This window comes from Nyctereutes procyonoides, unplaced genomic scaffold (assembly GCF_905146905.1).
Source record: "Nyctereutes procyonoides isolate TBG_1078 unplaced genomic scaffold, NYPRO_anot_genome, whole genome shotgun sequence".
In the NCBI taxonomy this organism is placed as follows: Eukaryota; Metazoa; Chordata; class Mammalia; order Carnivora; family Canidae; genus Nyctereutes; species Nyctereutes procyonoides.
The window spans coordinates 14,118,685-14,260,683 of NW_026575155.1; the positions used below are offsets into that span (position 1 = coordinate 14,118,685).

Below are 141,999 nucleotides of genomic sequence, written 5' to 3' on the forward strand. Positions count from 1 at the left end.
ATCACGCCCTGAGCTAAAGGCAGACACTCAACGGCTGAGCCACCCAGGCATCCCAAAATGGGTGCAATTAATGCAGTCTATGCATGCAAGAATAGAGATATCTCCTGTTCTAGGCTTGATTCCCCCAGAGGCCACCCTTGAGACAAGAATTTGAATTAACAGTGTATTTGGGAGGCGATCCTATGAAGCTCTGGTTGGGGGATGGAGAGATGAGATACAGAAGAGGAGTCCATACATGGTACGTGGTTGCCACTGTGAGCTTCTAGGTCCACCCCACCAGGGATGTCTGGGAGACCCAGGGGGTCCTGCCAGGGGGAGAGGTGCTAGGTGTTCATCACCATCTCCCATCCACCACTGATGAAGGGCAGCCCCACACAGACCTATTTTCTGGCACATTCAGATAGCCCCGTGCTCTGGCTGTGGAAAGGTCCTGGGGCAGCAAGGCAGGTACGAGAGTGGATGGTGCCCTTAGGCAACCAGAGGAGCTCAAGGCTTCCTGGAGATGCGAGTGCACATGCGTAAGTCGATCCAAGCAAGGAGGAGGACTGAGCAGAGCATCCCAGGCAAAGGAACAACATTAACCACACGCATTAGAATTCTGTGTGTGTCTGTTTTATTCCCCACGGGGTGTGAGTTCCCATGGGACGTGATTAAATCTTATTGATCTTTTTATTCAACTAACCTTTCTCGAGCATCTTTCCTTTTGTGTTGGGCTAGAAAAATCTAAGGTCGGGATCCCTGGGTGGCGCAGCGGTTTGGTGCCTGCCTTTGGCCCGGGGCGCGATCCTGGAGACCCGAGATCGAATCCCACGTCGGGCTCCCTGCATGGAGCCTGCTTCTCCCTCTGCCTGTGTGTGTGTGTGTGACTATCATGAATAAATAAATAAAAATCTTTAAAAAAAATAAAAATAAAATAAAAATTAAAAAAAGAAAAATCTAAGGTCAAAAAATACGGGATAAGATATAAAGGGGACACCTGGTCTACCTGCTTTCCAGCCTCAGAGAGGGATGCTCACCAAGAAAGGGCAAGTTGGGGGAGACTGGGTGGCTCAGTGGTTGAGCGTCTGCCTTCTGCTCAGGTCATAATCCCAGGGTCCTGGGATCGAGTCCCACATGGGGCTCCCTGCTCAGTGGGGGAGTCTGCTTCTCCTGCTACCCGTCCTCCCTGCTCGGGTTCTCTCTCTCTCTCTCTCGTGAATAAATGAAATCATAAAAAAATATAACCTGAAACTCCCGTCGCCACAACGTTTCCATGTGCGTAACTTTGTGTGAGAGAAGCCACACAGTTTGTTCCTTTAAGAACTTTATTATTTTTGTGCAAAAGAAAATATTTTTTTAATTAAAATGTATAGAATGTACATTTTCTAAAAAGGATTACATTATACATGCTAATGTAACCTATTTTCTAAAAATATCGAGAACATGCTATCGACACCATTTATAGCCACAAGCGTATTCCCAGAAGGTTCTGGAATATCGTAGCGTGTCAGATTTCTTTGCCTCTTCTTAAGCCTGTATTCGTTTTCAGACCTCGAACGAGGTCAATCTAGGTAAAATGTTTCTCTGGTCCTTTGAATATCTCTTGAATTTTCTTTAAAATAGGAAGCAAGCGTCAGGCTCCCTGCATGGAGCCTGTTTCTCCCTCTGCCTGTGTCTCAGTCTCTCTCTCTCTCTCTCTCTCTCTCTCTCTCTCTCTCTCTCTCTCTGTGTGTGTGTCTTTCATGAATAAATAAAATAGGAAGCAAGCTTCCCCCAAATGCTTGCTCACATTGTGGCAAAGGCAGGAATACAAGCTGCCATGATTTTGCAGGTCTAGGCCAGTCCTTTGATTCTTGGGACCGTGGACGTCTGAGGGCAGGTGCTCCTGGAGCCCTTGGCCTCCTCTGGAGGCAGCGTCCTGCTAGGCCTACGTTATACTGACATCTGGTGGCCACCGAGAAGCCGCCGCTGGTGACAACTCTTCAAAATGAGGAAAGACCCTGTTTCTTTCCCTGATGTTGCTGACCTTCGTTTTTATTCACTTCTCAAGGCTTTAATTACCAATTTCTCCGGGCTGCTCTGTCTGCAGTTGGTTGCTGCTACTTGCAATTGGTTGGACCAGCTACGGTCATCCAGCAACGACCTGGGAGCGTCTGTGGCGGCAACAGCAGACAGATGGAAAACGTTCGCAAACTTAGCTATTTACCTGACTCTCCCAAACTATCTCCAGAGCCTGAGCTCTAGGGTCTTTCACAGAAGAACAGGCGGTGAAGCATGGGGGTGCGGAGTGGGCAGGTTGTGTTTGTGATTCATTATCCGTCTTCAAGAAAATATTCTGGACGTGGCACGCCGCAGAAAACCTAGGCAGGCCACCACCTGCCTTTACTCTGGCCACTGCCCCGATAATCCCTCACAGAGGGTGAGTGTTGGGGTGGGGGAACTCCTGGGGGGACCACCTGCAACCCTGCAGCAGAGTGCCTGGAGGCAATGGTCAAGGTAAAGAACCCTGGGCTGCAGAAGCCAGCTCAGAACCTGGTTCCCTAGGGTCCTGGCTGTGCGTCTGAAAACCCTGTGCAGTCACCCTGGGTGATTTTTTAAAAAATGTATTTGGGAGAGAGAGCATGTGTGGTAGGGGGGTGCAGAGCCAGAGGGAGAGGATCTCAAGCAGACTCCCTACTGAGGGTGGAGCCAGACTCCAGTGGATCTCAGGACCCTGAGATCATGACCCGAGCTGAAATCAAGAGTCGGATGCCCAGCTGACTGACCTACTCAGGCACCACCACCCCCCGCCCCACTGCCTGCTGATTCTTAAGTACATTCAAAAGTGAGAACTACCAGTCTGGGGGCTCTAACTCACGACCTTGGGTGGTGCTCAGCAGAAAATCAGGAGACTGTCAGCAGAATCCCTTTCTTAGCCTGGAAGTCTGTAAGCCAATGGCCCAAGCTGGGCCTCTCCCAGGCATGCCTGTGCACCAACCTCTGAGTCACCCAGGGCACCCACCTCCCTTTTAGGACAGTTTGGCTGAGTTGAGCATCCGCGTGTGGCCTCAGCTTCAGGTGAAGGAGCCCTGCCTCCTGCCCCCCACCTGCTGCTGCAAGAATACCGGGTGTAGGCCACAGTGGGTCCCTCGCCTCCACTTTCACACCTGGAAACTGGCAATGCCCCACAAACTGCCTGTGGGCACGGTAGCTCATGGAGAGCACCGCCTGAAGGAAGGAGGGTGCAACAGAGGTGATGGAGGCAGGAAGGGGGGAGATGGAGGTTGGGATGGAGGAGATGGAGATGGGGTTGGAGGAGATGGAGGGGGGATGGAGGAGATGGAGGAGGGGACGGAGGTAATGGAGGGGGGACAGAGGTGATGGAGGGGGGATGGAGGAGATGGAGGCAGGGACGGAGGAGATGGAGGCAGGGTCGGAGGGGACTGAGGGAGGATGGAGGTGATGGAGGCAGGGATGGAGGAGATGGAGGAAGGGACAGAGGAGTTGGAGGCGGGGTCGGAGGTGATGGAGGGGTCTGAGGAGATGGGGGGGGACAGAGCCAGGAGTGTAGGACCCCAGGGCCAAGGGGTATCCTCTCAGGAGCAGCACTGCTGGGCAGCACCACCACCTGGCCACCAGCTCCACCTGGTTGTGTGCTCCGGACTCTTCCCATCGCGGGTTTGGGGCTCCCAGGGGCCACCCAGAGCTCTGCGCTCTGGAGTGCGGGGCGGGCAGATGGCCTCGCCAACATTGCCCCACTGAATGGCCTTCTGCAGGTGGGTATGGCCTGACTCGCCGGGCCCCGAGGTGGGGAATAACCGCAGGAGTGCCCCTGGCCCCTTGTCGGAAGGAGGTGCCCGGCTTTAAGGTCAGCCCGTAGTGTCCCAGTGGACCAATGAATCCAGAGAGGCGGGCAGGCTCTTCCATCTCTGTGAGGTTCCCTGCAGCCCCCCACCCCTACCCCCAGGCCTCCCGGAAACCGAGGCTGAGAGCTGGCAGGTGCATGTCCATTCCCCTTTGCACCCTGGCTCTTCCCCGGTCACACATGGAGGACCTCTGCGCCCCTGGCAGCTCAGCAGTTCTCGACTCTCCCCAGTAGGAAGGGGCAGCTGGACCACGGACACCCGCTGGACAAGTGGACACAAACATATGGGAGCCAGCTGTCCAGCAGAAGAAGGGTCCGTACCACCTAGCTGGCTAAGAAAGCCCTGGAGTCCCCTTGGTCCTCACCCTGACCTCTCGGGGCCGGCCCGATCCTGTGGGCACCCCTTCACCGCTGCCTACCTCCCCCAGGGTGGGCAGTGGCCACAGCTCCATCCCTCTGTTTGTGGGTTCCGGACGAAGGACAGGTCCTGTGCTCCCTCGGGGCTCCTCAGCCCTGAGATGCAAGAAGAACAGTAACCCTGGTGGGCACCTACGGAGCAGGAACTGGGCCCTGTGTCCCTGTCCTCATGCCATCTCTATGGAAAGCTGTCTGCTCCATCTTACATACGTGGAGACTGAGTCTCGCAGCGGGGACTGACCGGATGGGCGCCTCCGCTGGTAAGTGGCCCAGCCTCCATTTGACCCCGGCCGCCATATCTAATTCCCAAAAGAAGGCAGGGATGGGGGTTCTCATCTGCGTGGGGAGCCAGAGACAGACACGGCCCGGGGAAGCCGGAAGCGCAAGCGGAGAGTCCCACACAGGTCCCTGGGCCCCTGCCAGGGTCGTGGACCGTGTTTAGGGCGGCCCGCGATGGGGCGGCTCCTGTGCAACCACTGCGCAAAGGGGTCAGGTCCACAAAGCCGGGCTTTTTTCCTGCTTTTTAATTTCTGGATCCCCAGTGCCTCAACCCCGGTGTGGCTGTCGTGGGCCCTCGGCCAGTACTGGAATGAGTCCATCGCTCAGTCAAAGGATGGCCGACCCAGGCGGGCTAGCAAATCAGCAGACTGAAAACTCTGGACTCATTACGCGCACAGAATTGATCCAAACTGCCGTTCACTGCGGTCATTTTGAACATGCCTCCATAATATGTCTTATACACACGCGCACACGCACACGCACACATGCATACTCTTTAGCAAAAACCCCCACCCGCCCACTTCTTGAATTATGGGCAGTGAAAAGTCCAGGAATGGTATGGGCTTCGGGGCGAGAAACTCCTCGGTAAATACCAATTCCATCCCATTCCCGGAACACCACCTCCAAATATCTCATTGGGGGGGAAGAAAGAAATTTTAAAATTGTGTCTGCACATGAAACCTCTCAAAACTGAAAAGGTAAAACAAGGGGTGTTGGGTTTTTCCCCCACCCCCTTTACCTCTGTATTTTGAAATTGGCTCAGAACGAAGTTAGAAAAGAATCTCTGTCCATCTGCTGCCCAGCCTTCGCTCAGCGGAACATTGCTCAGTCAGGGTTACGCAAAGCTGGAGAAATAATGGAAATGCACAGAAAACCTCATCCCAACCCACACCGCTGATCGTTTTCCAAAACAGCATTCTTGCCAAATGGGCTTTTGGCTTTATTCACTCAAACGACTTTCTTGCTCACTGCTTAGAAGAGGCGTTTTGGCAGGAAAAGGAATCCACAGTGTGCGTCTGACATGACATTCCCATTCTGATCGAGAGAACCGGGGTGGAAACAGATACGGTGAAGCAGGTAGAGTTTGTCCAGCGGTCCCCTTCGCGGGGCACTCCTCCCCCAAGTGCCTGTCGTCTTGTCACCCAGTGGCCGCGGACAGCTGCCCCTCTGCCCCCCGCTGCTTCATATGTTCGCCTCCCAGACCTGCGTGCTTACGACTTAACAGTCGGCCTATTCTAATCGTCGCTATGCAAACTGTAAGGTTGATATTATTCCTTTTTTTTTTAAAGATTTTATTTATTTATTCATGAGAGACACAGAGAGAGAGAGAGGCAGAGACACAGGCAGAGGGAGAAGCAGGCTCCATGCAGGGAGCTCGATGCGGGACTCGATCCCAGGACCCCGGGATCACGACCCAAGCCAAAGGCAGATGCTCTACCCACTGACCCAGCCAGGCTCCCCTTCTGACTACTTCGGACCCCCACCCGTGCCAGGCTCTAGCACACTCGTCATTCTACAAAATCCAAGACGACTCTCCCATCCTTGCTCTGTTCATTTGACAGGCGGGGCTGGGGGCAGGCCCTGCATGTTTGGGGAATAAGGAGAGTTTTTTCAAGTACATGTTAGACTCTCGAGTTTGGCGGTAGATCTTGTACGAAACATCGGGAAGGCACAGCGTCCAATGTCCTTGGTTTTATTGCTGTTGGTCAGCGTTGACATTTGCTTTGCCGATAATTTCGGTATTTATTTGGTTTGTAAATGCCGGTCTGTTTCCCAGATGGTCAGCTACCGGCCCCAGGGCTCTATGGCCTCAGAAACACTTGGTGCCCGACGACGTGGCCAAAGGAGCCCGGGGGAATGGTTAGCTATGGCTTCACTGGGGGGAGAGAGAAGAGGAACGGACCGTACAGACGCGGCCGAGGCTCCACTGCGAAGAAAGAGGCAGGAACGGGGGAGAGCTGCGAGGCCTGCAAGTAAGCGTGGACTCCGCCTGACCGGGCCCGGGGGGTGCCCAGTACCACCTCTGCCCGCTGGAGCTGACGTCGGGAGAGCGGGGGCCACAGGTCGCGGAGGGGAAAGCCCGGGTGAGGCTGGAGGGGGCCGTGGGACCCAGGCCCCCGGCTTGAATCCACTGTGCACACTGGCTTGAATCCACTTTTCCCCCCAGGAGGACTTTTCCTCCCGGAGATCTGACTCAGAAACCAGTGTCAGGCCCGCCAGCAGGAGGAGGGACGACATTCCCCCTGGGCTAGAAGTTTCGGGACCAGAAGCCACCCCGCGGCATCCAGCCTCCCCCACAGGGGAGCCGTCTCCGTCCCAGCAGCACCCAGGTGCGGGGGTCGGTGGCCAAAGGGGCAGGAGCGTGCTGCCCCTGCTCCAAGGCGGTGGGGCTTCTCTCAAGGCGTGCATGTCCCCAGGGAGGAAATGAGGCCCAGAACTGACCCCCCGCTCGCCCCCAGGCATGACTCTTGCACAAAGGTCCTAGGGCTGCTGTAGCAAAGCACCACCAGGGGCTCAAAGCAACAAAAATGTACTCTCAGTCCAGGAGGCCGAAGTCTGAGATCAAGGGGTCAGCAGGGTTGGGTCCCTCTGATGGGGGGAGACTCTGCTCCAGGCTCCCCACACCCCATCCCAGCTTCTGGGGGTTTGCTGGCCATCTTTGGTGCTCCTTGGCTTGCAGAAGTGTCACCCGGATCTCTGCCTGAAGCATCCCACTGTGGAAAAATCCCGAGCACCCCATGCAGCGCCACACACACTTCCGGCACACATGGGCTTCATTTTGTCTGTGAGGCTGCCCTAGTGGCCTGTGGCATCTGTGCAGGATGTCACAGTCCGGCCACCTGGAGCATGGAAGGCCTCACCGGGCGCCTCCGGCGGTAGAGGTGCTCTCACTCACCCTGGTGCAGCGCCCCCCATCACGGCATCACCCCAAACTCCAGCTGCACGTTGCAGGAGGCAGCGGCACCCCCACACCCACCCCACACACCCCCACCCTGCCCAGACCACCCAGGCCGCAGGCACTGCCTCCCGGGCCCGGAGTGAGGAGCCCTCTGGTGGGCCCCCTGACCAACTCTGCCCAAGGGCTTTGCCTAATTTGGGCCAAGGCAGCCCCAAGTGGAAGCACCTCTGCGTAAGTAGTGGCTTCTGTGACCAGTACAGTCCGGCAGCTCAGGGGGGGGAGGAAAGGGCTCCCTGGGCATAAGTGAGTAAAGCTCAGACGTGCCTTCGCTGCCTGGGGACCCGAGGGGCCCACTGGGTGCCCTGAAGCCCACCATCGAGTCTCCGTCCTGGGAGTCACGCTGCCACCGTCATCTGCGAACCTGACTTTGCAATGGGTGTCGGAGGTGGCAGGACGTAGAGAAGGAGCCTGGTCGGGGGGTGCCGGCACCCAGAGTGAGCACCCAAAGCCCCAGCGGGCACCCCAATGAGCTCACCTCCTGGTGCTGGGAGAAGAGTCCAACTGACACGGGGGAGCTTGGTGCTTGTCTCCCGGGGCCGAAGCATGAATCTCACCAACCCAGGAGCCTGAGTAAAGGGCTATGGGTGTATTAGGCAGAGACACAGAGAAGCTCTCAGGACCGAGAGGGGCCCCCCCAGGGTTGCCCCTGAGGGCTTTTTGGCTGACCTTTTACTGGGAACCTAACTGGGAAGCCCAAGGCCTTGAGATGCCTTTGTGCCGTCTCAGGGGATTGACGTCTGGCTGTTTTGGGGTCTGGAGAAGCTCTGGGATCATCTGGTAACCATCGAAAGGGGGATACTCCCTAACACTTTGGAGCTAGGGAGCCTGATTTGGTTATTTTTTCTGTTTTTATGGTCTTATCTCTGTGTCCTTGGGATGGGTAGGAGCCTGACTCTGGGCCGTTTGGTGTCCTTGGGATGTATGAGAGCCCGACTCTGGGCCTTCCCCTCATCCTTCCCTGCCTAGCCCCATTGTCCCTAACTCACCACCAGGTGTTTTCGCCAACCTCTCAATTGTTCTCCTCGCACTTAACGGTGCCAACGACTGTGGCGTCTGATGCACCCGGGGTTTCATTGTGAAAGCGGAGATTTTCTGAGTTGTTCATTTTGTTTTTTTCTTGTTTATTTTTGTGGGGTTTTTTTTAAGATTTTATTTATTTATTCAGGAGAGACACACAGAGAGAGAGAGGCAGAGACACAGGCAGAGGGAGAAGCAGGCTTCCTGCAGGGACCCCGATGCGGGACTCGATCCCGGGACCCCGGGGTCACGCCCTGGGCCGAAGGCAGGTGCTCAACTGCTGAGCCAGCCGGGGTGCCCCTGAGTTGTTCGTTTTGTGCACAAGAAGCGCAGAGCAGACCGCTGCGTTCCGGTGCTGCTGTTACTGACAGTTTTTAAAGATTCACAGAATCAGCGGTGACTTTTCCAGTCCTGGGGCTAACGTGGTGGGAAGAGGGCCGGGGAAGCGGGGTCACCTCGGAGGAACCAGCACGCCAGGCCTTGTGTGCCAGATTATGCGCGACAGCTGTCCCACAGAGAGGACGATTGTCCCCAATCACAGAGCAGGAAACTGAGACCCCGAGAGCTAGGCGCCAGGATGGCCTAAGTGTCGTGGGCCTTCCAAGTCCGTGCCCTTCCCAGACACAAGGCGAAGGTTTCTAACTCACTGCTGAGCTCGTGCGCTCCTCCATCCAGGAAGGCGGAGGAGAAACGAACGCCCCCCATCAGCGGGGCCTCCGGAAACCAGCGTTCACTGGTCACATCCAAGGAGGCAGGAATAGGAAGCAAACCCATTGGGGGAGCTGTGATCAAACGGAGGCGAATCCCACCCGTAGGAACCTACGTGACTGTGGGTTCGATGCCTGGAAAAGGGAACAAGAGAGCACAGCGGAGCTCAAACAAATCCCGGAGCACCCGGTTGGGAGAGGGAGCTGGGAGCTGGGGCTTTGTGTCAGGGTGGAGGGCGCGCACCCGTTTCCTATAGCAAGGCTTCCAGAGTTCAGTCGAAAGAGTACAGAAGAAAGTAGCATATCAAGTCGCAAAACGTGTTTTTCTGGTGTTTTCTTACATCTGGGAGTGAGCCCAGCAGCCCTGGAGACACAGCGGGCCCTCCTCGTTCAGCTACGACTGACCCTCTGCAGGATCACCCTGTGGCCACCCGCTGGTCCCCTGCCAGGACTCTTGCTCAAGCCTCCTCCTTACTGCCCCCCCCTTCCCCCACTTCTTCCCCAGGCCCGGGTGTGTCTCGGATCCAACAGCCACCCCTCCTTGCTTTCACCTCCAGTTCCTACCTGAGCTAATCCAGCAGGTGCCATCTCTCCAGGGCCCCCTTTCCCCAGACTCCGGGGATGCCTCCTGAGATGCACTCAGGTGAATTGTGTTCTCTAACACATGGGGTGACCTAGAGAAAGGAACGTGAGGGGAGAGTGTGCACAGGTCCCTTTCGGGGCCCCACGTCCACCGAGCGCAGGGTGGACACCCTGTCCCTCCTCCGGGAGCTTGGGGCACTTGGGACTCTGTGACACTCAGGGTGGACAAGACATCTATCTGGTCACCGTCCAGTAAAAAGGTCCTACTGCTGTGACAATCCTGCCACCAGTGCTTCCAGCAGGAAAAGCAGTGACAAGGATTTTCTTTTTAAAATTTTGTTTTATTTTCAACTTGTGAATTTAGTAGGTTTTTTTTAAATTTAAATTCAACTAATTAACATATAATGTATTATTGGAGGTGATACATTGGAAAAGCAGTGACAAGGATTTTCTTTATTTTTTTTATGCAGTGAAATATTGCCTCATTTGTTTTTTTTAATAATAAATTTTTTATTGGTGTTCAATTTGCCGACATACAGAATAACACCCAGTGCTCATCCCGTCAAGTGTCCCCCTCAGTGCCCGTCACCCAGTCACCCCCACCCCCCGCCCACCTCCTCTTCCACCACCCCTAGTTCGTTTCTCAGAGTTAGGAGTCTTAAGGATTTTCTTTCTAAAACTTTTTTTATTTTCAACTTTTGAATTTAGTAATTATTTTTTTTAAATTTAAATTCAATTAATTAACATATAATGTATTATTGGAAGTAGAGGTCTGTGATTCATCACTCATATAACACCCAGAGCTCATCCCATCACGGTGCCCTCCTTCATGCCCATCACCCAGTTACCCCAAACTAGGTCCCCTCCAGTGACCCTCAGTTTGTTTCCTATGATTAAGAGTCTCTTAGGTTTGTCTCCCTCTCTGATTTCCCGTGACAAGGATTTTCTTAAATCAGGAAAAGTATCCAGAGAGACTACACTCCTGGCTCCTAAGGTGAGGCCTGCCACCTTTGGAGGGTGGGGCCACCCAGCATGGAGTGTGTTCGAGGACGTCAGCTTCCGTGGATTACACAGAAAACCGCAGCCGCCAAATGGAGCCACTTAGGCCAAGTCCCCAAACCGAGGTTTCATCCCTACCCGAACTGCAGTCCCAACCTCCCCTAGAAATGTGGTCTGAACCGGCCAGTCAGGAATGTCCTGTCCTCACCAGCAAGGGAACCGGGTCTCCTGGGCCTTCTCACTCCCCACAAGGAAGAGGAGGGAATCTGTAGGATAGACACACCCCCCACCCCACCCTTCCCACCCAGGGAAGGTGACCTTGCCTAAAATAATCCTCTCTTTTCTTTTTTTTTTAATATTTTATTTATTTATTCAGGAGAGACAGAGAGAGAGAGACAGAGACACAGGCAGAGGGAGAAGCAGGCTTCCTGCGGGGATCCCGATGTAGGACTGGATCCCAGGACCCCGGGATCACGATCACAACCTGAGCCACACTCAACCACTCGGCTGCTGAGCCACCCAGGCGTCCCAATCCTCTCTTTTCTTTTGCTAATAACGTCCTTGCCCCACCGTCCTTCCTATAAAAACCCTCCACGTTGTCAGTTCCCCAGAGCTCCCCTCCGCTTGCTGGGTGGAATGCTACCTCCTTCGTGAATCGCGTAATAAGCCAATTAGATCTTCAGATGCACTCAGGTGAATTGTGTTCTCTAACACATGGGGTGACCCGGAGAAAGGATCGTGAGGGGAGAGTGTGCACAGGCCCTGACCACTTGCTTTTTTTGTAACTACACCCAAAAACCGGAGTTTTAGGAAAGAAATTAGATCTTTAGTTGAAAGAGTCAGAAAATCCACAATTGGGGCGCCTGGGTGGCCCAGATGGTTAAGCATCTGCCTTCGGTTCAGGTCCTGATCCCGGGGCCCTGAGATGGAGTTCCGCATCGGGCTCCCTGCTCAGCGGGGACCCTGCTCCTCCCTCTGCCTCTGCCCTTGCTTGTGGTCTCTCTGTCTCTCTCTCAGATGAATAAATTAAAAAATCTTAAAAACAAAAAACTCTACACTTAAAAAAAGAGAGAGAAAGAAAGAAAAAAAAATCTAAAATCAAATTCTAGCTGTGTTATCTATTAGTTGTGAGTCCAAACAGATCACTGGGCCTTATATAAGCCTCAGTGTCCTCAGCGTGGAAACCAGAGACAGTCATTTTGCTCCCCGTGCCTCTCGAGATTGCGAAGACTATCCAATTGTCCTGCGAATTGAATATGGGTGGGTTTTTTTAAAATATAAAGAACTGTAAAAAAAAATACAAGGTATTCTTGCCCTGCAGGAAAAAGAGAATTAGCGTGATGGGCAGGCGTTACTATAGCCACAACCTCCTCCCAGTTTTGTGATAGTAAAGACGGCCTGTGGGTTATATAACCCTCTGAAGAGCTTCACTGTGTGTGTATTGACCCAAGACAACAACAAACCTTTTTTTTTTTCAAATATGTGATGTCTGAAAACAACAACATGTTTATTAAAACCTAATAGGGGGCCTGGGTGGCTCGGTTGGTGAAGCCTCTGCCTTCTGCTCAGACCATGATCTTGGGGTCCTGAGATCGAGCCCTGAATCGGGCTTCCTGCTCAGGGGTGGGGGCTTCTCCCTCTCCCCCTGCCCTTGCGCTTTCTCTCTCTCATATAAATAAATAAAATCTTTTAAAATAAATAAATTAAACTTAATAAATGTGGAGCGCCTGGCTGCCTCAGTCGGGGGGAGCATGTCACCCTTGATCTCATGATTGTGAGTTCGAGCCCCACATTGGGTGTAGAGAGTTCCCGAGAACAAAATCTTCAAAGCTGAATAAATCCTGAATCGTATAAAGAAAAACTAATAAAGGCACCTTTAGAAAAACAATCCAAAGTCTACCCATTTCCAGGTGGGGAACACAGGGTATGGTGAGGATGAAACCTTCTGTGACCTCCGAAGAGCGGGCATGTCTGTCCCTGGTGGTTTAGGCCACGGGGGCGGTGACGTGACCGTCCTGAGAGCCCCAGGGGAGGTCAGGATGGCCACTGGCGGAGAAGGGAAGATGGGTGGGTGCAGGGTGCTAACCGTGACGGGGCGGGGGGGTGGCAGGTGGACAAGCACACAGGGGCCAGTGCAGAGTCCCCTGGGCGGGGAGGGCCCCTGATGGAACTAGTACCTCCGTCAAAAGCCTGGGTCCCCTCTGGGCGCCCCCGATCAGCGGACCACCCTGGGCAGGGGACAGGAGTATCCAGAGCCCCTGGGCGCGCGAAGCTCCGGACTCAGAACAAGTTCTGGGACACCTGTGCTGCCTTGGCGGACACCGGCCAGCCGTTAGGCTCAAAATCCTAGGACGAGGTATCTATCTGCCCACCTTCTCCCCTGATCTGCCAGCTTGCAGCTGCCAAGCCCGTCACGTCTCACCGTCATGTTCACGGATCCCGCTCCGCTAGCTGAGCGCAGTTACCGCGTCGCCTCTGCATCCCGGAACACCCGCCAGGAGGGGATAAGGAAGCAGGTGACACCTGAGAGAGTTGCGGGACTGGCTCAGAGTCCCCTGGGAGCTAAAGACTTTTGGACACATTCCTGGGGGGGGGCAGGATGGGCAGCTAGGAGCTCCCTGAGGGGCTGTCGGGGCTCAGCAAGGAGGTCAAAGCCATTCCAAAAGGCTGATGGATCGTTAACTAATTAGCATGATAAGCTGGTATTTTCCTAGGCTCTGAGCCAGGTGTTAGAGCAGAAGAGGCCCCCTGAGGAGTAGGGTGTAGACTGGAATGGCTCCAGCTTCTCATTTCCCTGGGAAACGGCTCCCCAGGGCTCCCCAGGGCCACCCCAGGGCCACCAGACTCCATCCGGACCAGCCCGAGCAGGGTCTGGAAGTTGGCTCCCAGAGGCTCAGGTGGCTCGGGACGGGAAACGACCCTGTGCACACCTGCTAGTGAGGAGCACCCGAGGCCACTCCTCGGGGAGGAAAGGGAAGAAGCAGCTTATAGGAAATGTGGCGGCCGCTTTCTCCAACTCAACTCTGCTTTCCAGGATTCAGGGGCCTTAGCCACTCGCTTCTGGGAACTTACTTGCTTAGAAACACCCCCTCTCTGTTGTTCCTTGAAAACAAAGAACGGAAACATTGGAAAAACCCTTTCGTTACCTGGTACAGTGCTACGCATGGACACAACCATGGGGGAGCCGAAAGCCCTGGCTTGCAGCTGCGAACAAAGAGGAATTCATTGATTCTGCTGAAAGAAACGCATACAGCAGACAAACCAACGCATGCATCGTCTTCTTCTTCTTCTCCTTCTTTTTCTTCTTCTCTTTAATTTTTCCCAATATATTTTAGCAGAAGAAAAAGTTTAATTCAGGGGGAGGAAAAATCAGCCAGGGGCTAAACTTACTCAAACCGATCTGATACCCACACCTACATTTTAAGAGGGAACCCCATGCATAACCACCCTGCCCACCGAAGCAGGGGACCCCGGAAAACGTGAACATTTGCCATAAAAGTGATTTCCCGAGATGGACCTGTTTATAAACTGGGCCTAGTGTCACTGGAATGAATTTCAACTGTTCCTGCAGTTCTGAAGACGGATTGCAGACAAGACCTGGCCCAGACCTGCAGGCCAAAGACAAAGTGCAGATCTGCCATTAAGTGATTGGGAAGGGGGAGAGGTACTTGCAGATAAAATGTGGCCCCGATGCATAAATCCCTGCCGTGGGGAGATGCATCTGTTGTGCCCAAGATTGCAAATCCGAGAAACCACCGAGGAGCCTACCCGGATGCAAACACACGAGGGTTTATCTTGGACCCCCAAGTGGGTTACAGCTGGTTTTTTTATAGGCTGGCCCAGAGGATTTTCAGAAGGGGTGGAGGAATTTCTCAAGTTCTGTTTACATTCTGATGTGGGGCTTTCAAGGGCATTGAGCTCTGTTCTCATTCTAATATGGGACTTGCTACCATGGGTGTGGGCTCTGTTGTCTTTCTGATAGGGGATTCTCTGCCGAGGGCAATTCTGAGCTCTGTTGTCTTTCTGATACGGGATTACCTGCCGAGGACATTGAGGACATTCTGCAGTTTTTCCTATAAAATTCAGCTCTTATTCACAGGGGCCTAAGATGGCTGTACTTGTGCTAATGCTAAACTTGAGGTGGGATGGCCTTGATTTTTCTCGGCCTCCACACATCTTGGGTATGCAAACTCTCAATTTTCCTCAAACACAAAGCATTTCCTGTGAGTTCAATGCCAGAGCAGCTGGTGCTGAGCTGGGGGGTGGGGGGTGGAGGGTGGGCCTGGGCACAGCAGCGGATGGGGGCAGGGGTGGTGCAGCTTTTCAGGGAGGACACAGCGGTGTCCCCTGCAGCGGCCCCTGAGAACAGCGGCCCCAAGTTCCAAACCACAGCCCCGCGGGCCCCAAAGAAAGTCAGACTAACTAGTCTCTGCTGGTGCTCTTGGCAGACTTGCCTTTCTTCATTCTAGAGACTCCCGCCCCATGTTTGAGCACATTGAGCAGATGCCAAGGGGCCAATGGCTCTCGTTTGGTCTGTAGATTGTCTGCTCTTGTGTGTGTGGACGGGGGGGGTGGGGATGCATGTGTATTTAGTGTGGTATGTAGTGTGTGTGGTGTGTATGTGGCACATGCGGTGTGTATATGTAGTGTGGTGTGTGTGTACTGTGTGTGTGGTGTGTATATGATATGTCGTGTGTGTGTAGGGTGTGTATGTGTGCGATATGGTGTGTGTGTGGTGTGATGTGTGTGCAGTATGTACGCGGTATATCGTGTGTGTTTGTGGGGAGTGTATGTGTGATATGTCGTGTGTGTGTGTGTGTGTAGTGTGGTGTGTGTGGTGTGAATGGAAATGTCATGTGTGCTTGTGAGGAGTGTATGTGTGTGCAGTGTGTACGTAGTGTGGTATGTGTGCACTCTGTGTGTGGTGTGTATGTGATATGTCGTGTGTGTGCAGGGCGTGTATGTGTGCGGTGTGATGTATGTGTGGTGTATATGTGATATATCATGTGTGTGTGTGATATGTCCTGTGTGCGGGGTTTGTGTATGTGTGTGTGCGCAATGAAGGAGGGCAGAGGCCCCTGTGCACTGGGGGATTGAGAAGCCTTCCTCAGGGGCCTATGCAAGCAGAGTTAGGGGTCCCCAGAAAAAGGAATATGAGGTACAGCTTTCTTGACATCAGAAATGTCATGTTAGGCCCCAGCCACCCCGGGATCTAGGCCTGACCAGCACTACTTCCCCAAAGCATGTTTCTTCCAGAAGTTCCTGGGATATGTCAAAATTGCACAAGAATTGACCCCAGTAGTTAAGGTTTGTTTTTTATTTTATTTTATTTTATTTTATTTTATTTTATTTTATTTTATTTATTCATGAGAGACAGAGAGGGAGAAAGAGGCAGAGGGAGGACCAGGCAGAGGGAGGAGCAGGTTCCTTGCGGGGAGTCCAACGTGGGACTCGATCCCAGATCTCCAGGATCACACCCTGGGCTGAAGGCGGCGCTTAACCGCTGAGCCACCCGGGCTGCCCAGTAGTTAAGGATTTTAAGGCAAGAAAAGAACGAAAGAAGCAGCAGCCACTACGAAGCCAGGAGAGAGCCTCGTGGGATCAGGGACAGTCAATCCGTCCCGGCGTCCGCTCAAAACAAAGATTGGCCAACACGCTCCTGAGCTGTCACTGCAGGATCCGAAACCCCTGAGCGCTCAGGTGCCAGACCAACTGGGGCGCAGAACCGACGGCGTCGCCTCTGGCCGGCCCCGTGGCTTCTGTTGTCCAGCACCCCGACTCTGGCGCTTAACATGGCTTTTGCCCCTGGGCGCCTGGGTGGCTCAGTCAGCTAAGCACCGGCTCTTGATCTCAGGGTCTTGAGTTCGAGCCCTGCGTTGGGCTCCACAGTGGGTTGTGGAGCCAAAAAAAGAGAGAGAGAGAGAGAGAAAAAAGACGGCTTTTGCCCCAATTGCACGCTGCGCTCCCCACTGCAGGAGCCCCCTCGTGAACATGCAAGCGCCCCAGCTTAAACCTCGCCCAGTTGTGTTGTTTGAGGAGGCGCTGCTTGGAGAAATAGCTCCCGTGTTCCCCTTTGCTTCCTCCAAGGACATTATTCTTGTCCTTGTCCTATTCTTTGGCTTGGTTGGTCGTGCCCTTTGGCTCCTGGAGGCCAACAAGGGGCGAACCCACTTTCTGGTAATGCTGGGGCTTGGTAGTGCTTCTCAGACGGCGATGGTCAGAGCCCCTGAGGGCGCCGACTGGGAGAAGCACACACCCTAGGTCACCCCCAGGGAGCGGCTGTAGATGGGAAGGCCTGGCCAGCAGGAACTCAGGACACCCCTGCAGAGGTGACTGAGCCCCCGAGTGGGATCTTCTCACCATGATGTGATAGTGAAGGGTCCTTGGGACGGTTGTGACAGCGGGGATGGTACAGAAAGCTCCTATTACAGGGTAAGAGCTCCAGAGCGCTAGCAAAGCCCCTAATGATCTTGTTAATCACACCCTGGAATGTTGTCTTTTAATATTGTAAAATACTCATGCAGCAAAGTATTGTATTCGGGTATTAGAATAATCTAATCTTCTTATCCTCCAGAGACGCACTCGTAACAAAGCTCTGACGGCTTCTCTAACTTTGCGTAGGATCTTACATTTATACAAAATCACCATGTCCTGGGTACCTACCCATCACTTACCCTGTGGTTCACATATTTAACTCCCCTGCCCCGTAGTTTCCTCTGCTGTGCAACTGGGTTGACTTTTTTTTTTTTAAGATTTTATTTATTTACTTATGAGAGACACAGAGAGAGAGAGGCAGAGACACAGGCAGAGGGAGAAGGAGGCTCCATGCAAGGAGCCCGATGTGGGACTTGATCCCAGGACCCCGGGGACATGCCCTGAGCCAAAGGCAGATGTTCAACTACTGAGATACCCAGGCATCCTGGCTGACGGTTTATAAGTGACCTGGTAAAGGTGGGGTGTCTATACCTGCATGCCCGCTGAGTGCCCAGTGAATGTTAGCCAGCCTCCCAAGCTGGTCTGCATCTTGGAGATGGAACTGGAACTCCATCGGGGCAAGTTCTCTGCTTTACCCCTGATGCTTGGTTCTAGGGCCAGTTGGCCTGGTTGATAGAAGGCAACCGTGAAAGGAGCCTCAGGACGTGCAAAGGAGCAAAGAGGAAGGAGGAAGAGAGAGAGAGAGAGAGAGAGAGAGAGAGCGCGCAGCTATGCTAAGGATGGGAAAGATGGACCTGACATGGACCCAGATACAAAGTAGCATGTCCCTGTTCTCCTCTCCTGCCTTCTTCCCAGCAGAATTTCCAAGCACATGGAAGTCTGGGCACATCCAGCACCTTCTTGTGTTCTCTGTCACCAGATGTATAGTCGAAAAACCACGTACCCTGAACTTGTACATCCAGACATGCTCACATTAGCAGTGTTTTCAGAGCTTGTGTATCTTAATTCCAAAAGAACACAAGGAATTTTTTTTTAAAAGAGTGTTTACTTATTTTAGAGACACAGAGAATGTGAGGGAGTGGGGAGGCTAAAGGCAGAGAGAGAGAGAGAATCCCAAACAGACTCTATGCTGACCGTGGAGCCGGACTCGGGGCTCAGTCTCATGACCCAGGACCCTGAGATCATGACTTGAGCTGAAATCAAGCATTGGTCACTCAACCGATGGAGCTACTCAGGCACCCCAGGACTTTTCAAAAAGAAATTTATTTTAATTTATTTAATTTATTTATTTTAAAGAGAGAAAGGAATGGGGGAGGAGCAGAGGGAGAGAGAGAGAGAGAGAGAAACTCAAGCAGACCCCCAACTGAGTGTGGAGCCTGGCTGGTCGATCTCCTGACCTTGAGATCATGACCTGAGCCACCCAGTTGCCCCTAAAAGACATTTTAAAGTATATAAAGTATCCCTAAGGTATAAAAACATAACATAATGTCATAGGGGTTTAAGTGATTTTCAAGTGAACGGGCACAGAAATGTAATTTTTGGCAAAAGACTAATATAATTTTTCATTGTTTTGTCACTAAATATTGAAGGTATTTCAATATTTATGTATGGGAAACACTTTTCTAAGGCATGGGTTTTTTTAAGTCCATTTGTTTCTCACTCTGACAATTTCCTATATTATATACTATTATGTTTTTATACCTCTGAGCCTGGATGGCTCAGTCAGTTTGATTTCAGCTCAGGTCATGATCCTGAGGTCGTGAGATTGGGACCCACATCGGACTTCACACTGGGTGTGGATTTTCCTTAAGATTCTCTCTCTCTCACTCCTAACTCTGGGAAATGAACAAGCGGTGGTAGAAAGGGAGGTGGGCGGGGGGTGGGGGTGACTGGGTGACGGGCACTGAGGGGGGCACTTGATGGGATGAGCACTGGGGGTTATGCTATATGTTGGCAAATTGAACTCCAATAAAAAATAAAAATAAATAAATAAATAAAAATAAATTAATTAATTAAAAAAAGATTCTCTCTCTCTCTTTGGGACGACTTGGTAGCTAAGTGGTTGAGTTTCAGCCTTTGGCTCAGGCCATGCCCCCGGGGTCCCGGGATCAAGTCCCACATCGGGCTCCCTGCATGAAGCCTGCTTCTCTCTCAGCCTGTGTCTCTGCTTCTCTCTCTGTGTGTCTCTCATGAATAAATAAATAAAAATCTAAAAAAAAAATAAAAAAAAAATCCCCTCTCTCTCTCTTTCTCTCTCTCTCTCCCTCTGCCCCTCTTCCCTTTAAAAAAGAAGAAGAAACATAAATAAATAAATAAAAGAAACAAGAATTTCGGTGTCCTCAGCTTGCTCTTCTAGACTTTTTCTTTCACTTTGCACCTGAAATACCTCCCGCCCAGAAGATAAACAGCGGGTTCCAAGGGTTCCAACCTCCGGTATTTGCAAGGCACGGTCAGGTCACTGTCTTAGTTTACTGGCAGGTTCAGCTCAACCAGGAGGCAACACAGCCTCCCACTCGCAAGAGGGACGCGGCTGGGCTCACCCCAGTGGTGCATCAAGTGCAGCCCGTGGTGATGATGTGTTTTGGGGGCAGTGTTGCTGGGGTCCAGGGCCGATGGCCAAGAAAGAATTGTTGAGCCATCTTTAGTGCAAAAAGGTGACTTTAGTAAAGCAGGAAGACAGGACCAGGTGCAGAAAGAGCTGGTGCCCTGGGATTGGGAGGGGTGACTGTTATATACTTTGGGGTTGGGGGAAGTAAAGGGAAGGGAAGCTCCAAAAGGACTTTCACAGGCTAAGGAGGCCCCGCTCTGGTCAAACCAAGGTTGTTTTTCCCTCTAGCGGGGCACTAACACTAAGACCCTAGGGAGCTTCCTGGAGGAACTTTCTACTCTGCCGGCCTCCAGTACTTGTCAACGGGCTGCAGGTTATAAGGACACTTAACTTTGTCTCCATTTCCTTCTCCCTTTGTTTCTCACATCAGTGCCAGAGAACAGAAGGGTCAAGAGGACTTTTAAGGGCCACCGGGCTGGAAGACACCCTGGGACTGTAGGAAGGAGGAGGAGCCCTCCTTCATCAGTTCAATAAATATGTGCTGAGCACCTGGGCGGGCCAACCTCTGTTCTGGGCATTTGGGATGTGTCAATACCCAAGATGGGCAAGGACCGCGGCCCGGGTGGACTTCAGGTGCTGCAGGAGGGGGTAGCCGCAGAGACACGGATGGTCAACTACAAATAGAATGACGGATTCATTTGTGTGGCTTTATTATAAAGTGTAAGTGCTGTGGAGGGAAAGAAAAAGGGAATGAAAGGAGGGAGGGACAGAGGATGACTGGAGGTGGGGTTGAGAGGGGGATGGAGGAAGGAAGGAGAGGGGTGGGGGAGGGGAAGGAAGGAGGAGGAGGAGGGGGTGAGGGAGGGAGGGAGAGGGAGGAGGGGGTGAGGGAGGGAGAGGGAGGGAGGAGGGGGTGAGGGAGGGAGAGGGAGGAGGGGAGGAGGAAGGATAGGGGGTGAGGGAGGAGAAGAGAGGGGAAGGGAGAGAAGGTGGGGGAGGGGAGGGGAGGAGGGACGGGGTGGGGGGGGAAGGTGATGGAAAGGGTGGGGAAAGGAGGGAGGGGAGACTTGAGGAAGTGGGGGAGTGAGGTTGGAAGAGGAAGTGGCAGGGGAGACGTGGGCAGGGCGGGGAGGGAGTTGCTGGCTGGGAGTGGAACCAGGGATGTCACCTGGGAGCAGGGCTTGGGGGAGGGGGGGGTGCAGTGCAGGAGCTGTCACGGGGAGCACCCGGGACGGAGCAGGTGCTCCCGAGGGAGGAAGCAGCAAGGAGGCCCTGAGGGTAGACTCCCCTGACCCCAGGTCAGCTCGGGGTGAGCCTGAGAGGAGAGGAGGGCCTCCCTGCTCCCCCAAAGACGTGGGTCCCTGCAGACATCCTTGCAGGAGCTGGGGGTGGCGCAGGGGACCAAGCCCTGGGACAGGTGTGGACAGGTGTGTGGGCCAGGGCGCCCGCTGGGAGGCTGGGGGGGCAGGTGGGTGACGGTGGAGGAGCCATAGGAAGGCGGGCAGCTCCTGGTAAGTCCTGAAGGCTGAGGGCTGTGAGCTGCACGGGGGCAGAGGGGCCTCAGGAGAGGCTGGGGAGGACAGAGGGACGGAGAATGGCAGAGAACCCAGGAGAAAAGACAAACGGTCAGCTGGATTGGGTGCAGCCGAGGGCGCGGGTCGGGCGGGAGCCCCCCACTCGGTTCCGGGGCTCGGACCCAAAGATGACTTTCACCACCTTGGTTGTCCTTCCCTGGGTGGTGCAAGCCCATCCCCGGGGTTCACAATTGGCTTCCGTCTAGGGACTCCGTCAAGTTCACTGTCTGATGTGGGGACAACAGGTACTCAAGGGCATGAGCTTATTTGTTTGGCCTCCAGCTTGGAGGACAAAATGCCCCAGCCCCGAGTTATCACCACTGAGAGCTAGAAAACCAGCAACGGCCCGGAGCCCGCTGGGTCCGGGCGGCAAGGCAGGTGCAGCACCCAATGGCCTCATTCCTGAGTAGAAAGCTGCCAGCCTCCAAGAACCAGTGGGGCAAGATTGCACTTCGAGGGTGGGGTGATACTGGTCTCCGCCCTCACACAGGACAGGTAGCTACCTTGGAGTATCTGCTTTCAAGACCCAATAAAAAAGCTTCCCTGAAATGGAAACACTAAAAATACCGATGAAGGAACAACCTCCTGCCTTGAATTCTTCCCGAAGTGATTGGGGGATCCGGGACCGGGGTCCGGCGTCCCCTCCACCTAGTACGGGGCCAGCTCCTCACTCTCTGGGGCTCGGCGGCCTGGCGTGTACATTGGGGATCATGATGTTCACTGTCCACAGTTGCTTAAGGAGTAAATGGGAGAAAGTGTGCGAGAGCCTGGCATATGGCAGCTGATATATAGTAACTGTCATGATGGAGATTGGCAGCTTTAAGCACACGTCCCAAGAAGAGAAATTTCTTTTTTTTTCTTTTTCTTTCTTTTTTTTTTTTTTTTGAGAAGATAAACTTCTCCCAGAGGGCTCATCCCCCAAGCCCCCGGGAAGCCCCAAAGTCCAGTCCTAACAGCAGCGGGTCTGCCCTCGACCAACCCCTCCACTGTCCCAAGTGACCCTTAAGGGAGGGATGTCCAGGTGAGACTCTCTGGTGTCCAGGCCTCTGGGAGAGGCCACTAGGACCTTTTTTTGCAGCATGGAAGGGAGTGTGGCCCTTCAGAGGAGTTTGGGTGGCTGAAGGAAGCTGCCGAGGACAGTGCTGGCATCTGCTTTTGCTCAGGTCACCATCTCAGGATCCAGCCCTGAGTCCTGTCACCCTGCTCAGTGGGGCATTTGCTTCTCTCCCACCCTCTGCTCTCACCCCTCCAACTTCCCTGCTTGTGTGCTCTCTTTCTCTCTCTCAAATAAACAAATAAAATCTTAAAAAAAAAAAAAAAAACAGTTATCATCAGGGCACTCGGGTGGCTCACTGGTTGAGCCTCTGCCTTCAGCTCAAATCGTGATCCCAGGGTCCTGGGATCAAGTCCTGCATCGGGCTCCCCTGCAGGGAGCCTGCTTCTCCCTCTGCCTGTGTCTCTGCCTCTCACGAATAAATGAAAAAAATGGAAAAAATGAAAAAAAGTTCTTAAGAAAACCCCAAATAATTATCCTCTCACTGTGTACACAGGCCTACATCCTGCTCTTTGCAGGAAGCAGAACTTTCCTATGACTTTCTTGTTGCCTCTGGATTCGGTCCCAACCTCCCTGAAAAGAAAGCAAACAAACTCCACCCTCCAAAGCTGACCCAACCCAGCCCTAAGCCAGCCGGACTCCTCACGGGGCTTACTCAGAGGCCAGACACACTTCACCTGCCTCTCCCAGGGCTTTGGGAGAGTGTTTCAGGCCTTAGAACTCAGCAGGGGGGTAGGGCACAGGTTTGTCACCTGGGCGGGGATGTCAATATTCCACTCCCAGAACGGTATATTGAAAGGATCTCTGACACCTGATATCTTTTTTTTTTTTTAAGTAAGCTGTACGCCCAGCATGGGTCACCAACCCATGACCACGAGACCAAGAGTCACACGCCACCACCCACTGAGCCGGCCAGGGGCCCCCCAGCTTCCGGTAACTTCTCATAATGGCATCCCTGAAATCCTAGGTTCTTTTTTTTTCCTTTTTTTTTTTTTTAAGATTTTATTTATTTATTCATGAAAGACACACACATACACACACACACAGAGAGAGGCAGAGACACAGGCAGAGGCAGAAGCAAGCTCCATGCAGGGAGCCCGACGTGGGACTCGATCCCAGGACTCCAGGATCACGCCCTGGGCCGAAGGCAGGCGCTAAACCGCGGAGCCCCCCAGGGATCCCCTGACATCCTAGGTTCTTAAATTTCAGGAAAGTTTTCAGCGTGGCTTAACTTACAGGTTCCCATCCCCGTCAATAACAATGACTGTCATGAACTGAAATCATAGCTAAAGCGCTTGAAATGCGCCAGCTCGGAGTGAGGCGATTGGCAGGTACAGTGTCTTCATTCCACGGCGTCCAACGCAGTGGGCTTCATCTCCCACCTCACAGGCGGGGAAGCCAAGGCAGCGCGAGGAGGCACAACAGATGGTGTCAGAACTCAGCCCTGGCGTGTGTGTGTGTGTGTGTGTGTGTGTGTGTGTGTGTGTGAGACCAGGACGTCCCCCTCCCTCTTCAGATAACCCTCCCCTCCCTGGACTCCTGACCACAGGCCCCATCCAACCCCACCACATCCCCTCCCCACCCCCCCACCCCCAACTCTGGGCCCTTCCTCTTCATCCCCACCCTGTCCTGCCCAACTGGGAGAGTGGGTGACACCTGGGGTTTGGGTCTCCACCGGCCTCTCCTGTTTCAAGAATTCCTTCTTCACAATCACACTACTTCCTTCTCTCTGGGTCCTATTGTCAACAGCTGTTTGGATTCAGCTGTCAGCGTCAGGGCCACGCGGGGTCACACTGCTGCTCACACACCCCACCTTCCTGGTCTGGAAGGCCTCCTCCTGCCTCATTTCTCTTTCATTTGGTTGGCGGGCGTCTTGAGGAAGAGCCTTGCCAGGCAGGCAGGGCCCACTTCTGCACCCCGCACTCTCCTCACTTCCCTCCCCCGGGGGTGGCGCTGGTGGTAGACAGAGTCTGGGACCAACCCTCTTCACCTCGGACCTGCTGTGCTTCTGTCTTCAGCCCTTCGGTGTCCTAGAGATGAGCCCATGTGGGCGGATGCAAACAATTTTTGTCTTCAGAATTCCTAAGTACCTTTTGAAATAATCCCACCCAGCCCCTGGGGAGCACTTGTGATCCGACGTCTTCAGCTCAGCGAACACTTGTTTCTCTGAACCCTGCTTCGCCTCTCCTCTCTCGTCCTGAAAGACAAGATCTCATGGATTTCCCCTTGGTCTCTGGGTCGTAAATTCTGCCTTTCATGGTTGTTCCCTCCTCGGGGCCCTCTCGCTCTGGGGTGGCAACAAGAACCCGAGTTCCGTTGAGCTGCTAATCCAGCGCTGGCATCAGGCTTTAAGCTCCGTCCTTTCTGCCATTTGTGGTCTCTACTCAAGTGTTTCTTTTATTCTCAAAAATCATGGCTTTTGCTCCAAGAATTCTTTGAGCTCCAATTGCTCATTTAAACACACACACACACACAGAGAGTAAAATCTGTTTTTCCCTTCACATGAATAGCTTCTGAAATTTCCCTGGGGGGGGGAAATTAGCTCAAAATTAGCTCAGAAATATTGGCTCAACGGCCCCTTTCAGCCACTGACTCTCTTTGTGTGTCCAGGAGCTTCTCCTTGTCTGCGCACACTTACAAGCCAAAGCTCGGCCTGATGAATTCCGGTGGCTGGCATGGGCTCTCTCTGTAGCCAGTTGAGTGGGAGTCCTCAGGAGAGAGCAGAGAATGAAATTGGAGGTGGGGGTGAGCTGACATGCTTCCTCTTGGAAATGGTGCAGAGGCAGGATGGGGACAGGTGGGCAAGAGCTAAGAGCCCGCTCGCAGGGGGTGGCTGCCGTTTTGAGCCAAGTGGGTGGCTGTGAGCCCTTGAGTCTGCAGGCAGAGGCTGCCGGTCACTCTGTGTGCGACTCTCTGACGAAATTGCTCAGATTTCTCATGAGTACTCCCATAACCGCTCCCGGTCTGCCCACCCACCCTTCCAGCCTCGGTGCTGATGGGACTTCAGGGGTGTGTCTCTAAGAGGTCAAAGGAAAGCCGGAGAGGCTCATGGCAGGGCATTTTGACTATGGCATCCTAAAATGAACTGCAGACACCCGCCCCCCCAACCTCTCTGGGTCCTTGCTTTTCTGTAAGAGCCCTGCCAGACCAGAAGTCCCACCCCTCCAGCAGGCAGCCCCCAGGGGCGAGCAGGTCAAAGGCTAGGTTTGGCTGCTTTTCAGACAGGGGGGTCTCCAAAGCTCCCTTGCCATCCCCTCCTCCAACCTCCCCCAGAGGACCCACTGTGGGCTGCTGTACCCCTCAGCTTGTAGGTGGGCGGTGGGGTTGTGTGCCCCATGCTTGAGGGGCAGGTGGTTTCCTAGCCTCCAGCGGAGATGGGACGGGGCGACACTGGACCAGCCAGGGGCTCCCAAATCCCGCTGAAGCCCGAGAACCACAGGGGCAGTAGTGACAGTGCAGAGGCTGGCGACTTCTCTGCACTTTCTTCCTTATTTGTCACCTTCCCTGTGTCCCTTCTGCGTTCTCTGTGTCTCCAACACACTCATAAATCCACACAGAGGACAGTCCCATTCTCCAAATGGCCCCTGTCCAAACAGATGCTGGAATTTGTCTTCCTCCAGACTTTTACCAGGAAAGGGACGCAGTCGAGGCTTTCGGGAGGTGACCAAAATAAATACAGGACATTAACGAAGAGGTGTGTGCAGCCGAACGTGTCATCTGGGGGCTGCCAAACCGCTTCTCATTCCGCCACTCTGGGACTCGACTCCACCGGCCTTGGCATTATTATCAACTAATTCTGATGATGTAAAATTCGAAGTACGCGGGACTGCTGTGGACTCCAGAAGGATGCTAACTCCGGGAAGGAGGATCCCCCGCCTCTCACCTGTGGGGTCTTAGCCAAATGACTGCCAGGCTCCAGAACGAGGACAAGAAGTGGTTCCCAGAACGATGAGAATGACAGAGCAGCTCCATTACAGAGAGAGAAGGAGGCCATTCACACCAAGCTCTACAGGTGAGGAAGGATGACGGTGCAGGTAGGCACCTCCAAAACCCCAACAACACGCAGCTGAGGGGCCAAGTCTTAAAATCCAAGACATTTTCAGGGAAGCAAATGTTAACCCAATGACTCCTATGTAACGAGCATGCCCATATGGGTTACTCTATGTCCCTGACCATCATGATGGTAAAATACGCTCCTAGGGGTACTGGGGGGCTCAGTCAGATAAGCCTCCGATTCTTGGTTTCAGCTCAGGTCATGGTCTCAGGGCCAGGAGACAAGGCCCCCGATGTACTCCACACGCGGTAGGAAGTCCACTTGAGATTCTCTCTCTCCCTTTCCCCGCTCCCCTAATTCATTAATTAAAAAAAAAATACACACTTCAGCGGAAAGAACCATTATTTCATGAACGACTAAGAAAAGGATATGTTGGGTGCCCGGGTGGCTCAGGGGTTGAGAGTCTTGCCTTTGGCTCAGGGTGTGACCCTTGGGTCCCGGGATCGAGTCCCACATCGGGTTCCCCTCATGGAGCCTGCTTCTCCCTCTGCCTGTGTCTCTGCCTCTCTGTGTGTGTCTCTCATGAATAAATAAACAAAATCTTTAAAAAAATTTTTTTGAAAAGGATATGTTACCATTAACCCATGACAGGATACTCTCTTATCACTCAGGATTCCTGTTTTATAGAGAATTGTAGCCCTATTTAGACATTCCTGTGTGAACCTAAAATACAGGTGAATAGACTGGTAAGTTATTCTCAAAATTTTTCATATTCTGGCCCATTCTTGGACTTGTAGTGGTCACTATCCATGTTTTCGATATAAATATCATCCTCTGTGCCAGTAAGGTGTGAGGTGATCGCTTCCTGAAAGTGGTGTATCTGTTTCCTCTTGCTGCTGTAACAAATTTCCGCGAACTCAGTGGCTGAAACACGTGGATTTTATTATCTGACGCCTGTATGTTAAGAGGTCAGAGGTCTCACCTGGGCCTCACTGGGCTGAGGTCAAGGAGTAGGTGGGGTTGCTTTCCTTTCTGGTGGCTCGAGGGGACAGTGGCATTCCTCATCCTTACAAATTTCTCAGGCCACCTGCATTCCGTGGCTCATGGCCCTGTCCTCCCCTTTCAAAGCTAACAAAACCCCATCCCTCTGGCCACAGCTGGGAAAGGTTCTCTGATTTTAAAGATGCACAAGATTAGACTGGGCCCAACTGGATAGTCCGGGATACTTTGCCCATCCCAAGGGCCTTAACTTAGTCACACCTGCAAAGTCCCTTCTGGCACAGAAGGTAACTTACAGATCCTGGGATTTGGATGTGGGCATCCTTAAGAGGCCATTATCCTGCCTCACACAAGTGGTTCCCTCCTGGGGTCTCCAGGAGACTCCCAGCCCCAGACACCTTCTTGTAAGCATTCACACTGGGCTTTCTTGAAAGTATCAACAGAAAGTTTGAGACAAACCCCAGACACACACGTTTCACAAATGATCCTTCAATCGTTTGGTTACAAGTGTTGAGGGGGAGTGGCTTTCAACCACGGCACCAGGAATACCTGTCAAATACATGCCTTCACAGGTAACGAAGCCTGCGTCCTGGCTTTGGAGTGGTTAAGTGTGAATAGACTCAAGGGGCTATGGGATATAATTGAATTGTTTTTTTTTTTTAAGTAAAGATTGTATTTATTTGAGAGAGAAAGGGAGAGCACAAGTGAGGGGAGGAGCAGAGGGAGAGGGAGAAGCAGACTCCTTGCTGAGCAGGTGCCTGACCCAGGGCTCCATCTCAGGACCCCGGGATCATGACCTGAGCTGAAGGCAGACGCTTCACCAAGTGAGCCACCCACGTGTCCTGGGATATAATTTGATCCTAACGAGGAGCCCACTAAAGCAAGTAAATAGGCCATGCTGCTGCACAATGGGACCCCATTCGTGCTGAAGCTCTGAGAACACCCCATGGAGGTGGGCAGCAGACACACGTGGAAGGGAATCCAGGTGAGAGCACAGGAAAGGTGATGGGCACAGTCCCATGGTCTGAGGCAGAATGAGCCGTTCATCCCGGGGCTCCGGGCTCAGGCCGGTGCAGTGGCCATTGGCTGTTCCCTCCGCTGGCCGAAAGAGCGGGGTGCGGTGGACAAACCACTCGGAAACCTCCGTGATTTGGAGCCCACCTCTCCAGGCAGAGCCTTGCGGGGTGGCCCCAGCAGGTGTAGTGCTCCCCTGATGGGCCCTGTGTATCCAGCCGCCGTGTTCCTGAGAGTGGCCAGGCTTCCTGCACAGGGGGCCCTACTTCTAATGCAGGAAGGGTACTTGGTATTTAACGGGAAGTCGGACGGAGGTGAGTCCTATTGCCCTCTGTCCTAGAACGTGCCTGATTAGTCATTTTAAGAAGCAGCCTGGCTCAGGTAAAAGGACACGGGCTCCGGTGGCTGTCTGACCGAGTGCAGATCTGGCTCATCATTACGCGCAGGGCCCCTGGGCAGATCTTCAGTGCCCTGTGCCTTGGCGTCCCCTTGCCGGAGGCCTGCCTGCCCCCGAGTGGCAGAGGATGGGAAGCAGTCAGCGTCCAGGAGGTGCTGGGAGCTCGGCGCTGCTGTCCCTCCAAAAGTGGGGACCGCTGCCAGCCCCCAGCTTCTCACTGTCCAAGAGTCAGAACGAGCAGGGTTTGTGACATCACCGTGCAAACTCAGTGGCACGGGGACGGCCCCCAGCAAACGGAAGGAATGCACGTGTCTGGAGAGCACCCGTGAGTCCTCCTCCCTCCACACCAAATGCTGACTCCACCCTCTCTGTGCCCCTTGTCACCTCCTCACGGGGTCTTGCCGCAGCATCCTAACTGGTCTCCCCTTCATGGGCTCACCCCCACCCATCCGTCCTCCACCCAAGCCGGAGTGGTATTTCCAAAGCAAAGATGTATCTCTGGTACGTGTCCTGCTACACTGTCATCTCTGATGGAAGGGGCCATTCGTCCCACGTGGCTCCAACTCTGATGTGGTCAGTGGCACAGAGAAAGGCTCAGCTTGTCTTGAAACGAGCTACAGGGATGTTGCGTGTAGGACTGCCTGGTGGCTTCACCTTCTGTATGCTCCCCAGGCGGGTGTTCCCGGGGGGTCCTCTCCAGCTGGACACGCTGTGATCCTTCAGAAAGGGCCGCATTGAAGGGGTGCTAAGGAGCACAGGCTCTGAGGTCCCCAGGATCTGAATTCCAGTCCCATTACTCAGCAGTCAAATAACAACTCTGTGCCTCTGGTTCTCATCTGTAAAATGGGAATAATAATGATACCTACTAACAGAGTTATTAATAGGATTATACATTTCACTGAGAATACTGACTGGCATGTTCTCTATTAACCTATGTTATTTTGAAATAAATCTCATTACATTTATAAATATTGCAGCATGTCTGCCCTAGATCATACCTCTTATACACATACACACACACACACTCAATGCCATTATTTTTTTTAAATTATTTATTTATTCATGAGAGACAGGAAGAGAGGGAGGCAGAGACATAGGCAGGCTCCCTGTGGGGAACCCAATGGGGGACCAATCCCGGGACTTGGGATCATGAGCCAAAGGCAGATTCTCAACCACTGAGTCACTCAGGTGCCACTCAATACCATTATTACACCTAAAATTATTATTATTATTTTTTGACGGTCACATATCTGCCTTTATTGGGAGCAGCAGGTGGGACACTTCCAGCAATAGTAAAAAAAAAAATAATTTACAAAAGCAGGAGTTCAGTGAAGCCACCTGGTTGGAACCCTTGGGAGCTCATACGAATACATCTAAAATTATTAATAATTCCATAACATCCAGCCAGTGTTCAAATTTCTCTAATTGTCTTGTAAGTAAATTTTCCTTTTCGTTCAATCAGGATTTCAATATGATCCTTCTAACACAACTGATTGATAAGAGTCTTGGGACTCTTTTGATCTATAGCAAAGGTTGGCAAACATTTTCTGTAAAGGGTTGGATGGTAAATATTTCAGCCCTCAAAGCCAAATCGTCTCTGTTGCAACTACTTAGACAAATGGGCATGGCTGTGTTTCAATAAAGCTTTATTCACACAAACAGGCAGCAGGGCTGAGCTGGCCCAGGATGTAATGTGTCAATCTGTGACACAGAAGCTTAGTCAGATTCAGGTTTGATTTTCTGGTGAGAACATTTCACTGGTAGCATTCTGGACTTCCATCAGGAACCACAGAATGTTGAACGGTCTCTTGTTTTGTGTGCGAAGTTATCAGCCATGTATGCTCAATGCCTAGATCTATGAATTCATGAGGGGCTGCTCAGTGGCAATATTCCAATCCCATCATTTTTTCTTCATGTATTAGCTGTAATCCTTCCATAAAGAGAAATTTCCCCTCATCAATTATTTGGTTCTACCGAGGTAGAGTTTGCACAGGAAAGTCAAGATAATAAATGCTTGATTCTTTTCATTTTTCTTCCACTTTTAAAAAATAATGCGATGGGCTCCTTAGCAGCCTTCAGAAACAATCAATGTACTTTTTCAGAGGACATCATGAACGAATAGGTTTCAACATAATTGAAGTGTTTTGGACCATTATGGTTACTACCTTTAATGATGTTTGAATTGTCCCAGCTCTGCCCCAGCTCTGGACAGGGCTTCCAGAGTCTTTGATAACACCCTCGCTTTCTGGTATGACAAGATGTTCTAGGGTCACCTTGCTTGGTTTCTTCCGTGGACCTGGAACCCCCCTTCTCTGGGGAGCCAAGGTTTGCTTCATGGGGAAGTGATATTTAGAAGCCCTAATGCAGGCACTATGGGTGCTCATTTGTGTGTAGACCTATCCAGTAGACACAGCAAGGCTTATTATCATTTTTTAAAAGATTTTATCTATTCATTTGAGAGAGAAAGAGAGAACTCAAGCAGGGAGAGCAGCAGAAGGAGAGGGAGAGAGACTGGGAGACAGCAGACCCCTCGCTAGGTGCAGAGACCAGTGTGGGGCTGGACGTCACCACCCTGAGATCATGATCCAAGCCGAAACCAAGAGTCAGATGCTCAGCCCACTGAGACACTCAGGTACCCCGAGGCATTTTTTTTTTAAATATGAAAGATGTCAGGAATACTTACTGAAATTTCCAAACCAATTCAGGACCACGCAGCTCCTGAATCTCTTCAGTCTGACAACTCACCCTCTTTCTTCCACAGTCTACTTCTTGGCTCACCTGAGGAGCTTTCAAACCAGCAGTTCTGGAAGCTGGCCCCAAATCGTCTGAATGGAAAGAGGTGCAGGCAGGATCCCCCAGGTGATTCACTGAGCGGCCAGGCTTGGCTCTGAAGAACCAGCATGGAGTGCTGCCCAGGGGCCGGGTAGGAATAAAGACGGAGAGATGTCTACGTGTCCGACCTTTTGGGAGTTGGGTTTTGTAGGGTGCGGAGTGACTGAAGGCGGAGGAAGTCGAGGTAAGGAGGGCAGGGAGCTCTTTCATCAAGTGTGGCTATAAGGGGAGGAAGATAAGGGCCAGTAACCGGCAGAAGTGGGATGAAGATGGTTTTAAAAAAAGAGAAGTGGGGGCTGTAAGCATGTTTGCTAAGTTTCTGGGAAGGAACCAGGAGGCAGGCAGAAAATGAAGCTACAGGAGAATAAGGAGATGAGCTGATAAGCTTTCACGGAGCTAGCTGCAGGTGGCTGGTGTCCTCCTCTTGCTAAGTGTGGGAGGCAATCAGATAGAGGAAGGAGCCCTTTGATTGAGTCTGCAAACTTAAGAGCAAGGACCAGATCTTACTCCGCCTTTCCCTCCCAGTCGCTGACACAGTGCCTGATAGAGAGGAGTCATTATCTGTTGAAAATGTAGATGCAAACGTAGAAACCAAAGATAGTACAAAGCAGCCGTTCTCCAAGTATGATCTGACCCTTTCAGAGGGCCTTCTAGCGCAAAACTATTTTTATGATGATTCTAAAGTGTTGTCTTTTTCACTTTCGTTCAGTTCTATGTGCTGGTTAGAATTTTCCTCAGGCTTCCTAACAGACTGAATGCAGAAGCATATATGAGAACCCCGCTACCTTCCATTAAGCCAGATAAAGAGACTTGCACAAATGCAAAATAGCCATTCTTCTCACTTTTTGAAAAGATTAGTTTCCATTGAAATGTTATTTTAATGAAATGGGTTGTTGTATAATGGGTTTATTACATTATTTTTAAATGCATTTCTGCATATTAAAATTTCTGTTTTAATTTCTAATTTGGTAACTATTCGTAGATATGATCTACTTAAGTAAAAACTCCTTGGGGTCCTCAATCTTTTTTTTTTTTTTTTAGATTTTATTTTTAAGTAATCTCTATATCCATCGTGGGGCTTGAACTCACAACCCTGAGATCAAGACCTGAGCTAAGATCAAGAATGGGACACAACCTACTTAATCTAGGTGCCCCATGGCTGTCCCCAATTTTTAAAAAGATTTTTAATTTATTTATTCATGAGAGACAGAGAGAGAGAGGCAGAGACATAGGCAGAGGGAGAAAGAGGCTCCCCCTCGTGGGAAGCCTGATGTGGGACTTGATGCCCGGACCCTGGGATCATAACCTGAACCAAAAGAATATGCTCAACTGCTGAGTCACCCAGGTGCCCCATGGCAGTCCCCAAATTTTAAGAGTTAAAGGGTCCTGGGACCCAAAAGTCTGAGAACGGCTGGTGTAAAAGGACTCAGAGCTAGTGCAAGAGCCAGTGAACATAAACAGGCCGATGACAATGTTCCTGGCCAAGCACCACATACTTTTGCAATGAGTCCCTGGCTTGTTCCTTGGATGGGAGGTGAGACCCGTCCTCACCTTCAACTGTCCAGGGCAGTTCTTGGTGAGGATGTTTGCTCTTTACAAGGAGGATGGGCCAGTCTCAGCAAGGAGCCCTCAGTGCACGGTGGGGTGGGGTGGGGTGCGGGCGGGGGAAGCGACATTTTGAAGAGGATGCAGGGGTGCTCTAGGGGTGTGAGGGGTCCACCTTCTCCCCACTGCTTACGAATGCTATGGGAAGTGGCTTCTTAGATCAGTGTTTCCAGACGGATGTCAAGGGCCTCTAAGGCTGCCCCCTGGGAGGCCTGCCCCATGGGTTTGAGTGAGAACACCTGGCAGGTAAAATGATTGCCTCCCAGGCCCAGCCAGCACCCTGGTTCTGAGGAGGGGTCAAGAACCCGGAGACCATTCATAAAACAGCCAGCCAGGGGGACAGTCATCAGATGCTGTCACTTCAGCCCTATTATTTTCTGATGAGACAGCTCTGTCGTCCATTAAAACTGCATGAGCTCCTCTGTGACTCTATCTTAATGCATCTGTTCTCCGGTAAACCTAAACTAGCCCTTTCAAAATGAAAAGCTCACACTAGGTGGAGTCAGGCGTTCCATGAAGGACAAACCTTAATTAGACTTGATTTTTCAAACGTTCCCCTGTGGTGTTTAATTATTAGAGCAAATGTCTCTAATGTTGAACTTCAGAGTCATGCAGCCCCTATGCCAACGTCCTTAATAAATTCCATTTGTTTTTTTTTTTTTACAAGGTTGTGTTCTCCTGAGAACTGTCTGCACGTCTCTCTGAACCCCTCACGACTGGACACTAAGGAGTATAAATAACCATTCTTTAAAAATTATACTTCCTCTCCAACCTTGAATTTGAAATGTGAATATATGAATATAATAGCTCTGGAATTACTATGCAGATTTATGAGGATAACGATTTAGGTTACATCACAGGCCCGGCTAGGCCTTTCTTTTTGAGGCTGGGAATGTGTTAAAGTGGGGATATAGTTTTGGGAAAATGTGATTTTCACATACACCGGCCGAAGCTCTCCCACGTGTGTGTGTGTGGGGCGGGGGGGGGGGGGTCTCTTGCAGAGTTAAGACCCGATTCTAAAATCGAGAAGGCAGGGATAAAATATCCAATCTGGAACTTGCAGGGAGTGAAGCTTCCCTCCAACCTCTCCACTGTTTGAAGTGCGTGTGTGTGTGTGTGTGTGTGTGTGTGTGTGTGTTTGTTTTTTTAAAATAGCGGACATAATTCAGCTGGAGGAGGTAGGATTTTTCTGCTCTTTGTTTCAAAAGAAATGGACCGACTCTAGCTTGTGCAACTGTCCCTCCCGCGTTTAGTACCTAAAATAAAATAAGCCTCGTTGCTCGCACTCCTGTGCCACTTCTTTGGTCTCGGGGTCCAGGGCTAAGCAAGTATTAATTAGATCATCCGCCGAGGGCCGGCGGAGGGGGATGGGGAGGGGGATGGGGAGGGGGAGGGGAGGCGCGCAGCGGTGCAGACTCGGCCGCCCTGATGTTTGCATCGTGACTGCAACTTGCTGGGTGGACCGAGCGAGTCCTGGGGGAGGTGAGGGAGCAGCTTCTCCTCTGCATTGGGGCGGAGGAGCCCAAGCTGCCAGGCAGCAGCGGACGCCTCCCCCCCACCCCCATCCCCACCCCCACCCCCACCCAGGCGGTGACGGGGGGCGCCAGGGGAAGCGAGGCCCGGGCCGGCAGCCAGGTCCCCTCCCCCTGCGCCCAAGATTTCTAGGGAGAAGTCCCCGAAGCCGTCGCGCTCTCCCCGCCTGCCCACCCCCCTGCAGCCGGGGAGTGGGGATGCGGCGCGGGACCGAGCAGCGCGCGGCGGGGGCAAGGCCCGGAGACGCAGCCCGACTCCCGAGGGCCCGAGTGCGGCGGGGACCGACCCGGCGGGGGCAGGCGCGGCTCCTGGGGATGCTCGCGGCCCGCCGCCCGCCGCCCGCCGCCCCCCGCTCCGCGCCCCAAGCCCGCCCACCCCCGCCGCTGCGGGGGCCCCCTGGCGCGCGGGGCTCGGGCCCTCGCTGCCCCTTTAAGCGTTCCCGAAACTTTCCCCCTGGTATCAGAGGAGCCTCGTCACATCCGTTGGCCGCGGCCGCGGGGCGCGTTCCGAGGGGAGTCGGGCCCCGAGTTTCCCGGGGAAGGGGCGCGGCCCGAGAGCCGCCGGGGCTGCGCAGGGCGCGCCCGGGGCGCCCCGGGGGACCCCGCGCGCCGCGGTGACCTTGGCCGCGGGGGAGGGGCCCGGGCCCTGCGGGGCAGCCGCCGCCCGCCAGAGGGGGCAGCGGCGACCAACTTGCTCAAGTTGGCGGCGCGGGCTGGGGCGGCTCCGGCTCCGGCGCCTCCTCCCGCTCCCCCCGGGCCTCCTCCCGCGGCGCTCCTCCCAGCCGCCGCCGCCCGCCCGGTGCGCGCCCAGCCCTGCCCGCAGCCCCGCGCCGCGCCGCCGAGCCGCCGCCGCCGCCGCCGAGCCGCCGCCGCCGCCGGACGGGACGGGCCCCGCCGGGCCGGGCGCGCCCCCCGGGCCCCGCCGCGGGCATGGGCGCGCAGGCCGGGGCGCTGCTGCTGCTGCCCCTGCTGGCCCAGTGGCTCCTGCGCGCGGCCCCGGCGCCCGCGCCCGCGCCCCTCACGCTGCCCCTCCGCGTGGCCGCGCCCACCCCCGGGCCCGGGACCCCCGCCGCGCCCCGCGCCGACGGCCTGGCGCTCGCCCTGGAGCCCGCGGGCGGCGCCGCCAACTTCTTGGCCATGGTGGACAACCTGCAGGGGGACTCGGGCCGCGGCTACTACCTGGAGATGCTCATCGGAACCCCCCCGCAGAGGGTAGGTAGGCGGGCACCGGCGCGCGCGCCCCGCCGCGCCCCGCGGCTGGCTCCTCCCTGCGGGGCTCCCCCGGGGCTCCCCCGGGGCGCGGGGAGCGGGGAGCGGGGTCGCAGCAGCGTGGGGGGACGCCGAGGGGCCCCGCCGAGGGTGTGCGCGAGTGTTGGAGAACTTGTGGGCCCTCCCCTCCCGCGAGCGGGGAGCGGGCGTTGCGCGCGCTGCTGGGGCTCCCCGGGGCTCGCCCTGGGGCGCGGGCGCTGCCTCGGTGCTGCCTCTGGGTGCTGCGCAGCGGCCCCCGGGCGCCGGGGGTGGGCGCGGGGGCGCGGCGCGCGCGGGGGGCTTGGAGCGCGAGCCCCGCGGGCAGCCCGTGCGCCCAGGCTCCCGGCTCCCGGCTCCCGGCTCCCGGCTGCGGGCGCGGGGGCCGCGCGGCTCTCCTCTCCCGGAGTCGGCTCGTCCGCCCGCCCGGCCCGAGCCCCGGCGTCTGCACACGTGTGCGTGGAATGTACTAAATGCGCTCAGGCTCCCGCAGGAAAAAGCAGGGACCGAGCGAGGCTTCCGGGGACCCAGTGGCCTCCCGGTGACCAAAGGAAAACAAAGCCCAGCAGCTGTCTTGGTATCTTAACCTGATTTCCACTTATTCGCACTTTGTGGAGGAGCAAGAAGCTGATGGCCCCAGGCTCTGGCATCTGAAACAAAATATCAGGAGTCGATTTGGCTTCCCCCTCCTCCTTCCACGCGACCTGATCGAAGCGCGATCTGAAGTCAGGTTTTTCCTATCAATTGAGTACAGCCTCAGGATACCTTAGTTTTTTATTTATTTATTTATTTATTTTTAGCGTTGTCATTTGAGTTTGAATCCAGCTAGGATTCTGCCCTAAATAGAACATACTCATGACTTTGGTGTAAATCTAATTATTCAAGGCTTTCTTAAGAGGAAAGGCGCGCCATGCTAATTCTTTTAAAAAAAGAAACGCTACAGAATAACTTCTATACTTGCTTAATTAGTTTCAAAAGAAAAAAGAAAAGAAAAGAAAAAAGACCTTCGGAAATGTGTTCTGCTCTGAACTTTAGGGCTGGTTGCCTTTCAGCTAAGCCTTGTCCCTGCCTGGCCTTCCAGGGAGAATGATGGGCTGGGAGAGGCAAGGAGTCAGCTGAGCCAGCTTAGCCTGGCCCCAGAGGTGGGCGCTTGGTTAGATCCGCCACGTGGAGCCACGCGCTGGGGGTGAGAGCCTTGTTCCTTGTGCCTTCCCAAGAGTTCACAAGGTTTTGAGGATGAACCTCCTCTGCGGTCCAAGGATGGTCTTTTGGGAACCGGAAATGTGCCTGGAGGGGAAGAGCTCTTGTGAGTTTTTGAGTGGAAGGGAAGTCTTTGTGCAAAAGTAAAGATGTGGGTGGTTGGGTGCTGGGATAAAAGGGGTCCTTGATGTCTGTTTCCCCCCACAGAACAGGGGAAGGGAAGACAAGCCTTGAGAAAAATGCAGGGGAGGGGGGGAGGGTGAGGAGAGAAAAAAAGATTTCTCTTGGGCTCTCAAAAAAAAAAAAAAGCTTTCATAAATATTAGCTTTTCTTTATTAATTAAGCCAGTGACCTTTACTTTATTAGTTTTGTAAGTACGCTCTAGGCCCACCACGGGGCTTGAACTCAGCTCCCGGGGATCGAGAGTCTGTTGCTCTACCCAGGTACCCCAGTGACCTTTACTTTAAAATGATGAAGTTTAATTAACAGGAAACGTATTGGATGCCTCGTGCTTGTATCTTTACCTTGGCCAAGGAAGTAGTTCATTCAAGGTTATTTCACAGTTAAAGATGAGCATGTTTCCAGGGAAGGCTGTTTTTAACAATCCAGATTTAATTTTTACATTTGACGGGGAATGAAATATTCTGTTCCTCCTTCTTGGCCTGATTTAGTAATAAGCTGTTTTATAGCAAAATCCGTGTGTACGATCTTTCCAAATGCCTACTATAAACCATAAAAGGTGTTAGTGACAAGTGCACCGGGATTCATTTCTTCCCTGTCTGCTCCTGAAATGTCTCTGACCACCAGCAGGGTGTCTGCAGCAGGCCCCAGGGTGACTTCTGAACTCTGTACTGAGGTTTCCTGCTCTATTAATGGCCAAGAGTTATGCATTTATTCTCTGCTGATTCTCCTAAGCCTAAAATAAAACATGCTTAGGTGGAGAGAAAACTGAAATTGTAAATTTAGGCATTAAATAACCAAGAATTTTTGGAGAAGTGATAGTCCTAGATGGTGTGGAGGGCTCCCCTCGTGGCAGGCACCATGCTGTGTGCTCCCCATGTGTGCTCTCCTTGGGGATCCTCACAACCACCTCACGGCTCTGATACCCCTTTAGGGGATGGGGAAAGAAGCTTAGAGACGTTGAATGACTGACTCAGGGAACAGTTGGATAAGAAAGAGGGAGCACCAGAAATCCACCCCAGGTAGCTAGACTCCAGAAGCCAAGTTCCAAGTTACCTTTCCATCCTCCTTTTCTTTTGCCTTTATTTAAAATTTTTGAAAGATTTATTTACTTGAAAGAGAGAGATGAGTGGGAAGAGGAGGGAAAAGCAGATTCCCCACTGAGCAGGGAGCCAGGCACTGGGCTCTATCCCAGGACCCTGGGATCATGATCCAAGCTGAAGGCAGATGCTTAACCCACTGAGCCACTCAGGTGCCCCTATTTCTCCCTTAAAATTTTTTTTTTTGGGGGGGGGGCCTTCAACTACCCTGTCCAGCCAGAGGTCCCTGGATCTTCAACCCCAACGTGTCAGGGACATAATGAATGGTTGGATACAGATATGCGTGGAATAGAGAGTGGTCAGTCAGAACCAGAGCCATACAGATCCCTGCTCTCCCATGGGAAAGCCAGCTGTTGGACATGTGCTTGTTTCCCTGGATGCTTTAATCAAGAACTGGGGGTCCGTCGTTCTGCATGACACTGTTGAAGACATCACAGGCATCTGCCCCGAAGCCTGAGCAAGAGCAGGACCACGTTGGCATGGAGATGAGTGCCAGGTGTTTGATACCATCACGTGACTCCTTTCTAACAGTAGAGAACCAGCATCCGCTTGAACCATGCAATTTGGTCTTATTAATAATAATAATGGTGTTCTAAAGTGATTATAATTATAGCAATTTCCATTATTTAAAAAAAAAAAAAGGCTTTCACCCTGACACAATAAATCCAACTGGAGATGCTATGGGTCTGCCGCTCTATACCTTGTAATGGCCTCAAAAGAGGCCTTAGGGGTTTCTGTTGAAAGATTTTTCTGTCGTCTCCGCTAATATGGATGAAACAGACAGCAACACGATTTTCATATTTAAACATTCGAGTGTGAGGAGCTAAGAAATTATTTTGGGACTCACATTTTAATCATGGCGCCTTGGCTTACCACTTCTTAGTACACAATTGTTTGGAAGACTTGGGATTGAAAATATGTGCCAAGTATATGCAATTTAGGAGTTTGTCTTTTTTAGAATAAGCAATCTAGTGTCCCTAAATTACATGAAGCTCACTGCAGGCGAGGCTGGAAAAAGGAAGACGATGAGCACCGAGAATGTATTTGATGGAACACAGTGAGATGGGAAATACTGAGGACAATGGGAAAGATTTCTGGGGTCCAAAGAATAAGAAAGGCAAAGCGAGGTTCCCACCAGCTCTTGTGAGCCGGCTCCTGAGCTTGAGTGGAGGAATTCAAGATCCAAGTCCTCCTTCGGAAGGCGGCAAGGCCAGGCCGAGGCATCTGCTCAAAGCACTTTAGGGGGGACGTTCTGAGAAGTCCCTAACAACCGTTAATATTAATAGCTCACCTTTATTTCAGGCTCACTGGATGGTGGGCACCATGCTAAGCATTTTGCACAGATCACCTCCTTTCCTCCTGCAGACAGCCTTGGTAAGGACGTCTAAGTTACTCGACCTGACTATCAGAGGGAGAGAGCAAGGTGCGGAGAGGCCCAGTCATCTGTCCCAGGTCCCCTTTGGTGAGAGGCCGAGCTGGGGTATCGGTCAGTGGGGTCTGCTCCGTTCTGCAATCTGAGCGCTTCCCTGCTGCTCCTCTTGTGCACTTGTTATAAAACAAAACAAAACCGTTTTCATTTACCTGTGGATGACTTGGGTGTGGCGGGAAGTGTCCAGGATGCTGGTGGCATTACACAGGTGGCCGTGGACAGGTGATCAGCTGCCGTGTGCTGCCCTTCCCTTATTGCCTGGTGATCTTTTGAGCTTAGGTTCCAGTGGCTGGTGTCACAGATCACCACAAACCAGGTGACTTAAAACAGAAACGTATTCTCCTGCAGTTTTGGAGGTCAGCCATCCAGAGTAAGATGTTGGCAGGGTCCTGTTCCCTCTGACGCCTCTTCCAGCTTCTGGTGGCTGCCTGTAAGTCTTCCCTGCTCTTTGGCTCTAGGCTGCATCTCTGCAATCTCTGCGTCTGCCTTCAAGTGAAGATCCCCCTCGTGTGTGTGTGTGTCTAGGTGCAAATCTGCTGCTTCTTAGAATGATGCCAGTAATTGGATGAGGGGGTTTCGCCTTGATCCGGTCTGACGTTATCTTAGCTTCATTATGTCTGTAAAGACAGATGGGTTTAAGGGTTTCAACACATTTTTTTTTTAAAGTTGTATTTACTTTAGGGGCACCTGGGTGGCTCAGTTAGTTAAGCGTCTGACTCTTGGTTTCAGCTCAGGACATGATCTCAGAGTCGTGAGATCGAGCCCCACATGGGGTTCCCTGCTCAGTGGGGAGTCTGCTGGAGATTCTCTACCTCTCCCTCTACCCCCCCCCCAAAAAAAAGTTATTTATTTAGAGAGAAAGAATCTTAAGCACTGAGCTGGACTAAGCCACCCAAACACCCTGGATTTCAACATATTTTCTGTGGGGGGACTATAGTTTTTTAACCCACAAGTTCATTCTAAGTTTATTGTTCTGTGGATTTTCTTTTCTTTCATTCTATCCCATCTTTTAATTGCCGACAATTTTAATTTGGAATTCAAGTCTAATTTTCATTAAAGGCGGTAGCAGATGGTGGTTTTGGTGCTGTGTCAATGTGGAGCCTGCAAGAAGCCAGTGCCGAGGAGGGGACGGGGTGGGAGAAGGAGGCAAGGAGGGGTTCAGAGTCTTCTCTGTGTCTCTGTGTCAGTTTCCTCACTAGAGAGTAATTGCTTAACATTTCTAAGACATTTCTTGTCATGTTACACAAATTCTCAAATTGCCAGAATCACCGGCTAACTTGAGCAAAAGTTGGGACGCCTGGGTGGCTCTGCAGTTGAGTGTCTGCCTTTGGCTCAGGGTGTGATCCTGGGGTCCTGGGATCGAGTCTCACATCGAGCTCCCTGCGTGGAGCCTGCTTCTCCCTCTGCCTGTGTCTCTGCCCCCCCCCTCTCTGTGTCTCTCATAAATAAATAAAATCTTTTTTAAAAAATTAAATAACTTGAGCAAAAATCCATTTGCGCAAGCTCGGGTCACTGGTGTTTTAAATATCTGCGACTGGCAAACACGTTGGGAACAACAGAGATGTAGAAGGCCTGAAAATGTGTATTTTGTGTTTTAAAGACTCTGTAAGGTGGGGCACCTGGGTGGCTCAGTCGGTGAAGCATCTGCCTTTGGCTCAGGGTCCTGGGATCGAGTCCTGCGTCGACTCTCTGCTTAGTGGGGAGCCTGCTTCTCTGTCTCCCTCTGCCCCTCCTCCTTTGTGTGCTCTCCCTGTCAAATAAATTCTTAAAAAAAAAAAAAAGCAAAGACACTGTGAGGCATCCGTCACCCCCTCTTTATTGAGTATTTTTGATACGGAATACACACCTCCAGTACTTCTTCTAGTCCTATCCAGCACTTTCTTGACTTCTGATTTCCTTTGTTGAAGACAGGTGGGCATAACTTCCTTGAGGCTTCCCATCTCCTCCTCCTTGGCCATTGCTGGCTTCTCCTAACTAAAAACCAAAAGGAGGGGAGGTTAAGGCTGGCTCTCGTGATGAGTGATGTCTCCACGTGGTAATACCTGCCGTGCTGGACCCGAGGACAGAAATTTCAAGGCTGTGTTGTCCTGTCCTGCTGGTGCCAGGCAGCATGCCTTGGGCTTTATTTCATAGCGCCGACCCTGAATGATGGAGCAGGTCAGGCCTTTGGCCCCTGGATTCAGGGCCCTCATAGGCTGAAGGTCAGGGCTGGTGTCTGCTGACTTTTGCCCCAGCCCCATGCAGGGTGCAGCAGGAGTAGGTGGTGGGTCCAGTGTGATGATGGACGCTTCTGTCGCCAACCCAAGAGCCTCCTTTTATGACCAGCGGTGGGGCTTCTGCTCACACTTGGCTCCATTACCATTTGTCATGATTCCTCTGCTCGCTCCGTTCTTCTGGCCCAGCCTGGGCTTAATGTGATCCTGGGGCTTACTGTGCGTTAGTGACAGCGGATGCTGTGTGGAAACATAACGCAGCTGGGAGGCAGGTGGACGGCCTAGCCTGCCTCTGTGACTTGGTGTAAATGTATTTACGGGTGAAATGTGAGTAAGGGTGTGTGCCCCGTATCCTGGGCTAGGTTCCCGAGCCTTGGAGACTGTGTGTGTGATGCACGGTTGGGTTGCCTGTCAGTTGGTGCCCCTCCGTCCTCTTCTGGCCCAAACGGACTATTGCCTGTTGCTACTCAGTTGCTTCTTTTTGCTCTTGGGATCCTGGAAGAGGGAAAAAAAAAATCACTCTTGGTGTAACATATTAAAGAAACAGAACTGGTGTAACCGCATTAAAGAAACAAAACTAGTAGGTTTGTGTAAGAGTTATGCATGCTAGCCGACACAGGTCTCAGGCTGGATGTTCTTGGGTTTTTTTATATGGCGCATCATATAGCTGTACCTGGAAATACACAGTCTCAGCACTGCCATTTTCAGAAGATAAAGAGGACTGTCTGAAGAGTAAAGCGGGTGCTGCCCTGGGCCAGCTTCATCATTCGGGGGAGCCATAAAGGGCAGTGGGAAACCTCTCTCCTTCCATTCCACACTAGACCGAGAATGGCCCCGCAGGAGGATTTATACCTGGCCTCGCTAACGTGCTTCTACTGCGGAGCCCCTCCGAAGCCTGCACTGGATAAATGGCTTTATTGGCATTAAGCAGGGAACTATTTCAGTTCGCCAGCCGTGCAAACCCCCTGCAGGAAACAACAACAACAACAAAGAACAAACAACCAAAAAACCACAACACTGCAAAACCCCGAAAACCCAGCCCACAAGTCAGCCCCTCAGAGACTGGTGCCATGGGGGGACGAAAGGTGGAAAATAGTGGATCAAAAATTTTTCCAGATAGCAGAGAGGTTGGGGCAATCAGGATGCTCACAGGAGGGGAAACTGCCGCTCGGGGAAGGTGAGTGTGGATTCCAGAAGCCTCACTCAGCAGGCTGCACCCTGGAAACCATATGCGCTGGGCGGACAAGTTGTTGGGAAGCCAGCGGAGCTGTGCAGTCTTTTGGGGATTGGGTGCTGATCCTAGAGGTGCTGCTTGTTGAGTGGTTGGTGTGGGACAAACCTCTTGGCGCCTCAGTTCATGAGCTGTCCATGAGGAGATTTGGCCAGATGGCCTGATAGCCCTACGCGGTCTCTAACGCTCAACGGTTACAATCTGCTTTCATTCTGAGTGCTTTCCAAAGCTCTAATTTTGGGGGCGCCCAGGTGGCTCAGCGGTTGAGCATCTGCCTTTGGCTCAGGGCATGACCCTGGGGTCCTGGGATCGAGTCCCCCATCGGGCTCCCTGCATGGAGTCTGCTTCGCCTTCTGCCTGTCTCTGCCTCTCTCTGTGTGTCTCTCATGAATAAATAAAATTAAAAAAAAAAGGAGCTCTAATCTTCAGCAGTCGTGTGCAGGTTAAATCACCTGGGCCTCTGTTAAAATGCAGAATCTGGCTCGGCACGCTGGGGTGGGGAGGGGAGGATGGGTGCCACTGGCTTGGCTCACTGGCCACAACTGCGGCCCTGATTCCCAAAACAGCTGGCCTGGGAAGGACCAGGAGGTGCTGGTGGAGCTGGTTAAAAATAGTTTCCCAGGACCCAGCCCAGATGTACTGGCCGAGACAGTCTGCACCGGGCCTGAGAATCTGCATTTTACCATGTGCCCGGGCTCCCCGTCGGGCCCCAGCCCCTGGGTGTTATTTGGGAGCCACGAGAGAGAGGGGCCTGGTTCTCCCCTCTGCCTGGTGGTTTCCTGCGTGGAACGGGCAGGTTCTTTTCTCTTCCTGGATGTTGTTGTTTGGTTAGCGTTTCCTCCGCGGGTTCAGCAGATCTGTACCTCAAGCAGATTGTGTTCCAAAAGCTTCCCCGTGTTTGGCAGGTTGGCAACCTGGCGCGGGTTTTCTCCGGGGAACGTGCTCTCCAGGCGTGCGTGTATGTGTGTGCTGACGGCGTCCTTTTAAAATGTCCTTCTGTTACAGAGCAATAATTTATCAATCAATAAAAATGAATTAGGAGGAAAAACCAAGTGAAAACAAACAAAAAAACCCCCGAATAGATACAAAGTGCTGCTGTTTCAGTTACTGGGTTCAGCAGACATCCGGTGTCCCTGGGGGCCGGCGGGGGGTGGGGGGTTGCCCATGTCAGGGCGTCCAGTGGCTCCCTTGGTGCCCACCGCACTGTTGGTCGGTGGAGGGTGCAGCGGAGCATCTGGGGAGCCCTGCTCTAGAAATGTACTTGGCTCTGCACGAGGCGGGACACGTCGGAAGTTCTCAGGGATGGTTCCTTCCAGTCACAGGTTGGGTTTGCTGCCCCTCCCCTTAGTGGGATGGTGGTTATTTTTGTTTAAGCAAAAAGGAAATGTGACTGTGGCTTTCTCTGCTTCCTGGTCCTCTCCCGTGGGGCTGGGAGGAGAGCTTTGACACAGGGCAGCAAGTAGGTCTGACTCAGAGGCTCTCTGCCCCAGGAAGTTGTGCCGTCTAGGGGACACGTGGCACTGACCTGAGACGTGTTTGGTTGTTGCAGGTTCGATGGCGCCTGTAGCTGGAACCCGTAGCTTCCAGTGGAAGCTGCTCGGCGTCCTTCGAAGGCACAGGACAGCCCCTGCCCCACCCCCTATCCCCATGACAAATAATGATCTCGTCTCAAATGTCAGCAATAGCGAGGGGCCAGAAATCGTGGGGATCACTCAGCTGGCCTGGGACAGCTGTGACACCTGTGGATCACCCCTGATCTTTACAGCCCTTTTTTTTTTTTTTTAAGATTTTATTTATTCATTCACGCGAGACACAGAGACACAGGCAGAGGGAGAAGCAGGCTCCATGCAGGGAGCTCGATGTGGGACTCGATCCCGGGACCCCAGGATCGTGCCCTGGACCAAAGGCAGATGCTCAGCGACTGAGCCACCCAGGCCGCCCCTACAGCCCTGTCTCATTCCAGCATCGTGCTTCTTCTCATTCAGTGCGTTCATGGAGCACCTGCTGTGGGCCGGGCCCTGGGATGCAACAGTCAACAAAGACGGGCATGGTCCTCGATGCTCTAGAACCTGCCTGCTTGTTGGCCACACAGATTTTAAGAAAGCAGACAGCGTTTCAGGTCATTGCAGAGACAGTACAGCCGGGTCGTGGGCACAGGTGGAAACAGGCTGGTGCTTCAGCCCGGCGGGGGCAGGCATGCTCCCTGCTCCCTGAGGAGGGGCAGTTGGCCGTGAGCAGCAGCAGGGGAGACCCGGCCTTGAGACGTTGGGGGGAACCACGGTCCGGGGCAAGGCACCTGCACACCTGCCCTGCCAGCTTGGGGAGCAGCTCCTCTTTTAAAATGGTGCTTTGGGGTTAGATTTTATTTGAACAAAGTCTTTACGGAGGCAGCTTGTGTGTGTGTGTGTGTGTGTGTGTGTGTGTGTGTGTAGGGGGTAAGAGTTGGGGGAAAGGAGCTGAATATGGTCAGCCGGGAATTTCAGAATTGAAAAGAACTGGGGACGCCCAGGTGGCTCAGCAGTTAAGCACCTGCCTTTGGCCCAGGGCATGATCCCCGGGTCCCGAGATCGAGTTCCACATCAGGCTCCCTGCGTGGGGCCTGCTTCTCCCTCTGCCTATGTCTCTGCCTCTCTCTCTCTCTCTGTCTCTCATGCATAAGTAAATCTTTTTTAAAAAGGAAAGGAGGGACGCCTGGGTGGCTCAGCGGTTTAGCGCCGCCTTTGGCCCAGGACGTGATCCCGGGGTCCTGGGATCGAGTCCCACGTCGGGCTCCCTGCATGCAGCCTGCTTCTCCCTCTGCCTGTGTCTCTGCCTCTCTCTCTCTCTCATGAATAAATAAATAAAATCTTTATTTAAAAAAAAAAAGAAAGAACTGAGCTCCGTGTGCCCAGGGGAGGCGGGCGCCAGAAGACCCCTGCCTGTCTTCTCACTGTGTCTTCTTCTCTTCCATCGGGTTCCCAGCACCAGACTGAGGCCTGGGTGGGTGGGAGCGGGTGGTTTATTCAGGAGGCGCACTCAGGAATCCCGTGTAGGGGTGGAGAAGTGAGAAGGCAAGGGAAGCGTGCAGGGAGAGGCTGCAGGTGTCGGCAGCGGGGCACAGGCCCCCTGAGGATCTGAGACAGGATGCCACAGGGCTCGGTAGTCCCAACTGCAGGGCAAGGGCACTGGGCACCCCCGCCGCCCACCCTGCTCCCACCAGGTGTGGGCCCAGGGCTGCGACCGTCAGTGTGCGGGGTCCTCCGGCTGCACAGATTGTTGGCTCAGCACCCGCTCTGCTGGGGCCGCCGCGGCCCTCCTGCCGGAGCCGGGGCTGGCACAGGGAGGCTAACACTCAGGGCATGAGAAGGAAGGAATGTTCTCTGTCACCGAGTGCATTTGAGAGGCATCATTTCCACCGTCCACGAAACCACGTCGAAGCCCCACTTTATTTATTTATTCAAAAAAAAGAAAACTCTACTTTAAAATCCTAACTCCCCAAAGTGTTCTAGAATCTAACTCCCAGGAGCCTCTGTGATGAGTCAGTCCAGAGTGTACTTTCCTTGATATACTTCTACTTTGAACTTTTTTTTTTCTCCCCAGAAGATGAGGATGTGGGCAGCGAGCAAGAGACAGAGAAATGGTTGGGGGACAAAGGGAGATGATGTTTGAGGTTAAAAACAACCACAAAACCTCCTTTGAAGACCGAGTGCTCTGAACCTAAGACTCTCAATACCTTTTGCGTGCCTGGCGCCCTGCGGTGCCCGAGAGCAGTGCGGCCTAGGTCCCTAACCCACCGACACGTGTGATCCACAATTTTCCTGATGCCCAAGAATTTGTCCTCCAGGTGCGTGCATATTCTTAGAATATGTAAGCTACTTGTTTATCGCCCTTTGGTCAGTACACGTAGGTGCGTTTTGGCTTCTCAACCCTGTGGGACGTGGCACTTTCTGGTCCCCGACCTCCTTGCTCGCTCCGCCCACGTGGAAGAGACTGGGGGCTGATCTGGCTGCAGGCCTCGCGATGGGCCCCGTGGGCCTCACCTTCCCCTCCACGTCTGAGCTGTGCCTCACTCGGGGCCTGCTCATCCCAGGGTTGGTGAACACACGCCTCACTGTGCTGGGTTTCTGAGCCATGCTGCCGGCCGGAGAATTGAAACATCCTAGTGCTGGCGTTCAGGCCTTGGGGCGGGTGGGCGGGGAGGCAGGGGCCTGCCCAGCCTCAAATCTCGGCCTCATGCTCCATCCCAGCTTCAGCAGAGCTGTGCATGGAGCTCCCGGCAGCGGCATCAGCAGCAGCACACGTTTCCCCTGGCTGCTGGGGGCTGTGCGACCTCAGATCCCCGACCCCACGAGGGTGTGCGGGCCCCAGAGCCCCGCAGCCCCGGGTCCTCTGGCCAGCATCCCCCGGCATCCTGCAGAGCTTAACATTCTCTTGGCCACTGAGGCTCTTGACAGGCCTGATGCAGTTGTGATTTGTGGTTCTTTGTATACAAAGCGTATGGAAAATGGTGAGCTACGGGAGACACCGGGCACGACATATCCTTAGAGCTGGTGTTCTGAAATTTCACAACAACGTGTCTTAGTTTTTTGGTTTTGTTTTATTTTTTAATGTTGGGCATTTGGTCTTGTCTGTGTTTTTTTATTTCTTTCTTTCTAGTCATGAGAGACACAGAGAGAGGCAGAGACACAGGCAGAGGGAGAAGCAGGCTCCCTGCGGGAAGCCCGATGCAGGACTCGATCCCAGGACCCTGGGGTCACACCCTGAGCTGAAGGCAGATGCTCAACCATTGAGCCACCGAGACGTCTCCATTTGGTCTTTTCAATCTAGAAGCTCCACATGTTCAGTTCTGAGGAACTTTCTAGTAAAATGTCCATTCTCTTTTTGGACCTCCTGTTATCCGGAGATTGGCCTTCTAGTTCGGGGTCTCTGGTCTCCGGGTTCTACTCCGTATTCATTTCTGCCACTTACTTGCACTTTAACTTTTCAGGAGCACTTTCTTTTTTCCCTGAATGTTCCTTTTCATGGTTATACTTTATTCTCGTTTCAGAATTGTGTGTCTGCTATCTCTCTGAGGAAATAACGCTTTTTTAAAAAAAATTTTTTCTTTCCACTTCCTGCCTTATTTCTGTTGGCCCTGAGTCCGTTTTTTGGGGTGTTCGTCTGGGACTGTGTCTCACACCAGTGATTATTGGCTGACTGTTCGTATTTAAAAAGGAACTGTGAGGGGCGCCTGGCTGGCTCAGTCGGTAGAGCATGTGACTCTTGATCTTGGGGTGGTGAGTTCAAGCCCCATGTTGGGTGTGGAGCCTACTTAAAAAAAAAAAAGTTAAAAAAAATAAAAAGGAAGTGTTAAAAGGCCAAGTGGAGGGCAATGCGTAGGCCGGGTGTAGAGTACATTTCTTGGTAAAAATTTATTTATTATTTTAGAGAGAGTGGGGGGAGGGAGGGGCAGAGGAATCTCTAACGTGGGACTCAGTGCTGTGACCCTGAGATCGTGACCTGAGCTGAAATACACCTTCCCAGCCGCCTTCACTCTGGCTTGGAGCTTTGCCCTGTGTGATGACGAAGCACTGGGCGGTGCTCAGTGGGACCTGGTTGGGGCCTCCTGGAGGATTTCAGGGAAGCTTATTTTTCCTGATACAGGTGGCAGGTGTGGCTGGGGTGATACTTTCTACTCTTTCCTGCCTTTGATGCAGATGAAAGCCGTGAACGGGGAGCCAACTTTTTTTTTTTTTAAGATTTTATTTATTTATTCATGAGAGACACACACAGAGAGGCAGAGACACAGGCAAAGGGAGAAGCAGGCTCCATGCAAGGAGCCTGATGCAGGACTCGATCCCAGGACCCCGGGATCACACCCTGAGCCAAAGGCAGACGCTCAACCACTGAGCCACCCAGGCATCCCAGGGAGCCTACTTTGACCTTGAGCGACAGGTGCGGGGAGCAGCAGTGATCTGATGCCGATTTTCTTCGAGGTGCTGATCCAATACCAACTATCTCCAGACGCGTCTTGATGTGGAGAAAAATCCCTGCTTGTTTGAGCTGCTCGAAACCTAGTTTTTACTTGCAGCCAGAAACATTCCAAAAGATGTGCCACCATCACTCTTTGGGGAAAAAAAATAGCTTAATATTAAAAAAAAATGCTTTAAGGTAATTTATCATTCCTTTCTTCTCCTTGCAATCTCCTGGGAAGAGGAGGACAAGTCTAAAAGTCGTTTTATTAGTGTCTTTGTTGCTGTTGGCGAGATGCTTGTTTCCGTGGGCCACAGGTGGACTCTGTTACAGGGACGTAGGCTTTGGCCATCACAAGGGGGACCCCGCAGGAGATGACTACCGGGAGGCGTTTGCATGGGGCAGACCAGGGTCAGCATGCTGAGGCCCATGGACCAAGTCTCCTGTTTCCGTAAGGTTTTCTTGGAATGCAGCTACACCGGTTTACAGGCGGTCTGGGAGTGCTTTCATGCTACAGTGGCGGAGTTGAGAGAGATACCGTGTTGCCAGCCTCTAGGATTTTCACTGTGTGGCTCTGAACAGAATAAAAAAAGCTTGCTGACCTCTGGGTTCCACTGTCAGATTCTAGATGCCAAGGAGGGAGCGTCCGTGGCCAGCAGGCTGGCAGTGCTTTTGTCCACACCAGCAAGAGCTGGTGGGCGCCCTGTATGGTGGGAATGGTGCGGGGGAGAGGTGGCTCCCAGGAACCTACTGAATACCCCCCAGGAGGAAGGTTGAGTGTGCAGACATCAGCCACACCCAGAACGCACCAGGCATGAACTCAGACGAGCACATTCTTCCCCTGCCCCTTCCTTCCCTGGTGTTCCAGGCATTGTTGTGAGTCTGGTGGGGAAACAGAGATAACTCCCACAGCATGCCTCCCCCTCCCCGCCGTGGATTTCTGAGCCTCAGGTGGGCCCATGGTAGTGGATGTCCGAGAGAAGCTTTGAACTTAAGCTTTGTCTTTAGAAAGGACCAGACTTCTAATGCCCGGAAATAAATGAATTACCACAAAGCTTTTGGGAAAATATGGTCTTTGCCCAAGATTTCATTCAAGGATGGGGAAGAATGATTTACAGAGCACGTTTGAAGGCGGTTGTAGGACAAGAGAAAGTTCTCCTAAAGTGTTACCCCGTCATGCAAAGGCCATGGAGGGGAGTTTGGAAATGTCTAGTAAACTCATGTCTGCATCTATCCTCTGACTCACAAATCCACTTCTGGGGGCTTACACAAAGTTACATCGGGGAAAACTGTGAAAAGCTTCCCCAAGGCTATTCATGGTGATGCCACCCGCACCAGCATACGGTTGGAGACGACCCGGATGTTCATAGAGGCCTGGCGGAGGGCAGGGTCGCACGTCTACACTGTGGGGCATGATGCATCTACACTGTGGGACACCATGTGTCTGTGAGTGAGTGAGGGCAATCTTTCAAGACTTCCAAGTGAGGAAAGCCAGGTGGAGACAAGAGGAGAGCACGCATCTAGCAAAGCAGGTAGACACGTGTAGGTGCCTCTTCCTCGAGATTGTCCAGGACCGAGGCCCCCAGAGCCGGTGACTCTGCAGCGCAGCGATCACCACCTCTGCTCCTGCACCTGTTCCTCTCTGACAGCCCGCCGAGCCGTTTGCAGACTCCAGCACATTATTGGTCTGCTGTGTTGGAAAGGTCAGGACCTCCGAGGATGAGTTACATGCTTTCACTTCCCAGAGAGCCACTGTTCCAGGTTTGCTGGCTTTTACTGTGGTTACAAGTGGCTGGCAGTGCTATGCTGCTGAGCAGAGACCGGAAAAAAACAAAATCAGCAATTAAAACAGGCTCCTTTCAGGTGATGTTTTCACACCGAGTTAGAAACTGCTTTTTTGTAAGAAACTCCTATGGAGAGAAGTCTTTCAAAGGTGGTATCTTTGCATATTCCCATCATCATTTGATCTCCGTCGCCAGAAATGATATGTTTGCCACGTACATAAATACTTTCGGACTCTTAATTTAGAATTTATTACCTGTGTAAAAATCTTCCAAAGATTTTTAGTTATTTTTTTATAAAGATTTATTTATTTATTTATTTATTTATTCATTTATTTATTTAATGATTTTAATTTATTTATTCATGAGAGGCAGAGAGAGAGAAAGAGAGGCAGAGACACAGGCAGAGGGAGAAGCAGGCTCCATGCGGGGAGCCTGATGCAGGACTCGATCCCGGGTCTCCAGGATGATGCCCTGGGCTGAAGGCGGCGCTAAATCGCTGGGCCACAGGGGTTGCTCAAGATTTATTTTTTTATTGAGAGACGGAGGGGGGCATGCAGAGGGGGAGAATCTTGGAACAGACTCCCCACGTGGTGTGGAGCCCAACATGGGACTTGATCTCACAATCCCGAGATCATGACCTGAGCTGAAACCAAGAGTTGAACGCCCAACCAACTGAGCCACACGGGCACCCTGAAGAATTTTAGTTCTTTTTTAAAAAAAAAAAAAAAAGCCAGGGATCCCTGGGTGGCACAGCGGTTTGGCACCTGCCTTTGGCCCAGGGCGCGATCCTGGAGACCCGGGATCGAATCCCACGTCGGGCTCCCGGTGCATGGAGCCTGCTCCTCCCTCTGCCTGTGTCTCTGCCTCTCTCTCTCTCTCTCTGTGTGACTATCATAAATAATAATAATAAAAAAAAAGCCAAAAAACCAACAACAACCTGGAGAAAAATCATACCTACTGGTCAGTTTGCTAGAGGTACTGATGTACCTCAGGGAAGATGAAATTTTAGGATTCATAGGGCCCCCATTTCACGGATGAGGAGCTCGAGGCACAGCTGATAAAGTCGCACATTGCATGGGGACAGGGCCAGGACTTGAAAACAGCTGGTCGGGTCCCACCCTGAACCACAGCTAAGCTGCCTCCTAGCACAGAAGTCAAGTGTGGGGTTGAGGCCTCAGAAATACTCTTCTTGATCGTTATCCAGAAATGTTCAGAGTCGCTTGTCCATGAGAATTTGGGAGTCCCGTAAGGACTGAGGGGCTGGCTCGATTCCAGAGAAGCTGCTCGCCGACGGGCTGAGTTCACATGCGTCCCGAATGCACAGATGCCCAGTAAATCGTCACCCATTGGTTTTTCCCCCCAACCCTTCCTGACACCCGGCCGTCTGGAGGGTATACCGGCTGTCTTCTTCGGTAGGCTCCCTCCAAAGCAGCCCCAGAACAGCACCGGACAGTCGAAGGGTTTATCTAAACCACAAACATCGCCTTGGCCCTGCACAGCCTGCGTGTGGCGCGTCTCTCCCCTCTTTCCGGTCGGCCGATGGGAGTGACGCCCGCTTGTTTCAGTGCTGTCCGCTCATTTATGGGCGATCTCCAACGTCAGGGTACAGCTGGGATCTGCTCATCTTCTCCCACCCATGCATGTGGGGTGGCGGGTGGGCTGCCCCTTGCTCGCTCTCCTCCATCCTCGATTCCGGTTCCTGCCCTGTTTCCCACCTCCTGGGAGGTGCCACTGGAAGCAGGAAGAGGAGGTGGCCAGCTAGGAGCAAGATGCTAGGGACGCCTCTGTGGGTGGCATCTGGTCTCGGTGCCCAAGTGCAAATGGCACCACACGGGGGGGGGGGTCCCAAGGAGGAGGGGGTCTTCCTGGGGCAGGCCCTTCTGTCCTGCCTGTGTCTGCATGGCTGGCTTCCGTGAACCGTGCTGCTCAGGCTCCCTTTTCCCTTGGCTGGGGATTGGGCTTGGTAGGATGAGAGAGAAGCAGGTGTGTAAATCCCACTGCCCTTCCTTCTGGTCTTAGCATGACTGTGGTTCCCTCCACCATTGCAGCTGCTGGGACACGGTCCACCCTGCCCCTTCACACCCCGGTCAGGGGGTTCCCTGGGCCCCTCAGCTCTGTGATCCTGCCCCTGCCTGCACCTCCGTGGATGGGCCCTCCGGCAGCCTCCTCCCATGAACCCTGGAATAGAATCCCCTGTCCTGCTGCACTCTGCTTCACGCAGCTGGTGAGGATACAGCTGTAGCACTTTCCTACTGTATGAGTCTGTCCAAATCTCTGGAACTTCAGGGGCTCCCGACTGGCTCAGTCAGTAGAGCATGCGACTCTTGATCTCAGGGTCGTGAGTTCGAGCCCCATGTTGGGTGTGGAGCCTACTTAAAAAAGGCAAATCTTTGGAATGTTCAATTCAAGCTAAGCTTGCTGCGGTTGGTATGTCCTTATAAGAAGAGGTGAGGACACACTGATACGAGGGCACTTGTGCACGGAGGGTGGCCATCTACACACCAAGAGAGGGCTCAGAGGAAGCCAGCCCTGCCCCGTCCTTGATCTTGAACTTCCAGCCTCAAAGCTAGGAGAAGATGGGTTTCTATTAAGACGCCAGCCGGCGCCAGCTAACACTTGCTGTCTCCATCCCAGTTCATGAGGGGAGTCCTAGCACACGTGGCCATCCGGAGCCCACCCCCCACCCCCACCCCCAATCGACTTTTCCCACACTGCTGTTGCTCACCAGGCTATTTTATGTTGGCCAGGAGGGAGGACGAGGTGGGTCTTCCATGAAAGAATTTTCCCTTTGCTCTAAATTCCCACCCAGCTTTATTTTCTGGACCTTAAAGAACATGTTAAGTGTTCCTCAGTAAATGAATGCTAAGGTATCCCACCGTGCACCCACCACCACCTGCTCTGGGCACACGGCGGACCGGAGGGAAGCACGTTTAACAGAGTTAAGCTTATTTATTTTTCTCAAATCAAGACACATCCACTTGGGGCAAAATCGTGACATTCAGGTGCATCAGAAAATTATGGCTTCTTTTAGAGCCGGTTCCAGGGCCGGCTAGCTGCCTGCCTTTCTGTGCACTTGAGACAAAAAGGATTGGGGTGTTTTGTCCAAGACCTGGCACTTAGGCGCACGAGGCTTTCAGCTGGACTCTTACAGTCTCGTCTCGGTCTCGGCGGTTCATTGATCTCAGACCTGGAAGCCTCCTTGGGGAGAGGAGGTGGAGGACACAGCGGCCAGCTCAGAGGGCTGTTGTGTCCAGGAGCCCCGGGGGGTGCAGGGGTGCGGCGTAGGCGTGCACTGCTGCTCAAGGCCGCGGCTGCAAGCCCTCGTGTAAATCAGTGCAGGAGGTCGGGAGGTGGAAGGCTTTTCTCCAGTCCGTGCTCACACTTCCTTTCTGACAGTGGAGGCAATAAAGGTGGAGTGAGTTTAGGCAATTTTATTAATTTTTAATTTTTTTATTTTTTAAAGATTTTATTTATTTATTCATGAGAGACACAGAGAGAGGCAGAGGGAGAAGCAGGCTCCACGCAGGGAGCTCGACGCGCGACTTGATCCTTGGACTCCAGGATCATGCTCTGGGCCACAGGCAGGCACCAGATCACTGAGCCACCCAGGCGCCCCATTGTTTTTTTCTTTTAAAGACAGTTTAGGCAATTTTAAACAGTAATCGGAACCATCCAGGTTAGCAAGCCCAGCATTCTTTAGGACCGTTGTCAGTAATTAAAACTAAAAATTGATTGTTTTAAAAGTTCGGTTGAGGGGTGCCTGGGTGGCTCAGTCGGTGAAGCCTCTGCCTTCAGCTCAGGTCGTGATTCCGGGGTCCTGGGATCGACCCCCACGTCTGGGCTCTCTGCCCAACAGGGTGTCCGCTCCTCCCTCTGCCTCTGACGCTCCCCCTGCTTGTGCTCTCTGGCTTGCTCTCTCTCTCTGTCAAATAAATAAAATCTTTTTAAAAAATAAAAGTTCAGTTGGATGCTGACAGCGACAGGCCCTGATGGAACAGGGCAGTGTGCCTCGGAGGCTTAAAAGCCTTTATTGAGTACAAATCCTATCTTTGATGGTGGCTTTTATATAGTTTTTAATGTCTCCAGGAGTTGTGAAATCATGTAAGACAGTTTCTACTATGAGTTGCTTTCATGGGTATTTGTGATAAATCAGCGGAGGTGACTCATCCAGTGTTTGTGGTGTGCATCATGGCATGGAAGTTGAGTTGACAGGTATGGAAATGAGAATCAGATTTTTTTTTTAATTGAAGCATAGTTAATAGGCAGTGTTATCCCAGTTTCAGGTGTACCATGTAGTAACTCAACAGTTCTGTAGATTACTCAGTGCTCATCATCATCACTTTTTTTTTAAGATTTTATTTATTCATTTATTTGAGAGAGAAATCTGGAGAAGGAGCACGCACAGGAGAATGAGCAGGGGGAGGGGCAGAGGGAGAGGGAGAAGCAGAGTCCCCGCTGAGCAGGGAGCCCAGTGCGGGCCGATCATGGGACTCCAGCATCGTGACCTGAGCCGAAGGCAGATGCTCAACCCACTGACCACCCGAGTGCCCCGATCAGTGTACTTTTAATCCCCTCTATGTTGAAAATACAGAACACTTCATCAATTTGCCTGCATCCTTGCTTAGGGGCCGTGCTAAGTGAGCACGATAATTAGAGGTTTGATTAACAGATAACTGGAAGGTGATGTGAAGGCTGGATATTGACTTTCAGTGGGGTCCTGAGAAGGTACCACGATGAGGAAGGGGTAGGAAGTCAAGTCACGTGACCAACACTTGCAGGCGTCCAGGGAGATGTACGTTCCATCCACCTGTCCTGGAGGAGGGCTCTAGGGAGGCCAAACCCTCTCACTTCAAATAATCCACAGGCTGCCCCATGGAAGGGGTCATTGCTACAGAGCACGGGCGTGGGTCTGCTGGGAAGTAGGGGTGCCGCGAACTCTTTAGAAAGTTCCATGAGGACAGGCACCGGATCCATCCCAGGATGGAGCATTGCACCTGCACGGGATGGGTCCTCAATAAATATTTGTTGAATTAAACTGAGAAAGGAAGCAGGTGCCAGAACGGATGCTCTAGACTTACAACAAGTTAGGACATCAGGAAATAAGCTTCTCATCCCTGAGGATTGTGGCAGAGATGTCAGCGCCTTTCTGGGTAGCTCCGGGTGGCCGTGCTGTGTCATGGGGGATTTGGACTGTGCTGTGGTCCCCAGACCCGGGTTAGTTGTCCGTCACCTGGGACCTGGTTAAAAGCGTGGATTCCAGGTTCTCTTCTCGGGGTTGGAGATTACATAGAGTAGCTCCTGGGGTGATACCAAAGGACATAACAGTGACCCATCAGATTCATTTCAGTTCTTGTTTTTATGTTTCTTTTTATTTTTTTTTAAAGATTTTATGTATTTATTCATGAGAGACACACAGAGAGAGAGGCAGAGACACAGGCAGAGGGAGAAGCAGGCTCTGTGCAGGGAGCCCGATGTGGGATTCGATCCCAGGACTCCAGGATCACGCCCTGAGCTGAAGGCAGGCGCTCAACTGCTAAGCCACCCAGGTGTCCCTGTTTTTATGTTTCCTAATTAAAACCTAGCCTCGTGTCCAAGTTTGGTGATTATTTTGTGCAGGCAGTTACACTCATTGCTGCATGACTAACCGCATCCAACAGAGAGGCGACGGCTACTTGTACTTGCCAGGCCCTGTTCTAGGCACAGGGGGCTTGGCAGCGAGCCACAGTGATAACAGATCTGGCCTTCCCGGATCTATGTTTGATGAGAAGATACAGACAAATCTGGTAAATATGCAGTTATTTGGAAGGTGTATTAAAATGCAGACGAAGGCATGCTGGGAGTAGGCAAGTGTTCCTGAGCTCTGTAGGATGTGCCCGGGAAGGGGTCTTCCTTCAGTGACGCACTAGAGCGGAGGCCCAGAGAGAGAGAGAGAGGGAGTGAGTACGCGGGCAAGGGTGTTCCAGGCCATGGGAACAGCCGGGGCACAGGCCCTGAAAAGGATGTGTGCTTGCATGTTGGAGGAGCCCCAGGGTGGCTCCAGTGGGAGCACGATGGGTGAGCTGTGTGGGACAGGAGGGGAGAGACGAGCTGGAAGGGGGGCCTTGCTGTTGCTGAGAGCTATGTGGTCAAGAAGGTGAAATGAGGAGATTGGCTTTGGAAATGCCAAAGTGAGACCCCTTTTGTGCCGTGCAAGGTGAGTGGTCCCGGAGCAGCTGAATATGCATGTGGGTCTCTAACGAGGGGTCCCAGACGGAGACGTAAATCTGAGCATCGACTCCAGAGCAGCTGTGTGAAGCCTCAATTAGAGGTAGCATCCTGGGGCATGAGCCTGGACAGAGCGGTGAGGTCCAAGGTCAGGGCCCGAGACATCCCAAACCTTGGAAGCTGGGGAGGTGAGGAGGCATCGTCCCGGGGCCTGAAAAGGAGCAGCAGGGAGACAGGAGGGGAGCTCGACGGTGGTGATGTCCCCGAGCCAGGGGAAGCAGAGTCAGGAACAAGCCCAAATCCCACGATGGCCAAGGGATGCAAGGTCTGGCGGTTGGCCTTGGATCCCTGTGGGTTCAGATGAGAAGGGACATGAGGACTTGGCAGCCATGAGTGCCGACACCTCTTGTAAGGGGCTTCACTGCAGGAGCACGGCAGCATGGGGCCATGGTTGGAACAAGCTCTGGGGTGAAGGCAGTTGCCTGTTGCTGTCTTTCCTAGGTTGGGCGATAGAACAGCCTGTGTGTTAGCAGGCATGATCCGAGGGGTGGGGGGGACAAGCAGATGATGCAGAAGAGAGTTGGGGGCATTGGTGGTGTGCTGTCCTGAGTGGGTGACGGTGGGATCCAGAGAGGGTGGCGGGAGTTAGGAGGTGGATGGCGTCTTTCTCTACATTTGCTGCACCGGTGGCCTTGAATGATGGTACAGAGGAGCTCTCACGTCTCTGCTGGAAATCTTGCCAAGGTCCATATGTTGCAGCCTTTCCAGCCAAGCCTTGGTGTTTCCCGTTTCTAGAATGTTCTAGAAGGTTTCTCTGTGGCCGTGCTGTACCCTAATTGGGAAAATACTTGTATTTTGCAGAGAAAAACCAAAGAGGGGTGCATCTGTCATTTCTCCTTTGGGTTAGCATTCTTTCAAAATATCTGGACACCATAAAAATGTGGAGATCTCTGGAGATTTAATGTCTTTCCTGAGAGGAATTTACTTGGAAGGGCTTTAAAAAGCCTTTTTTAGCAGAGAATGATCTCTTTGATTGCCATATGCCTATTAAAACATTTTTTTCTCCCCCTCATGGGTTTAACGAGAAAAAAACCATCAAAGCCTTTTACAAACCGCATAGGAGTAGCCGGTTTCTTAAATGGCTGGCCTGGAATGAGCAAAGGCTGGCAAACCCAAAACAATGGCCCTTCTGTGTCACTCATTCCAGGTTTGGGCCATCAGACAGCAGGCACAGAGAGGATGCAAAATGGAGGTAACACTTCAGATTTTTAAGAAGAGGTCACTGTAAATTGGGCTACGTCCCGTCCCGCAGTGAGATGAACATGAGGATTCTTGGATCGTCACTCATTGCGTGTAGTTGTCCGCGTTTGCTAGAAAGTGTTCGTACCTTTGTGACACTGAGGACTTAAGTCACTCTTTCTGATTTCAGAGTCCTTAATGGAGGTCTGGGTGGCTCAGTGGTGGTTGAGCATCTGCCTTCAGGGCGTGATCCTGGGGTCCTGGGATCGAGTCTCAGGTCGGGCTCCCCGCAGGGAGCCTGCTTCTCCCTCTGCCCGTGTCTCTGCCTCTCTCTCTGGGTCTCTCATGAATAAATAAATGAAATCTTAAAAAAAAATTTAATAAAGCCCTTCATGGTAATATTGTATGTGTCTTTTCAATAAATAAACTGTGAGAGGCTCACCTGGCAAACCCATTTGGCTGATCAGTTTTATTTTTATTTTTTAAAGATTTTATTTATTTGACAGAGGGAGAGAGAGGACAAGCAGGGGAAGCAGGAGAGGGAGCAGCAGACGCCCCACTGAGCAGGGAGCTGGACATGGGACTCGATCCCAGGACCCTGGGGTCACGACCTGAGCCAAAGGCAGACACTTAAGCACTCGAGCCACCCAGGTACCCCAGCCCATCCATTTTATTTTTTTATTTATCTTTAATTTTTATTTTTTTTGCCCATCAGTTTTAAATGCAGTACAGGGTATAGACAAGTACGGGTTGTGTGATCGGCAGTCTGTGGCCCTGTGCTAATTCTTTTGTGTTTCACACAGTATTAAAACTGATTATAGTAGCTTGACAGATCGCATCATAAAACAGAGGGACTTAATTTTTTTCTTTTCTTTTTTTTTTTTCTTAAGATTTTATTTATTTATTCATGAAAGACAAAGAGGGAGAGACAGAGACACAGGCAGAGGGAGAAGCAGGCTCCATGCAGGGAGCCCGATGCGGGACTCGATCCCAGGACTCCGGGATCACACCCTGGACTGAAGGCAGACGCTCAACCACTGAGCCACCGGGCGTCCCAGGACTTATTTTTTTCTTAAGTGTGTCGAGTGGCAGGGGGAAGGGGCTTAGAAATTAAACTTTAAATTCAGTGGATCAACGTCATATAATTAATTTCTCGTTACTTAGTGTTTCCTTCCTCACTGGTCTCATAGTCAAGTCAGAGACTGAAGATCATGATGAAAGAGAAACTTGGTTTCCTGTCTCGGTCCTCGGTGGTGAGATCTGGAAAGGGCACTGGAGCTTCTTTATTATCTCCGTGGCCCCGGGGCACGTGGTAGCTGCTCACAAATTATTTATTGCAAAAAATAATCTTCCCCAAAGACTTGAAACAGAATTTTGAAGAGATACTTGTACACCTGTGTTCTTATCAGCATTATTCAGCCAAAAGGTGGGAAGCAACCCGAGTGTCTGCTGATGGATGAATGGACCAACACCGTGTGATGTGTCCATACGGCGGATTATTATTCAGCCCTACATTCTGCCACCTGCTACGACGTGGGTCAACCTGGAGGGCACTGTGCTCAGCGAGATACGCCAGATGCAGAAAGAGAAATACTGTGTGGATTCCACCGGAGTAGTCAGATTCATAGAATCAGAATGTCGGATGGACGGTGGGTGCTGGGGGCCGGAGGAGGGAACGAGGAGCTTGTGTCTCCTGGGGATGGAGTTTGGGTTAGAAGAAGATGGACAAGTTCTGGAGGTGGACAGAGGTGACGGCTGTATACCAGCGGGAGTGGTCTTCATGGCACTGACCTCGTATCCTTAAAAATGGTTACGATGGCGGGGATCCCTGGGTGGCGCAGCGGTTTGGCGCCTGCCTTTGGCCCAGGGCCTGATCCTGGAGACCCAGGATCGAATCCCACATCGGGCTCCTGGTGCATGGAGCCTGCTTCTCCCTCTGCCTGTGTCTCTGCCTCTCTCTCTCTCTCTCTCTGTGTGACTATCATAAATAAATAAAAGTTTAAAAAAATGGTTACGATGGCAAATTTTATGTGTATTTCACCACAATTAAAGAAATGAATCTTGGGCACCTGGGTAGCTCAGTGGTTGAGCATCTACCTTTGGCTCAGGTCATGATCTCGGGGTCCTGGGATCAAGTCCCGCATCGGGCTCCTCGCAGGGAGCCTGCTTCTCCCTCTGGCTGTGTCTCTGCTTCTCCCTGTGTGTCTCTCATGAATAAATAAATAAAATCTTTTAAAAAAAAGTCTTTAAAAAAAAAGAAATGCGTCTTAATGCCTAGAATAATAGCAAAAAACAGCCATTTTATGAAAACAGTAAGTTGGCAATCTTGCCTCTTGCTGCAGCGGGTGTATATAGGCTTTGTCTTTCTTTCTTTCTTTCTTTCTTTCTTTCTTTCTTTCTTTCTTTCTTTCTTTCTTTCTTTCTTTCTTTCTTTCTTTCTTAACATTGAGTAAAAACAGACGATATTTGAATGTGAGACCTAGATGAAGTTTATCCTGTGTCTCTTTTCTGAAAGATGGGATCTGAAATAGCTTTTCAATTGCGGTTACCAACCCGTGAGCAAAAGGGAGCATTTAGCGAACCTCCGGAAATATCTTGAGAGTTAAGATATTACACCTTTGATGAGAATCTGTTTAAACTCCTTTTGGAAAATGTGCAGAAAGAGCTGATTTTTAGCTAACACGACGTCTCCTAAGATCCCTGGAAACCTGTAATGGGTTTTGGGGAGTAGTTAGTTACCTCTCCGGAAGGAAGACGCTACCTTGCCGACTTGAAATAGAAGTTTCCCCTCCCTCCACAGTCAAATATGGAGACAAACCTGCTTTGGAACTTTTTGGTAGTGCTTTCTGTAAAAAGCACTGTTGGGGGCACCTGGGCGGCTCAGTGGGTTAAGCGTCTGACTTTTGGTCTCGGCTCAGGTCATGATTTTAGGGTTGTGAGATCAAGCCCCGTGTCAGACTCTGGACTCAGCAAGGAGTCTGCTTGACAATCTCTCTCTCTCCTCCCCCCTCCTCCCACCCTCCTCCTCCCACCCTCTCCCCCTCTCCTTCTCCCTCTTTCCCCCATATGTATGGACATGTGCACCTGCATGCATGTACTCCACATGCTCCTTCAAATAAATCTTAAAAAATAAAAATAAAAAGCACCATTTAGTGTGAATTTTCTTGTCCATGGTAAAGGAGATCATTATTTTCATTGGCATCAGTGAATAAGGCCTAGCCTTGTGACTCTTACATAGGACTGTTGAAATATCCACCTTCATTCCCCTGGCAGTGGGGTTGCATCCTGCCACAGGTGGATGATGTAAACCCAGAGGACGAGGAAATTCCAACTAGGGAGGTCTCTAGGCAAGAGCTGGAAACCCGCAGACACAGCTTCATTAGGGTGGTGGGTTTAGCACACTGGGGGGGACCCACATTCCAAATGGCCTGCCTTGTTTGAATTCTCTTTTCTTTTCTTTTCTTTTTTTTCTTTTTTCTTTTCTTCTTTCTTTTTTTCTTTTCTTTTCTTTCCTTCCTTCCTTCCTTCCTTCCTTCCTTCCTTCCTTCCTTCCTTCCTTCCTTCCTTCCTTCTTTCTTTCTTTCTTTATGTATTTTAGAGAGTGTGCACCCCCTGGAGGAGGGAGGGGCCGGGGAAGAGCCAGTGCTCAGATCCAGGTCGAACAGATCCCGAAGTCACTGCTCCGTCCTGCTGCTCCACTTTAGAGAAAGTGCAGAGTGTATCCTGGGACCAGCGGCAGGAAATGAACTTGAGGGCGGCATCCTGTGAATGGACGTCGTCGCCGGCACGTTTCAGGGTTGCAGGCTGTGGGTGTGTGATAAAAAAAAAATTCTCCCCCACTCTTGGCCTTCTCAATCTTCCTAACAGGGAAGGGTTGTCTGGAAAGTTTCAAAACTCAGAGACCACCCTGTCCCGGCGGTAGCCACCCTCACCACCCCAGGGATGGGTTTTCACTGCAGAGGGAGCAGTAGTGACTCTCATGCCCAGAAGGATTCAGAATTGGGAATGAATGACTTTTAGGGTTTTTTTTTTTAAAAGATTTTATTTATTCACGAGAGACACACAGAGAGAGATAGAGACACAGGCAGAGGGAGAAGCAGGCTCCCTGCAGGGATCCTGATGCGGGACTCGATCCCAGGACCCCGGGGTCACGCCCTGAGCCAAAGGCAGATGCTCAACCCCTGAGCCACCCAGGCGCCCCATGACTTTTGGTTCTTAAGACAGGGACCCTGCCCATCAACCCTCCTGTGCCCCACATTCTGCTCTTTTCCACCTCCACCTCCAGCATTGACCTGCCAAGCCCTGAGCATTTGTGGGAAACTTCACTGTGCCATCCACTTGTGGCTCCAAAAGAAACCGGGGAATCCATGGGGCTCTTGGCACGTGGTTTTTGTTTTTGTTTTTTGGTAGAGGCCCCCTTGCAGTCATGAAAGCACAAGTGTGCGTGCACCCGGAGCCCGAATACATTGCATAATCAAGCTCCTCTTAGCTAAAGTTCTGTAACATCTGGTTGTGTTAAGTGGAGCCCTTTGAAAATGATCCCCCCCCCCTTCTTTATAAAACAACCTTAATTTTAGATTGTGGAGAAACAGCGTGTGGCAGTTACTGTTGCTTTCTTCCACGAGATGTGTTTAAGTAAATGGGATTCGTCTGCAGAACCGAAGCGTAGGAAGAACCTGATTAACAAGATCCGCGCCTGTAATCACGTGTAATAGCTGTGGGCAAGCAGCCCCGCCGGGCCGGGCCGCCCGGAAAGCGGCGCTGCCCGGGCTCTGCGAGCCGGGCCTGCGGCAGATGGGCTGCTAATGTAATTAGGAATCGTTGTGTTAAATGAGCCATTATTTAAATTATCTGCTAATTTTCCTATCTATTAACCTGCTGAAAAAGAGACAGTGATATCTGAGAACTCTGGCTGCCAGTCGCTAACTAGGCGCGGAACTCACTCCTCTTTAATGCAACAGTTTACCACATCGGTGGCTTTCGGTGAGGTTATTGCCCCCGTGCATCTGATGGAGGAGGGACAGACCGAGGGAGACGGGGACAGCCCCTGTGTCGGGTTCAGATGATGTGGAGATCTGCGAGGCTCTTAGATTTCCAGAGCACACGTGTGTTTTGATCAGGGTCTCTGAGTTTAAGGATATTTGGTCTTTGGGGTGCATGAAGCAAGGTTTTTTGTTGGTTTTTTTTTTTAAAGATTTTATTTATTTATTCATGAGAGACACAGACACCCAGGCACAGGGAGAAGCAGGCTCCCTGCGGGGAGCCCTATGCGGGACTCCATCCCAGGACCCCAGGATCACGACCTGAGCCAAAGGCAAGTGCTCAACCACTGAGCCCCGAGGCCCCAAGGCAAGGTTTGCAGGAGTCCACCTTCCCTGGTTTCTCCCTGCCCTGGGAGGCTGGTGGGGACAAGGCAGTGGGGGCAGGAAGGAGCCTGTTCCAGCAGTGAGCCGCCCGGCCTCGCGCTGCCGGGACCTCTGGGAGGTGGCGAGGCACGCTCTCCAGCTGTCCACGGGGTGAGGGAGCCAGCGACTGGAGGTCTGGATCTGCCAGATGTTGTATATTTTGGCTGGAGGGGGCTCCCAGGGGTCTTCGCTCCTTGGCTCTTCAGGCCTGCCCTGGACGTTGCTGCGGGGTCTTGCCCTTGATTCTAGCTTTGGTTATCCTTGGATATCTAAGAGGTAAGCGTGTGCCTGTTTGGAAGAGCCACTGGGACATTAGTAGGCCCGCCCAGGCCATCTCTAGAAAACCAAAGTACTGGGCACACGTGTATCAGGAGCTTGACCTCTGGAACGCCCTTCCGCTTCTTCCAGCTTCTTGGCCGCCGTGCCTTCATCTCTTCTCCCAGGTGTTCGTCACGTGCGTTCTTGCCCCTGCAGGTCAGGTGATTAGCAGATTCCTGTTAGTTGTAGTCATGATGGGGACCTTCAAAAAGACACCAGAAAATGTGTTTTGCTTTCCAGCTCGTTGAAAGAAAAGGTATGCAATTGGGCGGCACCTGGGTGGCTCAGCCGGCTGGGCATCTGCCTTCAGCTCAGGTCTTGATACCAAGGTCCTCCCCCACGTTGGGCTCCCTGTGCAGAGGGGAGTCTGCTTCTCCCTCTCCCTCTGCCAGTCACTCCCCCTGCTTGCGCTCTCCCTCTCTGTCAAATAAATCTTTTTAAAAAAGAAAAGAAAGAAAAGAAAAGGTATGCAGTTTGGAGGAATGGGAAGCCAAGTAAAGACCCAGACAACCAGGAGTGCCTGTCAGAATCACGCCAACACAAAATGAGGAAAATAAAACCCCACAAAATGGGCCATCTTAAAAATGAGTGAGCTTTGTCTAGGCAGGGCCTGAGGATGAAGTCCTGAGTGTCCCCAAGAAGACCCCTAAAGAGAACATCCTGAAGAAACTGCTAGAGTCAAGTTGCTCCGGAACCAGCCCTTGGCCGGAGGTCTGTTGGGTGTCATGGAGTTTGTGTTGGTGGCCACCAAGGACAGTAGAGAAGCTCCTTGACGTGAAGACAAACTGCCCGTTCACATTCGAAACCTGCCCAGTTCCTGCCCACCGGTAACTTGTGCAGAATGGCTGTCCCTGTTTCAGGATTACTTTGTAGGATGGCATCGTGCAGGTCCAGGCGGGACTGGTGGGGCTGGAAGGTATTGTTGAAAAAGTTCATGTCTAAGAGGGAAGTGTTTGCTTGGGATGGTGGGATTCTCACACATCTTCTCTCGTCTCTTAGAATAGATGGTCTAAGAATCTTTTGCCTTCTTGACCTTTTTGTGTGTGATTCATAGGTGTGCAGTACAGACTTGTCTAATAAATGAATAACTTTTCCAAAAAAAGAAACCTGTTTCTTTAGCCCAGAATATGCAGATCTGCTACTTTGTGTCCACTCAGTAAAGGTTTCTCTGTCCCCACCGTGATGTAGTCAGTGGCTGTTTATTGAGCACCTACTGTGTCCTGGCTGCTGTCCAAGGTGCTGGAGACGGAGCACAAACCACACCCAGGCCCCACCCTCCTACAGGGCGCCCTGTGCTGGGGAGTCATCTGGAGAACACAGTTGGACTCCATCCAGCGTGGAAATGGTGCACCAGGGTCTGGGGACCCAGAATTCCCAGGAATGATGTGTAAAGGGTTTCCAAGAGCACAGAGGAGGGAGGTACCCACAGGGGGGATGACAATGGAGGGGCTATGGTGGGAAACCCAGGAAGGTGGTGTTTCTGAGGCTTCCAGGGGGGCTGGTGAGTAGGGGCCGGTGCTGCTTGTAGCCTCACGAGCAGGCTGGGACCTCGGAGGTCACCAGTGAGCCCGGCCGGCGCTGGTGCCATAAGGCAGAGGCCTCACCTCCGCAGGTTGATGAGGGAAGGGAGGTGAGGAATCCAGACCCCAGCTAACTCACTGATGCTTGCCGGTGACAGGGGTAAGGGCAGAAGCTCCAGAGAGTATGTTTGGGGTTTTGCTGAATCTAAGAAGTGACCAAAAAAAAAAAAAAACAAAAAAACAAAAAAACTTGTCCTGTCAAGTCCTGCAGTTCTGAACTTTCCTTGGCCTTTTGACCTGGACTGTAGGCAGCTTTGAGGACAGGCCTGTGGACATTTCTTTCCTCCCTGCTGGGTTCCTAGCTCTGCAGGGCCTGTGTCTGCTGCTTACCCTCCCGGAGGCCGCTGTGCTAAAGGCCAGCGGCCCTCGGAACACAGGCCCCAGCTCCTCACGTCACATGTGGCTGTGTTCTAGAAGAAACAGAAGGCGAGTTCCCCACCATTGGGAGGGAAGAGGGACTCCTACCTCTGGGATGGGCATGTCTGCATGGTGTGAAGTGGGACGTTGTCTTTCTTCAGCACTTAAAAAAAAAATTTTTTTTATTAGAGACAAAGGGAGAAGCAGACTCCCCCCTGAGTGGGGAACCTCGATCCCAGGACCCCAGGAGCATGACCTGAGCCAAAGGCAGATGCTTCCCCGGCTGAACCACCCAGGGGCCCCTATCTTCAGCCCTAAGTCATTTCCCGTTGTGTTTTGAAAATGCAAACGTTCCCTGAGTTTGAGAGACAATGTGTGCATTTTCAATGTCCCGTGATGGGGCTGGGCGACATGTTCCAGGATTAGGCCATCATATGTGTGGACTTGAACCCAAGGAGGTGGGAGATGATTCGGGAAGCTGGGGATGAAGGAAGCTGAAGAGATCGGTGCAGGCGTGTGCAGTCAGGCTAACAGGACCGCACCCTGAGCCTCGGAGGTCCAGCCCTTTCAGAGCATGTAGGGGTGAGATGTATAGGGCAGGGGGCACTGAGCTTCTTCCTCTGTGGTTGAGACTCCTCCCCGGAGGGAGGCTTGGCTCTGGCTGGAAGTCAACTCCGCTTCTGGCGTCGGCACACGGGAGAAGGTATTGGCTTGTCTGGCGTGCAGAAATGTCACTTGAAACACGACCCGTGGGGTTCACCCTTGGACATCCGTCCCTTTCCTGTCTTTGGGCTGCCTCATCTTTTGGGGCGATCTCTCTCCTCGAATCTTAACACTCTAGCAACAGCCGGGGTGGCCTGCTTTGCCAAAGCCATGACTCCAAAATGAATTTTCTTGCAGGGTGGCCCCTGCTGAAGGAGCTGTGTTGTCCCAAATGCCTGGGCTGGACGGTTAGGAGTTGTGCATGTGTAAAATAATACAATCTGTATTCTGGTGCAACTTTCTCCACTTTTGTGTGCCCTGTCTTTGCACAGGGGGGCATTGTGCGTTCTGGTAGGAGTAAGGGTGGGGGTGTGTGAAAGCACCCGGTTCTGGTATGATGCGGAGGCTGTGGGAGGGAATCTACCCAGAAAGTCCCTGGTCACTGGGGCCATTATGTCAAGGACAGTCGTCTTGTGTCCTTCTGACCACACTGTGTTGTGCAGGAGCATTTGGTGTAGATGTGGGATGCCCCAGCGGCCTGGCCTGTCTGTACACGGCCTGCTGGGGGGCGCTGGGGTGCACGGAGACCCAGAAACACTCATGGAGCTGGCACGCTTTCCTGATCGATCGACCACGAGCGTGGGCAGGAAGGATGCTCATGTTCAGGAATCTAGAGCTTTGATTGTCTGTGACTTTTTTTTTTTTTTTTTTTTTTAGGATTGTCTGTGACTTTTAATACTGATGAAGCAATCCTCACTGTTGTGCAATTGGTTTTTGGTTTGGTTTTGTGTTTTTTGGGTGATTGACGTGTGTCTTGCTGCATACACTCAGCCACACTCTCTGCCTTTTTTTTTTAATTTTTAAAATATTTTATTTATTTATCTGAGAGGGAGAACGAGCCGTGGGGAGGGGCAGAGGGAGACAGAGAGAGAAGCAGGCTCTTTGATGAGCAGGAAACCTGACGCAGGACTCGATCCCGATACCCTGGGATCATGACCTGAGCTGAAGGCAGATGCCCAACCGACTGAGCCACCCCAGGTGCCCCCACTTTCTTCCTTTAAAGGTGTGGAATTCTCTGTTTGGCCTCATGAGGGAGTCCTGTTGGTTTTTCCTTTCTCAAACTTCACCCGCTTTCATCCAGGCCACTTGGAAAGCTCATCTTGCCCCCAGGAACCCTTTAAATCTGGACACAGGACCCTGTGAGTTGCATGGATGAACTTACGTACGCTTGCATCCAGTGTCAAACTTGGGACTAAAGCCTTGGTGCTCGACAAGCTGCATTTTGGAACTTGATTCCCCAGATGGGTAAAGGTCCCATAGTGGCTGTTCGCACATTGGCCATATGTGATACTGTGATTTACAGGAAGAGATCTATATTTGGTCTTATTCTAGCTCCTGGCTGAGCTCCAGAAATCCTAAGAATTCCCCCAGGGAGGGGACTGATTAAAGGATTCTTTTGGTATGCATACCAAGCCCCTTTGGACCACACCTGAGTGACTTGGGAAAGCTCCCAGGTTGGGAAACCAGCCTGGGAGGAGAGAATGAGTCCAGCCTCTCCTCTGGAAGGACAGAGGTGCTGGAGGTTGAATCCATCACACCATGGATTTCATCAGCCATCCTAAGTGTGAGGCCCCCGTGAAAACATAAACCACAGGATCAAAATGGAAATGTGACATGGGAAGCCACAGGATTAAGAAACATGCTTCCATTGGATGTAGACGGGATGAACTCCTCTCTCAAAAGAATTGAAGTTGAGGGGATAAAAAAAAAAAAAACCTGCACAGAAGGGTGCTTGGGTAGTTTAGTGAGTTCAGGTTCTGATTCTTGATCTCAGCTCAGGTCTTGATCTCAGGGCCATGAGTTCAAGCCCCAAGTTGGGCTTCACATGGGGCAGGGATCCTACCTAAAAAAAAAAAAAAAACCTGCACAGAGATTCTGATGCGCTTGCTTTGAGGATCATGTCGTGGGGAGCCACTGAAGATGAGAGTGTCCAGGAGCAGAGAACTCTGCCCTGTGGGAATATCTGGCCCTCCCCACTGACCTGCATGCAGAGGTCACCTGTTCTGACTGCTGGATGCTCACGAGATCCCCCTGCATCGCCAGCTCCTCTCCCGTCAAATCCAAGTACGTGCACACTTGCTTGGCAGCCCTTTGCACGTTGATGAGAAACTCAGATGCAGTCCAATCCACGTTGTAGTTTGGGAGCTTAGGGCTGTTGGGCATCAAATATTTGAATGGGGAACCGGGTCATTTTTATTCAGACTACGTGCTGTCTGAAATATGCAGACCTCTCTGTAGGGGAGTGAAGCTTGCACCTCTTCTAGTGACTCTGTTAGTAAATGCAGATGAAGAGCAGAATTCACCTCTAAGGTTAAGGTGTAGAAAGTGACTTCTATCATCTTTGTTTTTTTTTTTAAATTTTATTTATTTATTCATGAGAGATAGAGAGAGGCAGGCTCCATGCAGGAAGCCCGATGTGGGACTTGAACCCAGGACCCCGGGATCACGACCTGAGCCAAAGGCAGACGCTTACCCGACCGAGACACCCAGGCGCCCCTTGAATGTACCTTCTTTTCAGGCCTAGTGTGTATTGGAAGCAAAGCCGGTCCCCCTCCCTGCTCTAAACTTCTTAATGGATCGCGTTCAGATTTCTATTCCAAAGCCGCATTTAAAAAGAATTTCTAATCAAGTTTTTTTTTCCCGAATAATACATCATTCTTGGGGCTTAGTTTTTGAGAGAATTATTCAAGAGCGTTGCCTTATTCACGCCACCTGATCGTGTCTGTTTTTCCCTTGCAAATCAAAGCTGCAGATTCTCGTTGACACTGGAAGCAGCAACTTCGCCGTGGCGGGCGCCCCGCATTCTTACACAGACTCGTACTTCGACGCGGACAGGTGAGTGAGGGGTGCGCGGCTGGGCGCGGCGGGGTTTCGGGGCGCCACGCCAGTGCTTGAGAATACGCGCGGACAGGAGAAGCCCAGAGTCTGCATCATTTGAGGGGGGGTCTGTGTATGGCTATGTTTGTGTGTCTGTGTAGATAGATGTCTGTGTGTATGGTTGTGTGCATTTTTGTATGTGTAGGTATCTGTGGGGACGTGTCTGTGGTTGTGTGCATATTTGTGTAGACATCTGTGTCTGTGTGTATGGCATACGTATTTGTACGTGTAGATGTTTGCATGGGTTTATGGTTTTGTATGTATTTGTGTGTCTGCATGTGGTCGTATATTTGTGTGTGTATCTGTGGATATCAGCATGTGTGTATTTTTTTTAAAAAAGATTTTATTTATTCATGAGAGACCCAGAGAGAGAGAGAGGCAGAGACAGGCAGAGGGAGAAGCAGACTCCATGCAGGGAGCCTGATGTGGGACTTGATCCTGAGTCTCCAGGGTCAGGCCCTGGGCTGAAGGCGGCGCTAAACTGCTGAGCCACCAGGGCTGCCCAGCATATGTGTATTTGGTCATACATATATTTGTATATGGTGGTGTGTCTATTTGTGTGTCTGTGTACACATCTGTGTATATGTAGATACTTGTGTGTATGTGATTGTGCATTTATTTGCATGCATGTGTGTATGTGTAATTTGCATATGTGTATATATGGTTGTGTGCATATTTGTGTGTATGTATTTGTGTAGACATCTCTACGACCATGTGTGTGGTGTACGAATTTGTGTGTAGATACTTTCATGTACTTATGGTTGTGTATATTTGTGTGTATGTGCATGTGGTCATATGTCCGTGTCTATGTATTTGTGTATGTGTATAGGTATCTGCATATGTGTATATGGTTGTGTGTCTGTGTCTCTGTGTAGACCTCTGTATGTGTCGATATCTGTGTGTGTACATGATTGTATATTTGTGTGCGTGTGTTGATAGTTTGCATATGCTTATTTATGGTTGTGTGCATATTTGGATAGACATCTGTGTATATGTACGTATCTCTGTGTATATGGTTGTGTGTCTGTAGATGTCTGCATGTGTGTGTCTGGTTGTGTGTTTGTGTAGACGTCTGTGTATATGGGTAGTGTGTGTGTATGGTTGTGTTTTTCTGTGGCTGCTGTAGTTGTCTGGGCATGTGTGTATGCATCTGTACGGGCTCCTTCCAGGGCATTCCAGGGGAGGATTCTCCTAGTGCCTGTGGTACGTGCTCATGACATTTACCCTCTGAAAATGTGAGTGTGCTGGAAGTCGTGTAGTTGCACCTGAGTGCAGAGTGCACACCGTCCTCTGATGGTCATTGAGGGGCGGTGAGCTGGAGCAGGAACAGGGCATCAGGTGTGAGCATGAGGCTGTTCTGGGCAGCAGCCTGGGGTTCTTGGAGAACCACCTTTGTGTTGCCCCGAGATCCAGCAGTGGTCAGTGTGGTTCATTGAAACCACTTCTGTGCAAGGAAGGTTCCTGGTGTGAGAAATCTGTGGCTCGCAGGGGACAGAGCACAGAGCATTCAGGCCAGGGACAGGCTCCGAGCCTGCCGTCCCAGGGCGGAGTGTGCACCCGGATGGAGGTCTCTGTGTGGTTTGGCATCGGGGAGCCCGGCATGAGCTCGGGGGACGCCCACCAGGACCTCAAGGCATCCTTTGGCTCCTGGGGAGCCCGTGGGGCCAGAGTCACTGTCTCCTGGAGGTGCAGGGTGATTTCACATCTGTTTTTGTGACCCTAAAGTTGAAACTCAGATTAAACAAAATACCAGTGGTTTGCTTTCCAGGGGTGTGAGCTGTTGCGAGACTCCGAGCTTCCTCACTAAAGTCCCTGCCGTCCCCTTCCTGTCTTCTGGCTCACTTGCCTCGTCCACCGTCTTTCTTCCAGAGAACAAACCCCCACTTTCGGTGGGGGAGCGTAACAACTGAGTAATTGGCCTTCTGGAAATGGCAGGCCACTTGGACAGGGCAGGGCAGCTAGCCTGGGGTGGGAAGGGCCCTTCTGTCTTCTCCAGGTAGCACGTCTCGGTCTCTGTTCTGGTGGCACCAGAGACGTGGTCTCCTGTACGAACAACTGGAGAGTAGTGGTGGCAGGTGCTAGACAGGCGTCCGGGGGCCACCACGTACCCGGTTGGCCCTTGTTCGAAGAGCCTGTCATTTAGTGTACGACTCTGTGTGTTGATGACCCTTCGTCATTGACATTCCAGGATGAACTTCCTGGCCAGGGACTCCTTATGACAGAGAAGACTCAGATGTGCCCCTGAGCATCACTGTGGCCACGGATACCTGCGTGGTGGGGGAAGGGCTGTTTCTGTGTGTGTGCAGGGGGAGGGAGGTCCTCTCTGCCCTTTCCCATTCTGTTGGGCGGTCCTTCCACATCCCCTGCCCCTCCACAGCCACCTGTCCCCAAGCTGGTTCATCATGGAGCAGAAATTCCAGTTGGTCCAGACCTCGATTTTACTCTACTCGCGTAGAATAGGAGATCCAAGTTCCAGCTTCTAGGTCAGCGGTCCCCAGACCTTCAGCCCTGGTGCTACCCCCCTTTTGTAGCAAGTACTCTGTAATGCCCTGAATGAGACGCAAAGGTGGTATCACTTGCCTGCGTACGTACGTCCCTGATGCCATAATTGGGAGAATGAGAAGAGGTCACGTGGAGGAAGGTAGGTAGCACCTTGATCTGTGCACGCTCTGCACGCTCTGAGTCGACTGCAGCAGGGGTCCATGAGGTAGGGGTGCACGGGCCGTGAGCATCTCCGGGGGCTTGCAGCATTTAGCAGATTGAGCCCTGGGAATGAGCATTTCCTCCCCAGTGAGTCAGCCGTAGTTCTTTGGCAAACACCCGCAGCCTGGAATCTGTCAAGGCCAAAGGGCACTTTGCAAGCCAGTCACCCTTTCGTCACACGGATGCAGGTACTGAAACATTCGAGGGCAGATCATAACATTACAGATACTGTGTACGTTTAATACGTGTGCGATATTTAATCGACTGGAGGCTACCGGTGGCTTATTCACCTTCTACTTTGTTCATGGTTTGGTTGAACTGTGGTTCTGTCTCAGGCTTCAGCAGGACACGTCTTTTTTTTTTTTTTAAATACTTATTTGTGGGCAGCCCAGGTGGCTCAGTGGTTTGGCACTGCCTTCAGCCCAGGGCGTGATCCTGGAGTCCCGGGATCGAGTCCCACGTCGGGCTCCCTGCACGGAGCCTGCTTCTCCCTCTGCCTGTGTCTCTGCCTCTGCCTCTGTCTCTCTCTCTCTCTCTCTCTGTGTCTCTCATGAATAAATAAATAAAATATTTAAAAAAAAATACTTATTTGTGAGAAAGAGAGAGTGAGATGGGGAGGGGCAGAGGGAGAGAGAGAGAGAACCTCAAGCAGACTCTGTGCTGAGCATGGAGCCTGAGGTGGGGCTTGATTCCACGACCCTGAGATCGTGACCTGAGCTGAAATCAAGAGTCAGATGCTTAACCAACTGAGCCACCACTGAGCCACCCAGGCGCCCCCAAGACATGTCTTTCTGACTTAACCTAACCTTGCTGGCCAGGTGTATGGTCAGGTGGTTCCTGTTTTTCATACTTAAGCGTCAAGCCTGATTGAACGTGAAAACTCATGGGAAGGCCTGTAGTTCCGACGATGCCTAGGCCTTCCCTCCTGCTAACTCCACAGGAGAGCTGAGGGCTCCCTACCAGCTTTTGGGACGGTTGGGGTTCTCCTGGACTCCCCGTGCACGGGCAAATAGAGAAGTCCCAGAACCCACTGGGGGGTGCAGGAAGCCCCAGGCTCTGCTGCCCAGATGTCAGCCCACCTGGTGCTGGCAGGTGTTGCTGAAGTGTGCTTAGTACCCTTATGGGGCCGCACCCTGGGCCTCCGTCCTTCCTGTTCATCCACAGGGCTGTCAGGTGTCTTCTTAGCCGCACCAGAGGGGAAGCATCATGGTTCTGAGTCTGGGGCAAGTTCTGTTCCATCGGCGGCACCCCTCCTGACGGTGGGGGTTTCGCAGGTGAAGTGCCTGCTGCGATTTGCGTTAACTTTCTTTTCTCTCCCTTTCTCTGTTGTTTTTTTGCCCCCCAATCCCGTGCTTCTCACAGGCTTCTACTGGACACAGATGTCATATTGCGAAGATGGGAACATTTTCTGTGTAAATGATGTATCACTGATTTGTGTATTACTCTCAGCTGACTTTCCAGTTGGCCTAAGGCGTGTGCTTTTCCACCACTGTGTTTAACGGAAGCCACGAGAACGTTCTCACTTCCCATCCCGATTTCTGACAAAGGGTTCTTTTCCGAGCCATAGCTCCCTGCCCTGTGATGCTTCTGTGTTTGCTTGTCCCTCTGATCTCCCTTAGTTATAATAAGGTTTCTGGTTGGGTTTGTCAGCTTCTGATTCAAGTCCGTCCCCACCCCCTCCACCTCTACCCCCCCAGTCTTTGGATATTCAGGTTTAATGCTTCCTGAAACATTTCCCAGTAATTGGAGATTTGGCTTGGGGTTCTTTGACAGGAGCTCTTTGATTTATGGAATGAGCCGTCAGGCTACCCATTCATCATTTGTGTAGCTTCTTCCCATCAGAGGCCCTCTTTTCATGGTGGTGAATGTTCCAATGAATTTCTACATGGCAAAAAGAAGATTGTGTATTCCTTTAGATGTACTTCTTTTTTAGCCAGTAAAATAGCCGCCAGCCAGTTGGCTTGATTGAAGATCCAATATACCCGTTCCCCTGGCCTTGTAGTAAACTATTCGGGGAAATTAAAATGTCTCCTCCTCCCCGTACGCCATCTGGGGGGAAAGCCCACAGAGTAGCTGTGGCAAGGGACCAGTTTATTTTCCTCATCTGATGCTTGGGCGTAGTGTTAGGATGTTAGGGAATTACCCGGTGGCCTTCTTAAGGATGCTGAGCCGGACCCCTGAGCCCCCTGAGAAATGCCTCATCTCTCCTTGTGATGATGGCAGGCATTTGTGCCTGATGATTGAGATCATTTCTCGAGCCCACCCATTGTTTGCTTGTCCCAGAGGCGACGGTTGGAGTCCACCCAGCGTTGGCCATTGTTGAGGGTGTTGATGAACCTCCAGGCTGGGCAGGCATCAGTGGCCCCGTCCACTCTGGTCTGGTCACTTCTAGACCCTGAGCGGAGAAGAAGAAGGGTAGTATCCGGTCAACGTGGGCCAGTCCACTAACCCCGAAGATAGGTTCCAAACCCCCAAACATGCACAAGAGCCCCTGGCTGCATCCTTTAGGAGACTCCGCATGCCCTGGGTGGGGCGGCTTAGGAGGACCAGAGCAGACCCCAGGACTCCCCTCTTCTGAAATCGGCCCTTCCACCTTTTTTTTTTTTATGTCCTCTGCAAACAACAGTGGGTTTCTTTTCAAACAATAAAATGTTCAGTGGCGCTCTTCTCCTCTGTTCATTGATTTCACTTTTCACGCCTGTGTTTCCTCAACCCTCCTGTCAGAAGCAGAATGCCGCCTGAACTTGGTTCCGCGTGATTTTATTGCTGTGAGTGGACGTTTTCCTGGCTCCCTGCATCCTTGATTGATTGTTGTTTCTGAGCCCCCGGAATGATTGCCACGGGAGGAGGCAATCTGGGGTTCTCTCTCAATATAGTTAATTAACGTGCAGAGCAGTTGAGAGCCAGAGCATTTCAATGCCAACAAGTAGGATGTTGGAGCATGAAGACGGAGGAACGTTTTCGTTTTTTTAAATGTAGTGCTGGAAACTATACGTCGATAACCCTCAGAGTTACTTACAATTCATCACTGGGGTTTTTGCTCTTTGAGGTTTCGTTCAAGGAGCTCAGAGAGTACACGTTCACTTTTTTCCTCGCGTTATCTAGAACTCTGCTTTCTGCAAGGGTAGCCGCTAGCCACACGTGGCTATTTAAATTCACCTAGCATTAGATGAAGTAAGAAGTTGACCTCTTCAGTCACTGTGTAATCGTATTTTAGGGCTCAGTGCACCTGTGGCTACCGTGTTGGACAGCGTAGATATGTGATATTTCTGTCACCGCAGCCAGGTCTATTGGGCGGCACCGCTCTGGACTGTGGGAGAACTCTGCCTTTAGAATCCGAGAAGACCCCTCCACTGCTCCCAACCACCTTGATTGAGTCAAACGACAGACTTGCCCCTTCCTGTGGGGATGGTTGGACTTCCAAATGAGACTGTTTTGGGTATTCAGTAAGGGTAACTCTATAGGAGCATTTACAGGAAAAATTATTTTTTAAAGATTTATTATTATTATTTAAAGATTTTATTGATTCATGAGAAACAGAGAGAGGCAGAGACATAGGCAGAGGGATAAGCAGGCTCCCCATGAGGAGCCCGATGTGGGACTAGATCCCAGGACCCCTGGATCATGACCTGAACCAAAGGCAGATGCTCAACTGCTGAGCTACCCAGGCGTCCTGATTTATTATTATTTCTTTAAAGAGCATGCTCGAGGGAGGGGCAGACAGGGAGGGACAGTCTCAAGCAGACTCCCTGCTGAGCGTGGACCCCCCCCCCACACACACACATTCAGGGCTCGATCCCATGACCCTGAGGTCATGACTTGAGCCGAAATCAAGAGTTGGATGCTCAACCGACTGAGCCACCCAGGCACTCAGGAAAAAACATTCTTACATTTTCTGGTAGTAGTTCATAGGTTGAATAAAGGCAGCAGGTGATTGGGTCACAGGATAACAGTGGTTTTTGTTGCACACCTGCTGTGTCCCCGGGTTTCCTTCTAAACGCTTCCCAGAGCTCACTCTCCTGGTCTTCAAGATTAACCCCATGAGAGGTGTCTACGTGGTCTTCCTCTTTCACTTGAGGCGGTGGGGGCACAGAGAGGTTATGTAACCTGGCCCAGAGTCACACAGCTGAGTTGTCGAACGAGGGGTTGAACCCGGGCCGTGTACCATCCATGGCCTCTCAATCCCGCAAGTGGCACCAGGAAATCCAGAATGCTCCCGCTGTGAGGGGACTAGGGAGCTGGTCAGGATAGTGTAGGAAACACACTCCACGTACGCCTAAGAGGCTGCGTCAGGCTCTTAGATGTTAGCAGATGCTAACAAGTGTTCTGTAGTGTGGGCAGAGTAAGAATAAAACCACTTCTCCAAAGAAAGTCATGGTAGTTGACACTGTGTTGGGGAGAGAGCTAATCTTTCAGATCAGGGGTTGGCCAATGAGGGCCCATGGGCTACGTCCAACCTGCCCTTTCTGTTAATAAAACCTTATTAGAGCACAGCAGCGCACGTTTGTTCTATATCGTCCGTGGCTGCTTCCTCCTTATACTTGCAGAGCTGGGGAGGTCACGCGACCCACAAAAGGTAAAAGTTGTTTTCTAACCCTTGATGGGAAAAGTGTGTGCACCCTGGGCTGGATCCTGTTCTCTGAGCATTTCCAAATCGCCTCTTCTGTTAGCAGTGCTGCGTTTGTGGCCCTGAGGAATGGCCCCACGTTGTCCTGATTCAGTAGGTTCATTGCTGTTCGTAAATGTGTGAAGCCCTGGATGTGTAGCACATACACCTGAATTGGTGCTGGCAGTAAAGTTGGCAATACAGCGACCTTCCAGTCCCCTTGACTGCCCTGACTGCCCTACCAGTGTGACTTCTGATGGGTGACCTAGCTCTCTGTGTGCCTGGACCCATCCACTCCCACTCTTCTGTCTGTGACTGCCCTCATGCACACACTAGGCATTCACTCAATGCTGTTGTCTACCCCCCTCCTTTTTTTTAAGATTTTATTTATTCATGAGAGAGGCAGAGACACTTGCAGAGGGAGAAGCAGGCTCCCTGCAAGGAGCCCGATGCGGGACTTGATCCTGGGATCCCAGGATCACGCCCTGAGCCGAAGGCAGACGCTCAACCGCTGAGCCACCCGGGTGCCCCCAGATGCTCTTTAAGATCATGGCAGAGTGAGCTAAGACGGCAAATATTAAAATTCCTCATTCTTCATATACCATATCCCATTATGAAGTTAGCATAAATCACATTTCTCCAAAATGTGTCTGCCAGACATTTTAAGAATCCCCCTTTTTCTTCCTTCTGATTATGAAAGGTATGCAGAAACCCTATAGACAGCCCTGACCACAAGGGGAGTCTCCCTCACGATCCCCACCACCCAGAGGGAGCCGCTGAAAAGTCTTCTTTCACCTTATTTCTGTGCCATTGAAAATGACCCTTTCCATCGCATTTTGTGGTGCTACATCATAGTCCATCATCTCGATGCACTATGGTTTCCTGAACTGTTCCCTTTCTCCTGGGCATTGAGGTTGTTTCCAACTGTTTGCTATTATAAATAAAACATAATGACCGTCTTTGTCGCGGGATCTCCATCTGCATCGTGGGTGTTTCCCTTGGGATCAGATTCTCGGAAGTGCCGCTACTGAATTAAAGACTGTTAGCATAGTTAAAGCGTAAGCGATGTGCGCCCCAAGAAGGGGTTGTATCATCTCTGACTTCACTTCCTTCCGGACCCCGGGCAAGATTGCCCTGGTTCTTACAGTCCTATGGCAAAGACGTCGTGTTCAGAGGCTCAGTGTTAAAGCAGTGAGTGAAGACGGCGGGCAAGCAGGAGCACTTGACAGTGATCTGTTTGGTGACCTGACACTTCTCTTAGGAGCTTGACCGTTTTTCCTAGGGTGAGTTCGGTTTTGAGTGCTTAGATACTTGCCTACAGATGTTCTTAGGGTCCCTTCCTATAAACCAGGAGAGTTTTCAAACTCAGATGGCTGGAGGTTTGGATACCCCAGGGCCCTGACACCCACTGTCCTCCCTCCGGAACGTCCTTCCCACGGGACTCACTGTGTTTATGCAGGGCTCACACAGATGTGGTTGGATTGCAGAGGCCTGGGCGACCGCCAAGTCCCTGCCTCCACCTCCACTTTACGCCCTGGGGAGTCCTTCCACTCTTTATTGCTACCCTGAATGGAATTTTATGTATTCGTGTGTTTACTGTCTGTCTCTGAAAGCCCCAGAGCGGGATTCTCATCTGTTTGAGTAGCTCTTACGCCTAGGGCTGGGTGCATGCAGGACTGCAGATGGTGCCACAGCGATTGGTGTCACAGTGCACACATTCGTGTACGGCCACTAGCCGTACCCCCCTCCCCTATTTTGGTGTTTGAGTATAATGCGCTTCGGGGCTTGGGGAGAGCATGGAGAGGGAGCCTGTGACATCCGGAGGAAATGTGGGCCTGAGGAGCAGTGCCGTGTTGGCAGAGGCTTGGTCTTTACTTGTCACATTGGTTGCGCGTGGGAATCCGAACCCGAGGCCGCTGCAGGCCCCTTCCTGGGTCACAGAGCAGCAGCGCAGGGTCCCTGCAAAGCCACGGGGCCGGACGGGTGCCCAGACTGGCTCGTGCCTTCAAAGGCAAATGCGGTTAAGTAAAGCACCTGGCTTACGGCCTTTACTGGGGCAGATGTTAAACTCGGGGTTATGTGTCGACCCCAGTCCCCCACCCCCACCCCACCCCACCCCACCCCACCATGTGGCACAGAAATACTCCCAAATGTTCGTGATGATGTGTTGTGGGATATGTCACTTTGTCGACAGGAACGCTATTAACTATGAAGGACTGCATGTGGTCGCTTTCCTGTGCTTTGGAGGGTTGTCTTTGCCATGGGCCCGGCCACCTTGTCTGGACACGGACACGCAGGTGAGGACCGGGCCTTGTCTTTTCCTTCTCCAGGTCCAGTACGTACCGCTCCAAGGGCTTTGATGTCACCGTGAAGTACACACAAGGGAGCTGGACCGGCTTCGTCGGGGAGGACTTTGTCACCATCCCCAAAGGCTTCAACAGCTCCTTCCTTGTCAACATTGCCACTATCTTTGAGTCCGAGAATTTCTTTCTGCCTGGGATCAAATGGAATGGGATACTTGGACTCGCATATGCTGCTCTGGCCAAGGTAAGGCCAGTCTGTGGATCTAAGTAAATCGAAGGTGGGACGAGTCAAACCGGTCATCACACGGGCGGCAGGTGGGTCCCGGCTGTTGGGAGACGGTCAGTCAGTGAGAGTCGTGTGGTGGAGACAGACCGTGGTCACACAGTTAATTACGTGTCTAGGCATCGTTAAAATTTAAGGTAAAGGGTGCAGTTCTTTGAACCTTCCTGCCAAGATACACCCGTAGCCTTCCCTTTTTTTCCCGCTGGTCTTTGTTTTTGCTAATTTTACTTCTGTAGTTTAAAAAATGTTAACAAATTCTGAATCGCTTTAATTTTGGTGTTTAGGAGCTTTTCTGAGGGGAGGATTAAAAAAAGAAAACACATTTATTAAATTTGTATATTTGCATGAAGACATGGAGCCTGTAGGTGGCCCTGGAACCTCGGCCAGGGAAGCATCCCACTGGGGGTTGGGGGAAGGAGCATCGTGCTGCCTTCCTGTGGCTGTGGACACCCCAGAGAGCCACCTGGAGCCTCACCAGGTGGAGGAGGGGTCCTGAACGTGCATCCTGGGGAACCCCAGCCATTGGCCCAGGAAGCACCAGGGGGAAAGCAGGGGAGCCCTCTCTCTCATCAGCATCAGAACCTGCACCGATGGCCCAGATAGTCTCCAAACAGGTGTGCTCAGGCCAACCCAAAGGAAGTGACGTCGGTGTGCCTGAGCGGGGAGGCCAGCTTGCTCGCAGGCTGGGGAATTTCCACCAGGAAGGGAGCCCAAGGTGCGCAGATTGGATACCAGGGTGTGCCCTGGGCTCAGGCTGGACACACTTGAGCAGAGCAACAGGCGGTCACCCCCCGCCACACTCCCCGTGGCGGTGCACTTTGCCCTCTTGTTCAGAGCTTGACTTGGAGCCAAAGCAAGCGTGGAACAGACAGAAGCAGGACTGCAGGAGCTGTAGCCCCGGTGCCAGCAGAGCCCCTGGGGGGGCCGTGGGGATCCGGGAGGAAAGGCCTGTCTTCTCTGCCCGCTGGGATGTTCATCCTGGCCTGGGCTCACTAGTAAATGGTGCAGGGGGCGAGGTGGGGAGGGGGTGTTCCCTGACCCCGTGGCTTCTCAAGGAGAAAGGGCCCGTGAGGACATCCTAGGATGTTGGCTCCCGGGGTTCTCATAGCCTCCCCGGGACGGAGAGGGGGGAGCGGGGGAGCGACTTGTGAGGCCACGCTGTCCCGTCTCAGGACGCTGCAGGCTGAGGGGCAAAGGGGTTTACCCTCCTCGCCCAGAGCCTGTCTGCGGAGCCCGGGGGGGTCCAGGGGCCCCTTTTCTTCTCAGTTCCATGGGGTGAGCTTCATATGGAATTTCATATGAAGCATGTTATATCCTAATAAACTACATTCCTTAGTATCGACCGTGCGACCAAGGGCACATTTTGTTACCTGACTTTGACAGTAAAAGGTGTGCGTGTGATTGGTTTTATGCTGACCGTTGGGAAGATGGGAGAATAAAACTGGATTGCCCGCGACTGTGATAATACTGATAATAAGCTTCCTTGCAAATACTGACTTGAGAGTCCCCGGGGGTGTCCAGACTTGCCCCGTGGCCTCCTTGTGTACAGAATTCTGAGATGACGGCAATCGGCTTCCCATCCCAGGTTTGAGGACAAAGTCACAGGATGGGTTGGATGCGGCACCGGGGCTGGAAACAGGTCCAGTGGGGCAGGGTGGCCCGGTGGCCCGGAGCCGTTTTAGACATAGGCCAACCGAGCACACAGTGGTGGCCGCAGCGAGGGGCGGCCCCTGGTCAGTCCCGATGCTTCCCGCCGAGGATGCGCCTCAGACCCTGCCCTCTGGGGTCTCTCTCACCGGGGGGCCTGGGAGCCACTGCACACCTCCGAGTCGGGCTCTCTGGGGCTGACCCTGGCACCTGGATGTTCTTAAAGCTCAAGAGGGATCCCACGGGACGGTCGTCCTGAGGATGACAATGGATCCCTTACAGTGAGCCAGGCCCTGTTCCAAGGCCTCTGTGTGTATTGGCCCATTGCGACCCCGGAGCAGCTCTGGGAGGCTACTGTTTCCCCATTTTGCAGATAAAGAAACAAAGGAACGAGTCACACAGTGAGCAAGTGGTAGGGCCAGAATTCAGTCGCAGGCGGGTGGCCAGAAGAACGCCGGGCGGGCTCAGCACCACACCCGGCCCAGTTCAGGAGGGGGGCTCTGTCTCTGTCGTCTGCCCTGATGCCAAGCGTGCTGCACGTGTCACAGACAGGAACTGTGCCGAATCCTGCTCGAGATTTGACGGAAGCAGGAGGAGGCGGCCAGACAAAACTGAGCTAAATAAATGGGACAATTTGTGTTTGCCGAAGGGCTGGGCTCTTACTCCCTCCAGAATTACAGTTTTGATTCTTACAGCTAGTAAATAGTGGTTCCTGATACTGACCGTTGGTGGTCAGAATCTGCCGACGGCGTCTGTGCCACCACAAGTAAGTTTCCGTCAGGAATCAACAACTCAAGAGTGCTTGGTATCCCCTAGGGGTCACAGTGAAAATCTGTGCTCAGGTCCCTGCCCTGCCCTCGGGTCCACCAGCCCTGGAGGCCCACCCCCCAGCTCAGAGCTGCTCGCACACCACGCCTCTTCCTTTGGGTTCCTTTGAGTCCCTGGGACATGGGGGCGCCCCGAGTGAGTGCTGGCTCCACAGAAGGGAGGCACGGGCCACTTTGGTCCACTGAGCGGTGGTGGCGAGGAATCCAGGCTTTTAAACCCCCGGGGGTGCAGGACTGTCCTTCCCTTCTGCTTCCCTGCTCACCAGAGTTCAGCGGGGCCTGGGGTCTGAGAGGTCTCGTGCTCAAGACCTGTGGTTGGTGTAGCGGACAGCCACGGCCGGGAGACGTGAAGAACGTTCTCTGAAGCCACGAAGGCCGCTCCCAGAGACAGTTCTCTCCTTACTTACTCAGGCTGAGGTGCGAGTCCACTGCCCATGTCGGTGACCCACTTGCACACCTTGTCGCATCAGGGTGAGAGATGCGACGACATCCTAATAGCTCTAGAAATACTGTCTTGTGTTTGCGTGTCAGCCTCGCGCAGCATCCACGCGGATCTTCTCTCTACCATTCCAATTTTAGAAATACTCTCTTATTTTTACAACAGAGCCGTACAGACAGGGAAAATAACTGCGTTGTAGGAAGAAGGTCTGTTGTAGGCTTCTGCGTTACTGTCCTTGATCAGAAGCTTGTGTGTGGTTGAGCCACGAAAAAAATTAAACGCAAAGAGAAACCGTTTTGTACCTCGGGCCCGGCATCCCCCTGGTCTACACTGCGAGTCACGGGGCTGCTGTCCTTGTTTCTCCTACAGCCATCCAGTTCCCTGGAGACGTTCTTTGATTCTCTGGTGGCGCAGGCGAAGATCCCCAACGTCTTCTCCATGCAGATGTGCGGGGCGGGGCTGCCCGTAGCTGGATCTGGTACCAACGGAGGTAGTCTTGTGGGTATCTTTTAGTCTTCAAGGGGGAAAAAATAAATCACAATTTAATCGGGCAGTTTTTCTGTTTTATTAACACCCTGGTGGAAGAATTAGACATAGAAGCATACTTAAGTACTGTGGAATTTGGATAACCCTCCTTTTACGACATTTTAAAAAAAAATGGGTAAAATTAGGTATTATTTTTATCTTTCCTAATTATCCCGCCACCCACAAGATGATTCTCATGGCTTCCTCAAATTCCATTAGAGCATTTTGAAATTTTTCCTTTGAAGGGTAACTTTTTTGATGGGTGGAGGAGGGGCAATGAGGAATGAGGAACAGTAGGGGCTACTGAGGCAGGTGGGCCTCACTCGGGGTTGGCCCGCTGGTGGAGGGTAATGCCGGTGGTTTCCTAAACTGGATGGGGAGACGGGGACACCTGTGTGTCCTTTCTCTGCACGTGCACTCGCAGCAGGAAGTTTTCTAGTGAAACAAATGGATTGAAGGCATCAGCACTGTGCATGTGCTGTAGCCTGAGTGTCCCCTCTCGATAGACTCTGTGCCCAAATGTTCTAAACAGGGACAGGAAGGGCCCCTCAGAGCGGGTGCTGACATCCCCTAATCATCCAACTGTGAGAAGCAAATAGTGTTACTGGCATTTGCCTACAGTACACCCAATCTTAATACCTGATTTGCCCCCTTTTCAGGATAGAGGACAGCCTAGGATTTGTGGGGTGATGTTTTATAGTGTTGCAACATGAAGTTTTGATGAGGGCAGCGCATCTGTTCTGCTTTCCGTGCAGATGCGTGAGGTTATAAGTCCTCCTAAGTCTTCCGAAGAACTAAATTATTGTGGGTCAATGTGGCTCATCGTTTTACCTCATTTGTTTGGGGGCGAATCTCGGTATTGGAAGGCTAGAATTGTATGTACTTCCTTTACATGAGGGAAACCACCAGAGCCTCTTGATTACATGAGGGCATAATATTGTTCAACCCTGGGGTACGTGGCCCTCAAAGGTTCCCTGTTTAATTTTCAAGCATGTGTGTTGTGTAACATCATCACAGTGGGAAGGTACTGATTCCAGTGAGGCTCCACCCTTCTGATTGTATGCTTCTCTGTGTATGTAACCTGTTGATGTGCCTCCGTATATTTATTCTCTTAGACCCGTCAATATTTTTCTTCTCAGGTCCTGGGTGGAATTGAACCGAGTTTGTACAAAGGAGACATCTGGTATACCCCTATTAAGGAGGAGTGGTATTATCAGATAGAAATTCTGAAGTTGGAAATTGGAGGCCAGAGTCTGAATCTGGACTGCAGAGAGGTATTTACCCTTGTGATGTCTTTGTGTCTCGGTACCTGGGTCACTTTTTAATACTACAGCAGGGACCTGGATAGGAAATTAGAAGGTACAGGGGCGCCTGGGTGGTGCAGCCGGTTTAGCATCTGATTCTCGGTTTCGGCTCAGGTCGTGATCTCAGGGTGTTGGGATTGAGCCCCGCGTGGGGCTCCGCTGTCAGTGGGGAGTCTGCTTGGATTCTCTTCTTTCTCTGCCCGCCTCCCCCCCCTCCATGCACACTCTTTCTCTAAAATAAATACATTTAAAAAAAAGAAAATTTGGAAGTACACTACATTATAAGACAAATGAAAGATTCATCACACTAAAAGTTATAGGGCCGTGATAATGATGAACTCCTCCTTCCAGAAAATTTGCTTCCTTCCAGTCACTTGGCTTCATAGGGAGAAATTAGCATAAGATGGTATGTGTGAAGAGCACCATTTCATTGTTCATCTGGGCCTGATGGTTCCTGGAGATGGACTAAGCAGGTTTTCATCAGTGCAAGGGAAAGAACAGGGACTAGAAAAAAACAAATGAAACCCAAAATGAGTCACCAGCTTTATCCTCCATTCATCCCCCTGCCTCTCAGCTCTCACTCCAGGACAACTGATGCTCTGAAGAGCGGCGTGTCCTGACTGCCCTGACTGTCCTCTGACAGGAGCAGGCGTGCAGAGCTGAGGCATCGAGTCATGTAGGAACCCCGTTCTCACCCTATATACATCTGGCTCATTTGTGGTCATAACAGCATTATGATGAAGCCAGTTTGAGGGAGTCCATCTCCTACAACGTCTGCAGGATGGTTTATAAAAACTGCCAGCATTTCATTCTGTTCCTACCTGCATCACTTCCTTTCTCATGAACCATCCCCTTCTACCACGGTTCCCATGTACACAGATGCTTCTGTGAAACCCATCAGAGCTCCAGGGAGTAGTGCTCCTTCCCTCCGGGGTGCTCCCTCCCAGCATGGTGCTCCCTCCCACTGCAGTGGTTTCCAGTCCTAAGGCCACGAAGCTGGGTTTATCGTCAGAGGCACTTACTTTCCATTAAAGAATCCAGGGGTCGAATCAAAGGGGAGGTCCTGTAACACGACACAAATCTGTGTGCTGATTTTGTAGGATTTGTATAATGGTCATTAATGTTGTCATTTTGATCTGGAAAGACAAATGGCTCTTCCCCCTTCTGCTCTTGGGGGATCCTCGACAAGGACATCTGGGCACCTCCAAACGACGAAGTTTCTGCATGGGGAGAGCTGTCGATTTTGGTCATGTCACTTCCCTTTCCTCTGTTTCCTTATCTGGGAAGCGAGAACACTGGGCTAGATCCAAGTTCTGAGAAGACACTGTGGGTTTAGCCAGGAGTGAGGTACCCTGGCTGCGGCTGCGTATGGCAGACCCACAGTGACAGCAGGCTGGTATCCCATGTCATGTCGCTCACGCGCCTTTTCCCCACCAACTCTCCTCTGTTGTAGTATAACGCAGACAAGGCCATCGTGGATAGCGGTACCACGCTTCTGCGCCTGCCCCAGAAGGTGTTCAATGCGGTGGTTGAAGCCGTGGCCCGCACGTCTCTGGTGAGTCCTCAGGGTGCTCGTCAACCTCGGAGAACACCACCGGGTTATGACCACATCCTGGGGGAGTACTACTGTGTATTCTCATAGTCTTCATCTGAGCATTTTGAGGAGTTGAAATTTTTTTTTTTTTTTAACTATTACTAAGTTCACAGTCTTACTTTTAACTAGCACAGAATTTCTTCACATTAACCTCAGGGGACTTGAAATGAAGGTGCCATGCTGTTTAGTATTTCAAATAATAGTGTAGTAGATGTAGTACTTTTTTTTTTTAATCTAAGAAAAAAAGCCACTTGGTAATGTTCTATATTAAATAGTGAACCAGGAATACATTTGCAGTCCTTAAAACAAAACACATGAACTAGAAAATTGTACTTTTTTTTTTTTTTTTTGGTTTTCATCCAAGCTGTGCTGGGGTTTTAATTCTTCTGTAAAAGAATGTGATTCTTTTTACAGAAGACAAAGGTCAATCAGCCAGTGTAGTAATTATTAAAATCACGCTCAAGGGCAACATGCGTTTTGGAGAACTGGCTGACAGTATTCCAGTATGGCCCCAACTTTCCAGTTGGTTCGGGGCAAAAGGTGGACCAGAGTTATTGATGGAGAAGAACACAGCTTCAGGGGTCTGGTGGACTTGAATGTAGACTGGTTTCTGCTCTTTCCTAGCTGGGTGCCTGGGGCGGGCTTCGGGCGCTCCGAGTATCCACGTTCTCATCGTGGGGCTGTCAGGAGGACTGGGGTAGGGTGCGCCCCACACGGTGGTGCCCCCGAAGAGAAGCATCTCATGTCCCAACCACGGTGCTGCTGCTCTTTGTTTGAACGTGAGACAAACATCCCTCTCAGCTTCTTGGGTGTTTTCATAAGCGTCTGTCTGTACAGGGCCACCCTTGCAAGGTCACCACAACCACTGTCTCCTCCTGTCCAAAGTCTCAATCCTGGTCCTAACGCGGGGCTCACTGCCCCACTACTCCACTGGCCGAAATCAAAGAATGATGGGAAAATGCACAGCGGCTGCTCCGTTACAGGTTCCAAGCAGAAGCATGGGAGGGAGGAGGGGGTTTTTGGTTGTCCTGAGCCAAACTTCAGAAGTCTGAAACTGCCCTGGGAAGAGCAGCAGGCAAATCAAGAGAATGGCGAGTGGTGGCGAAAAAGCAGCAGCACAGAGGCCCTTTCTGAGCTTGAAAGGACTCCAAGGCAGCAGTGGTCAAAAGCCAGAGTCAAGCTCTGATCTTGTCTCATATCTGCTGAATCAGAAAACAACGGCAAGTAAAGTTTTTAGTGCCCTAAATTCAGAATGCTGGCTGAAAAATCAGACCACGCTTAAAATACGAAGCCATATGCTGATCTCCTTCAGTAGTGAAAATGTCCTCAGCAGACCTGACACGAGCATCTTGGGGCTGAGTATTCTGGGCTGTACGTGTGTCAGGACCATCCGCAGGAATGCTCAAGGCGAGCGTGTGAGCCCCGCACGCCCGTGGGCTGCCCTGCCTCTGCGCAGCCCGTGACTCCAGCCCCGGTGGGAGCTGGGTGAGCCCCCCGGGGGGCATCGCAGCAGCCCCTGGTTAGCGGCGGCTGACTTTGTGAGAAGGCCACGAGGGAGAAGACATGAGATTGCAGGATTTGTTGGCCTTGTCTAAAATTATCCTCGCATTTCTGAGCGTGTGTCGGGAAGAGGAGGACCCGAGAAGGCTCTCTGTCTTGGGCAGGGAGAGCACAGCCAGTGTGGACTGGGTCCCTGCCTGGACCAAAGATGGGCATGGTCTTTTTCTCCTGTGGTGGAGGAGGGTTTCTTTCTAGTTAAGGGAATGACTGGCTTCGGGGAGTTAGATGCAGTGCAAATGTTGGGCTCTGTCTCCTGGTCCGGTTTGTTCAGATGGGATTTCAGGAACGCATGGTTTATAGGTCTGTATCTTGAAATGGGCCTTGTGGGGAGTTCTGGGTATAGCAACCTGGGCTCCCCCTCTTCATAGCTGTAGCCCCCTTGTGTTCAGACCACTGCTCCCCTATCTGTAAAATCAGATGCAGGATGACACCTGCTTCTGACTCTAAACTCTGTGATCTGAGGGTCAAAACTGTCCCCCAATGACGTGTGGCTTAGCCTCCAGGGAGGCCCTTAGATGCACAGACATCTCTTTGGAGGCAGGTCCCCTATCTGATTGGGAGCTGTGCCCCTTAGTTGAGTTACCGGGTCCCCTCGGCCTGATCCTTCATCTGCAAATTAGAGCTGTGCATGGGCACTGATGGGGGCTCCCTGCCCTGGGTGCAGGCCCAGCCACCCTCATCTTAGCCCATCCTCGGGTCCAGCAAATGACTGCCCCATCCTTATCAACTCATCTGGCAAGGGATTTTGCCCTCTGATAAATATGGTTCAAATCAACGTAACTTTTACAAAAAGTAAAGATATATTAATGCCAACATTACAAATTTTACTAACTGGTCACTAACAGTTTTCATTATGGATGCTCCATGGAATGGATGAAAAACCCCAAGGCATTTTCTCCCCATTGTCTGGCCCAGGAGGGTGGGAGGGTAGGCGGGCTCGCAGCTGCCATATGTGGTCCTGCAGCACGGGGCACCCAGAGTTCGCCCAGTGACCCCTGGTCTTCTTAGTTCTTGCCCTGCTTGGTCTCCGCACCATCCCTGCTTACCTGTCTTACCTTCTCTCCACTTTCATAGCAGCCTCCTTCCTGACTTCCCATCCCTACACCCTCTTCATGGGTGTCTCCTCTGCTGGCCTGATCCAGGGTAGGTCCTAGACCCCTCTCTTCTTCCTGTATTCTCTCGGAAGGGATCCCACCCGAGCCACATCATCACTTCCCATCCGCCCATCAGTGACTCCAGGGTGCGCCTGGCTAGACAGGAGTTTAGACTCAACCGGTGGGTATGCAAGTCCCACTTGGACTCCTGAGTCACACCCGCTTGCCGCAAAGCTCAGATCTCCGACAAATGATTTCTGATGAAGACACCAAGGCCATGAAGATACCCTCGGACCCTTAGCTCCTGCTCCTTCTATTGGTATACCAGCGCCCCCCCCCCCCCAGCTGCCATCTGTTTTATCCAGTGAGGCAGCTTCCATGCTCTGCCCGCCCTCCCTCAGTCTCATCTCCTACCACCTCTGGCCCTTAGCTCAGCTTCCTAGGGATGTTCTCTTGACTGTCACCCCTTATTCCGGGTACTTCTCTCCTACCCTGCCCTGTCCCAAGCTTTCCTTACCCCGCCCCATCCCCTGCTCCCCTAGCCCCACCCCAGCTCCTCTAGTCTTTTTTTTTTAATAAATTAATTTTTTATTGGTGTTCAATTTACCAACATACAGAATAACACCCAGTGCTCATCCCATCAAGTGTCCCCCTCAGTGCCCGTCACCCATTCACCCCACCCCCCACCCTCCTCCCCTTCCACCACCCCTAGTTCGTTTCCCAGAGTTAGGAGTCTTTATGTTCTGTCTCCCTCTCTGATACTTCCCACTCATTTTTTCTCCTTTCCCCTTTATTCCCTTTCACTATTTTTTATATTCCCCAAATGAATGAGACCATATAATGTTTGTCCTTCTCCGATTGACTTATTTCACTCAGCATAATACCCTCCAGTTCCATCCACGTTGAAGCAAATGGTGGGTATTTGTCATTTCTAATGGCTGAGGAATATTCCATTGTATACATAAACCACATCTTCTTTATCCATTCATCTTTGGATGGACACCGAGGCTCCTTCCACAGTTTGGCTATTGTGGACATGGCTGCTAGAAACATCGGGGTGCAGGTGTCCCGGCGTTTCATTGCATCTGAATCTTTGGGGTAAATCCCTAATGGTGCAATTGCTGGGTCGTAGGGCAGGTCTGTTTTTAACTCTTTAAGGAACCTCCACACAGTTTTCCAGAGTGGCTGCACCAGTTCACGTTCCCACCAACAGTGTAAGAGGGTTCCCTTTTCTCCACATCCTCTCCAACATTTGTGGTTTCCTGCCTTGTTAATTTTCCCCATTCTCACTGGGGTGAGGTGGTATCTCATTGTGGTTTTGATTTGTATTTCCCTGATGGCAAGTGATGCGGAGCATTTTCTCATGTGCCTGTTGGCCATGTCTATGTCTTCCTCTGTGAGATTTCTCTTCATGTCTTTTGCCCATTTCATGATTGGATTGTTTGTTTCTTTGCTGTTGAGTTTAATAAGTTCTTTATAGATTTTGGAAACTAGCCCTTTATCTGATACGTCATTTGCAAATATCTTCTCCCATTCTGTAGGTTGTCTTTTAGTTTGCACCCAAAAGCATAAGATACCTAGGAATAAACCTAACCAAAGAGGTAAAGGATCTATATCCTAAAAACTATAGAACACTTCTGAAGGAAATTGAGGAAGACACAAAGAGATGGAAAAATATTCCATGCTCATGGATTGGCAGAATTAATATTGTGAAAATGTCAATTTTACCCAGGGCAATTTACACGTATAATGCAATCCCTATCAAAATACCATGGACTTTCTTCAGAGAGTTGGAACAAATCATCTTAAGATTTGTGTGGAATCAGAAAAGACCCCAAATAGCCAGGGGAATTTTAAAAAAGAAAACCATAGCTGGGGGCATCACAATGCCAGATTTCAGGTTGTACTACAAAGCTGTGTTCATCAAGACAGTGTGGTACTGGCACAAAAACAGACACATAGATCAATGGAACAGAATAGAGAACCCAGAAGTGGACCCTGAACTTTATGGTCAACTAATATTCGATAAAGGAGGAAAGACGATCCACTGGAAGAAAGACAGTCTCTTCAATAAATGGTGCTGGGAAAATTGGACATCCACGTGCAGAAGAATGAAACTAGACCACTCTCTTGCACCAGACACAAAGATAAACTCAAAATGGATGAAAGATCTAAATGTGAGACAAGATTCCATCAAAATCCTAGAGGAGAACACAGGCAACACCCTTTTTGAACTCAGCCACAGTAACTTCTTGCAAGATACATCCACGAAGGCAAAAGAAACAAAAGCAAAAATGAACTATTGGGACTTCGTCAAGATAAGAAGCTTTTGCACAGCAAAGGATACAGTCCACAAAACTCAAAGACAACCTACAGAATGGGAGAAGATATTTGCAAATGACCTATCAGCTCCTCTAGTCTTGCCCGGTCCCTGCTCTCATAGCCCGCATAAGCTGCAGGATAGGACTGCTCCAGAACCTTCCCTCACCCTGGTGAGATGGCAGGAGTTATTTGTAGTTAACTTGGCGCCTTTGAGACTAGTGGGCATGTGCAGGTGGCATCACCTGTCCTGGGGTTCGGTAGACCTGTGACCTGAGGCTCAGGTGGGCGTGCTTGTGTTCTTGGCTGTTCATTTTCCCCACAGATGTTTCCTGAGCTTCTCCTGCAGGCGAGGTGTCAGACCTATAAGCTCTAAGACAATACAACCCATGTCCTTAGAGGTCCTGAGACAACGTGATCTCTGGCCTTAGAGGACTCAGATGCTAGTGTGCGAAAGAGAACAGAAGCAGTTACACCCCTGACTGTGGAGCTGTAACTGCTACGAGCAGAAGGACCTGGGGGACAGAGCTACATGTGGGGTGGGTTTCCTGGAAGGTGGCATCTGAGCTGATGCCTAGAGAAAGAGAAGGATGTTCCAGAAGAGCAGAGAGCCCCACCCCCCAGGGCTCAGTACCAGGAGGAAGAGTGTTGCACTCCTAATTCAAAGGAGAGGTGATGCCCAAGAGGGCCGGAGGGCCCCATGTAGGATGTGTTCCGTCTTCTAAAGGGTCACTGCGCAGTACTGAGACCCTGGGCGGACTGCAGCACCTCTGTGTGCTCTGGTTTCCTCAACTATGAAGAAGGTGGGGGGGCCAGGGGGTGATGTTACTGCATCCACAGGGCTTCTGGAGGAGCAGCTGGGGCAGCAGAGGGCTCCCAGCCCGACCCGACACCCGTAGGTGCTCTCCGTGCCCGGGGAGCTGAATAGCTAAGGATTTGTCATCCCCGTTCCCCTTCCCGAGGCCGGCTGCCTCGGCCCCACCGTCCGAGGGAAACACTGCTTACTGCTGCAGGCATCTGGCACGGGATGAGGGGGGCCGGGAGCTGTTTCCTGTTGATGCGCCAGACTAGTCATGCTTTCTCACGTGATCTCGTTTTGTCCAGATTCCAGAATTCTCTGATGGTTTCTGGACTGGGTCCCAGCTGGCTTGCTGGACGAATTCGGAGACACCTTGGTCTTACTTCCCTAAAATCTCCATCTACCTGAGAGACGAGAACTCCAGCCAGTCGTTCCGCATAACCATCCTGCCTCAGGTATGAACGGGGACCTGTGCATCCCTCCCTAACCATGCGACACCCAGAAGTAATAAGGCGCTTCGTGGGTACTGCGCCCGGGTGGGTACCGCATCTGTGCTAGGTGTCGATGGCCACATGACGCCGTGTAACAAACGGCCACAAACCCGGGCAGCCCTCATCAGCTCGTGAGTCCGGGCAGACGTGCTGCTCTCGGGAGGCTGGTCGACACGTCTGGTCAGCTGGTGGCCCACCAGCCCTCTAGGGTGGCCTTGCTCATGGTGAGGCCGCTTGGCAGTGGAGCGATGGGACCGCTGACTCCCACCTTGGGGGACACGTCCCCTGCACCGCGGGCCACCCTGTCCTGTGCTGTGCACCCTCCCGGGGTGGAGGCATCCTAGGTTCCCCAGGCTGGGGAGGTGGACCCACCTGCCAGCAGAAGGGGCTGGCCGCACAGTCACATCCCAAGGGCCTGACAGCACGGGAGGCCAAGAATTGAGGACATTTGTGCAACATCCACCGTGGCACCAAAGTATGTTCTTTTATTTATTTATTTTTAAAGATTTTATGTATTTATTCATGAGAGACAGAAACAGAGATAGAGAAGCCATGGGGGAAGCAGGCTCCCTGCGGAGCAGGAGCCCGATGTGGGACTCAATCCCAGGACCTGAGCTGAAGGCAGATGCTTAGCCGCTTAGCCACCCAGGGGCTCCAGGATATGTTGTTTTAAAGAGGGGACTAAAACTGGACCCTCAGAGAGAGGAAGACGTCCTTTTGTTTTCCACGTTCAGTACATCATTGGTGCCTCCCTGCTCGGCCATGCTTCTCACCTCCCCCCACATTCCCGAGGCTCTGGCTCAGATCCCCCTCGGGGACGTCCAGGTGGGCGCCGTGTAGTCCAGTCCTCTCCTCACTGCCCTTAGTACCGTGGCAGCCTGCGGCCTCCTGTCCCTGCTGTGAGCCAACACTGAGCCCGGCTACGTGCATACACGTGCCTTTTCCCTGAGGCCCCCCCCGCCCCCCGGGCCTCGGGGGACCCTTCCCCGGCCTCCAGCCTGCCTCCTGCTGTGCCCCTGACCCTCCACTCACTGGGTCAGCGTCCTCCTGGGCTTCGTGCTTGCTCTGCTGCCCTGACCTTTGCTTGTGCCACCCCCAGCCTGAATGCCCTCTCCTCCGCACGCCCTCTGCATATCCAGATTCTTCCCATCCTTCAGCATCCAACTCAAACAACCCCTCTTTTGTTGAACGTCTGCTGAGCAGAATAACCCATTTGTGAGCCTGCCCTTCAGACGGGTAACGCGTGTTTCCCGGTCTGCTCACCCGGTGTGTGGTCATCCCTCGAGGGGGTGTTTTGTGCTGTTGCCTTTTTCATTTGACTTCTGTTTGTTTTTTTTTTTTTAAAGCACATACACAGGCTTAGAGCTCTTCCTCGGTTACATTAATTCCTTGAAGATGAGAACCCTGAGATCGAAGGTCCTTGCTCCTTCCCTGGCATGAGCGCACAGTGGAGGCCAGTGTGTAATCATTGTTTGTTTGGGTTTTTTTAAGATTTTTGAAATTTGTTTATTCATGAGAGAGACGGAGATATAAGCAGAGGGAGAAGCAGGCTCCCTGCGGGGACCCCGATGTGGGACTTGATCCCAGGACCCCGGATCACACCCTGAGCTGAAGGCAGACGCTCAACCACTGAGCCACCTAGGCATCCTCACTGGTTTCTTTCTTTCTTTCTTTTTTTTTTTTTTTCTGAACACACAGATCAATGTGTCTTTGTTAGTATTTGGTGACTTTGGGATAAAGGGGATGGAATTGGGGGACAGGGAAGGAGGAGTACTTTCAGGAGAAAAAAGGAAGTGCTACTGCCACCTTTCCCCTTGTCCACTTCCTACGTGGGGACACGTGCCCTCCAGGAAGGGCGGGTTCCTGGGGAAGGTTGCTTGAGAGTCTCAGGAGAAACAGGGCTGGACAGAGGATGCCCGCACACCCCGAGAACCCGAGGCTTGAGTTTCATGCTCATTTCCGCCCCTGACACATGCTGTAACTCTGAGCAGATCACTGAGCCCTTTCTCCGTCTGTCCCTTTAACCATAAAGGGAGAAATCCTAATACTTGCCAAAGACATTTTCCCTGCATACAGCGATATGTTCTCTGCATCTTTAAAATAATTTATTTTTATGATTAAATTTTGGTGGGTCGAACACTGTGACGTGGACATTATTTCCTCAGTGTGGTTCGTAACTAAAGTCGAAGCCTCACTTCGGGGCAGAGATGAGCATGTAATTGTAAATAAATGGCAGGGGGGCTGGTTGGCAGACTCGGGAACTCAGGAGAAGCAGAAGAAAACACAGGCATTTGGGGGAAATCTGTTCCATCTGGGGCAGCTAATAGCCACCAGGGTGGGAAGGTCCCTGGGGGCTCAGCAGCTGGTCCCAGGGCCCAGCACGGCCGAGTGTGGAAATACAGTGCGGGAGCTTTGGGAGCATTGCCTTTGCTTTTTGTTATCTCTGCGTTCTGAGAATTCAGTAGTATTCTCACGAGACTGTAGATATATTTTGGTTGACTTTGACACGTTCACATTTTTGGTTTTTAAAAATCTGCTTTCCCTGCTGTTTTCCTGATTTTTTTTTTTAAGATTTTATTTATCTATTCATGACAGACACAGAGAGAGAGTGGCAGAGACACAGGCAGAGGGAGAAGCAGGCTCCCTGCAGGGAGTCCGATGCGGGACTCGATCCCGGGACCCCGGGGTCACGACCTGAGCCAAAGGCTTATGCTCCACCACTGAGCTCAGCACCCAGGCATCCCTGTTTTCCTGATTTCTTACTCAAACTTTACCATTTCATTTTGTTTCCATTGCCTCTTTGGAAAAGGCTTTGTTGGGCAGTTGTGAACCATCACGTGCCAATAACCTCACAAGCTCCGTGTGCCACTGACACAGCCGTCGGGGTCAGCGCTGGGTGGAGGGGGGGGGTCGTCTGCTAACACTGCAGCTATGCCTGCCTGCCATCCATCCCTCACATTTAGGGGCAATCGTCAGGGCCCCTTCCCTCCGAAGTCTGAGGATGAGGCCCCTGCCTAGGACCTTTTTGGCATCAGCAGCCCTAGATTGGCATATGCTCACTAGTGCAGAAGGGAGCTGTGTCAAAGGCAATTATCTTAAATTTCATCTGTCTCCATTCTTTCCCCAAAACACATGGGCTGAATCTTTTCTGGCCTGTTTACAAAAGCAGCCCCCAACCCCAGCCCACAGGCAAATTCTGGTTTTCTTTTCCACATAACCCTAAAAATGTAAATAATTTCAGTCTACCACTGGTTGGTCTATTTGTGCTATTTTAGTTTAAGGCAGACAGTTTATTCTGAGATCCAGCAATACTTCAGCTTTCCCAGCGTGTTACAGCATTGACAGTCTGGAACTTTTATTGGCAGTCAGCTGGGACGCACATACAAAGAGTAAAAGATACAAATTCAGTCTGCATATTTTTGCATTGGTATCATCAGTTACATGCTATGTGATAATTGACTGGGTTTTATTATAGAATTAGTTCCTTCTGAGGTAGGGGTGTGTTGTGTGTGTCTGTGTGTGTGTGTGTCTGTGGGTCCATGTACATTCCTAGCGTTTGCTTGCAGAGAGGTAGGGGAGGGTGCTGTTGCAGCCCCAATGTATCCCCGGCCTTTGCCTCATTCATGTTGATCGTGTGAAGTTGCATGTTTCATTTGATGCTGATCAAGCTTAGGGCCGCTTATTCGTGTCACAGGCATCCTTTGAGGCCCTCCTGTGTGCCCACCATACCCCCGAAGCCTAGACGCCAGGAGCAGAGCGAAGCATAGAATGAAGGATTCCTTGCCTCGGAGGAGGGCTTGCAGACAGACGAACCACTCAGGCAGGGTTCTGACTGTGGGCCCGGTTCCCTGGACCCAGCCGCCGGCCCGTGTCCAGCCATTGACGACGCCAGGGGCTGCCACAGATCTGTCCTTGCTCACCCCCTGCCTGTCAACCCCTGTCTCTCACATCGTCCGTATGCTGGCAAGGGCAGTGAAGCTCATCTTCCTCGGGTGTCAGTTTGATCGTAGGCGCTCTCTCCAGTCCTACTTCTGGTTTCCTTTCCTGCTCGGGACGTTAAATAGTGCTCCTGTGTTTCCCACTCCTGGTGGCCGGTGCTCCATCTCGTCTGTGCTTTCCCTCCTGGCTGGCACCCCTTCCCTGTCACCCCGCTGCAGCCCCTAAAAATCCCCACCCCTCGTGCTCCCTCAGGCCCCAAAGCCCCGGGTTCCCAAGCTTGTCCTCCAAAATCTTTCTTTGTGCTTTTACCACTTGAGGGCTGGTCAGTGCTCACAAGAAAGTCCTTTTTTCCCACTCATTTTGCCCTTTATTGCCATTTTTTTTTTCAGATGTTTGGTATTTTGCCTTACTAAGCCACTCTATTCTCTTGGTTGCCTGCATTTGAATACTTTGCTGTTAAAAAAAATAAAGGGATTGTTCTTACTGGTGTGACTTCGGTTTGCTCCCTGGTTGTTTAAAGTTTTGACCCGACCCCCCCCCCCATGCACAGCCCATGCAAGAAATGGTCTCCATCCCTGTCAGCGCTTCCTACGTGGGGATGCTGTGTCTTCTCTTTGACACAGCTCTTCTCTCTCTGACTGAGGAAATAAATCATCCTGCTTCCTCCCTGCTGCCTGCTCTTAAGCTCTCTCTGGCAGAGGATGACAAAGACGGCATCCTGGGGCCAGTTAGGAGCCATTGCAGTCTCTCAGAGAGAAGGGGATGCTAATGGTCCAGACTGGGGCTGTAGCCATGGGGATGGGAGCAGTGATTGGACTCAGATTCCATTTCAAAGGAAGGCCTGGAGCCTCTGGTTATGGTTTCCCCGTAGGGAATGAGATACTGGCCTGGTGCTATAGGGCCTGAGTAAGTGGGTGAATCACAGATTTATTGAAATGGAAGACCTTGAAAAATAGCAGATCTGGGGAGAATGTCCGGAGTTCAGTTTTTCTAATATTGCATTTGAGATGCCAGTTGAGTGGCGAGTAGGGCAGGTGGACGTAAAAGTGTGGCCATGGTGGTCAGGGTCTGGCTGGAGGTCAGGATTTGGGCATCAGCGTAGAGCCCCAGGGTATCTTTAGGGCCGTGGGGCCACAGGTGGGGGATGGCCACCAGGATGCCGGAGCCCTGGGGGTCCTCTGATGTTCAAAGGTGAGGAAGGCAAAGTGAACCCTACACGGGTGCCTGAGAAGGAGCAGCCAGTGTTGGGGGAAAGAAGAAACAACCCCTTCTCAGAGGTCAAGGGAAGGAAGGGTTTGGAGGGGGGAGAATTAGCTGGTCCATGGTACCATAGAGGGGCCCATCAGAGCACTTCCCACTCCACATTTACTTAACCTGCCTCCTCCCTGGATGGGAAGCTTCTAGGGCGCAGGGAATGGGTGTTCCTCATCCCTGTTGCTGGTACTGAGGGAGGCATGTCTTGGCGATGCCATGTGCTAGATGGATGGACTGATGGATGGACAGCTGTATGGCTGCACCTGTGAATATTTACAGGCGGCACACGTGTTTTTTATCCTCTCAGTAATGTCTATCACCACGCCTGTGATGTCGTCTTCCAGATGACAATGTGATGTCATCCCCTTCCCTCCCTGTGTCCCGCCCCCGCCATGGCACCTGGGCAGGTTTGAACACTCCGTGGCCCTGACAACTTGGTGATATTGCCCGATTCATGCTTTGTCCTGTTTGTTTGCTCTTTCCTCGTAAACAGCTCTACATCCAGCCCATGATGGGGGCTGGCCTGAATTATGAATGTTACCGATTCGGCATTTCACCTTCCACGAACGCGCTGGTGATCGGTGCTACCGTGATGGAGGGCTTCTACGTGGTCTTCGACAGAGCTCGGAAGAGGGTGGGCTTTGCAGCAAGCCCCTGTGCAGGTAAGCGATGCTTGCACTAGACAGGGAGCCCCAACTACAGTGCATCATGTCCCTTCACTAACTTGGAAGCAACTCGTGATGACGGGTGAGTTGCCTCTGAATTGTTCCCTGCAGGCCCATCCATCCGTGGTCAGTCTTATCAGTAAGACACACCACAGGATTGCAGAAAGGAGTACGTGAGGCCATCTGTGTAAAACGTTTAGTTCCGTGCTTGACACCTGGCAAATGTGTGATCAGTGGTAGTACAGTTATCTTGCATTAGACTTAAAACAGTATCTCACACCCTAGAATAAAGGTGGGGGGCCTTGGAGAAGAATTACAGTTTTTTGATAGGAAAACCAAAATAAAGATCAGGGATAAGCTGTGTATTTTTTTTTCCCTCAAAGAAATCTTGGTTGTTGTACAATAAGGAATAATTGCTATTTCTTGAAATCCTAAAATGATGAGATCAAGAAGCATGTTTTTCTCCTACAACCCCATTGAAAAGCTGGTGTGAGGGTGAGTCAGCAGCATTATTTTGCGGAGCCCAGCTTGAGGGTTGGGCCCGTGTTCGGGAAACCAGGAGGGAGGGCAGGAAAGCTGATGGGTGGGGAAACCCCCAAACTTGAAAATGTCTATGCATGAACAGTTTGCTGGAATGGAGTGTCCACACAGCTCCCGGGTCAGCGGGAGGGTCGGGTACTTCGGGCAGCAGCCCAGGCTAGCACTGCAAAGGCCAGTCCTGGACGTGGGCATGAGCTAGGGTCACTGGGGACGTGTGGAGGGAGCGCGTGAGCCGGGCTTCTCGGTGGGATTTCAGGGGACTGACACATCCTGGCACATGGGATTCAGAGTTGGCGGGGAACATGCCAACGGAGAGAAAAATTAAGCAAATGTGTGGCAGCGAAAAGTACAGGCAGCGAGGACGTGGGACAGGAGAAATTTAGAGGCTGTGGGGCGGCACAGAGGATCACCACGTGGTGTGGGGATGGAGGTGCGACTTGGATGAAACGGTCCTTCAGGGACAGGAGTAGTGAGTGACAGGCATGAATGCCAGCTGTGCTGGTCACCTCGACCCCGACCAGGCTTTCACGGGGATCTAGAACCCCGTCTGGGGGAGAGCCACGGAGATGAGGGTGTGCAGGCAAGACATCAAAGGAGCTCAGCTGATTTATCCCCAAGGGGGACATTTCAGGTCTTACGACCTGACTCAGGTGGGGGGTGGAATGGGAGTCGTGGTAAGCAAAGCAGGTCGGGCATGCTTCCTATCCTTGTTTGGACACACCGGCGTTCCTGGAGGATAAAATAACAACTTGGAGCCTGGAAGGAGAGAAATATCGAGGGGAAAATGTAACATCTGGAACATGAGCCCAACTCACGTGCTGTAGAAATGAAACCACTCAACCCCATGTACATATTCGATGGTTGGCAAGTTCTATTTTTTTTTTTTAAGATTTTATTTATTCAGGAGAGAGAGAGAGAGGCAGAAACACAGGCAAAGGGAGAAGCAGGCTTCCTGCGGGGTTCAGGATGTGGAACTCGATCCCAGGACCCTTGGATCCCGACCTGGGCCGAAGGCAGCTCAACCGCTGAGCGACCCAGGCACCCCTGCAACTACTTTACGTGTTAACGCAGCTCCCTCTGACTTTGTATTGGTGGGGAGGCTTGGAATCCTTGAGGCTTGTCATTTTGGTGTCTTTGTTGGGAGGGAATATTTACCTTTTCAGAGTGCATTACCTGTTTTTAGCACATGAGGTATCCCTGGGGAAGACCTTTCTCTGTGGTGGGACCTGGGACTGTACAGTCAGAGACACTACTCTCCCAGCTGTATTTTTACATCTTGTAACCCAGAGAACTAAGCACTAAGGCAATTTCCCCCACAATTTCTGTTCTCTTGTTAAACACTATTAAAGTAGAGGCTACTATGGCAACAGCCGTTATATTGTCCACTTTACTTAATACCGCAGAGCGCGTAATCGCCGTGTCTCCTTAAGTGAATTGCTGTTGGAAGTAGTTTAATATTAAGTGTCTCCAAGCAAAGCAACGTTCACGCCTGCATTTCAACATGGATCCTTTGTTGGGTGTGCTTATAGAAGTTTATTATTATTATTATTTTGCTACTGTTTAAAAAAAAGCATATTTAAGATTTTGGTACTTAAACATTTGATTTTTACCAGCAGCGGGAATATACATGGATATGTCTCCTCTTCTGTGCAAACTGTTTTGCCATTAAAGTAATTACTTCCCTCCAAGCTGCAATTAGGAGCCAGACAGTGGTCTATAGCGCTGTAATAAATGGAAGAGGTACACTGCCCTTTTTTTTTTCTCTTTAAAAGTGTCTATTTTTAACTTATCACTTGCTTTAAATAACAAAATGATTTAAGTCCTAGGAAATCTCATGTGCTTTGTGCACACTTACGGAACACCCAGATTTAACAAATGCTAACATTTTGTCATATTTTCTTCAAAAATTTGTCATAGAAACAGAAAAGAAATATAGCTAAAGCCCCACCCCACTACCTTCCCCAGAATGACCCTTCATCCTGAAACTGGTGTAGATTCTTCTCATAATTACTATACACTTAAGATTCCACTGCATGGGGCACCTGGGGGCCTCCATCGGTTAAGCATCTGCCTTCGGCTCAGGTCATGATCCCGGGATCGAGTCCCGCATCAAGCTCCCTACCCAGTGAGGAGTCTGCTTCTCCCTCTGCCTCTGCTCCTTCCTCTGCTTGTGCATGCTGTCAAATAAATAAAATCATAAATTAAAAAAAAAATCACTACATAGTTGTAAGTGCCTTGGGTTAGTTGTTTATTGCTTGGTAACAATTTAGCCCCAAATTTAGCAGCACTGTGTGACCTTGTGCAGGCACTGAGGGTCAGGAATCGAGGGGGCTTAGCTGGTGGTTCGGGTCTAGGGTCTCTCAGCAGGGTGGAGGGGGGTTCTGCTGGAAGCTCACTCATGTGGTAGGTGAGAGGAGCCCTCCATTCCTTGCCATTGAGACCTCACGCCAGGCTTCCCTACACATCCTTAAGATGAGCACCTGGTGACCCCAGAGCAAGTGATTCCAGAGAGTGGAAGTGCAACAAAGCACGCGGGACAGAAGCCACAGTCTTTGCTCACCCAATCTTTTAAGTGGCATGCTATCACTTGTGCCTTATTCTGTTGGTTGCCAGAACCACCCTGGCACAGTGTGGGAGGGGATTATACAAAAGTGAATACCAAGGAGCTGGGGTCATTGGAGTCACCTTAGAAGCTGTCTACTGGATACCTATAAATAAATGCCATATAATAAAACATAGGATGGTTGGTTGTGGGGTTTGGCATTTTTAAAATGTATATGAATGCTCTATAGTACTGTGCCTATCCTTTTTCAGCCGGCCTCATTGCTCAGCATTACACATTTACTACATTTTCTGTGTTGGTGTGAATACTAGGTCACTTGTTTTGACTGCTCTAGTATCCTCTTGTATGAATATCCCCAGGTCACTTACCGTTCCTGCCTTGATTACCGTTTGGATTGTTTCTGACACTTGCAATTATAACTTGCAGTGAGCATCTTCCTGCACACTATTAGGATCTTCTGAAGGTGGGATTTCTAGATGGTTTGGTACGCCAGCCATCAGTGTTAATGACTCCTGTCAGAGTTGTCTTCCAAGTAGCTGGACCATCAGATTACATAAGAATGTTCATTTCCTCAAAATATTATATTTGTTTTGTTTTTGTTATTTTGCTAATCTTTATATATGAAATTGTGTCACGGGGTGATTACTTCTGAACTGACGGGCCTTTTTTTTTTTTAAAGGATTTATTATTTGAGAGAGAGAGAGTGAGAGAGCTTGCACACTTGGTGGGAAGGGCAGAGGCAGGGAGAGAATCTCAAGTAGACTCCCCACTGAGTGTAAGGCCTTATCGGGTCTCAATCTTAAGACCCTGAGATCAGGATCTGAGCCAAAACCAAGAGTCAGGGAAGCCTGGGTGGCTCAGTGATTGAGTATCTGCCTTGGTCCAGGGTGTGATCCTGGAGTCGCAAGATTGAGTCCCACATTGGGCTCCCCGCATGGAGCCTGTTTCTCCCTCTGCCTATGTCTCTGCCTCTCTCTGTCTCTCATGAATAAATAAAATCTTAAAAAAAAACAAACCCAAGAGTCCGATGCTCAACCTACTGAGCCACCCTAACACCCTGAGATGATGCGGTTTTTATAGGTTTATGGGGTGTTTGAGCTTTTTCTCTGATGGTGAATTTTTCTGCTAATAGCTTATGTACATTTTTCTACCAGTCTTTTTTATTAATGTCTATACATTCTTATTATTTGATCCATTAGGTATGGGGGGCTTATGTGTGGTGAATATCTGCTAATCTCTCTGGATTTCTTCTACCTGTTTTTGTTGTCTTTCATTTATATATATATTTTTTAATTTAGTGAGATAAAATATACTGATCTCTTCCTTATGGCTTTTACTCTGTACCTTATTTAAGATTTTTTTTCAATCTAAGAAAATAGAGATTTTTTTTCCCTAAAGATACACTGTACTTTTTTCCATATTCTCATAGAATATGAAATGGGAATCTAATTTTTTATAAGAATTCAATTTTCTCAGTATTATTTATTGAAAATATTTTCCTCTCTAATATTTTCAGTATTATAAAAATTTTAATATACAGGAAAGACTAAAATAATACAGTGATGTCTTACTATCCACCATCTAGATTTGATAATTTTTGCATTTTGCCATATATGTCAGTATACGTGTATATGTAGTTTTTGTTGGAACCATTTGCAAATAGGTTGCAGATATCACGACATTCTACCCCTAAATATTTCACTCTATAACATTTCATTTATAAATACATCTTAAAAATATGCACAGTCTCATACATAACCATAATACCATTATGACATCTAAAAAATCAAAAATATTTACATCGTAGTGTGTATTATCTCGGTCATATTCAGATTTCCTCAGGTACCCCAAAAAATGGTTTCCTTAGCTGTGTTTTTGTTTTTGGTATTTTTGAAGGCCAGTTTTGTAGAATATATCATATTCGGATTTGTTGGGATTTCTTGTAATAGTATCATTTAACATGTTCAACATGTTCATTTAACCTTACATTTCTGTAAACTTGTTTTGCTTTTTTAATATTTATTTACTTGAGAGAGAGCAAGAGCTAGAGAGAGCACAGAGGGAGAGGGAGAAACAGGCACCCCACTGAGCAGGAAGCCTGATGTGGGACTCAGATGTGGGACTCAACGTGGGACCCTAGGACCCTGGGACCATGACCTGAGCCAAAGGCAGATGCTTAACTGTCTGAACCACCCAGGTGGACTGCATTTCTGTAAACTTGAACTTAGGTCTGGAGGCTCGGTTAGATTCAGGTTAAATTAATTTTGCAAGATATCTACAAAATTTTAATAACATCTTTGTTATATACCAAGACCCAGTATATACCTGGAACTGTTCTTTCTGAGCATTCTCTTCTACCCTACTGGTATAGTTGCTGTCCCTGTGCTATAATATATGGCTTAATTTCTGTAGTTATAAGACTTAATTTTCAGCAGGGGCTCAACTCTTCTTTAAATGCCCTAGGCTACTTTTGTCCTTTTTTTTTCTTAAAGATTTTATTCATGAGAGACACACAGAGAGAGGCAGAGACACAGACAGAGGGAAAAGCGGGCTCCATTCAGGGAGCCTGATGTGAGACTCAATCCCAGGACTCCAGGATCACCCCCTGAGCTGAAGGCAGATGCTTAACCACTGAGCCACCAAGGAATCCCTTGTCTTTTGTTTCAACTTGTCAGGATCTCTGAAGAACCCTATTGGGATTTTTATTAGAACCGCTTTGGATTTAGAGATTAATTTGAGAAGAAATCAAGTCTTTGTTATACAAGTCTTTTCCCTATAAATGTGCTAATTCTCATTTGTTTAGGTCTTTTTTTATGTCCTACAGCAGTTTTGTAGTTTTCTCTAAGAAAGTCTTACACAGGTAAATTTATTGGTAGATACCTGTTAGCTCTTATTGTTACTGTAAATGATATTTTAAATTGCATTTCGGTTGTTTAGTATATAGGCTTGCAGGGTTTTTTGTATGTTAATCTTCTATCCAGCCACCTTGCTGAATTCTCCGTTTTATTAAAAAAAAAACAGTTGTTAGAGTTGCTTGGATTCTTCTATGAAAGCAGTCATATAGTCTCATGTACAGAGTAGGTTTGTGGAATTCCCTTCTAATCCTCAATTAAGGGATTCTCAGTTTGCTGAAATTGTTTAGTATGAATGGAAAAACTGACATTTTTACTAATGTTAAACATATTCCTACTCTATGACTCAGCAACTTAGGTATATGCAGTGGGGAAATGAATGTGTGTCCACCCAAAGACTTGACCAGAAGCAGCTTTATTCATAAAATGAACTAAAAGTACTACATCATTCGGTTATTACATTGTTACACAAAACCACCATTTTCATCAAACTAAAAACAGTCCAAAGTGTAATGAAGGAGAATGGATAAATTTTGACAACAATTTTCCTTATGCTGAAAAATATGCTTTAGGATCTCTCTTAAATTTCATTTTGGGGGCAGCCTGGGTGGCTTAGTGGTTTAGCGCCGCCTTCAGCCCAGGACCTGGTCCTGGAGACCCGGGATCGAGTCCCACATCAGGCTACCTGTGTAGAGCCTGCTTCTCCCTCTGCCTGTGTCTCTGCCCCCAACCCCCTCTGTGTCTCTCATGAATAAATAAAATCTTTAAAAAAAATTTCATTTGCCCTGATTCTTGAATCATGGTTTAGCCCTAGCATTCTAGATTGCCCATTTTCCCTTAGTGTTTTGAAGATGCTATTTCAGTGTTTTCTGTCCAACATTATTGCTGGTGAAAAAAAAAACCCAGTTTCAGGTGTTGTACGTTTAAGGGTAATCTGTTTGTTTGGTTCCTGTTCAGACTTAAGTTAAATTTTTCATCTTCTAAAGTTTCACCATGATGTATCTAGACCTAGATTGTTTTTCATCTTGCTCAGGACTCTCTGAGCCTGATAATTCATGTTTTTTTTAATCATCAAGCCCAGAGAATTCTAAGCTGTTACCTCCACCACTCTTGCCTCATGCTCATCTTTACTAGTTTCTCCTGGACTGCTGAGATAAATTTTGAGATTTCTCATTATTTCCTTTACATCCCATAACCTTTTATTCATAGTTTCCTTTCTTTGCTGCATTCTGTGTAGTTTCTGCAGACACATCCTAGGTTGTCCTAGTTCTCTCAGGGTTTTTTTTTTTAAGATTTTATTTCTTCATGAGAGAGAGAAAGAGAAGAGCGCATGTGTGAGAGAGAGGCAGAAGGGCAGGGAGAAAGAGAGAGAATCTCAGGCAGACTTCATGCTGGGGCTCCATCCCACAACCACAAGATCACAGCCTGAGATGAAACCAAGAGTCCAGTCCGATGCCTTACCTCAACCAACCACCTGTGACACCCGGGTGCCCCAACCTATTCAGTGAGCTTTAAATTATATTGGCTGTATTTTTCATTTCTAGAAATCCCACTTTGTACTTTTTCAAATATACTAGTGTACTTTTCTGTAGTGTTCTGTAATAATTTTGTTGTGGCTTGTATTTACTTTGTCTCCATTATTTTATTTGATCTTTGAAAATGGCCAGATAATGTTCCAGTGATACAAGGCACACCCTCAGAGGCAATCATGTATATTGTATACATGTATATATACACAGTGTTCCCACATTATTTTTTGAGCCTTATAATCCTGTTATGTGGATGTTCTCTGATTTAACAATTCCTTAATGATATATTTAAGTTGTTTCTAGTCTCCTGTTATTATTAACAGTAATACCACGTTTCACTCACACATGTGAAAGTATATCTCTAGGTTAGATTATTGGAAGTAGAATTGTCAGGCTAAAGGATATAAGCATTTGTAATCTTGATAAATATTGTCACATTGCTTTCCAGGGAGGTTGTACTCTTTTATACCTGGTTGTACCAGTTTTCTAAGAATGTTATATAATGGCCTGAGTTCCCAGTCAGCATCACCAACAGGGTAGTGTCACACTTTCCGGAATTTTGCCAATGTGATAGGTAGAAAAGATTATCTCGGTATAGTTTTAATTTAATTACTTTATTACATGTGTGGTTGGGTTTCTTTCCCTGTGTGTAAGGCCATTTGTTTTTCTTTTCTATGAACTATGTGATTATATCTTTTCCCTATTCTATTGGGTTTTTAGTTTTTTATATTGATTTGTAGAAACTCTGTGTAATGGAGTAATTAACCATTTGGAGAAAAAAGCTATAATCCATGTTTTAGTTACACATTATTTAAAAATTTACTTTGCTATTGAGGAATTTTATTGTAAAAATGGTTTGAGGTATTTAAATATATCAGTCTTTTGTTTTAAGTATATCAGTCTTTTAAGTTTTAAGGCTCTTAGGTTTGAAGTCACATTTTAAATGACCTTCTTTATTGAAATTATTTTGTGATTTGTGCAAACACTTTCATGTTTCATTTACCTTGACATAGTCTGTATGGATAGCCTTTTTGCCCCCAAGCTGACTACCACATTCATTGTTCCTGTAATATTTTTCAGATAATCCACATTTTCTCCACTGATCTGAAATTCCAGAATTATCATATTCCAAATTCCGGTAAATATTTAAAAGAAATATATTTATTTCTGGACTTTCTGTTCTGTTCAATTGATTTATCTTACAGTGCTAGTTTCTGTTCAGTATCACTTTTTTTTTTTTTTTTAGATTTTATTTATTTATTTGAGAGAGAGAGAACAAACACAAGCACGGGGAGCGGCAGAGGGAGAGGGAGAAGCAGGCTCCAGCTGAGCAGGGAGCCAATGTGGGACTCAATCTCAGGACCCTGCGATCATGACCTGAGCCAAAGGCAGTCTCTTAAACCAACTGAGCTACCCAGATGCCTCCCATTATTCTTTTTTATTCAGAACTTCCCTGCTGTTCTTAATTGTATTTTCCTTTATGAACTTTAAATCAACCTGTTAAAAAAAAAAAAAGTCTTGTTAGTATTTTCATGAGGTTTTAATCACTGTAAACACAGCTATAGTATAATCTCAAGCATATTCTGTGTCCCTATCATTTATGGAGAGCTAATCGCTTTGTTTTTGTGTCTGCTTTCGGTTCTCTCCTGGTGGAGTTTCTTCTCACTTGGTTTGCAAGTTTTTGTTGTGAGCTTATCTTTAGTGGGCATGCTTTTTTTTTTTTTTTTAATTTTTTTTTTTCCGCCTTTGGAGAGAGTTCAGTGCACCTTGGGTTGTAAAAATGTTGCTGTTAAAGCAGCTCTGCATTTGTTTCTGCTAAGTGTGAGGCATCGAGAACTTTTAGGATTTCTACCCCAAGCTGTGTAAATGTAGATGCCCTCCATGCGTGACGCTGTGGTTGGGAGACTCTCTTTCTCATGGGAGATTGTTTCTTGCCCTCCTTGCCCTCTGCCCCCTGGCCTCAGGCATAGTCAGATTTCTGTGTTGGCAGAGTTTTCCCAGCTCCCTCCACCAGTGAACCAGTCTCTGTCACCCATCCATGTGGTGCTGGGGTCAAATCTGCCTCCCTCCCTCCCCCTGTCCCTGGGCATTGGATCTCCAGTTCTAGGGCCTATTTCTAGGCTCATCTACATATTTAAAAATACGAGTTTATCATCTTTTCTATGTGTTATAGTAGGAGGAAGTTCTACCTTGGTGCCAGCTAGCACTTGGCGGAGCCCAAATCTTTGGGAGCTTCCCTTTTCTCTTGATGCCTTTTATTTGGTTTTTGTAATAATTGGTGTTTGTCAGACAACACTTCGCGATAGGATTAGGCTTTTCTATAAGGGTTGGGGCAGGGTGGGAAGGAGAGCAGTGAGTGGGATCTCTTTGAAGACTTTTCCTGGGGAGCTTTTTAAAATACATTATGGCCCACACCCTCCCCTCCTTTTTCAGCCAGGGTGTATCAGAATGGTGGTAGGTGGGAGGGTGATGGTTTTTTTGGAAAAAGATCCACAGATGCTTCTCTTATGCTGCCCTGCTTCTCCTCGCCTCACCCCACCCCCCCAACCCCTACGAAGCGTCACTATTCTAGTCTCAGAGCCACATAATAAGGCGGTGGTCACCATGTGCCATGGAGCTGGCCGACCTGGGGCATCCACAGATAGAGAGCCTCCCATGCGAGGGGCAGATGTTAGAGGCTGCAGCACTTTCAGCTGTCTCTGTGCTGCCCGGGCCAAGTATCCTATAACTAGGAAGATAATAGAGTGTTAAGAGTGACAGCTCTCTCTTAATGTATCCAAAGCTTCTGAAATACCACCCATCTCTTTTTATAGATTGAGACATTTAGCACCCAAGAGCCGTATAGATTTCAGCTTTTACAACTTGAGACTCATCATAGATTGTGGCAGTCATTTCACTGCGAATTTTCCTTGTTGCAGGTTGAAAGTGGATCATCTGGTACATATTCATGTTTAAAAATAGGAAACTTAGCTGTTAAGAGCAGAGTTGCAGCGATAGGCCTCCTCCACCTACTTAGAATACAATGAAAAGATGCCAACGCCAGGGGCCCCAAAGACAGGGTTTAGGTAGCCCTCATTCCTCATTTTATAGAAAAGAACCGTGAGAACTGGGGGTGCTGAGTGGTTCTCATGTGGTTGCACAACAAAATGGCCCCGGGCCCAGAATGCCTGTCCTGTAAACTCCAGAACATTCTTCCAAGTGAACCCTGGCTACTCAGAAGGCATCTTTGTATCAATTTAGTCCATGTGGGGAGACCATTCACTTTATGTTGCATACTGTGGGGAAAAAAAAAAAGGACCCGGCCATGATGATTTTTTTATGGTTAGCAGATTAATGTGTCTTCCTCGGGTGCTTATTATCAACTGGGTACTGATCTTCCAGGAGGTAAGACTGAGAAACCATAATTAAAAATCGTAACCCAAGATATCGATGAGAGATTTAAAATAATGATTTATTAACAGGAGATACTGACGAAACACCAAGCTTCCCCAGGCACGATGCTGAGTGCCCTTCCGGTTAGCCTGGTGATCCATGAGCAAGACTGATTCGTGGGTGCTGTTAATTTCTCCATTTTACAGATAGGGAAACTGAGGAGCAGAGAAGTTAAAAATATTGGCCAACTTCCCTAAGTGGGAACTTGGACTTGAACCCCAGCAGTCTGACCTGTGCCCTTAACCCATGCAGAGGGTGGCCTCATCAATAATTCCAGTATAAAAACTTAAAATCTACTCCAGGATCATAGAATTAGTAGTATAGGTAAACAAGTGCACAGACCAGGGATCCCTGGGTGGCGCAGCAGTTTGGCGCCTGCCTTTGGCCCAGGGCGCGATCCTGGAGACCCGGGATCGAATCCCACGTCGGGCTCCCGGTGCATGGAGCCTGCTTCTCCCTCTGCCTATGTCTCTGCCTCTTTCTCTCTCTCTCTCTGTGTGTGTGACTATCATAAATAAATAAAAAATAAATAAATAAATAAATAAATCTTTAAAAAAAAAAAAAAACAAGTGCACAGACCAGCCAATGGATGCCATTTCCTGAAGATATTCCAGAAGTAATTTAAAATCAACTCTAATTTAAAAATTTATTTATTTATTTATTTATTTATTTATTTATTTATTTACGTAATATCTGCCCTCAATGTGGCGAACTCAGGACCCCGAGATCAAGAGCCGCATGTTCCGCTAGCACACGCCCTTCCTTTGATAGGAAGTAGCTGTTGAGAAAATGTGAGGGCACGGTTGTTTTCAGATAAGACATTTTGACTGACAACCTTAAATTGGTGCTATTTTTCAGGAATGTAAACAAAATTTTTTTTTAATATAAAAGTAATAGGTGTATTTTGAAGAAAATTTGACTTCGGCGAGGGTTTTGATGCGTTTGTATTGTAGATCTGTTTTTTTGTTGTTGTTGTTATTTTTTTGGTTTTTTTAGATCTGTTTCTGTGAAAACCTGTATATAAACTTGAGCGCTGAACAAACCCCCATGTACCTAGTGGAACTGGGCTTGGGTTCATTTTTCTTCTTCTATTTCTTTTTTTCTTTTTTTTTCTTTTTCAGCCTGAGTGCAATCCTGTCACGTGTGTTGTTCATTGACATATTTTTTTGACTGCCTCATTTGTTGGATTTTTTTTAATGGCTTTATTGACATGTAGTTGCTATAAAGTGGACAGTTTGTGTTTTGGGGACCGGTTTGCTGAATTTTACATATGTATGTGAATTGGAAAAACTCCCGTCCCCTCCAGTGGTTCTCCTTTGCTCTGGGGCTTGCCGCCTCGCTCACAGTGCAGACCACTCTCTGTCACTGACTTCTGACTAAATTCCACTGTGATCAGAGAACATAGCGTGGATTTTAGTTCCTTTAGATGTCTCGATATTTCAGGTTTTTAAAAGATTTTGTTTATTTATTCACAAGAGACACAGAAAGGAAGGTAGAGACACAGGAAGAGGGAGAAGCAGGCTCCCCACTGAGCAGGGAGCCCAATGCAGGACTCGATTCCAAGACCCCGATTCCAAGACCCCGGGATCACAACCTGAGCTGAAGGCAGATGCTCCACTGATGAGCGCCCCCTCCCCCCAGGTGCCCCTCACTCCACATTACCTTTGATTAGCATTAGCTTGACTCATCTTTTTCCATCCTGTGACTTTCAATGTAGTTGAGTATCTACATCTAAAATGCGCTCCTTGGGAGCAAATAGTCAGGTCTTGCTTTTTCTCTAATTCGACAATCTCTGCTTTGTCTTTGGGGTGTTTAGACCAGAGATTGGCGGATAACAGCCTGCAGGCCAAATCTGGCCTGTCGTTTTTTTTTTTTTATACAGCCTTTGTAAAAAAACAGTTTTTACATTTTTAAAGGGGTGTGAAAAAAAAAAAAAAGAAATCCAGGAAGAATGTGACAGATCCTCCATGGCCCAAAAAGCCCTAACACGTTTACTTTCTGATTCTTTCTGGAACAAGTTTGCGGACCCCCGGTGTAGATTATAACAAGATGATTGATTGATCGGTACTTTTCCCCCTTTCCTGCCTCCTTCTGGATTGAGCATTTTTATCTCTCAACCCCTCGGCTGGTGTCCTGGCTCTCACTCTGGACGTGCGATCGTAGCGGTTGCTCTAGGGTCCGAGCGGGCACCGTGGAGAGACCTGGTCTGCTGCTTCGTACAGTATAAGGACCCAGAGCGTGCTCGCACTTCTCACGTCGCCCCTTGTGATGTTGCTGTGCGCGTTTTACTTATGCGTGTGTTACAAACCACCCACGACACTGGTGTTATTTTTACTTGACGCCAGTTATCTCCTTAAGTATTTAAGATGAAAAGTGAGATGATATAATTGCCTACATAGTTACCGCGTCTGGTGCTCATCGTTCCTTTGTGTACATCCCGGTCTCCAGCTGACATCCTTCACCTTCTGCTTGAAGGCCTTCTGTTAGTGTGATTTCAGTGCACATTGATTGGCGATTTCTTTCTTTCTTTTTTTTTTTTCAGCTTTATGGAGGTGTAACTGATACATAAAAGCTAGGAACATTTAAGGTATACAACTTGATGTTATCCTGTATGTACATGTTGTAAAATGATCACCGCCAGCTTCATATCCATCATCTCACGTGGGTACCATTGTCTGTCTTCCTTTCTTTTCTGTTTCTCTTTCCTCCTTTTTTCATTTCTTTTCTTTCTTTCTTCTTTCTTTCTTCCTTTCTCTTCTCTTTCTAATTTCTTTCTTTCTTCTTTCCCCTCCCTGTCCTCCCCTCTCCTCCCCTCCTCTCCCCTCCCCTTCTCTCCGCTCTCCTCCCCTCTCTCCCTCCTCCCCTTTCCCCCTCTCCTCCCTTCCCCTCTCCTTTCCTCTCCTGTCCTTTCACTCTCTCTCTCTCTCTCTCTCCCTCCCCCCACAAGTGAGAACACATAAGATCTACACCCACCATTCCACTCTCTGCTGCTGAGTTGGACGCTTAGTTTCCATGTACAGTGATATCCTACGGAGTTTGTATTCCTCTCTCTGGCTCATTTCCCTCGGCATTGTGTCCTCCAGGTGTATCCATGTGGCCACAAATGTGGCAGGATCTCCTCCTTTAAGACTGGACAAGACTCTAGTGTGTGTGTCTCTTCTCGTGATAAATCCTTTCAGCCTGTGTATGTCTCAGAACATCTTTTATCTTTGCTTTGAAAGATACTTTTGCTTGGTACAGAACTCTGGGTTGGTGAGGTTTTCCCTTCCAGCCCTTAAGGATGTCACTCCCACATTCTTATCACTTGTGTTATTTCTGAGATGAAATTAGTTCTAATTCTTGTACAGAATATTTTGTTTTGCTTGTATTTTCTGTGCATTTAAGATTTTCTCCTTATCACCAGTTTTCAGCGGTTCACTGGCATCATCTACTTCTTGTTTTATCGTGCTTGGGGATCTCTGAGCCTCTAGGAACTGTAGGTTTATGGTTTCCCTCAAGTTTGGAAAGGTTTTCGGTATTATTTCTTCAGATATGTTTTCTGCCTCCTGCCCCTCCTATCGGGGTCCTCTGACTACAGGGATGCTGAGCCTCTTCATATGTTCCCACAGTTTACTGCTGTTTTCCCCTTATGTTTTCAGGATTTTGTTCTGTTTCATGGGTAGTTCCATTGCTATGTTTTCAAGTTCGCTAGTCTTTTTTTTCCCCTGCAGATATATATGCTATTAATACCATGCAGTGTACGTCTTGTCTCACATACTGTCAATTTTTATCTCTAGAAATTTGACTTAGGTCTTAATTATAGCTTCTGTGTCTCTACTTAACACATCTGACATTCTTACAGCTCCTGTGTCTCTGCTTAGCATGTCTGCTATTCCCTCCAGCGTCCCGAGCAGAATGCAGTTACAATAACCATCTTCATAGCCCGTCTCCTAATACTACCATCTGTGTCATTTCTTGCCATGCTTTGAATGATGGATCCCCCCCGCCTTGTTATGAATTGTATTTTTCTACTTGGCCATGACTTCTGAATTGTGTTTTCCTGCTTCTTTGCATACTTGGAAATTTTGTGTTGGATGCCAGACATTGCGAACTTCATCCTGTCAGTTGCTTTGTGATATTACAATTTACAAGAACTATGTATTTGGTATTTGTCTCCATCTCTGGCACAGAGCTCCAGAAGCTCCTGGGATTTCCTAACGGGGGGGAGGGGGAGGAGAGAGAGAGAGACTGTCTTTTGTGATATTAATAAGGTAACTTAAAAGCATCTCAGGGAAGAGCTGGCCCAGCATTAGGGTTAGAACTTTGAGCCCCACCCCCTGAGCTCCAGGGAAGGAGAACCATTGGGGGTCCAAGCATTTCCACTGGCCTTTGACTCCATCCATTGTGTCTGTGCCACGAAGCCACCAGAAAAACCCAAAAGGGGAGGGTTTGGAGCGCTTCAGGGCTAGGGAGCGCGACATGGAGCTGTGGGGAGGGTTGGCACGGAAGCTCCACCCCTGCCCCCAGACCTCGCCCTGGGCATCCCTTCCCTCTCAGGCTGTTGAGTCTGTCCTTTACTACTAACCCAGTAGCCTCAAGTGACCTGTTTCTCTGAGTTCTGTGAGCCGCTCTGGCTAATTATTCCGTCCCAAGGTGGGGGTGGGTTGGAGCCTCCAATCTGTAGCCAGTGGGTCAGAGGCACAGGTGACACCATGGGCTTTAAACTCTCATCTGAAGTTGGGGGTGGGGCTCATAGGACTGAATCTTTAACGTGTGGGATCTGATGCTGCTTCTGAGTAGGTTGTGTCAGGATTGAGTTGAATTCTTGGACACCCTGCTGGTGTGTGGGAATTGCTTATTGGTAATTTGGTCCCCAACACATTGAAATTGGGTCCAGGGACCCAAAAGAGTGCTGAATCCTTCTGTGTTCTTACAAGTCTTCTTGAGATTTGTCCTGGGTCACATTTAAGTTGCTTAGAGTCCTGCCTTGTCTTTTTTTTTTTTTTTTTTTTTTTTTTAGTCCTGCCTTGTCTTGCTTTGAAGCTTCTTTGGATGAGACCAGGGCAGTGTGCAGCACATGGTTCCTCCCCGCCCCCACCCCACCCCCCCAACGGGGACAGAGGACCGACCCCTATGGGGTTTTTGTTTTGTTTTGTTTTTCCACTCTGGGAAACAGAGTAAATGGGAAGCAGTTGGCAGTAGGTGCTGTTCTGAGTCCTACCTGTGGGCTTCAAGCCCTGTTCCTTTTAGTCCTTTCAACTGGTCCTCTGGCCTTCCGTTCATTTTTGGTCAGCACTCGGCTGAAGGCTTGGGCGGCCCCGTGGAGATGTGTGGGATTTCTGTCTGCAGCTGCCTTCTGTCCTTGAACTCCAACAGAAGCCCTGCCCTGCCCTGCCCCCCAGCCTTACCCCCAGCCCTGCCTGCATCCCCCTCCCAGCACCACAACCCAGAAATGTTCTCAAAGCACCTGCCGGGCTCCCTTCATCTGTCTTCCATCTGTCAGGGGTTCATGCTCTTTGCTCAGTTGGCAATATCTCCAGAGCCTTTGTTTCTTTGTGTGCTTTGTCCAGTATTTTAGTTGTTTTGGGTCTGGGGTAAATCTGGCCCCTCTGACTCCACCTTGTTAGAAAGTAAAACTGGTTTTGGGTGATTTTTTGTCGCCTTCTGTTGGGCCAGGCGGCGGCTTTGGTGACTTGGCACTAAGTGTTCTTCACTGGCATGTGTGTGTGTGTGTGTGTGTGTGAGAGAGAGAGAAAGCTTCTCCGTTCATAAAGCAAGTCAGTTTTTAAGAAGACAGATGACCTGCTGTGGGAAGACATTTGCTACTTAAGTTTCTACTACGTAAAGGATTCTTACAAACCAGGGGAAAAAAAGATAGAAATTGTAATACAAATGCAAATAGCCAAGGAGTGTCTGTTTTAAATGGTGGCTTCAGCTGTGGGCCCTTGGGCTCTGGGTGAACAGAAGGCCTGCATCCCCGGGGCCCGGGGTCTACACAGGCTCTTGTGCAGCGCTCGACTCTTCCAGCACACGTGGAAGCAGCCGTGAATCCACACAAACGTGAGCAAGAAAATGTTCTAATCGAGACTGGTCTTTCCCTCACTTTAAACCATTCTGTTAAGGCCTTCGTTTTATTGTTATTTTACATTTTCTTTCCTCAATTAAAAAAAAAAAGGATGTGATTTGGCAGGCCTTCGGGTCTTGAGGCTTTAGTTACAGAGAAACGAAATGCCTAGCAACATTGCTTTTTCGTGTCTAAATGTTCATTTCTGCAATTAAACATGGGTGAGGTGGGTAACAGGGCCTTTTTCCTTTTCCAAGTGAAATGTAAAATGCCACATAAATTCTATTCTAATGAGAAGGGCAGATAAACCTGATGGAGAGACGTGAAATCCTGATAATCCCCGAACCTGCTTTAAGAGATCTCTGCGCCTCCTCCCCCTGGAAGAGTGTTGCCCACTGGCAGCCGTGGCCACGTGGATTGCAGCTGCGTTCGCCTTTGTTACGGGGAGGCCGCGAATTCCCTGTCACCCTCACGGACCATTCCCGATTCTGGATCCTCCATACGCTGCGGGTGGGACGCGGGACAGGTGTGGGGCAGGGCAGGATCTCCTGGACTGACTGGGCGGTCTAGAGGCCCCCTCAGAGTGCGGGTCGGGCTGATGATGAGGACAGTCATCAGGCTGATGATGAGGACAGTCATCGGAGCGCACGAGTCAGGTTGACTGCTCCTCCCCGTGCCTCCCAGCTCCCCCTGCACTCCCGACTTACCTCTGCCCTCCTCCCTCCCAGCAGCCGACACCCCTGTCCTCGCCAGGCACTGAGCTCTGCACCCTCACCTGTGCCCTCGCCTGTGGAGTGCTCTGCATTCTCACCTGTGGGGTGCTCTGCAGCCTCACCTGCAGGGGGCTCTGTGGCCTCACCTGTGGGGTGCTCCGTGGCCTCACCTACGGGGGAGGAGGGGGGGCTCTGCGGCCTCACCTGCGGGGCTCTGTTGCCTCACCTGCGAGCCCTCACCTGCGGGGGGCTCTGCGGCCTCATGTGTGGGAGACTCTGTGGCCTCACCTGCAGGGGGCTCTGCAGCCTCACCTGTGGGGCTCTGTAGCCTCACCTGCAGAGGGCCCTTTGCCCTCACCTGCGGGGAGGGGGGGCTCTGTGCCCTCACCTGTGGGGGGCTCCATGCCCTTACCTGTGGGGGGCTCTGTGCCCTCACCTGTGGGGGGATCCATGCCCTTACCTGCGGGGGGCTCTGTGCCTTCACCTGCGGGGGGCTCTGTGCCCTCACCTGCGGGGGGCTCTGTGCTCTCACCTGTGGGGCTCTGCAGCCTGGACCTCCCCAGAGCACCTGATGCTTCTGTACCAGCCCTTGTGCCCATTGCCCTCCTACCATGTAGGTTCAACACCTGCAGTTCTTGAAACATGCTGTGCTTGGAGGTGGGGGCTGGCCCGTCAGAAGGTGCACTGTCACAGGATGCAGCCACCCTTGGGACATGCCCAGTGCCCGAGCCACTGGCTCCTGCCCCATGAGGCCGTGGTTTTATAAAGCAAGTGTTATCTGTTTTGTCAAAGGGTACGGACAGACTGCTCATTTCACAGCAGTGGATTTCAACCCACACCCACCCCTTTCTGTCTCCTCAGAAATTGCAGGTGCTCCAGTGTCTGAAATTTCTGGGCCTTTCTCGACAGACGACATAGCCAGCAACTGCGTCCCCGCCCTGCCTTTGAATGAACCCATTTTGTGGATCGTCTCCTATACTCTCATGAGCGTGTGTGGAATCATCCTTCTTATCCTAATCGTCCTGCTGCTACTTCCCTTCCGGTGTCGGCACCTGCCCCGCGATCCCGAGGTTGTCAATGACGAGTCCTCTCTCGTCCGGCATCGCTGGAAGTGAAGAGCGAAGCCTGAACTCTAGCGGCCTCGAACTCTCTGTTATGAGAATGACGTTTCAGGTGGAGCAGGCGGGGCCGTAAGGCAGGGTCGCTTCCTGTGTCCACTAGTCTTAAGTCTGTTCTGCTCCTAGATGCCTTCCAGATTCACTGTATTTTGATTCTTGATTTTAAAGCTTCCTTCTTCTCCCTCACTTCCAAGAAAAATTATAATAAAAAACACCTCATTCTAAACCAAAACAGAGTGAATTGGGCTTCAGGCTTTATGTGACTGGTTATGCCAAACTGTCTAGGTGTGCCACCCAAAAAAAAAAAAAAAAGGCAAGCTTTGGCTGGTTCTCCTCTTCCGTCTCTGGAGAGATGAGCGCATATGGTTCATACCTCCTCTTAGCTCACGGGAAGCTCGTATTCATTGCATTTAAGGGTATTTTGCACCAGGCCTCAACCTGGCTTGGCTCAGAGTGTACAATGTTGTGGCAGGAGAAGCAGCCTGGGGCCTGACGATCTCACCGTCCTGCCTGCTTCTGAGTCGGAAACAGAGCCTTGTTCTGGGTCTCTCTGTGCTCTGAGTGGGAGCCCGAATCCTCTTGGAGGGGAACGTCACTCAACAGTCTTCACCAGCCTCTTCGGAAGATGGAAAGCCTTTGCCTGTCATGGTAGAGTGGGAAGGAAACCTACTCTTTTGTACTCGGTGCTTCTGTAGTCTTGGTATAAAATAAAAAGTTACCTCTGTGGAGACTTTGCCGGGGAGGGGAGGGCTGTGCCCGGGTGGGGCTGCAGGCAGCCTGGTACCAGCTCTTGCCCTCCTGAAGGAACCCTCCTTCCAACAGGCGAGGGTAACAGGTGCCATTCTGTTGCCAAGCGGGCCATTGTGTCAAATGCTCACCGCTCTTACTTAAAATTAACCAAACGTGTTTTGGTGAGAAAAAAGAAATCCTACTTCACTAGCTTAGTTGTTTGTTTTTCCAAATCTCTGTAGGTAGGTTGATTGTTACCCTTGAGGGAAATGGGGAAATGGCTAAACACCCAGCCTTCTGACCAACTCTTGGGGGAAGGAAGACACAAGACACATGGAGGACCTGAAGGAACGTCTTCCACGCTTTCAGACTGCATGTTTGCATTTGCAGAAACCCCAAGACTCCAGCCCAGCTGCCCGAATCCACGTAAACATATCTGTGGAGCTGATGACCCACATGCTCCCTCCCTTTGGCATGTTCAGTTTTTGGCGACGAGGTAGGTATCCAGTGCTCTCCTTACATGGGGAACCTCCCCCTTACTATCATTTACTTGATGAAGAAATTCATTTCTTCGCCAAAAAAAAAAAAAAAAAAGGCAGAATCCTTAACTTGATGTAGTCAGCCTTCTGTGATCAGTTATAATTAGAAGAAGGGTTCAAAGCCAATATCCCTTCTCTTGTTTGTGTGCCAAGTGTAACATTGGCTTTGCGTTGCTATTGGGATGAGTTGGATATATGATAGAATCCTACTGGAGGGGCTAACGGGAGTATCTCTTCTGGTTGGATTGTCATTTATATTCAAGGTAGGCTGCTTGTGAGTGTTTCAGCCATTTGCTCCACTCACTGGACCAGGGCATGTCCATACTGAAGAATATATGACCAAAGAGAGATGGGATCACTTACGCATGTCACGGCGTCCTTGCAGATGCTCCAGCAACAGAAGGTTTGAGTTGAATCTTAGAACATGAACCTTCTGGGATCCCTGGGTGGCTCAGTGGTTGAGTGTCTGCCTTCGGCTCAGGGCGTGATCCTGGGGTCCTGGGATCGAGTTCCGCATCAGGTTCCCTGCAGGGAGCCTGCTTCTCCCTCTGCCTGGGTCTCTGCCTCTCTCTCTGTGTCTCTCATGAATAAATAAATAAAATCTTAAAAAGAAAAAGAACGTGAACCTTCTGCATACTCTTCAAAAAACACTTTGGGTATGGTGTGTATGAGGCCTTCTTGACATGGGGTTCTGTTACCAGATGCTCCTTATCATGTCTGGTGTCAGCTAGGTGAGTGGTAGTAGTTTCAAAATACGTTTCAGAGTTAGGAATCTCTGAAAGTCTAATTCTCTAGTTCTGTGGGCTTTTTCATGGGTTCCCTTTTTTTTTTTTTAATTTTTAATTTATTTACTCATGAGAGACAGAGAGTAGCAGAGACATAGGCAGAGGGAGAAGCAGACTCCCTGCAGGGAGCCCAATGTGGGACTCGATCCCAGGACCCCAGGATCACTACCTGAGCCAAAGGCAGACGCTCAACCGCTGAGCCCCCCGGGCACCCCTCATGGGTTCCCATTTTGTGGTCCACTTTAGACAGAAGGGAAAGCAGTCCTCCCAGAGTGGACCTTCCCCTTGCTGTGAAAATCCGGACCCTTTGAAATAAAAGGAAGGAGTTGCTGAGATGACCTGGTTCATTTGGCTGCTTATTCCTTCACACAGGCGTCTTCTGTTCCAGTTTCTCGTATTAGGTTTCTGAGCTGGGGAACGTTTCTGCTACGGCGGATCAGCAGGCGCTGTTCCCAGAATACATGATAATAGCCCGGCAGATTTCAAGCTAGGGAATTTGAATGAAGTTTGCTATAATGCTCTGTATTTCATATCAGATTTCTCCACCTTTTCATCTCAGATGTCATTGGATGTGACATTTTAATGGAAATACTTAAATTACAAAAGCATAACTTAGCAACAAGAATGAAACAGACAATTGAATGTGGGACATTTTCCTGGCATGCCTTACTGTCGAAAATTGGACTTTGAGTCAAAACCCTGGTTAGTGACACCTACCTCCTCGAGTTATGTAAATCGATGCTGAGCTTGGAAAACCTTCAAAGAGGCTTCCTTTGAACAGGAAAGGGAGTAGCAATCGTCTGAGGGTGTCATTTTTACCTTGTAACCTACTGTGGAAAATGCTGGAAGACGGTCCTTCCCTGAAAACTGCATTTAGCTTTGTGCCTTTGTCAAACCCTGTCAACTCGCCCATAAGAAATGGATGCTTCTTCGTGAACAGTGTGTTGTTTTTTTGTTTTTTTTTTTTAATAGGGTGATACTGTATATTCTTGATAAGTTATTTGGAAGCCCCCAATGAAATCCTGTCTTTAGTAGCTTGAAACCGTTTATGAGAACTAGCAAGAAACAAGATGAGGACTGAGTCTGATTTGTCCCCCTCCTTGGGAGTTTTAAAAAGCACTGCTATGCTTAGTGCCAGGTCATCTGGCATTTCCTGTACACTATGTTGTATTTCTTCTGAACCAAAAAACAAGTACCTGGCATTATAGAAACAGATTCTTGGCATGTGACTTCTGGGAATGTTTTCCGGAACGCGTTCTGCTCCCAAACATTTGGAAGGATTTTACCTGACTCATTGTGAGATGCAGAGTTTTTGGTGGGAGATCAGTTTGGGGTCAGTTACGGTTCAAGATTATGGAAGTGATCCCCAGCAGTGCAGCATTAAGAGCTCCGTAGAGCTTGGGTAATAGATTTTGCAAGTTGTTCTGATTTAGGGATCGCATTAACGTATGGAAGAGGTGAGAGAGGACTATTCCATAATTTAATAGGTTCCTGTGCAAATGAAAATTTGTCACGCTCCTCCTCCCAGGTTCCTGCATGGTGGATTGCCAAGCGAGGTTCAGTTCTAAGTTCTGGCTTAGGGCCACGTGATGTCACGGGGAATAAATCACTGCTCCCCCCACCCCCACCCCCCAAAAAAAAGCCTGTTCCATAAACCGAGTCTCACCAACCTCTCCTTCTTAGTGAAAACCAGATATTTGGGTGGACTGCAGTGTGCTTGTTGTCCTGCACAAACTTATTAGAAGATTACAGACAAAACACTTGCCACCGATTTTTTTTTTCTTTTTTAGGAAAAACAACTAAATGTCTTAAAATGTAAAATCGGGGAGACACTAGACTTGTGGAGCCAAGGAAACTCCACAACAGCAGACGCTATTGTGTACCTTTCCTAGTGGGTTTTAAGAATTTCAAATTTGGACTTAATGGCAGTTTATCAATTAAATGGCAAGAAGGAAAAATGCATTTTGAGGGCAGGGAAGGAAAATAAAAACATAATCAAAAGTATGCTGACGAAATAAGCCGAAGTAGCTGTTCTGGAGAAGTTGTTTGAATTAACTCCAGGAGTCCTCAGATGTCTCTTACCGGACCAAGTGGCTGTGTCAGCTGGAGATGTGGTTTATTCTACATAGCAGCAAAGGCCGAACTTCAGGAGTACTTGAGCTGCAGTCATCTGTCGGATGTCAGCACGGACAAAGTGAGAATGTGGTTTCTGCGTCCCGTTACCCGAGCCAGGTGAAGATTGGTTCATTCGAAGAACAGGGAAGGGGATGGTTGGGCCTTGGAAAGTTCTAGAACGTGGGAAGGGAGGTGGGGAAGGAAGTCCTATCCTTTGGTCAACAGATGACCGCAAAGGTCTGGGCGAACTATGCGGACGTTCCAGGGTGTGCTAGGCAACTCAACTCCAACGGTGGAAATGATTTTTTTTCACACCCCTGTTTTTCAGGACTGTTCCAAAGGAACCTCTCAGGATTTGAAGTTTGTCAAAGAGAAACTTGCCTTGCAGACAGACGTAGTTAGAATACCTGCATTCTAACACAACTAGGGACGCGTGAAGTCCCAAGCAAGTCATGGTCCTTGGGCTGTAGGTTCAGGGTTACACACTGGGAAGTTTATAGGTCAGGGACAAAAAGCTGAAGCCAGGGCAGCCCCGGTGGCACAGCGGTTTAGCGCTGCCTTGCAGCCCAGGGCCTGATCCTGGAGACCTGGGATCAAGTCCCACGTCAGGCTCCCTGCATGGAGCCTGCTTCTCCCTCTGCCTGTGTCTCTTCTCTGTGTGTCTCTCATGAATAAATAAATAAAATCTTTAAAAAAAAAAAAAAGCTGAAGCCAGAGCAGGTAGCTGGCAGTTACCTTTGGGGTCTGAGCATCTGATAGTTGCATTGAAAGCCAGAGTGACTCAGAGCCATATCCACCCAACCCTGCCAGGGCAACCCACTGATTCAGAAAGAATGTGACAGGTTCCTGACCTCATTTGTTCTCTGGGAACTCCTGCTGTCAGAGACACTTGCAGAAACAAGTGTCAGCCCCTGAGCCCCCACGCATCAGTGTGGCCTTGTGGCATCCCACAGGGCAGTGCCGTCCTGGAGCTCACCCTGGTCCTAGTCAGAATCAGCAAACGTCATTAGGCTCCCCTGGTGTCCTAGTGAACACAAGCCGGGGCTCGGGCACATGCCCTGGTTTGGTACGAGTGTCATCCTGGGGGTGGGTCAGCCATATTGTGACACCAGTGTGTCTGCAAAACCTCTAGTCACATGAGTTACTGGGGTTAATTCTGAGTATCAAGGACATGTGACCTCAACCAATCAATACAGTGTTCCTACCCCTGAGCATGAGCATTCTCTGGGCTTCTTCTGAGTATTAAATTCAGATGACCTGTGGGTTTTTTTTTTTTTTTTTTTTAAGATTTTACTTATTTATTCATGAGAGGCAGAGACACAGGCAGAGGGAGAAGCAGGCTCCCTGCAGGGAGCCTGATGCGGGACTCGATCTCAGGACCCCGGGGTCACGCCCTGAGCCGAAGGCAGATGCTTCACCCCTGAGTCACCCAGGCATGCCCAGATGACCTTTGTTTCTAAACTACGTTGTACCGTGTGATTTTTGCAGCGCATTTGGTCTTAAAGACCTCCCTGTAGCCAAGGACTGGGGTAGGAGGCACATAAAGATTCCTGATAAATTCAGACCTAGCCCACTGCAAGGATGGCTCCTGGGTACCTGATCTTTGATGCTTGAGGGCCGCCACGTGTCCCTGAAAGCCCTTGGGCACTTGTTGGGCACCATTGCCCAAACTGTGAGTGTAGTTGTGCCCAGCTGGCCTCTCAGGATACAGCAAAGGTGTCAGTAAAATCCCTGTCTCACCTCTAAAAGTCTGCTGATCAGGGTTTGTCCACGCCTGCAGGGCGGTGAGGAGATGGGCCAGCTCCCTTTGCAGAGGGAGAGTTATTTGTACAGGATCAAAAGTGGATGAGCTGGTAAAGTGGAAATTGTATGTGACACACGGGTGTCCTCCAATATCGATTTACAATGATATATAATTAGAAATGATGGGTTTACAAAAGAGATTTCTAGAATGGTGTCACAATGGGGAGAATTGAAACCTGGAGCATCGGAATGCCTGGGTGGCTCAGTGGTTAAGCATCTGCCTTCAGCTCAGGGCATGATCCCGGGGTCCTGGGATCAAGTCCCACATCGGGCTCCTGGTGCATGGAGCCTGCTTCTTCCTCTGCCTGTGTCTCTGCCTCTCTCTGTGTGTCTCTCATGAATAAATAAATAAAACCTTTAAAAAAAAAGAAACCTTGAGCATCTTTGAAATCTAGCCTTCTGTACTGTTGGGGTTTTTCCATATGATTTGCTACATTTAGGTTGGAATATATGTACTTTTTCCATGGCACATGCACTGACCAGCATATCGTGAGAAGGCAGGTGTCTCCCGAGGGCAGGACTTATTACTTTTTCTCCAGGAAATGCTCTATGTACGGGTCTCTGAAAGTTTCCAATAAAAGCAAGGCTTTTCGCTGGCTCCTGTCTACCTATTGAAGTAAAGTTTCACACAAGCCTTACAATTTTGAAGTTAATGCTTCTGAATGAAGGTTAAAAACACATTAAAAGATGATCTTTTTGAGATTAAAAAGCCAAAGCTAAAGTATCTGTTCATCATCTATAGTGAAAATGACCAAAAATACACTCCCATAATTCCATTTTTCTTACACAATTTTGTGTTCTCTCTCGCTAGGGGTAACAACTTGGAATTGCTTTTTCTCCTTTGCCTCAGTGGTGATAATGTGTCATCTAGTGCGTCCCATGTCACACGTTCTTGTTGGCGAGCTCGGAAATCCTGTTTGGCCTTGGAAGTGCGTGGATCACATGAGGGGAGCTGCATGATGTTGGAGAGTTCTGGATGTCGGGAATCAGCTGAAATGAGTGGGATTGGCCGTGGGCTCACAAAAGCCGAATTTCTATAATCGACAAGGAGGTATTTCCTGCTATTTCTGTTAATCCGCGCAGTTAAATAGACTGCAAGCTGAAAATCCCCATGTTCAGTCCCTGAAAGCAATGACTTATTTTTTTCTTAAGAAGGGCGTCTTCGCTGCTGCCTTGGGGTGGAGGTGGGGGTCTGCTGTGGCCAAGGAGCTCACAGACCTCACCCTCTGGAGCGGTGCCCACTTAGCAGCGGCGCTTTGCAGAATGTATTGATGTGTACAACTTTCATTTCTGAAAAGGCCTAAATAAGATAGTTTATTGTTCCCCTTTGGGGCTTTCCCTCTGTTTTTGGCTTGCCATGTTGATTTAAAATTAAGCTGTGCTAGGCCAGCAGTTGGGGCGAAAGAGGTATGCACCCCACTTCAGAAGTGGCTCTGCAGCTGCGGCCCTGGCTGGTGAGCACCTCAAAACTCGAGTTTTCTAAAAAATAATCTTATTTTTCTACTTATATGCGAATTTAAGATGTATACCATTGGAAAGGAAATAAAAGAGTTCGGTTTGTTTGAATAAATAATACTTTCAACTTGTTGGGTTTGGTACTGTTTTAACGCTTTTGTTCAAGTCAAGCTTTGGAAGTTACTGCCCGTGACAAGTCATGGTCCACTTGCCTCTGCTGCCACAAAATAGATTCCTGGAAAGCATCGAAGATAAAACCGTAGGGAGAGTCTTGGCCTGATCATTGCAATGTAAAATGGGAGGAGAATACAGTACTTGGGGACGTGAGAACCCTCAGGAGTGGGAAGAGACCAGGTACAGCTAAGCATGTTTAAGGGGGTCGTAAAGATTGGATGGGGTGTCAGTCTCATCCTGGGGACGGACTGTGCCGGATGGGGTGTTCATTGCCACATTCACCCTGCAAGGAGATGGTGTTCTCCGAATCCAGCAGACAAACACATGCCCAGGAACCCCCAGCCCGAAAAGTATCTGCCTGGGCGTAGACCCCAGTCCATCCACCTGCGAGCTAACCTCTGCACCACATCATCTCGTCAGGTGCTCCTAGCCGTGCTTTCCAGGAGCATAAGGGTCCACCTGAGTAGGTCAGTTTCTAGAGCAGGATGTTGCCAACTTTGGGGGAGCAGAAATCATGAAGACAGATGTCACTCATGAGCTGTGATCTGGCTGCTGCACCAAACTTTGTAAAAACACACTTAGGTTTGGTGACAAGGGGGGTGGGGGGAAGGAATTTCAAACCTTTAGGAGGTGAAGCAGTATAGTCACTGGAGAAGGAGAATAGGAGGTTTGCTTTCCATTAATGAAAAAGATCATTTGATTTCAGCTTCATGGTTTTCTTTTTAAAGATTTTGCTTGAAGGTTCATAGAGAGAGAGAGAGCAGAGGGAGATGCCAGCTCTGAGCAGAGAGCCTGATGTGGGGCTTGATCCCAGGACCCTGGGATCATGACCTGAGCCAAAGGCGGATGCTTAACTGCACCACCCAGGTGCTCTAATTTTATTTTATTTATTTATTTTTTTTACGCGGATTTATCATTTTGCCATTCTTAAGCCGTGGGTGATGTTGCAGTTGTGGTTTTGTATGCCTGTCACTAGGTGGTGGTGTTGTGAAACTTTGTGGAATGACATTTGTGCTTTTATTTTTTTGTTGTTCTGTGCATTTGTTGGCAAATTTCATCAAGCGTCTGCATGTAATTAAACTATACCCAGCAACTACCCAGGGGTGTTTACTCCTCCATCCTGCTCTAAGATAGAATCTTTAAAGTATGCAGGCTAGAGTCTATAGTAAATCTTGGGGATGATCCCCAAATGCACGTTTCCAGCACCTGGCCTGTCTTATTTGGCTGCCGCAGAGGGAAGGAAACTGAGTCACAAGGGGGTGCCATGAATTCTCCAGGCTCTCACTCACTGGCAGGTCCAGATTCGAAAAACCAGGTAGTCTGATCCCCAGACCTATTATCTCAGCCGTTGTGCTGCTGTCTTTATAAAGGTTAAAATGTGAGAATCGAAAGGGAAAATATTGTTTTTAAAAGTTAAAACTAAAAAAATAAAATAAAATAAAATAAAAGTTAAAACTGACGTGTGCTTAAATAAAAATGCTATAAGGGAAAATATTGTAGGAGATACCTCTCTATGTACACTCCTACAAATATATATTTGTATATTTACAAATATAAGGGGGGAAGCTAACGCTTGATGAACAGGGAGTTCTGGCCAGACATATCGGGTGCACTGACATTCCATCCTCGGATCGGGCCCCATCAGGTAGGTAGACGTGTTACTAAAAATATTTTTTAAGCTGCAGGGTGGAAGGCAAGGGCACGTATTCAGAGAAATCAAGAAGTCTGGGGCAAAGATGCTCCCACCCACAGGATGAGAGTCCATAGGCTCTCATCATGGTAAAAATAAATAAATAAACAAACAAACAAATAAATAAATAAATAAATAAATAAATAAATAAATAAAAATAAAAATAAAGGCCTGCTGTCCATTGCATATAAAAATTTCATACCGGTAAGTCAGATGTATTACCCATGTCTTTATTTTCTGTATTCTGACGCTCCCACGTGTGGGACCTTGCTGGCCACAGAGAGACTGGACTTCCAGAGTTAGCAAAATTCCCAGAGAAAGCAAGCAGCTCACTGCAGAGTAAACCACACATTTGGGTGCGGGCCTTTCAGATGCAAGCCGGTGGTCCAGAACCCACAGCCACACTCTGGGCCGCTGTCCCCTGCCCACATCTCCCCCAGGGTCAGATACCAGGCAACAAAGGATGACTGTCCCTGTGCCCTAGCCAAACCCGAGCCTCTCTACCCTGCCTTACCCATTCTTCCCTCTGCAAGCCACAGTGAAGGCTCATGGAATCATCTCCTCCTCCTCCTCCTCCTCCTCCTGCCTCCCTGGCGTCCCTGGTGGCTCCCCACACGGCCCTGCGTGCATGCCATGCCTTCTGGTTCCCGGGATCTACTTCAGGACAGTCTCTTCTGCTCCTGCTGTCTAACCATGCCTCATTAAAAACAAACCCCTGCTACCCTTAAAACCCCAAAGAAGAACCTGAGAGCCCGGAAGCAAAGCCTGCAAGAGCTGGCAAAAGTGGGACGCGAGTGGTCAAGAAACAGGATCAATCTTACAATGTCTCCAAAATGCTTACATAGTTAGAAATCAAGTGAGCACAGCTTTAATGATGAATAGCTGCCTAAGAGGTGAACCGTTTCCTGCTGGGCTGACGAGGGGTATAAGCTGGGCTGGAGCACTCATTACAGAGAGCCCAAAAGCACCCACGTCGTCCCTGAATCGATACTTCTCTTGGAATCTATCCTAAAGAAATAGAAATGTGGACAAGCCCAGAAATAATGGAGAGAGAGAGAGAGAGAGAAGTGGTTTGCTGGATGACATGCCAGTATTACATCCATTTTTAAAGAGAAATATGCTAATCGGGATGTGTGAATAAAATACAAGAATCTAGCGAGTGAATTACATTCACAGTAACCTGTGACCTCTGGAAGTGGGGATCCTGGACAATAGGAATCATTTAGGGATTTTTAATTATTTTTATTCAAATCCTACATCGACATCATTATTAAAAATTCAAGTAATCTCAGGATGCTTTTCACAAAAGCAGCGGTCCCCAGCCGCACCCCTACCCAACTTTAGGTCCTACTGTGCAAATTTTGTTTGCTCTGGAGCTGCTTCTGTGTTTTTTTGTTTGAGATTTATTCACTTATTTGAGACAGAAAGAAACCATGAGTGGCCGGGGCCGCAGAAGAGCGAGGCAGAGAATCTCAAGCCAGCTCCCAGCTGAGCACCGAGCCCGACTCAGGGCCCATCTCACCACCCCGAGGTCATGAGCTGAGCCAAAACCAAGAGCCGGACACTTAACCGACTGAGCCACCCAGGCGCCCCCACTTCCGTGTTTCTAAATGACATAATTTGTGCTGTGCCTGCTACGTGATTGGTCAACGGGCTTGAGCCTGTTCATTAATTGGCGACCTCTTAGCATTTTCTAAATTGCTGCATTTACTAAGGGCCATTTTTGGACTCTTCTTATCCAGGCGTGTTCCTGCCTTTGCACCTGCACCCACTGCTTTCGTGACTGTCCTTTACTAATGTGATTTTAGTATACGGAGGATGAATATAATTAGTATTAATATATGATTAATATATATAACACCCGCTCCCACCCCCCAGGTAGCCCTCTCACGCGAGCCATGGTATATACTTTATCCTCCTGGATGTCCTTTAGAAATATTGGATGATGTCTCTGGAATCATCCAGTTGAGATTTGTTTTGGAATCGTACCGAATGTATATGTGGAGAAATTCGGGGAGAATTTACCTTGTTGTGAGCGGGAGGCCTTGAGTCCCCTGGAACGAGTAGTTCTGTCTGGATTTGTCCTCTGTCGCAGTCCCCCGGTGGGCTTCATTTCATGTCGATCCACACCGATTTCTTGATAACTTAATTCACAAGGGTTTTGAGTTTTCTATTGTCCTTATGAATGAGATTTCTTTTTTAAGATTTTATTTGAGAGAGAGAGCGCACAAGTAGGGAGGGGGCAGAGGGAGAAGGAGAAGCGGCAGGCTCTCTGCTGAGCCATGTGAATGAGATTTTTTAAATTATATTTGAAAACTGGTTATTGCTGGGACACCTGGGTGGCTCAGTGGTTGAGCATCTGCCTTCGGCTCAGGGTGTGATCCCGGGGTCCTGGGATCGAGTGCCATGTCGGGCTCCCCGCAGGGAGCCTGCTTCTCCCTCTGCCTGTGTCTCTGCCTCTCTCTGTGCGTCTCTCATGAATAAACAAATAAAATCTTAAAAAAAAAAAAAAAGAAAGTATATTGGTTATTGCTTATGTATCTGAAAGCACCTGTTTTTCCCTGTTGATTCTGTAACTGACCACATTAGTAAACTTACTGTTTCTAGCTAGTTTTGTTCTGCTGACAAATATCGGGGTGGGGGTGGGGTTCCAAGAATAAAGTTATGTCACCTGCAAATGATGGTAATCTTAGCTCCTTTCTGATATTTGTGCTTTGTATCTTACGTTCTTATTTTTTTTTATGTTCTTATTTTTTTTAACGCCTGTTACGGTATAAGACACAATGTTGGAGCTGTTCCTCCACTTACTCTTTTGAATACATGATATATTTACAGGGTTCAAAAATCAGAACAGCATATGGCGAGAATTCTTCTTTGCACTCCTGACCCGTCGTCTGCCGAGGTAACCTGCCATCGCCTCCCGATTTATCTTTAGGTGCTAATCAGCACATGTGTTTATTTTCTCTCTTGTAATAGAAAGACGTAACAAACTATATACACCACTCTGCTTTCTTCTTCTTTTTTTCCCCCCACATAATTTACCTTTGGGAGGTTGCTCTGTATGTTTTTTCCCAGATGCATCATATCCACGGTGCGCCTGTCCCATTCTTTATGTAACCGGCCCCTTGATGACATCATCTGGGTTGTTTGCCATCTTTTGCTTCTACAGACGTGGCTGCAATGAATAACCTTATGCAAACATCATTATGTGGCGGGGATGCGTTTCCAGGAGGGGAACTGCTGGGTCAGACGACAGCTGCATTTATAATCCCCGTGAGCACTGTGAAATTGCCTTTTATAAGGATTATTCCAAATTACGCTCCCACGGTCATGCATGAGTGTGCCTGTTTTCCTCTTCTCTCATCAAGGAGCTGGTGGTGAAACTTGGAAGTTTTTGCCAAGCTGATGGGTGGAGGACATATTTCAGTGTAGTCCTAAATTGCAGATCTTTTATGATGAGCGACTTGGGATATGTTTTGCCCATTTTTCCATAGGGCTGTTGGTCGATTTCTAGGAAACCACCCCATAGATATATTGGTGTACATATTACAGGCTTTCCACACGGAGGTCTCCTTACGCATTAACTTCATAACTCTCTGTGTGATTTGGCCAAATTAACCCTCCTCCTTGCATTTCCCAGCTGCAGAACGGTGTTCATGTGAATGCTGCCTCATAGGGGCGGTAGACACATGAACTGAGCTAATCTTCGTAGCACACTCTGCCAGGTGCCCACCACGTAAGCCGCACGGGGGTGATGGTTATGTCTCAGAAAGGTTGGGGGTGCTTATCAGTTGCAGTTTTCTTTGTCAGTTTGTCATGGCTTTTGACTGAATTTGTTAGGCTTGGGGGTTTTTTTGCTTTTCCCTTTGAGAAGGGTGTGTGCCCTCACACATACTCAGATTTACAAAATGTTTTTGATAAGCCTTCTGGATGTAAGTCTGTTAGAAACGTCTTCCCACCTCCAAGTTTTTTTTATAAGACTTATAAACAGGGGCTTGGGATGCCTGGGTGGCTCTGTCAGTGAAGCGTCTGCCTTCGGCTCTGGTCCCCACTGAGCAGGGAGCCCGATGCGGGGCTCGATCCCAGGACTCCGGGATCACGCCCTGAGCCGAAGGCAGACGCTTCATCGACGGAGCCACCCAGGTGACCCTGTTCTTTTTTCACAAACAATTGAATCAGTTTGTATAGATGCTCCCCTCCCCAGTACGAATTGGGATGTTTATTGCAATCACATACGTTTACAATTGAACTTAGGGAGACCTTGACACCTCTTGAGGTTGAGGCATCCTCTCCAAGAAGAGGAAACGTGCTTCTATTCATTTACTTCTCGTTTTTGTTCCTTCAGAACATTTTAAAGTTTTCTTGGCCTAGCTCTTGCCAATTTCTTGCTAAATTTATTTCTAAGCATTTAGTCTTTTGTTTTTGTTGTTATTGCAAATGAGATTTTTCTGCCATTAAATCTCCTACCTCCTTGTTCTTTGTGAATATGAAAACTGCCTGTTTCTGTGTTTTAATTTTGTATCCTGCTTCTTAGTGAATTCCTTTGAGATATTTCAGGTGACTATTTTGGATTTTGCAGGTGTATGTGTCATGTATGGATAGTGATAGTTTCCCTTTGTGCTCTCCAATATTTGCACCTCTGATTCCTTTCTCTTGTCATATTACATTGTCTAGTACTTTCAGTAGAGTGTTAAATAGTAAAGACCATCTTATTTCATTCCTAACTTTAAAACCTGATGCTATTGTCTGAGAAAGGTACAACTTACTATGTTGAAGAAGTATTCATTTCTCATGGTTAATTTTGTGTCAGTGTTGCTGGGAAGATATTTTTTAGATGAGCTTAACATTTAAATTAGTGGATATTGAATAAAGTGCATTACCCCTTAGTCTGCAGGTGGGCTTTGTCCAATTAGTTGAATGTCTTAAGAGAAAACGACTGAATTTTGCCTCCAGACAGCCTGCAGACTCAAGCTGCCACTTTAACTCCCTGGGTCTCCAGCCTGCCTGGCTGCGCTGCATTTTGGACTTGCCAGGCTCCACAATTATATGAACCAGTTCCTTAAAATAAATCTATGTGGGACAACTTGGGTGGCTCAGTCGGTTGAACATCTGACTCTTAATCTCAGGGTCATGGGATTGAGCCCCACATCAAGCTCTGATAGGGGCACCTGGGTGGGTCAGTGGTTGAGCATCTGCCTTCGGCTCAGGTCATGATCCTGGGGTCCTGGGATCGAGTCCCACATCGAGCTCCCTGTGTGGAGTCTGCTTCTCCCTCTGCCTGTGTCTCTGCCATTCTCTGTGTGTCTCTCATGAATAAATAAATAAAATCTTAAAAAACAAGAATTTTATCATAAATTTTACAATTTTGTCAGGTACTTTCTTATCGTCTACGGAAGATATCATTTCTGTCCTTATAGTTCATAATCCTGTGAATTATACTACCAGATTTCCTAACAGTGAACCATTCATGCTTCTGGAATAACCTTTGTTATTGTGTTATTGTGATGTATTTTTCTTTTAGTGCTTTTTGATTCTGTTTGCTCCTGTTTTCCCTAACGTTTTCCTGACCATATTCACAACTGTGTTTTGTCTGTGGCTTTCTTTTTCTGCAGTCAGTCAGGTGTTATCAATGCTATGCTCACTTCGTGAAAATAATTTGGGTGTTTTACCCTTTTTCCTGAGATCTGGAAGAGCTTAATGAAATTATTCACTCTTTAGAAGTTTAGGGACACCTGGGTCCCTCAGTGGTTGAGCAACGGCCTTCGGCTCAGGGCGTGACCCCGGGGTCCCAGCATCCAGTCCCACATTGGGGTCCCCACAGGGAGCCTGCTTCTCCCTCTGCCTATGTCTGCCTCTCTCTGTGTGTCTCTCATGAATAAATAAATAAATAAACTTAAAAAAAAATAAAAGCTTGGTAGAATTTCCTTAGAGTTCTCTGTGCATAATACTCTTTTGCAGACTAGCACCTGGTACCTTTCTCTATGTATTTTATGGAAATAAGCTGCTTAGATTTTCTCTTTCTTTTGAAATCAGTTTTGATGGGACACTCGGTGGCTCAGTGGTTGAGCCTTGCTTTCGGCTTAGGGCGTGATCTCGGGGTCCAGGGATCAAGTCCTACATCGGGCTCCTGCATGGAGCCCGCTTCTCCCTCTGCCTCTCCCTCTGTGCCTCTCATGAATGAATGAATGAATGAATGAATGAATGAATGAATGAATGAATAAATAAATAAATAAATAAATAAATAAATAAAATCTTTTAAACATAAAATCAGTTTTGATAAATCACATCTTATAAAATTATGCATTTTAACCCAGGGTTCCAAGTTATACTTAAAAGTTAAGCATAACAGTCTTATGATTCCTTTCCCATTTTTCCAGTTTTTGTAACTTGTTTTTCCCTCATTCCTCACTTTATGTATCTTTTTATTATATCAAGGTAGCTCATGACTTAACCACTTTATTGTTTTAAGGGTCTATTTTTGTAAAGATTTTAAGGATTGGGGCTCCTGGGTGGCTCAGTAAGTAAAGTGTCTGCTTTTGGCTCAGGTCATGATCCCGGGGTGCTGAGATCAAGTCCCATGTCAGGTTCTCTGCTCCGTGGGGAGCCTGCTTCTCCCTCTGCCTCTGCCTCCTGCTCTGCCTCTTTTGCGCGCTCTCTCTCTCTCTCTCTCTCAAACAAATAAGTAAATAAAATCTTTTTTTAAAAAATCTAATTTAAAGGTTTTAAGGATCAATTCTACTGTTTGCTGCTGTTACTCATTTCTGTTTTGTGAATCTCTTTTTTCTTTGCTTACGTTTCTTCTTCTTCTTTTTTTTTTTTTTGTTTTTTTAGGATTTTATTTATTTGAAAGAGAGAGCCCATGAGTAGGGGGAGGAGCAGAGAGAGAGGGAGAGGAAGAGGGAAAGAATCCCTTGGACCCTGACGCAGGGCTCAGCCCACAACCCATGAGATCATGATCTGAGTGAAAACCAAGAGTTGGACACTCAACTGGACTGAGCCACCCAGGCACCCTTTGCTTTAGTTTCTTGAATAAGGATTCCTTTTTTTTTTAAATAGGCTCCACACCCAGCGTGAGGCTTGAAACTCACAACCCCAAGATGAAGAGCCCCTGATTCATTTGTTTTCATTCTGTTTCGTTGATAAAAGCTTTGTGGCATCAAGTCTTCCTTGAGTGCTGGTTTAATTTGTTTCATAATTTACATGTAGTATCACTGTATTCTAAAAACTATAACTATTTCAGTTTGTTTCCTCTTTCACCAGAGAGAGATTTTTTTGTAAGATTTTATTTATTTGTTCATGAGAGAGGCAGAGACACGGGCAGAGGGAGAAGCAGGCTCCCTGCGGGGAGCTCGATGTGGGACTCGATCCCAGGACCCCGGGGTCATGACCTGAGCCGAAGGCGGATGCTCAACTGCTGAGCCACCCGGGCATCCCATCATCTGTGTGTTTCTATAGAGCTCATCACATGTCCGCTTTAGAAACAGCGCTGTTCTATGGCTTTGTCCGTACGTGTTGTATTATCGATTACACATTCGTGAGGAATCACCCACTAACAAATACGGAGGAGTACGCCTCTTCAGAGCATGTAAAAAGCCTTTTGGCTTAGGTGTTATCTAAGTTCTATCTAATGTCTCCTTGACTACTTCTAAGACCCCAGAGCTTATTTCCTGGCTGCGGCGGCCTGCTGGGATATGTCCATCCCCTGTATTTTCGCCCTTTCCAGATCACCCAGAGTGGAGTTTTTCTGATGACGCATTCAACAAATCTTTTATTTATTTTTTTTCTTTTCTAAGTAAAGGACTTGAACCAGTTGCATTCATTCCCACGACAAGATGACCTTGTTTCCACCCCGTGTGTCCTGTGGGCTTATGGCCACGTTTGTACAGGTTGTTTCTTTCAGTGTGTGACGTTTGCTTTACCTTTTTGGTGTGCACTTCTTTCTTTTTTTAAAGATTTATTTATTTATTTATTTATTTATTTATTTATTTATTGGGGCCGGGGCAGGTGCAGAGGGGGAGAGAGAAAATCTCAAATAGACTCGCAGCTGAGTGCTGAGCTCCATCCCACAACCCTGAGATCATGACCTGAGCCGAAACCAAGAGTCGGATGCTCACCCCACTGAGCCACCCAGGTTCCCCTTGTTGTATTTCTTTTTTTCCAGGGAGCCTCTTCCTTTTTGTTGCCTTTATAATTACAGCTTTATATAATGGCAGAGGGGAAGTCACTTGGTCTTACATTTGTCCCAGCCTATGGGAGCCTCCCCAAGGTGAGCATTTCCTCCCCGCCCTCCCTCTCAGCCATCACCTCACTTAGTGACCTCAGTACCACGATGAATACCCATGCCTCTCTTGCTTGGTTTGCAGCCCCATTTGATTTCTTTTGGCTCTCAACCGCTACAGACGAGAATCACTGGATTCATTCTACCTCGTATTTGCCTTCCTGCTTCCCTCTGTGGTTCTGGTTTGTTGTATTGTTCCAACATCACCCAGGATATAGAAACCCTGTATTCCCTTCCAGCTCGCTGGCACCTGCACTCTGCGTGTCACCATCTTGTTTGCCAGACTCCCCACCTACCTCTGGATTGGGGAAAAAGCTACTTTCTGGTAATTTCCTCAAAAAGGGCTTACAGGAACAGTATCTCTTGAGTCCTTGCTTCTTAAAAACCATTTTGTGGCCTTTAAACTTAAAGTTTGGCTTGTATAAAAGCTTCATTTTGCTTTCTCTCTCTTTCTCTCGTACCTTATGGCATGGCATTCCTGCCTTCTGGCTTTGAACATTGCTTTGGGGGAAACTGACCCCAGCCCTCTATCCCCTTCCTATCTGATATGACTTGACCTTTTTTTACCCTAGCTGTCATGAAGACTCTTTGTAATTTTTTTTAAAGATTTTACTATTTCCATTTATTTATTCTGGAGAGATCGAGACAGAGAGCACATGTGAGACAGTAAGCACAAGCAGGGGACACGGAGGGTAGAGGAAGAGAGAGAAGCAGGCTCCCCACTGAGCAGGGAGCTTGATGCAGGGCTGGATCCCAGTACCCCAAGATCATGACCTGAGCCAAAGGCAGATGCTTCACTGACAAGCCACCCAGGTGCCCCAAAGACTCTTATCTCTAAAGCCTTATAACTAGGACATGTCTCATGCTGACCATTTGGGGTCAAGAAATGTTAAATGGTTCTTCTGATCCACTGCATTAGCCCCTCCCTGCTCTTAATGTGAACTTCATTTATGCCTGTGTTAACTCCACCTGGCTTGTCTTCTATAGCCATCATTTTACAATACTTTTAAAAGTATTGCTTTATTTCCATAAATTTTTTACTGACCTCATTTTTACCTGTCTTGTTATTTACTATATTTTCATGAGCATCTCTTTTCCCTGGTGCATCGTCTGGTGGCTTTGTGTTTTTCTTCTGTGTCTTTCGTGAGTTCAGTCAGTTAGAATTTTATCTCCTCCTCTTATTTTGCCGTCCTTCCCACCTCTGTGCATTTCTTCGTTATGGGCCTCCTTCACTAGACGAATTGCTTCAGTGAATTGTCTTTTTTTTTTTTTTTCCATTTGCGATGAAATGCACACTCCAGTTTGTGCATCTGCTCTCTGAATTCCTTTTTCTGGAGAGTGTTCTTCATTAGATGGTAAGCTCGGCCACGCTATTCCACATGTTATTTCTTATAACATCTGCTCATCAGTTCTGCTTGATTTCTTTTTTAAGCCACTCATTCACTCACCAGGAAGCTGGGGACCAGCCACCTGCAGGACGTTCCAAGGGAAAGATCACACAGATTTCACATAACCCCCTGGCTTTCGTGATTCTGATATTTCCTCTTTCTCTGATGCCAGAGAGCCAGACTGTTCTCTGGAAATATGGAGCATATGTGTGCTAACTCTTCTGATTCTCTGAGGAAGGCCACCTGCCTCATTTACGCTTCTCTTCTTTTCCAGGAAAAGAAGAAACAGGACTTTTACACTTCAGGGTGAGTGCCTCATCAGTGGACACGGACTTCCTTCTGGTGCCTTCTAAGGCTGGATGGTGCTGGAACCAAGGACCTTGAGCTGTCCTTCATCCCTGCATTTCTTCCCAGGACCTCTGCCCTCACTCAGCTGCTTTTGGCAGCTCCTGTGCATTCTTTGAAGTCTGCGGCTTATCTCTCCCTCCTAGTTTCCCTAAAAATGTGGAGTTCAGAGCTTTGTGGTTCATTTTGTTTGTTTTGTTTTGTTTTGTTTTGTTTTGTTTGTTTTTTTCACTTTTCTTATTTCACTTCCGTGATTCTAGGACAGGAATACATGCCCCACTCATACTGGGAGTCTGCCTTCAGCTTTTATTGTGTATATGTTTATATAATTTCAAGGTTTTTGGGTTTTGGGTTTTTTTTTGTTGCTTTTGTTTTTCTTTTTTTGCTACAGAAATATTGTAGTTTGGTTATATTTGTTTTTTTTTTTTCTCTCTAAAGATTTTATTTGGCAGAGTGAGAGAGAGAGAGAGCGCACAGGCAGGAGGAGCAGAAGGGGGAAGGAGAAGCAGACTCCCTGCCAAGCAGGGAGCCTATGTGGAGCTCCATTCTGGAACTCTGGGATCATGACCTGAGCCAAGGCAGATGCTTAATTGACTGAGCCACCCATGTGTCCCTGTAGTTTGGTTATTTAAATATTTTTAAACTCTTTTATTGAAACTTGGATAGAGACTTACTACAAACATATACATTGTGTTTTTCAAGGTGGAAAAAAGTGGAGATGGTCCAAGTGTCTAGAAGTAAAGGAATAAACTAACTGCCACATATCTATAGGGTGGAATACAAGGTAACTTTTAAAAACCTGTTTTAGGGGCTCCTGGATGGATCAGTCAGTGAACTATCTGTCTCTTGATTTCCACTAAGGTCGTGATCTCAGGGTCCTGGAATCGAGCCCTGAGTCAGGCACCGTGCTGGGCATGGAGTCTGCTTGAGACTCCCTCCCTCTGCCCCTCCTCTACTCGCATGCACCCTCTCTAAAAATAAATAAATATATATATTTTTAAAAATAATTTTAAGGTCAGAAAGTGATTAAGAGAAAAAGGATACGAATTGTCTATGTAGTAAGATCACCATTTTAAATACACACACCCCAAACACTCGAAAGAAATGCACTAAAAAGTTGAAGTTATCTGTGAAAGAATTCTAGGTGATTTAAACTGTTCTTTTGCAAATTATGTATTTCCTAAATATATTTTTATAGCCTGAAGATACCATTAAAAAACAAATTTGGAAACCTTGCCCATTATTTTCTTGCTGTGCCTCTCCCTTGATCCTGCTCTTACTTCCTTCTCTGTCTTGGTGGATGGCAGCGCCACGCATCCACACCCTGGGCGGGAAACCAAGTCATTCTCACCTCTTCCCACTCCCTGGTTCCCCATCCTCAGTGGGTCATCAATCATTTTAGTTCTATCTTCTAGGGACCTCATGTTGCCCCCTTCACTAGAGTTGTTCTCATGATCTGTCTTCTAGGCTCTTGAGTTGGCTTCCTTATTCATCTCCTGGCTGTCTGCCTCTCCCACCTTGAAACCACCTTCTCTCTGGGTTGAATCAGTCCCAGCCTAAACACTTCCCCTGGCCTGCTGTAGCTACAGGAAGAAAATCCAAATTCAAGCACTCAAGGCCAGCCTTAGTCTGATCCAAATCTACCTCTCCCATGACACACCAGTCACGCTCCAGTCTCTAGGTACCCTGCAAGCTGGCACCATACCTGGAGTCAAGAATGACCATCAGATTATGTAATAACAGACTCCAGACAACCAGGACCAATGCTGGCTGGACCGGCTGCTATGGGCTGGCTGGATCTGCCCCGCCGAGAATACAGCAGGTGCTTGATAGACGCGGCTGGAGTACATGAAGCAGGGAGCACCCAGTTGCAGACAGAAGCAGTTCTAATCCGTGCTAGGCAACGGTGACTTGTCCTAGCCTCGTAAGTGTGGAATAGAAACCCCAGGTTCCTGCGTGGCAACCATTAAAATACCCAATTTCTGTTTTGATCGTTTGAGTAGTGTTAGGGTCAGGAAATGCACCTTGGAGCCCTCTGACAGCTTCGTGACATAGTTGGCCCAGACAGCGTCCCTGTGTTCTAGGAAACAGGGCCTGTCCGCTCCATCAGCGTTTGGATACTTTTCCATGAGGATTTCCGAATTCATACTCCTCTCAGCAGCGGGATGAGACAGGTCCCCTGACTTACATTAATATTATTTTTTAAACCCTGGCTAGTTTTAGAGCCATCTGCCTGTTTGTAAGATTAATTATTTTTCTTCTGTGTCTCATGTATTTTGCAAACAGTTGCTTCATTTCCTGGGTCCGTTTTTTACTTGTTCTGCTGGAAGAGCCCTGCTGCTTTCATGGGTCGGCTGAACTCTGCATATGTGAGGAAGAAACGTGCAAGGAGTTCACATCCACGGCCCCGCAGGCCAGCCACTGAAAGAGCAGAGCTCTCTGCAGAGCGTCTGTGAGTCAGTATCTTGTTTATTGACTGCACTCCATGCGCTAGAGACGTAAGCAGACTGCAGCAGAGGAGAAAGAGGGTAAAAGTCCCAGCTGGGTGAGGGAGCCAGGACATTCCAGTCCTGGGCTGCTGGCCCCTTAGGACAAGAAATGGAATCAGAGCAGTCGTTTTCTTGTTTTTTCGTTTGTTTGTTTTAAGATTTTATTTATTTATTCATGAGAGACGCAGAGACACAGGTAGAGGGAGAAACAGGTTCCCTGTGGTAAGCCTGATGCAGGACTCGATCCCAGGACCCTGGGGTCACGCCCTGAGCCGAAGGCAGTCTCAACCGCTGAGCCACCTGGGCATCCTCAGAGCAGTCATTTTCAAGCCTGTCGGCACTCACTCACCTGCCCCATGCACATTTCCATAATGCCCCAGACTCTCTTACCCCCAAGACTGTAGATATTCTTTGCACAGAATTGTCTGGGTCAGGGCTTCTCCAAGTTTAAGGTAACATGAATCACACTAGAACCTTGTTAAAATGCACATTTAGATTCTTGGAGGGTTGGGGGGGGGCGAGGCCTTTCCAACAAGCTCACAGTGATCCAGGGCTGCTCCATGGGTCTCACTCCGTAAGTAGCAAGGTCAGGGTTGCATCCTCACCCCCAACGGCACCTTCAGGAAACACACTACTGCCTCTCACCCTCAGACCCCAACCAGGCTGCACCCTTGGGTGGAAGGCCGTCTCAGCAGGACCTGAGACAGGGTGAAGACCAAACGCTGTCCCCCTGAGGATGTTGGTTAGCTTGGCCGGTGTCCTAGCCTGACTGTTACCTAGTGGGAAACAGGCCATGGGAGCCTACGATCACACCAGGCTTGGGGAAGATAAGGACTCTGTTCCAGATCAGTGAATGCATGCTTGTGTGTATTTCTCTATGGTTTTTACAAGCCCATTAAAACGTTTTGGATTCCCAGACAGTATAAAGCTTCAGTGTATGAGGGGTGTGTGTTAGGATCCATTCCAGTACCACGCACTTGGCAAAAACACCTCAGTTTCACTCTTGGAGAGCTGCTGTGACCCTCCCCATGAATCCACTTACTCCTCCAGCCCCTTCCATGCCCCCATGCTCACCCACGCACCCATCTGTGGGCCTAGCAGGGAGCAGCTTTTGAACTCACCTAACCCTCCAGAAGGCCGAAGCCACAAGCCTGGGCTACCTGCCATGGGCGGGGCAGCCTGTCTCACAATTCCTGACATGGTCAGCCATGCCTCAGCTGTCAATAAGGCCTTCATTTCCCTCACCTTTAAAACTAGCCCCCATGCCAGGCCTCAGGCCAGCTCTTCTAGGCTTCCACGGAGCAGCTGTTTGAGTGGAAGAGGACAAGGCCCCTCTGACAACGCCTCCCTATAAAATGGGGATACAACACCCAAGTCACATGGCAGCTCAGGTTTATAAGACTTGGCTTTTTTGCTCACCTCTGTCCTGGCACGTAGCCTGCTGCCCCATGGATGGCAGTTCCTTGGGAGATATCCTTTCACTGAATAGATGGATGGATGGATGGATGGATGGATGGATGGACAGATGGAGATATCCTTTCACTGAATGGATGGATGGATGGATGGACGGACGGACAGACAGATGGAGGGATCGATGGATGGATGAATTAAAGCATTCGCTAAGCAAAACTTGTAGAAGAAGTAGGAAATGTTAATACAAGCAGTTTCTAATGTCTGTGAAAGAGAAGAGAGTGTATCCAAGAGACAAAACTTCCCCCTGGCATTGTGGCATGAGGAAAATGAAGACACCCCTCTTGGTCCTTTGCTGGGGAACTTCCAAATAATTTTTCCAGAAGCAGGTAAATATAAAATGAATCAAGTCATCAGAGGAAGAGGAAGAAGGAAGAGGTCACTCTTGCAGTTATGAAAATAAACCTGCTGCATCTCTACCTTATTTGCTTATTCATTTATTCAGTCCTTAAACAAATATTTAGGAAGTGGGGGCTCTGATCCCGGTCCTGTCCGAGGCCCTGGTGACTCAGCTGTGAATGGGTCAAAGACCTTATCCTCATGGGGCTTGCGGTGGTGGGCAAGGGTTACACTCCAGGTAATAAGCAAGTTCACAATGAAGTGCCTAAAACACCACCAGGTAGTGCTCAGCGCTGTGGGGGATGGGAGAGGGTCAGGGGAGGGGAGAGGGTCAGAGGGCTATCCATCCGTCCATCCATCCATCCATCCATCCATCCATCCATCCATCCATATATTCAGCGGAAGGATATCTCCCAAGGAACTGCCATCCGTGGGGCAGCAAGCTACATGCTGGGACAGAGGTGAACAAAAAAGCCAAGTCTCATAAACCTGAGCTACCACATGACATGGGGGCGGGAAGGGTGCCAGTTGGATATTGGATTGACATCACGGGGCCACCATCCTGTTTGTGCAAATCCCCACAGGCTGCCCTTCTGTGGCTCCCCCTGCCTTTCAAAGCTAACCTTGACATCTCTGCTCCTGCCAGCTCTCACCTGCGGGGATGTATGGGGATAGAGTGGGGGGCCGGCTGCAGGTCTGCCCCCTGCTCCCCAGCAGCTCTGCCGTGGCTCTTGCTGCCACCCTGTGCCCTGATGGCCCTGGCTAGGCAGAGTCAGCCCCTCCCATGCTCCCTGACCCACCAGGGGGCAGCCCCTTCACACACCTGGAAGAAGTGGCCTCACCTGCCTGTCATTTGCAAGGTGTCTGGGAGGGAGATGTGGGAGGAACAGGTAGTCTGTGATAGCAACAGGCTTGCTCACCCAGTTCACTGATTGTGACGGTCATTAAGGCTCCTCTCCCTTGGCTGTCCCCACCCACGGCCCTCCCATCCAGGAAGGCCCACCTTAGGTACACCCTAGGTACACCCTCTCATCTGGCCTCCCACTGTCTCTCTCACCTGGTGGAGCTCTGCTGCAAGGAACCCAGCCACCTTGGGTCCTTGTCTGGGAGGTTCTGACACCGCCCACCATCACACCCCTTCCACACTGACCTCTGGCTCTGATCTCATGTTCTCTGGATGCAGATGGTGAATTGCTATTTCAATAAAACTGCTTCCAGGGGACACCACACCGGTGCCCTGGCCATATTCTGAAACATTGACACAGCGATCTTGTGAAAAACAGCATCCCACTTCAGGTGGGGTGAGGGGTCTGCAAGTCTGATGAGCTCCCAGGTGGTGCAGGACCTGGGATGACCCAGAGTATCAAATGCCATCTCTCATCTCTCCTCCCATCCTCATTGTCAAATTCAGTGGCTCTCAACCACTGAAGTTGGGG

At 49.8% G+C, this 141,999-nt stretch overlaps 2 protein-coding genes and 1 long non-coding RNA gene across 3 annotated transcripts in view; 2 read left to right on the top strand and 1 right to left on the bottom strand.

Moving 5' to 3' along the window:
* The first annotated feature begins 26,271 nt into the window (after nt 1-26,271).
* On the top strand, nt 26,272-33,966 carry LOC129501990 (uncharacterized). The gene is made up of 3 exons (XR_008662870.1): nt 26,272-26,406; nt 31,560-31,814; nt 33,903-33,966. It is a non-coding gene; the product is annotated as an uncharacterized LOC129501990 (long non-coding RNA).
* Nucleotides 33,967-35,674: 1,708 nt separating this feature from the next.
* BACE2 (beta-secretase 2) lies at nt 35,675-117,196 on the top strand. Its single transcript, XM_055313777.1, has 9 exons — nt 35,675-35,979; nt 69,692-69,780; nt 79,462-79,678; nt 83,000-83,128; nt 84,295-84,429; nt 85,913-86,014; nt 92,131-92,280; nt 98,003-98,171; nt 116,708-117,196. The coding sequence occupies exons 1-9, from the start codon at nt 35,698-35,700 to the stop codon at nt 116,959-116,961; spliced, it is 1,527 nt and encodes a 508-aa protein (XP_055169752.1). The 5' UTR covers nt 35,675-35,697; the 3' UTR covers nt 116,962-117,196.
* A 23,632-nt stretch (nt 117,197-140,828) lies between these two features.
* The window catches only part of LOC129502020 (uncharacterized), an 8,268-nt gene continuing 7,097 nt past the window's right edge, over nt 140,829-141,999 (bottom strand). Inside the window, exon 3 of the mRNA XM_055313370.1 lies at nt 140,829-140,856. Within this exon, the coding sequence (XP_055169345.1) occupies nt 140,829-140,856 (28 nt within the window). The remainder of the gene's footprint in view (nt 140,857-141,999) is intronic.

Excerpts from the sequence above, each read along its gene's own strand:
- BACE2 (XM_055313777.1), top strand. The coding sequence starts at position 35,698 with ATGGGCGCGCAGGCCGGGGCGCTGCTGCTGCTGCCCCTGCTGGCCCAG. Across the intron at positions 83,129-84,294 it reads GTACCAACGGAGGTAGTCTT|GTCCTGGGTGGAATTGAACC; the intron begins GTGGGTATCTTT and ends TTTTCTTCTCAG. Across the intron at positions 86,015-92,130 it reads CCGTGGCCCGCACGTCTCTG|ATTCCAGAATTCTCTGATGG; the intron begins GTGAGTCCTCAG and ends CGTTTTGTCCAG.